This window comes from Myotis yumanensis, unplaced genomic scaffold (genome assembly GCF_028538775.1).
Source record: "Myotis yumanensis isolate MYYU_CA2020_CCGP unplaced genomic scaffold, mMyoYum1.0.hap1 SCAF_17, whole genome shotgun sequence".
Classification (NCBI taxonomy): domain Eukaryota; kingdom Metazoa; phylum Chordata; class Mammalia; order Chiroptera; family Vespertilionidae; genus Myotis; species Myotis yumanensis.
In genome coordinates this window covers 40,411,668-40,522,796 of record NW_027223768.1, presented here as the reverse complement: position 1 = coordinate 40,522,796, position 111,129 = coordinate 40,411,668, and the positions used below count along the sequence as shown (strand labels likewise).

Here is a 111,129-nt window from a genome sequence, read left to right as displayed (position 1 = left end):
GCTCGGGACCAAAGGGGCCTTAGAGCCGTGTGTGGGGAAGGCAGAACTTAGAGCCGTGTGTGGGGAAGGCCAACCCTGAGAGAGGCCCTTTCACGTCGGGCCCCAGCCAAGGATGACAGCTGTCGTGAGCTCCCACTGCACCTCCTGTCCACCCAGCAAGGTCCGAGCTCTCCCGGGCTGGTGGCCGGGGAGCCCAGGGGCCTTTGTAAGACACGAGGGTGTCTACTCTCCATTTCTGGAACCTGATGTGTCCAACAGTGACTGCACTTTGCTGCTATACTGGAGAATAATTTCTGTTTAATTTGTCCCATTATAACTTTGATAAGAGCAGTTTCTCAACGTTGGTGTTAGGGTCACCTGGGGAAGTTTTAACGCCGTGCCCAGGCCACGCTCCAGACTAAGTCAGAATGGGGAACGAAGCCCCGAGTCTCAGTGTTTCTCAAAGCCCTGCCAGTGACTCCAAGGCACAGCCATTCCTTGGAGTTTCCCCTAACCCAGCAGGTGCTGCAGGTGCAGGGGCCGGGGCTGGGAGCTCCCACAGGCCTGAGGGGCTCGGCTGTTGGCCTGATGGGATTAGAGGGCAAGTTCCAAGGAGTTTGGCGACTCACAGCAGAAATCGATGTCACAGGTTTGCTTTAAAGGAAGGAATACAGGTGTGTTGAGGCCATCCCAGGAGGGAGGTAAACTGGCCTCTGTCACATGGAGGGGCTGAGCCTGGGCCTTGGGCCCCAGAGCGTCTCATAAGATGACCCGTCTCATCTGGTGACCTGCCCCATTGGTTATCCTTGCGCTTTAAGAAAATTCACACCCAAAGGTGAACCTGGTTTGAGTCGGGCTCAGGAAAGAGTCCAGTGGGCAGGTAAAGAGGAGCAGTGGCCTGGTTTAGGCTGACATGGTGGCTGGGCACAGCAGGCGGGGTCAGCGTGGCATGAGCAGTGACCACAGACAGAGCAAGGAGCAGTGGCCAGAGCCAGTGAGTGGCAGAAATGCATGGTGCCACAGTGACTTGGAACCTCTGTGAATCTCTCTCCCCAAAACTGCCCCCTTGAAAGCGAGGCTGGAGGTTCTATGGGGAGGGCAGAAGAGAGGGGCGAAAGGCGTTATTAATTGGGCATTGTGATCAATGTCACCTCATCTGTACTGAGGAGCTGTGATCAATGTCACCGCATCTGTACTGAGGAGCAGGTGAGGCCCACCACACATTGGCTGTAATCAATCAGTAACTCCTCACTTAACGTTGTCCATAGGTTCCTGGAACTGAACAAAACGATGGATACAGAAATCACGGTTGCCACAGCTGATTGATGTAAACAAGAGTTAAGTTCTCACGGCATTTTACGGCAAAACGATGTTGAATGAAACGATGTTATTTGAAGCCCTGCTTTCGCTCAAGAGTATGTATAGCTCAAGCCCTGGTCACATTTCCCTTAACAGCAGCCCATCTCCGTGGCCCTCCGTGTGGAGCGGGAGCCGTGGTGCCGCAGGGAGGTCAGTGGCCGAGCAGTCGCTCCCGACAGCCCAGCAGCCAGGGCTGGAGGTCCGGCGCTTATACTTGGTGCGTGTGTACGGGGTGGCGGTGGCTGTGAGTCAAGGCTCTTCCCTGGCGGGCGCAGTCACAAGCAGCGACGGCCAAAGCGAGCTGGGGCGTCTGAGTCCGCGCTGTCTGGGACGGTTGGCCTGCGGCCTTCCCGAAGCAGAACCGGGGGCCAGCAGGCAGTGACCTCCCCTGAGCAAGAACCGGCGTCGTTTAGAAACATCTGTAACGTAGCTCTTTACCGTCCTCAAGACCCTCCCCGGCTAACTCACACGGTCCCTCTAGGCATGATTTCAAGCACTGTGTCGCCATAGAGATGATTCAGGCTCCTGTTGCCATGGTGACCATTCCGTGAGCTAAAACGCTTCCATCAATCCTCCCCCCTTGCCACTGCCATATGATGTAAACATATATATATATATATATATATATGATGTGAAAATCATATATATGCATCCTTTCTGAGCATTTACAAGTGTTTTGAGGTCAACACATGTCTTGGCGAGCAGAGTGGTTCAGGTGACACTGCCTGGTCTCTGTGACTGATGCCACATACCCGACATTGTACAGATCACCAGTCAAATGAGGGCTGTGGGGGGGCAGAGCACTCCCAAACGCAGGGTTTTCAGGAACCTTGGGAGAGAATGCCGCTCTGGCCTGACGCAGGAGGCAAAGGGACCTCGCCACCCACATGCGCCCTCCCAGGAGAGAAGGAAGCGCAAAGGTGCTGACTGTCCTGAGAACAGGAACGACAGAGGCCGCGGGACCAGGAGGGGCAATGTAAAGTGCCTGAGCACTCACCTTGCGCTGGTGGTGGGGGGGGGGGGGCGGGGGGGTGCAGCCCACTGAGTCCGGCTAGTTCTCCTGTCCTGCTTCACAGAAAAGAGTGAAGAGGCGGCCCGGCCGGTGTGGCTCAGTGGTTGAGTGTCAGCCCATAACCAAGAGGTCACTGGGTTGCTTCCCGGTCAGGGCACATACAAGGGTTTCTGGCTTGATCCCCAGTTGGGGGTGGGGGGCAATCAGGAGGCAGCCAATCAATAATATTTCTCACCATCGAAGTTTCTATCTCTTTATCCCTCTCCCTTCCTTTCTCTCTAAAATCAATAAAAACATATTTTTAAAGAAGAAGAAGAGGTGGAGACGAAGGCCAGAAGTCCCCAGGTCTATGGAACCTAGAAAAGGAGAAGGCACCTTGCCAAACATCGAGTGTTTTTCTTGAAACTATCTAGAACTTGTGGCAACAAAGTGGAAGGAATTATTAGGGACAAGCCTGGAGGTGGGAGGAGGAGAAGGGAGGGTGTTAGGAAAGCCCGGGAAAGACATCAAAGTCCTGACTAAGGTGGTGACAGAGATGGGAGATGGGTTTCTAACTTCAGAACAATTGGCGTGTCACCAAGGTGATGCCCTGGAATGCGGAAGGCTCTGCGGGTTTCCCACAGATGGTCGGGAAAACAGCCTTCCGGGCCCCGGATTGGGATACTGCCTGAGGGGGCACAGGGCCCCTTACTTATTGGGTAAGAACCTCTGGGATGCAGGAATGGATGCCTGCTGTCTGCCCAGCGTCCCGCTCCTACCTCTGTCAGTCACCCCTCCCTCTATCTTTTGGAGAAATTGCCAGTCCACTGTCCAGTCCATCACAGAACCTCATCCTCCTGGTCAGAAATGGACTTGCCATCTCTCCGGCCACAACAAGTAGCTCAGAAGTGGGCACATGGCTCAGTGTGAGTCACCCACAGCCTTTCCCGGTACTGCCCTTGAATAAGGCCCTTTGTGTGTCTGGATAATTGTGACTCTCGGACTGCTTGGGGCTAGAGTCTGGCCGGTGGAGGAGGTCTGACCTCCCTGGAAAACATGTCCATGTAAGAAGACAAGTAGGAGTGAGTGATGGACACAGAGAATCTGACTCCACCCAGACCCAGATCTCCCATCAGTTCCTACAGCTCCCCATCCCGTGAGCCAGCCCAGGATCTTCTCACAAACCGCCTCCATCCTTTCCTTTTTTCCTTAAGCCAGGCTGAGTTGCCTTCCTGTCATTTACAATCAAACAATTTTTTGCTGATATCAGTGCAAAGGAAAGGAACGTCGACAACTTCAGTGGCCGTCTCCCTGGCGTGAAGGAATGCGGGGCCAGCGCCTGGACTGGGCTGCGGGAGGGTGGGTGGCAGTGTTGCCCATTCGGTTCAGTCGAACAAAGGGCTTTTATAAGGACGGCGCTAAACAGAAGTCGGCAAACTCGCCCCAGGGGGAGTATGAGCCAGGGACAGCACTTTGGTGCTGCACAGACACACAAACAAAATGTAAGGAAACATCTCCCAAAAGCAAGGATTGTTTTTAAAAAGTGTTTTAATATCAGAGAAGATGGACTCTTCTCTGCTTGTATTTTAGAGACAATGAGTGAGAACCAGAGAGGAAGACTGGACTCCTCTTTTTACAAGAGGCCGGGGACTGGGCTACTGAGGCCTGGGGTCGCACAGTTCAATAAGCACAGGTCAGTAACGTAAGTTTTACTTGTGAACGAGAAACTCGCTTCCTGGTAATTCTGTGGCATCAGAGTCTGGGCTGCCTTCACAAAGCGCTTGTATCTAATGACGTTGAAAGCACATTTTAAAAGAGCGTTCAGTCAAGGGAGGCGGCGTGTGCCTCGTTCCCACTTGGTCCCAAGCAAGAAACCGTGGTATCTCCACAGGAACCTGCCTTGAAGACTATGTGGCGAGGTCTAAAGCTTCACAACACAGGAGAACCCGTCGCTTCTAAACGAAGAACGCCCAACGCCCTTATTTGATTTGTCAGCAGTGAATGCATGCAAGACTAATTCAACGCAAAACCCAAGTCCTGGCAAGTTCGCAGAGGCGTGGCCTCCGAGGGGTGCCGGTAGGTGGCGCAGCAGGCTAACTCACGCCCCTTCTCCAACCGCTGGCTGCCTGGCTACCACTGAACCTCCTGTCTTATCAGGTGGTCATCGCAGGCCGCCTGATAAGCATTCAGGAAATGCTCAAAACCAGTTCAGCAGAAAGTATCATGTCACCTCAGTGGAGTGATGCGTATTATTAGGATGTCTCTGCCAAGATTTTTCAGAACCTGAAATCGGCCTATTTCTTTATTTCTTGAACGTATACGAAAACAGGACTTTTACACTAATCATATGGAAGTGAACAGGGTGTAGACATAAAATAATGGTTTTTGTCCCCACAGTTGCCTAATTCTAATCCGTCCTATGGGCTAGCCCTTCTTTGCTGCTTGAATGATATCTAGAGCCATAATGTCTCTGGTTGCCCTTGAATAATGAATGGCCTTCTATTTACTTTTAACCCCCCAAACTGTCTTATTTCTGTAGTTAGAATAGTGATTCTTACAACCATCAGACACTGAACTATTTGTGAAGTTAAACCTCCTTGTTCTCCCCTATCTCAGGCTCATTTTAGTCTAGGGCAGGGGTGGGGAGCCTTTTTTCTGCCAAGGGCCGTTTGCATATTTATAACATCATTCACGGGCCACACAGAATTATCAACTTAAAAATTGGCCTGCTCTGTTTGTCAAACATTTAATTAACTCACCCATAATGCCTTGGCAGTGCCAGACCAAATGATTTCACAGGCCTTATGTGGCCTGCGGGCCAGACGTTCCCCACCCCTGGTCTAGAGGCTTGCATTGGAGAGAAATGCGTGTACCTTCTAGATTTCCCCACTTAGCTTTTCCACTCCTTTTTCACTCAGTCACTCATTCCTCTCGGCCCCTGAGGGTAGCTGTATGGACAGCTCGGGAGCAAGACGGTCTTTCCTGGCTGGCACCGATGTAAGATGGCATTCTACCAAACATGAGTTCACAATCAAACCTGTAAAACAGCCCTGGCAGCGTGCTCAGTGGTTAGAGCATGGCCTGTGCACCGAAGGGCCTTGGGTTCAATTTCCAGTCAAGGGCACATAACTCAGTTGCAGATTCGATCCCCAGCCCCAGTCAGGGCACGTGCAGGAGGCAACCAATCAATGTCTCATATCGATGTTTCTCTCTCTCCCTTCCTCCCCCGTCAGCCCTCCCTTCCCCTCTTTCTATAAAGCAATGGAAAAAAACAAACAAAAAATATGAAACACATAAGGAAACAAGAAAGCATGAGTGACAGCAAAAGTAACGAACTTCAAACTTAGACCCAAAAACACTGCTGATTTTGGCACCACTGAGTATAATAATAAAAGTGTAATATGCTAATTAGACCAGATGTCCTTCCGGACAAAGCCAGGGCTGCGAGGGTGGGTCCCAGGTGCCAGAGGGAAGCCGGTGCTGGCAACCAGCTTCCCTCTGGCAACTACTCTTGCACAAATTTCATGCATTGGGCCTCTAGCAAAATATAAAATTAGTGCGTTTAATATATTCAAAGAAATAAGAATTTTATACAGGAGTAAAAAGCAAGATGCTTTCAACAATGACCATGCAGATTTGAAAAAAACACCTAAATTGAAATTTTAAAAATGAAAAACATACTAATTAAAATTAAAACTGGAAGAAGATTAGAGCAAACTGAAGAGAGAAGTAGGGAACTGGAAGATGAACTTGAAGAACACAATACAAATAGACAAAGAGATGGAAAATGCAAAAGGTAGATTAAGCAACATGTAGCATAGAATGAGAAGGTCTGACATACATTTAATTGCAATTCTCAATCAGAGTTTAAAGAGAAGAAATATTTCATATGTTAGTAGCTGAGAGTTTTCAATACTGATGGCAAATACAATCCACAGATTTAGGAAGCACAACAGATCCCAATCTGAATAGATTTTTAAAAAATTCACAGCTGGTCACATGTTATTTAAACCAAAGAACACTGGAGACAAAAAGAAAATCTTAAAAACAGCCAGAGAGACGAGACAGATCACTTACAAAGCAAGGATAATTCGGTCGGTAACTAACTTCTCAAAACAACCAACCACAAAAGTCAGAGGGAGTGGGGTGATGACAGGAGGTAACTATTAATCTAAAGTGGTATGCTCAGTGAAATTATCTTTCAAGAACAAGAATGACGTAAAAACTTGGGTTTTTTGATAAACAAGAACTAGTCGAGCATGGTACCCATAAACTATCACTAAAGACTTCCTTCAGAAAGAAGGGGGAAGACCTCAAAAGAAGATACAAAACGCAGGAAGAAATGACGTGTAGAAGAACAAGGAGGTGATTCTAAAACACTTTCTAAACCAAATCCACTATTTTATAAAGCGAAAGAGCAAGATGGGATTAAAACAACGGGCCAAACAGCAGAAAGTCTGGAGGAGGGAATCAGAGTGCAACACTATTTGAGTCCATCTTTAAGGCAAATCTGCAGGTGAACATAATGAAGTTAACTGCTTGATAAAGAACTGAGCCCAGATGCTTCAAGCAAGGACAGGTTTTCTGTTCGCCCAGGACCCTGGGACCTGCAACGCCAGAGCCTGGAGGGAGGGTCAGCGGTTCCCTGATGTACGTGTCGCTTCTTTCGCCAACACGTTTTAAGATGCCTCCTCCTCCTCAGGGTGCTGTGGAGTTCCTCAGATCTCTTCAGAACATGCCCTCCCAGGAACTGCTTCCTTCCTCACTTCCCCAAATGCCACTTCTCGCAGGTGCCCCTCTGACAACGGGCTGAGCGCCACCCACTGTGCAGCTTTCCAGCTTCCCTCTCCTGAGGCGGGCAGTCTGCGCAGAGGCATGGCGATGCTCATACAAACCTGTGAAACACGCTGTGCTCCCCCCGGCCCACGGCAGCGACCGATTCCGCTGTCACGGGGCTTAAAGCAACCGGAGACAGCGTAGAGCGTGAGTTCCTCCTGCGGGTCACTGACTGTCAGGTCATGATCAGATGTAGTTGTGTTCATCATGAGTCTTGACCACGCACGGAGGTGAAAAATGCTTTATTTCACAGTTTAAAACATTACAATGCAATTCGCTCTGTATATTTGACACTGAAAAGAAGTCCCGGGCAACAGACAGACAGACAGTTCAGTTTCGATGCCACAGACGAGGCACAAAAACGAACAGGTAGGTGAGGAGGGCAGCACCTTCCTCAGCCTCCGTCCCTTCTCCTTCCTCCCGCAGGAGGCTCTCGGGCAGCGTGGACACCTTCGCCCACACAGCGGTGCTCCCGGAAGCCACGCTGAGGGGCTCCTCTCGTTCAGCCTTCCCGGGAGCAGGTCCAGCCCCACCAGCCAACCACCACCACGCAGAGGAACCGCGCTGCCTCCCTCGGTATCTGGCCTCTTCCTTCTACTGAAAATCCCAAATGAGGGAAGTGGCAGGCAGTTAGATCCTAAGCAGGTCACCCCCAAGGCCCGGAAATCTGAGTCTCAAATTTGTACTTTGGCTCAGAAATCCGTCTTCAAGGAGGAGTCTAAAATCTGTGACACAGTTATCCAGGCGCCCCCAGCACGGGGCGAGGCCGAGTCCCCGGCACATCAGCAGTCGCTGGGCAGTGCCCGGGGAGGACGGGCAGCGTGTCTGTGCTCACGGCTTCCCTCCACGGCGCCAGGTCGTGGGCCTCGAGTTCAGGACTCCTGCCACCGTGCTCGGCGGGCGGTACGGAGGGTCAGCCAGACCCCAGGCCCTCAAGAGTCGCAGGAACTGGAAAGAACCCTAGACAGACAGTCCGTGGGCCTGGCTCTGGGCTTTTAAAAGCTCCTTTTCAACCTCTTTCCCTTTGTTTGAGGGACCCCAGCATCCCCCCAGCCTCTCACAGACCCATGAAACAGGGCATGTGGAAGTGGCCCGTAAACAGCAACACCCTGAGCATCAGGCAAATATTAGAACCCCCTTCTCCCCACCCCGGCAGGGGGAGCCCAGGCGGCTGCTTGCAGCAGCTCACGAGTGTCCTCGGCCCACTCGCATGTCCAGAGCCCCCAACTCTGAGCCTCATTGATCAGCTTCCTGGGAGGTCAGAGGGGGATCCTGGCAGGAAAAGGTAGGCCTTTGAAGCACCTGGACCCCATGTTGGTCAATTTGGATCCCTACACCCAGGTCACTTTCAAACTCCTGTCAGGTTCAGGCAGGACCCTGGGTTGGGAGGATGGGTCGTGTAGATTTGCTGCTTCTTGCCCACCCCACATGCAGCAGTCGAGTCATCGGTGTGGGCAGGCGGTTTTGGGAATCGTGGATCCAGCAGAGAAGACCTAAGGCTTGGCGTCCGGAGACCAGATTCCGCGTGACTTCACCAATGGGCGACGGTGTACTTCTCCATCGCGAAAGCCGAGGCTGCGGCCTCCGGCAGAGGCGGCCTGAGTCTAGTCCAGGAGCCGTGTGAGTGTTTGAGACGATGAGTAGTAGCACTGACGGTGTGGCGAGGTGTTTTGCCCATGGAGTGCCTGGGGGTGAGTGGCAGCCCCTCCAACCCCTGTGCCAGGGGCAGACTGAGGCTCAGGAGATGAGGCCCGTCTCCTCTGTAAGACTTTCTGCATCAGGAGGGTGGCCGGCAGCACTGGAGGCTGCGGAACGGAGCCGGAGCAGCCAGGACAGCGCTCCGTGAGCACGCGTGGGCGGGACAGCTGGCATGCAGTCAGCTCCGTGACAAACGTCCCCGGCTTCCTAAGGAGTCTCTGCATGGCCCAGAGACGCAGTTCATCTACCAGGGGACACTCTGCCACCTGCATCCACGTGCCCTTAACACGTCCCCGACTCACTGTGACTCACAGGCAAACACAGCAGCTCACCCATCATCCCATGGGCCCTCTGCCTCCCCCTCCCTCTCCCAGGTCCCCTTTCTTTATTAACATTGGCTTTTCCCATCACTGAGAATATCATGAACTAAGATGGATGGACACACAAACAACTAAAATATCAAAATATACCCATTTAAATAAAAAACACACACTTTAATTTCCGGGTCTGCTGTCACTTATCCATAGCAGTGCTTCACATGATGTGCAACGGACCTCCCAGTTCATTCTTGGGCATGTCCTGTTTCCCCAGGTCCCAGTGGACAGAGACCAGTCTCACACCAGACTGGCTTTGTGACCCAGGAAGCCCGGGAAGGAAGCTGGGCCAGCCCTTCCTCTGAGGACACACGACTCAGGAGAGCAGGAGCAAGGGTGGGCCAGGAAGCCTGGGCACCGATGGCACCTCTGCCTTCCCTTGTCCGTCAGCCTCACCTCCTGCCCACGTACCCAGAAGCGACTGTCTTCTCTCTTCCCTGAAGGCCTTGACATCTCAGGCACTCTACAGACAAGCTGGCCCAGCCCCGGTTACTGCATGTCTGTCACTGCCTGCACCTGTGTCGTCCTTGGACTTGCAGGTTTCCAATTTTAGTCCTTTCCCACTGCCTCCTCCACCGTCACCCAAGCCAGAGTGCCCGGCTCGGAGCAGCAGTGTGTGGGGGCTCTGTGGTGGGCGTGGGGGGCTCTTTGGTGGCGAGAAGCCTGATTCAGGGTGCGGATGAAGAGATAATAGCGCCCGCAGCTACCGATGTTCTCCAAGATTGCCTGAGCACGTCGACTCCAAAGCTGGAGACTAAGAAAGGGTATTTTAATCATCTTTTCCATCTGAAGCAGGGCCCAAATGGACAGACTAGACCTAGGCTTTTGGAGGCCAGGGACAGCAGCACGTCTAAGACTCAGCACCAGGGTTATGGCTCATGTCTTCCAGCCCTTGGAAGTGCCAGCACTGGGCTGAACTGTCCGCCTGGGTCCTCTCGGACAGGCCAGAGCCACCGACGAGTCCTTGGTAGCCCAGTTCTCCAAGCAATGATATCAACCCATCCACTGGCCCGCACCCAGCCACTTCTTCGTTTCATTGCACACGTACGACTGTTTTGGCAAAACCTGATGCAAATAGACTGGTCCTCTGAGAATGAGGCCCAGCTCCAGTCAGGTGGCCCTGGAGAAGCCCAAGGAGATGCTGAAGAAGGAAGCTGTCCAGGGAGCCACAGGTACAGGATGGACCCGTGTGGCAGGCGAGCACCCTCCAGGGATTGGACCCAACCACGAGTCCTGCCATTGGCCAAAGTCTGTCAAAGGAAGTGGAGGCTATGAGACACTCAAGGCTGGATGGAGTCAGGGATTCAGGGCTGGACAGTGAAGCAAGATGATGATGAACATGTAAAGAGAGCAAGGTCTCATGCCTTGAGTAGGAGTCAGCGATGCGGGCTCGCTCACTGGCGATTCTTCTGCTGGTCTTAGCTGGGCTCCCTCATGTCTGCAATCAGAGAGGGGGAGGGGGAACTGGGTCCTTTCTCCCATCACGCAGCGGGACAGCCCGGCTCCTTCCCCTGGTGGTAACTGCCAGGTCCCAAGAACAGCAAGAGAGAGCAGTCCCATGCCCAAGGATTTCCCGTCTCGCTTGTGTCACATTCATTACTGGGCCACCAGCCCAATCACATGACCTGGCCATGCCAGATTCCAGGGTGGAGAGGCAGACTTCACTTCTGGGTGAGAAGGAAAGTGCAGCCATTTTTTTCAATTTACACAAATTACAAAACCCAGAGTGATCTATTGGGAGGCAGACCTGTCATTTCGGCCATGGTGGGGACAGGAAGTGCTCCTCCAGAAGCAGCGTCCCTTGTCTCCCAAAGCGTCTGGAGTGGCCACACAGTGAGGCCAAGGTGCGTGGGCACGTCTCCGGGTCCTGGAACAGCAGAGCTGCTGTGGCAGAAACTACGCATGGCAAACGCAGTACAAACCCAGGGAGATCACGTGCAGTTCGGGAGGGAAATGGCCCATATTCCAAGTGCGAGAACATGCATTCTTTTCTCTTCACTCCATTACTGCATCCTCTCCTTTCGCTCCCGCGTCTCCTGCATGTGCAGATGTGGAGCATTTATCAAAAAGCCTGTCGGCATGTGGAGGGAGGCGGGGCTCTGTGTGGCCCCAGCTCTTGTCCAAGACTCAGGCGTGTGCAGCAGAGAGAGAAAAAGCAGCTTATGTCCTCAGAATGGAAAAGGAACCCACTTAGCTTTCCAAACAGGTATATACTCTCTTTCGTGTTGTTCCAACAACAAATTGAAGTCATTTCTGCCATGCGCTCACTCACAGCTTCTGACTTCAGTGTAACTGCAGTCGCTGAGTAGTGACGAGGAGGAGATGGGATCACACGTATACTTAGCCGGAAGCTCTCCCGTCGTCAGCAGAAGGCCTTCTGATAGCAGTAATAAGTTCTGCTGCCTCTCAGCACAGCCAGGAGGCACGGAAATGCGTGCTGGAGGCAGCGGCATTCCTGGAGCTTGGCGTCCCCAGCTCACTCCTGTCAGACTTGGAAAGAATCCTGGTTCGGCTAAGGAGACTGGGCGGGCGAGCAATGCGCGTGTGGAACGTTCCTGCACGCAGTCACTCCCATGGCGATTTCTCAAACTGGTCACATGGTACTGAGGTTTGGAATCAGCCTCGCTCAGGCTTCCCCCATCCCTGGCCAAAGCAAAGATCAGCAAACCTTCCAAGGTGGCGGCCGGAGAAGGTCCCGGGGCCTGCTGGCGCTTGGATTTGTGTCTTGTCCCCATTGTCCACTTCTAATCCTCGTCATCCAGAGAAATGTCTCGAACAAACATCAGACCACAAGGGACATCCTGGTTGGAAAGTCATTCTGGAGAAGAGCAGAAAGAACCCAGCATGAGACCACACATTGTTTCGAGACTCAGCGCAACAGGTGGTTCCGCGGGCACAGTCCACAGCCTGGCCCGAGCCTGGCACCCTCGCCCCTAAGGGATGCACTCATAGGCTGGGGAGGGGTGGGCATACACGCATGTGCAGGAAGTTCTGCACGCAGGCCTCCCAGCCCATGTAAGGCACCTAGAATCCCTGAACTGCTTGTTAGAGATGCTCACTAACGATTCCACCTCTCCTTCCACACACCTGCGCGCCTGCCTCTCCAGCCACCCAGGCCCCCTGCCTACTCACGCCCCCATACCCCCCCTCGTCGCAGGGAGAGGGAGGGGGGACTAGCCCGGCACCCAAGTTCCCTGCAGCGGGCCCCTCCCTCCGTGTCTGGGCCGCCTGCTCTGCCCCCTCCTCTGGCCGCCCCAGCCTGGACAGGCCCTGCCCAGCCTCACCCCAACCCTGGCCCTCACCGGCTTCTTGGCGGGCTCCTTCTTCCGCCGCTTCTCCGAGGAGCCGTGCGCCGACAGGTCGCGGCCGCGGTGGGACGGCGCCCGGCTCAGCTCGAGCTCGCTGTAGGGCGGCAGCGTGTCCTCGGCCGAGTCCCCCTCGTCGCTGCCCCGCGGAGCGCGCGCCCGGTAGGTGGCCGGCGGGGACCAGGCGTAGTAGGGGGCGCCGCGCCGGGCCGGGGTCTCCAGGCTGCCCCCGCGGCCCGGGCGCTCACAGGCGGCGGGCAGGCTCACCAGCCGGGGCAGCGGGGCGGCCTCGGGGGTCCAGGCGCGCTCGGCCTCGGCGGGGGGCTCGCGGCTGTGGCTCCGCGCCCCGAAGTACCGCTCCGGCGAGTAGCCCTCGGGTGGGTACCCCTCGGGCGGGCCGTCCCCAAAGAGCCCCCCACGCGCCCGCGACTCCGAGCGCTCGAAGCGGCCCCCGGCCCGTGCGTCCAGGCCGCCCTCCGCCGCCCGGCGGGACCGCGCGTAGGAGTCGGCGAAGGCGGCCAGCTCGTCCATGGACACGGCCGGCACCCCCGTGGCGAAGCTCTTGCGCGACAGCATCTCGGACTTGGAGCGCTGTTGGCTGCGGGAGAGGGACGGGGTCAGGCGCCCGGAAGGCCAGGGACACGGTCTGCCTGCGCCTGGGGACCTGCTGGGAGCCCGGCCACCTCTCGGGGCAGGTTCCTCACAGTGAGCGGCGGCGGCGTGTCCGCCTCGGGTCGGTGCGGAGCGTCACAATGGAGCTCAGTGCGTAGCGTCACAGTGGGGCTCGGGGGCTGGTGTGGAGCACGACAGTGGGGCTGGCGGGTCGGTGCGGAGCATGACAGTGGGGCTCGGGGGTCGGTGCGGAGCGTCACAGGGGGGCTCAGTGGGTGGAGCTTTGTGAGCCACAGGGTGGGGCCTCTCGAGCGTTATCACTGACCTCTGGCTGGCAGCTCGAGCCACTGCCACACCTCAGCTCCCTGGGTACAGGGGTGGCTGGCAGTTCACACGGCTGCGGCCCAAGGAGCCCTGTGATACTCGGTGATGAACAGGCCTTGTCCTCCCTCCACCTGACTGACAGGTTCCTCTTGGGCGCAGGCCCAGGGGCCCACATTGATAAGGGGGAGAAAGGCACTGCCCCTCAAGGGAGAGGGCAGGTGAGTGAGGAAGGCGCCCCAGTGGGAAGGCCCCACACCTGGGCCTCCTGCATTCACTGGCTGTGTGACCCGGGGTGAGTCCCTGGCCTCCCTGTGAGATCCAGTGTCTGCGAGTTAAAATGGGGACATGAACGGTACCTGCCTGTAGAGTTATGACAATCAGACGCAACAGTATAACGTGTTTGGCATTTTACCTTTCACGTAAAAAATGAGCAGAAAGGGTGGAGCTGATGGGTGGGGTATTGTAGAGGCCACAGGATAAAACACATGAGAAGGCAGGGAAAGGCAAACAGGGTTCATTAAGAGCCTGGAATGGTGACTTCACATGACACGTTGCTTAATAAGTGTGGGGAGGGGGTGTTCTCATCGAGAGAACGTGGCAGGATCACTTAGAATGGCAGGCAGAGGTGCGACCGGGTAAGAAGAGCCTCGGATCCACCCCACTTTCTGCTCCTGCCTCACGCCCAGCCCGAGCCGCCCCTCCACCCCTCACCTGTGCCTGAAGCTGTCCCGGTCCTCTCTGTTGTACTCCACGGCCGAGGGCCCCCGGCTCGTCCCACTGCTGCCTCCCATGACGCCCGACCAGTAGTCAGCATTGCTCTCCAAGTCCCGGGACACAGGGAACTGCTTGCTCCGCATCTGATGGTAAGACTGGCGGAAATTGCCATCCTCCTCGTGCAGGGAGCTGAGTTCCGAGATGGTGTTGTTATCTGCAGGGACGAAACGAGGTAGGACAGTGTTCTGCATGCTGGCCAGGACAGGACCGCTGGCCAGAGCGAGACCAGGAGCCTTGGGAACCCCACCCAGCGCTCAGCCCCATCTGTCCAGGGTGGCGAAGACCCAAACTAGCCTGTTTGTGCCCTTAGCTGGGCGCTGGGTCCAGCTCGAAGCTCTCTTGCCTAGAGTGGGAGACTTTCATTCTTGGACTCGGAAAACAATCGCCATTGCTCCACCTAAGGCAGGCTTCCCAGCAAGGGGGCCCCGCAGCTGTCTCCTCCTACGACATCATCATCTTGTTCACATGCATGTTGTTGTCTTGCATGATTCTGTGATGAGCTGTGACGCCCCCAGGCATGTTGAGCCAAAAGGGGTAAAGGAGAGAGAAGCCCCAGTTCACAGTACCTTCCCTACTGTTGGCCGAGTCCCAACTTCAGGGCGAGTACCGCCCTGGCAGTGGAAGCACCCAGGCCAGCCTCCTGCAGCCGTGCCTGTCCCAGAGCAAGGCGCCCACAGGGCCAGGGGGACATGCACACCTCGCATCTGACCACCCACTTCCTACTGGAAGCTCGTCTAGGAACCCGGAATATCGTCTCCCAATGGCTCCAAGCCCATTTCCAGGGCCAAAGCAGACCCTTCCCCTCCCGAGAGAGTGTTCTAGGTGTATGCGGCCTGGTTGCCAGGACAGCTGTTTGGAGGTGCAGGCAGGCCAGGGGGCCGGCTGCACCAGGGCCTGGGCCTCCACATGTGGTCTAGCCCCAGCCCCACATTGTGAGAAGGGGGGGCGGGGCTGGGCACAGCTTTCTCATGCCCTAAGGTGGCCTCGGGAGCTATTTGCAACAGCACTTACAAAAAAGACCAGCATTGCAATCTGGAAAGAAAAATACACACCTATTTATTTGTAGAACTTTGAAATGGATTGAATATCATTTCCCTTAAAAAAATACATCTACTTAATCTATTTGTATTGTAATTCAAGCTATTTGTTTTCTAAAATCCTTTGGTTAGAACTTCAAATATTATCAAAGTCAACATTTGCAACATGGAAGGTCTGGCTGCTGAGCGAGAGGTAAGCCAGGATGGGATGTGGGAGGCACAAATGTGGGCCTGCGTTCCCTCTGCGTCTTCTCCCGTGTCCCTGAGAACTGCTGGCTCCCCCCCAGAAGGGGAGGGTGGTCCTTCCCACAGCAGCACGTGCCGCCTCTCCTTCTCCAGGACACGGCTGACCAGGAGCACCGGGTACTTGGTCATCAATTGGTTTTGGTGGTCAGGGGTTTTGAATTATAATCTAATTTTAAACCTTTCTTCCTCCGAAGGAAAATGAACTAGTGTGTATTTAAACAACAATAACTCAGAGCCTCTTGAGGAATAAAATCTAGAACCTTTCCTTTCTCAGGAGCTTGGTGACGAACAATCTCCCAGGAAGCACGCAGGAGAGAACCTTATGATGCACCGAGTGTGAGGACTGTCAGCAGTCACGTGTGACTACCGAGAAACCGCATTATTGTCCCAGAACTGTCCTCAGCCTGCAGGAGCAGCAGAGACCTTTCCTGTCTCCGGGTCAGGAGGGCCGTCTCTGTTTCCCCGTTCAGCTGGTGGGTGGGCGAGGTTGCCTGCTCTAAAGTTTCTGCCCCATTGAACATGACCACCACCCTCCTCCGCTTTACGGACACCTGTAATTCAGGGACAGGACAGGCAAACTCTCCTGTGATGGGCCGCACAGTAAGTATTTTAGAATTTGCCAGCCATACTGTCAGGACTATTCAACTCTGCCATTGCAGCATGAAAAGTGTCAGAGATAATATGGACGTGAATTGGCGTGGCTGTGCTCCAATAAAATGTATTCACCAACACAGGAGGCGGGACATGGGTGCCCTGGGAACTGGAGTTTGCTGATCTCTGCACTGGGATTCCAGACGAAAGGCATCCCAAGGGCAAGTGAGGGTCACATGGCTAGTGGACCCTGGAATACCAATGCGCAGAGCGGATGCCTCCCGTGTTGCAACCTGAGACTGAGATCCACTCTGAGAAGAGATCTTCAAGGCGGCCCCACTCCGTGACCCGCCCCGGGTTCTCTGCCTCAGGGACAGAACCTCTCCAAGCCCCGTGAGCTGCTTTCCTGCCTCATCTCTGTGCCTTTATCGCCCTGTCAACCGGCAGCTTCCAGGACACCGGGTTCCAGTTCTGGCATCGGCGCCACGACCTGGCACCGGTGACCCCCCACTGCCTCCCTTCCCTCCTCTAAAATAAGGAGGGAGACTCGGCACCCCCTCTCTTCCAGCTTCGACTCCCTCAAGTCCTACGAGCTGGAAGGTTGTGGCCACAGCAGCCACGGAGCCACCCAGTCTGCCTACGGGTTTCTGTTCGAAGAGCACAGGACGGAGAGTCAGGAGGGCTGGGTTCCAGTCTGATTCTGTCACTTGCACCCTCCGGCTTCCGTGTCCTCGTCTTTACACTACACAGGTGGTTCCCGGCCATTTCCAAGGTCCCCATGGGCGCCAAGAGCCCATGACCTTGTGACCTGCCAGGCCCTGGGGACCATTTTCATCCAGGGAGACAGGACATGCCACCTATACCAGCCTAACTCTTCTCCGAGCTGAGACTCCCAGGGCTCCTCTCTGTCCCCTTCCAGGGATCCATGACAACATGGTTACAACCAGCTTGTCAAGTGCGGTGACATCTGCATCCCTGACATTCCCATCTGGAGACGGGCTTTTTATAGTCGGTGGTGGGAGGATGCGGCTGCGAATGCAGCTCTGACGGGAGGAATTTAGAGCCGCAAACGTGGAGGAACCTGTTGTCCTTCGTCCACACAGAGCTCCGCTCAGCTGCGTTCACGGTGGCCCCAGCAATCCCATCACATCCCTGGCAGGTCCCAGGGTGAGGAGGGTTCAAAGACAGAAGTGTGGTGCCCTCAGTGCCACGCCTGCCGCACACTCGGTGCTGCACACCCGCCAGTCTGCCTCTCCCCATCGCTGGTCATTGGGAAGAGTGGGCTGTGTCAGCCGCAAAGTCTCCAAGGTCCGGGTGAGGGAAGGGGTGGGGCCCTGCCCCTACAGACTCCGTGATTCAAAAGTTCTCTGACAAGGGCAGCCTCCTGCCTTGCCCGTTCCCTTCTGCTGTCGGGCATCTCAGAGGCACGAAGGCCTCTTTGTACGACACGCATCAGCACAGTTGTTCTCTCGCGCATGGGCCTCCGTGTGGCCAGTGGCCGGCTGTTGTTCAGTGCGAGGGCCTCTCGGGTTGGAAAGACTGAAAGCTTCCACATGGAAGTCTCTGTCCTGGGTATACTGAAAGGGCCAGTGGAGAGGACTGTTTTCATAAGACACGTCCAACCCCAGTGCACAGCCCAGCGACGCTGCCTGACGAGAGACGCCGAACCTGAACCCCGCTGGGACACCTCTCTGTTCTTCACATAGAAGCCCCGTGTCCCTCCCTCCTGCACCCTCCAAGGCCCTTTCTTCAGGATGCTGTCGCCAGCACCTGCTAGTTCTAACCCTGAAAGTCAAAAGCTGCCCAAGTTCGGGGACCCCTCCCCCCAAGTCCCTTTTAGCTGTGAATTCCTGCACGAGGGAGGGCCCGATCACACACAACACAGATGCTCACAGTGGCCCCGCAGCCTCCGGGCCGGGTCAAACTGAGCCAGCTCCTTCTCCACGTAGTACAGGACCTTCATGGAGTCCCGCTCTTTGTCCGCTTGGATCCGATAACCTTTGCGAACTGTGGGGAAGAGGACACGCGGGTGAGCTGGGAAACTCAGGAGATGGCCTCGTGTCTTTTACCAGGTAGAAACCACGTTCCCACGTGTAGCAGCTCTCCCTGGAGTCACCAGTCATCTATATTTATACACTTAAGACCCCTTAATCACAGGTGCCCCGGAACGGGGGGCCAGCAGGTCGGAACAGAGCTCTATTCTGGTACCTGTCAGTCATGTGCTCACCGCTGCTTTCTGTCCCACCTCCAGCAGCTCCACACAGAGCTCCTCTCCAAGCTCAGGACTCTGACCTAAGTACTCACTGAACACAGACCCTTTCCAGACGGAGATAGACTGCTCTACAGCCCGAGGCTCACACCTCCACTCGGTGGGAGTTCCTACAACTTCAAAACAGACACTTCAACATGAGGGACCTCGACAGAGGGGGCCTGAACGCCTCTAGTGGCCCGGGAGATGGTAAAAAAGTTCCACTCCTGGGTGGTGCATAGGAGCTAATGTTAGATTATAGGCTGTATAGGCATTAGCACAAAATAAGATGTAAATACGTGATTATCGTTATGATTTCATTGTTTTCCTTTCGCATTTTCCTTTTGGAAAAGGGAATGCCATATTTTAGACACCAGTAATCCAACCTGCTGCTTGCTGTGTGTTACAAGCAGGTGTTATTTTCAGGGCTTAATAACCAACGAAATTAAAGCATCAGACATAATCCTACCTCCTACATTCCTATCACTGATATTGTCAGGGACAAAAGCTGTTTGAGCCCCACACCCCCTAAGTATCAATCTAGTCCAATACCAGCCCCAACAGGAGGTCTAATTGTCACAGATGAGAGAGGAAAGGTGAGCAGGGAGTGCATGGGATGGGAACAGACAATGATGGGAACAGACAGCATGTGCTGGGTGCTCGCTAAGTGCTTGGCCATTGGCCCTCGCGCCGCCCAAGGAAGGTGCTGTTCTTAGCCACAGTTTGTGGTTGAGAAAACTTTGGCTCCAAGAAGTTTCCTAACTTTGCCCCGGAATCACTGGCAGCTCCAGGGCTGGGACCTGCAGTCCCACCGGCCTGGCCATCTTGCCTGCCTTGGAGTCTAGGGTCCCAGTAGGAAGGAGAGACGAGGAGGATGAGAAAGAGGAGGCCAGGGCAGGAAGGCCTTAGGCGGCCAGGGTGCTGTGCTCTGAGGCGTGGTCCTATCTGCGCCCGGCAGGACTGTACCCTGAGGTGGAAGCAGGGGACCCAGCGCCAACATCCTGCTCCCACAGCGAGGCAGACGCCACACAGAAGCCACGTGCCTCCGGATCTCTGGTCATGTTACAGTGGACCAAGCCCCCACAGCCATGCACATGGGAGACTGTAATGGGCTGTTCCCCAGCACCCGGACCACAGCCCGCCACACGGCAGGCACTGCTGTTGTACCTGAGAGCATGCCAGGCAGTCCACAGCCATCAGATTGTGGCGTTACTTTAAGAAAATCTCCCCACGCGGTTTAGTGACTCCTCCCGGAGGTCAGATCCATAATCCTTTCGCAGAAGCAATTATTAGAAGAAACGGTTTTATGTATCAAGCCGCACGGTCTCCCACCTCTCAGAGGCGTTTGCAGAGTAGTACAGACAGTTCAATTAAAACACAATCATCCCACAAGCTGCTCTGTCTGTTCCGAGGCAGTTCGTCTGGTGGGTGAATACAGGGCTGGGGGTGGGGACTGGGCACCCTGTGGACATGCACTGGTTTATAGAAGAATCCCAAATAAATGGTCCCTCTCTGTTTTCATGTCTGTCAAAGGCAACTCAGCCCCAGCCGGTTTGGCTCAGTGGATAGAGCGTCGGTCTGCAGACCAAAGGGTCCCAGGTTCGATTCCATTCAAGGGCACATACCTTGGTTGCAGGTGCCTCCCTGGCCCGGGCCCTGGTCAGGGCTTGTGCAGGAGGCAACCAATTGATGTGTTTTTCTGTCGTTCCCTCTCTCTTCTACTCTCCCTAAAAATCAATGGGAAAATATCCTCCGGGGAGGATTACCTAAAAAAAAAAAAAAAAAGGCATCTCATACTTCCCACCCTTTAAATAACCTCATAAAGAAGAGAAGACAACACAGACCAAAGCCACAGAACCGCCGAGTTCTCTGTAATTATCAGGGGCAGCTCAAATGTCGCCACCTCTCAAAGGTATTGATTCTCGTCACTGGAGAAGTCCTATCTCCTCTGTCTGTCTCACTCCTAACTTCCATGTCATTTAGTTTGAACCTTCATCACGGCCCTTGATATATTCTAGTTTGTTTCAAGTTATTTGTAGAAATGCGTAATCTTCCCAGATTCCGCAGGGACAGGAGTCCTTGTCATTTTGTGTAAAAACACGCAGGACCTTGCTGTACAGAGTAGGCACTTACTGAGGGCGTGTGAGCGGCTGCTGCCAGCAGGGTGCGGCGGGGTCGCGGTCTCCTTAGAAGGAGTATTTTCAGTACTTGTCCTCCCTAGACTGTCAACTCCCCGAGGGCAGACAGGACCGGTTCTGTTTCTCTCACCCCAGCGCCTAGCACAGCGCCGGCACATGGCAGACATCCTGAATGTGTGAGTGAGCGAGTGAGTGAGCGAGTGAGAAGGAAATCAGGAATAGAAGCGGTCTTAGCAGGAGAGGCCACGCAGCTGGCGGGTTGGAGAAGTGACAGGAAGAAGGGAGCAGAAGGCTTATGTAGGTTTTGCTTTATTGTTATTATTGTTGATGATGATTCCCTCGGTAAGAAAACTAGGTGTTTGCAGGCGTAGGGAAGGGGCTGCCCTGCCTTAGCTGTGGTTTCGTCTGGGTGTCTTGAGTATGTGAGGCGCAGCCTGTAAACTTCCAGCCGTGAAGACTGAGCTGGGCTGTGCTCTGGGAACATGCCCAGGTACTGTCCCCTGGCGGCGAGGCCGGCCCCTGACAACTGCTGGAAACCTGGGCCGAGTGCCACGTGGACTGGAGCTGCGTGTTCTGTGTCACACAACAAACACGCTCACCGGGCATGCCTGCCTGCAGGTCCATGACCCCAGAAATCAAACCCTCTCACTGTCACAAAGGACAGAGGCAAACTATTGATCCTGAGGCACCATCCATTGGTTCCAGGGGCTAAAACGCTAGGCAATTCTCCCTTGAAAAGGTTTTTTCACCGTCAGCTCAGTGCCATGGTGTGGCACACTGTGGCTTTTCTCTCATGCTGCGAGGAGCAGGCCGTGTCCCCCGGGGCTCAGGAGCACAACACCAGGCCTTTCCTGACCGCCCCCCCCCACGCCCCCCCCCCCCCCCCGCCCCCCCCACACACTCGATGAGGCCGTTTTCTCTGGGCGGGCCGGAGGGAACGGCCTCATCAGACACTGCTTTGCAGCTTGCACTCATTCTATTCCCATTTGCTAGCCCCCAGCAACCACCCGCCTAGACCAGTGGTCGGCAAACTGCGGCTCGAGAGCCACATGCGGCTCTTTGGCCCCTTGAGTGTGGCTCTTGCACAAAATACCATGTGTGGGCGCCCACATACAGTGCGATTGAAACTTCGTGGCCCATGCGCAGAAGTCGGTATTTTGTGGAAGAGCCACACTCAAGGGGCCAAAGAGCCGCATGTGGCTCGCGAGCCTCAGTTTGCCGACCACGGCCCTAGACCATACATTCCTTGAGGGGCAATTTATAAGCATTTATTAAATGTTATTGATTTGAAGAATAAATAGAATGGTGTCTGGTTGGTTTCTGTCTGTACTGAGTCTGAAGACCAGAGAACTATGATGGGAGGTGCTATTTTAATAAGAAATGTCCCAGACCGGTGGTCAAAGTCCAACACTTTTTGGAAAATGAGTATGCTCCCCACTGATGTTTCAGGGGAGGTGGATGGTTTCTCTCTCTCTCCAGGTTCAGTCTGGTTCAGGTCCTTTGGTTGGCGCGGCTTCCACATCAGCCTCTCTACTTTATTAGCCTTGCCAGCTCTGCTTTTACTGGAGAGGGAATTTTAGGATGTTCATTTTCATGCCACTATAATTTTGAAAAATTATTATTAAAGTATTTGAGCTAATACTTTTGTCCCCATTGAGGCTCAACTACTTTTCAGTTAATTTCCCCTTTACAGCCAATGAAACTTAAAAACTTGCAAAGACGCCCATCCCTAAGGCAGGCCCATGGCTGAGGCCTTGCGCTCGGAGTCCCAGCTTCCTGAGCTAAGTGAGGCTCTGGGGATGATGGAGCAGCTGCCAAATCCCACCCCCAGATGACAGCAGCAGCTGTGGGGGAGGTGGTGCTGGAAATGTGTGTGTTCCCTGTGTGCACACAGCAGGCAAAGAGACACATCCTCATTAGTTTTGGAAATGACATTTCCAAACCCTACCTGCCTACTCAATTCTTTTGCTAGAAGGGTGAGGGGGGGCAGGTAGATGTGACGAGGAAGTGGATTAGAGTGAGGGAAAAATGGATGCGGAAAGAGCAGGTGGGAGGTGGTGGCAGCAGGGACCAGGGCTGGGATGGAGATGGAGGGACCAAGGCTGGGGAGGAGATGGAGGGACCAGGGCTGGGATGGAGATGGAGGGACCAGGGCTGGGGAGGAGATGGAGGGACCAGGGCTGGGGAGGAGATGGAGGGACCAGGGCTGGGATGGAGATGGAGGGACCAGGGCTGGGGAGGAGATGGAGGGACCAGGGCTGGGGAGGAGATGGAGGGACCAGGGCTGGGATGGAGATGGAGGGACCAGGGCTGGGGAGGAGATGGAGGGACCAGGGCTGGGATGGAGATGGAGGGCAGTAAACTGGTTTGAGGTTATTCTGAGCTACAGTCTGAAGGACTTGCTAACCAACTGGATGCGGGAAGTGAGGGCAAGGACGAGAGGAGGGTGAAGTCCCAGCTTTTGGCCAGTAGGTGGACAATGCAGCCACTGAAATAAGAAACAGACAAGTTGAAGCAGACATACGGCAGATTAATTCCATTTCCCAGAGGCTGAGATTGAAAAGCCTGCAGGCATCCAGTGGAGATGTGAGGAAGGCAGTGGGACCTGGGGACTGGGGATCAGAGGAGTGTCCGGAGGCATCGGCGTACAGACCATGGCTACAGCCTGGGAGTGAGTCGATTTCCGGGGGGGGTGGGGGACAGGGACACCCAGAGGGACAGCCGGCAGGTAGGAAATGTCACAGAACACCACGAGGGGGAAGGCAAAGCAAAGAGTGGGTGAGGGTGGCAGGACCCCTGATAGCTCAGGGGAGCCAGGATGGAGGAGGATCCACTAGCCTTAGCAAGAGGCCACCTGGCGGGCTGGCTTCTGGAAGTTTGGGGAGTTGATGAGAGCAGGGGACATGTAGACATGAAATGTTCAAAACCCTCCCAAGGAGTCTGGCAGTGACAAGGCGACAAGGGATGGGACGTGACCTCAGAGGGCTGCAGGGGTGCGGCAGGTGGTGTTGTATGTGACGGAAGGTTTCCAAGGCTGATCGGAGGAGCCCCTGAAGAAGGCAGGCTGGAGATGTGAGGCAGAACGGGCAATGTGGGTGTTCACTGAAGAGAAAACAGAGCTGAAGGGGTGGGTCCAGGCTGGGGAGGAGGAGGCAGCCATCTTTCCTTGAAGAAGGTCTCCACCAGCCGCCATGAAGGTCGGAGAAGGAATCGGTGCCTCTCCCGTCTCTCCCACGCGGTAGCCAACAGGCTATTCCATGCTCGGCTCTTCAAAGCTGCCTTTGCCACCACCCAGTGTGCAAGAGTATTGTGTACAAACAGAATCTGAAAGTTACAGTTGCTAGGTGACTACCCCAAAATGGAGGTGGCATGTAAATATAAAATAGGCTAAATTTACATCTTTATAAAACAGCATTTCTTAACACGTCCAACATGCTTTAGAGAATAATCTACACGGAACGTTGGCGTCATCAGTAATTCTGGTCGTGGGACCAGGAGGACAGAAATGTGCCCAGCGGGGACGCCCACACGGCCAGGCTGGTGTGACATCCCCTTTCCCATCACAGAGCCCTGGTTTTGTTCATTTCCAAGGTCAGTAAGTGCTTTGGTCTAAGATATATGTATATATTGATTTCAGAGAGGAAGAGAGAGAGGAGATGGAAACATCAATGATGAGACAGAATCGTCAACTGGCTGCCTCCTGCACACCCCACACTGGGGATCGATCCCGCACGTGCCCTTGACCGGAATTGAACCTGGGACCCTTCAGTCCACAGGCTGACGCTCTATCCACTGAGCCAAGCCAGCTAGGGCAAGAGATGAGTCTTGACCAGTCCAAGCCAATCAGGTTTAGGAAGGGGCCTGGGGCACAGTGCTCACCACTAAGACTGCAGATGTCGGCGGGAGGAGGGGCTTCTGGCAAAGGCCCGTCACTCAGGACAAAGCAGCGCAGGGAGGAAGCATGTCTGCTTCCTGCCTCAGAATGCAGTTCCCGCAAGATGGCGGCCATCGCGGGAGAAGCAGGGAGTGCCCAGGAGGACAGAACAAGTGGAAAGAACAGCCCTTCCGTGCGTGATGCCATGAGCTGTTCCACCAGCCAACCCCAGGCCACCTTCCCCAGGGGCTTCTCACCATGTGAAAGAAGACATTTTCCTCGTGCCCAGCCATTTCTGACTACAGGTGGTAGCACGGCAGCCAGGCCGAAACGACGGAACTGCCACAAGCAGGGGCCAGGGAAGGTTGGAAACAGGAGAGAGGAGGCCCTTGCCATTCTAGGAACCTGAGTCATTTTATTATGAGACTCACTGATTTAAAGGGGGGGGGGGGGGCGGGTTCTGGTGGGAAGGCAGGAAGGAGGGAAACTGGAGGAAAGGCAAGAGGCCAACAGAGTCTGAGACAAGCTCCCTGGGTGGCTCTTGGCCCTCCACCCCCTGGGCAGCGGCTGCCTTCATCGCTCTAATCCCCGAGTCCTTGATCATTAACTTCACTTCCCTGCCTGTGACTCATTTCCGGTCTCAGGCGACAGGATTCTGTGAATAGTTCCAGGGAGAGAAAAACACAAATACCGATTACTCACTGAGGACGTCTGCTCTGTCCACGGTCGGTACCGACAGTTCACTGCTGGGCGAGGCCCTGGTTCCTGTCCAGATGCCTCCAGAGCACAAATGCCTGTTTTCCGAACCCCAGTGCCTCACCCACCCCGGGATTTACAAATCACCTCCTAGGTCTCCTACACACAGTTTCAACCTTCCTGCTCCGTGACCCTGGCCAAGGCCTCCAGGAGAGCGACACCTTAATGCCGCCCCCCCTCCCTTCCTCTGCCCTGCCCATAACCATGACTCATCATCCCTCGGTGGGGCCAATCTCATCTAAACAGGACCCCGGACCAATGAGTTCCCTGCTGGCTGTGACGCGCACCGTTACCTCCACTTCCTGCCTGATGGGCTCCTCTCCAAGCACCTGTCTGATTGCCCATTCACTTCAGCTCACAATCTCCACCCAGATGCTCACGTTTCCCTGAATGACTTCAGTGCATCTCAGCTCGGGGTCCAACTAACTCTCCCCCATGAACCACGTGCCCAATCAGCATGTCACCTCTCTGCTCAGGACTCTGCTGCCGTGACTCTCACTACAGCACTGAGCCCCAGCTCTTTTGGGAGTCAGACGGGTGAGTTGGACACCATCAAACACACACAGTGTGTTCTCCCTGCTCAGGCTTCCACCCTGCTGCCTCCTGGGGGTGCCCAATGACCCCCCCACTCTGCTCTCCCAATCCTCTCATTCCTGCAGGCTCAGCTCAGACCTCACCTCTTCCCGGAAGACTTGGCAGCCGGCTCTCTCTCCTACAATCCCGTCCCACACTCTTTAGCACCCAAATGCCTTGATAAAGCGTCTTTCCTCGGGCTGGAGCACCCTGCCCGGACACAGCCACGTCCCCCACGTCTTGGCGCTCCGCACAGTACGGGCAAGTCCTGAGCACTAAGGAGGGAGGAGGAAACTATCTGCTAACTTCTGGGATGGAGATAACCATTTCCCAAAGAAGCGTCCCTGAGCTGATGTCGCCATCAGCTAGTCCCCGGCCTGGAAGCAGAGGAGGAGCGCGGGGCGGGGCAGAATGGAACCTCATTTACCACTGCGGCTTCCTCCAGTGGAGTCGCTCGGAGCCAGGGGAGGTGGATGCGGCTTGTCCATCAGCATGCCCGATGAGGGGGCTCCTCCCAAGGGGACAGAGGGGATGGAGTAGGGGCCGGGGACACAGGACACAGAGGGAGGGTACCCGGCCTTGGCTGCTTTCCCTGCTTCATACACTGTGGAGGGAGATGAAGAGCAAGAGATTATACGGCCCCACCCTCACAACCCTCACACCTCACGTCCCTGAGGGTGCACTTTAGGGACTTCCTGGATGCGTGCCTGTGTGTGCCTATTTGTGCATGCATGCACGTGTGCCTATGCGTGCAGGTGCATGCTGTGTCCCAGTGCATGTGTGTACATGTGTATGTTATGTGTGCCTATGTGTGTACACGTGTTAGCACATGCACGTGTATGTATGTCTATTTGTGCATGTGCCTGTGTGTGCTCATGTGCATGTGCCTATGTGTGCATGTATGTGTGTACATGCGCCTTGCACGCCTGTGTGTGTGTTCTCCTAGCCCTGAGTCACGTAATTGAAAGCACTCCCCGGACTGCCTTGGACTCCTCCAGCTCCGTCAGCAGACGACATCAGGAATTACAGTGTTTGGCACCTGGCAACTGAGTCACTAGCGGCTGCGGGAGCCGTCCCAGCAGCTCTGTGACAACAGCAGCCCACTCTTAGCCACACTGTATGTAGGCGGCCCAGCCCCGGGGCTGCCCAGGGCAGCTTCCAGGGGAGCCGGAACCTCTTCTAGCGGCAAAACAAGCAAGGGGCTGCGTGTGAGCCCAAAAGCAGAGCAGACAACCTGACCCTCCCGGAAGTGCGTTCTTCCCGAGAGCACTAACCGACCACGTGTCTCTCTCCTGCGAGCTGTGTCTGGTAGACAGCACGGGTTCCAAACGTGATGCCTACCTGGGCCTGGCACCTGGGGAATCCCCAAAGGAGGACTCGTTCTTCTGTGGGCCCTTTGGTCATGGGAGCACACAAAACCCGCCAGTGGCTGGATGGTACCCAGGACTGTGGTCTGCACACTCTGCTCGTCAAGAGGGGGTCTCTGCTGTGAGAGACGTGGCCAGAGAAGGTTCCTCGAGTCTGAACGCCCCGGGAGAGGGCAGGCGCCTCTCCCACAGCCATAGCCTCCTGCACCTGCCCTTCCTGCAGCCAAGTCTCAACGAGACGGCACATGCTGGTGACGGGCGTGGACAAGGATGGAGAGGTGAGTGGATGTGAGACAGCACACAAGGGTGTCGGCTCTGGAAGCGGGGCTCCCGCGGGGAGGGAGCACGGGATGAGCGACACTTTGGGCGGAAGGAAAGGAGGTGGAGAAGGAAGTCAGGCACACAGCCGCCCAGTGGGTCACGGATCCTCACGAGCTGACCCCCGCCCGCCCCCCCCGGGGGCCCTTTACTCACAGGCCTGAGGGCAGCAGCAGGACTCCGGGCAGCACGGGCAGCGGACGTAGCAGCAGCAGCTGTGCGGGCAGCACTGGCACCAGCAGATGCCCACCAGGACGAAGAAGAGGAAGACGCCCAGGATCACCAGCCCCACAAACACCCACTCTGGAAGGACGCACAGAGAAACCCGCGTCAGGGTGGCCCGCTCGCCGGCCTCCCCATGAAGAGGCAGACGGGGGGCCTGGGACAGAGGGCACAGAGCCCCCAAACTCGGGAGGCACTGGGAGAGTAAGAAGTGCAGACCCCCTGGGGCTGGGGCATGAAAAGGATGGTCGGTCACCAGGTCCTGTGAGCACAAGCCACGGTGGGCTCAGGGCCCGCCCCGGGAAACGGGTTTACCATGTTGACTGCAGTGTCAGGACTGGTGTGGGACAGGAGCACAGACTGGTGTCTGGGGAGGGGACGGGTCTGCTGAGCTAGAACATGTGTTCTGTGAGTACATGTCCTGGGGAGTCGTTGATCTTGTCACTGGAAGTGTAAGCCCTAAGAAACTTCTCCATGTCTACCTGGTGCAAATCAGAACGTATTTAGGTGGTCTGTGTCCTTATGTCTCCATCCGTTCCCCTGCCCATTGCCCCGGAACGCCTTTCCTGAACTCGGCATCGGGGCTAATACCTGCCAGCGAACCATGACCAGAGACAGGAGAGCGGCTCCCAGAGAGAAGACAACGCCCTGCCCCCGGCTGCCGACTGGCTGGAGGGCCCAACTCCCCCCTGGCAGCGTGGGAGGCCGGAGTGAGCCTCGGTTTCCCTTAAAAGCTAAAAGACTAAAGCAATTTCGATTGAAAATCATCTACCAAAAATCCCTTTACAATGGACTTTACGCGTTATTTTCTTAAATTTTGGGTATTAAATACTCCTTCGGTTAAGTGGCCATTCAGTTAGAGCTTGAAAACGTGACGTTTTTGTTACGTAGGTTTGTGATCATGGCAAAGCTATTGATTGATCTTTGTTTAGACGGATTTCCTCATCCCCCTGAAACACGTTCAAAGCGGCCAGGTCCCCGCTCTGCAGACAAGAACGAGAGACCTCGTCACTCCTGTGGTCCGGAGAGCCTTCCTGCTGAGGCGCTAGATGGCTGAGGGCTTGGCTGGGCCTTGGAAATAACAGACACCACGTACCCCGAGACAGTGTGAGCCCTGAGGCTTCAGAGAGGTGTGTGGCGAGGTGGCCACAGGCGGGTCAGGCAGCCAAGGAGGAGAGACTGCAGGTGCCCTTGAAGAAACACTGTTATCTGAGAAAGGATTCTTGCAGCCAAAAGGAAGGGGCATTCGGGTATCCAGGGGCGGAGATGAAAAATACAGTAACTCTTTCTTGGGGATATAATCTCTCATTTGAAGAAGCGGCGCAGTGTGACACTGTTCCTCTGACGTACAAACTGACAATTCTGGATAAGGGGATCACAAAGCGCAGCTCTGTGTGACCTTGGGATGAACATGAAGAATGTCTGTACTGGGTCCGTCAGCTATTGGGAAAGGGCCAGGGAACTCACGGGAGAATAATGAGGGAAGCGCTACTGGGAAGACTCTGGGTGTTTCTGAAGCCTTGAATCAAATCAAAACCGATGGTCGTGAATATTCTGTATCTCACTGCTGCTGCTAACTCTAGGCAGCTCTGCAACCTTGGGGAGAAACCCTCCAAAGCAAGGGGGAACCCTTTCGTACCCCGAGTCTGGATGTGCTGCCCCCTGGTCCATCCCTGTTCTGTCCGTGCCTCTTCCTTATGGACCACAGGCGGCACCAACATGATGGCGGCTTGTCTAGGCTGCTGCGTTCAACTTAAGCTACACGGAGAGACAGAGGTGTGCACTCGGGACAGGTGTCCTTGAGAGAGTCCACATCCCCCACTAGGACTTAGGGGCCCCAGAAGGTCCTGAAGTTGTATACAAAGCAGAGTAGGTATGCAGATGCGTGTTCTTCAAGGGAGGAGGGGTGCATAGCTTTCATTAAGTTTGAAGAAAAAGTTCTGATAAAGTTATAAAGGGAAATTCAGAGTAACACGGTGGCACGCTAATGACCGGGTACACATATAACTTAGGGCATAAGGAATGCAGACAAGTAACGACTCTGTTCAGGATATTTAGTGCTATTTGGGTGCAGCTGAGACACTGGGCATGAGGTGGCCAGGGAGCCCGCATGCCTGGCACGTGTGGTCAGGACTGGGTACCCATCTCAGCCATTTTTAATTATCACTACTTTTTTAGGGTCTAGTAACAGAAGAAATACAATTTAAAGGCTCTCCCAATGGGCTTAGTTCATCCTGGAAAAGACCACAGACATATGTAGACAAATGTGCAAATACATCAAAGGAGCAATTAGTGACTAATGCAGAAGCCAGGCAGATGGAATGACAGCAAATTAAGCAAACAAAGAGTTAAATGACTGAATACCTGGCATAATCTCCACAGCAAAGCTGGGCAAGAGGTCAGCAAGCAGCCCTGTCCTGCCTAGAAGAGGTAGAAGGGGAAGAGAAGGAAAGAGGTTACTCCCAGGGAAACACAGCCTGGGCCTGGCTGCAGCAGTGCCACCCGCACGGGGCCTGGCCCAGGTTCTTGGTGGTACGCGAGGCACATCCAGCGGTGGGGCTCAGACAAGAGAATGACCTTCCCTGTCGACCTCTGGCAGCTACGTAAGTGAACTCTGCACCTACATCAGGTGGAAGCAGAAGCAGAACTTCCCCTCCAACCACCTATAGGAGGAGGAAATGCCTGCCTCACCCACCAAGGGCCTGACCCAGCAGACAGACACGCACCATCTCCACACACTTTGCGTTCTTCTCGCACCTTTTATTGGAAAAGTCCACCCCGTCCGTATCCAGGCGTTCAGCCTGCATGTCCATACATCCGCATGCATCCCTACACCCATCAAAAACAAAGTGCATATTTAGTTTTAACTCGGAATGATCTCGGTATATAATTCTAATTATAGCCTGGAGATATTTCAATGACTAAAATTTCAAAGGCAAAGAAGAGATAAGCTAGATCGGGTACACGCTCCTCTCCTCTGGTTTCGGAAATGCTCTGTACGGTATGGCTTTCCCATATGGCACCCACAGCTGGCGTGGCGTGGACCCAGCTGCCTTCCGCGTGACGAGGCAGGGAAGCGTAAGGGCTGGTGTCGGAACAAACAGGTGCCCCTCGAGGCTCGCTGGCAAGGAGCTGTGCAGGAGGGGAGCCACTGGGAGATGTGGGGAAGGAGGCCAGTCCTGTTATAAACTCGCCTCCTTTATAGGACGAGGTGCCAAGCGCTTGCACCACGTTCTCATATCACAGTTGGTGGAAAGGCCCAGCTGGGACTTCCCCGCACCAGACGCCCAGCAACACTGGGGTCTCGCTCATCACTGAGGTGCGCTGGGAAACAGCTCGCAAGCCGCCTCCTGCCAGACTTGGGATGGCAAAGGGTCACCCTGGCACCTGAATGCTGCTTCATTTACATGTGTGACAATGCACCTAGAACAGCTCTTCCAGTACAAATATAATGTGAGCAGCGGGTCACTGTAGGGTTTCTAGTAATCATGTTAAAAGAGCAAAAAGAGGCCCTGGCCGGGCAGCTCAGCTGGTTAGAATATCATCCTGATAAACCAAGGATGCGGGCTCGATCCCCAGTCAGGACACATACAAGCAGCAACCAACGAATGCATAAATAAGTGGGCCAACAAATCAATGTTTCTCTCTTCCTCTCTAAAATCCATCAGTTAAAAAATTTAAAATGAGTAAAAAGACTGAAATTAATGGCTATTTTTACTTATACCAATGCAGCCAAAGTGTGAGCACTTCCCAGGCCCCGTATCACCTCAACTGTGGGGTCTGTTTCATGCCCGTGGACTTGGTTCATTCAGAAAACAGCCAGCCCTTCCTGTTCAAGTTCTAGAGGTGGAGTCGAGAAAAGTCACTCACGTGTGGTTTACATTTTGAGGCGAAAGGCCATGGCTGGGCACTGGCCCCTCCTTCCTCAAGCCGCCCCACGGAAGAGCAGCCCCGACAGAGGTCAAGGAAAAGGCACGCCCAGCCGCGGGGAGGACGCTGTCCTAGGGGCTCGGTGTTAGGGAGGCGGAAGGGATCTTGGCTCACTTTGCTGTTCTTGGCTCTCCTGACTCTGCAAGGCCAGTGCCTCCTGGGAGAGGTTGGGTCAGAAATGTGGACAGGGCTTCACAAAGCTTGTCACTCGGACAGAAGGACAGGCGTCCCGCTTCTCATTCTCCCAGAAGCCACAGCCCACAGCGGATGCTCCTGAGGCCGGGACAGCTTCCCACGTGCCCCGTGTGGTGGCCCCGTGGCCGGGTGGTACCCTCTCGCAGTCCAGGGGGGAACATGACAGGGCTTTCGCCTGAGGACAGCCGGAGTCAGGGGACAGTGGACAGTGCCACCTATCATGTCAGCAGTGAGACCATGCGTGTCACTGGCTCGAACACCGTGACTTATTTTATTGGATTAAAGGCACTTTGAAAGGGGGGTTTACACTGGGATCCTGTATTTCTGAAAAGCATTTTGCTTCCATCTTCTTGACTAGCGATTCCTGAGAACTGCCTTTGGCAGCTGGACATGCGGTATCTTCCCTTCCTAGTCTAACCCATCACATCCAATGAAGGCCTGACCGGGAGTCCACACAAGGCAGCAAACGCCCTGCTTTCCGAGGCCTTTTCCAGCCGGGACTTCGCTCACCCTCCAGGGTTCGGTGTAAGAGCGGCAGTTACATGCCACTGAATGTCTGAGAAAAGGATGGAGAGACGACATTGCAAACAGAGGGATGTTTTCTCTTTTCAAACATCGTTCAAGCTATTATAGAAAACGGTGTTCATGAAGCTTGGCTTCCCCGAACTTGGCAGAATCCATCACCTTAAAGACATTTCCACAGGAGTCACCCCAACAGCTCAGGCACACGAACCATTAGCACCAGCACCAACATGAGCACCATTTCATACCAAAGCATTACACATGTCACAGCCCACAATACTCACACACCTGGGCTTGAATGATCATGGCAGCAACGTGCACAGTGGATAAAACAACTTACGTATCGTCCCCCACAGTCCCCAGGCAGCCGCTGTTTGCCACAGACACCTTCAAGTTACCCCTGAACGCTTTGTGCTATTCCTCGGACCCATTACTCCTGAGTGTCTCCAATTCATTCATTCATTCATCAAGAAATGTATATGGAGCCAGGTGGAGACACAGAGGGGAACTAGATGGGATCCCTACACTCTCGAGGCTCTCGGTCTCGCCTGCAGGCTGTCCAACGGTGTGAGTATAAGAACTCGGTGTTGGGATCTGCTTCAGCGTCACAGGACTTACCTGAGGTCAGGGACCGTCCTCCTGCCACGTGCAGTGGTTTCACCAGCCTTCCTTGCATTTTAACATCGGGTTCCACCTGGTCCTGGGACCTTCCCCCAGAGACGTGGCCTGATAGTCACAACAAACACTGTCCTGTGACATCCCCGAGACACGAGTGCTCCTCTCACGGTAGGCCAGGCCCTTCCATGTACTTATTCCCTTCTTACCGAAGATAACAGCGCATCACTTCTCACTGCCCTTGTTTGTGTGAGTCCTCGTCCCACACAGCCTCCCCGCCTCCAACGTGGATTCCGACAGCCCGTAAGGAAGCTGCGCTGAGAAGGTGGGTGCGCCATGCTCGGAGGACCCCAGGCACCCTGCCTCAGAGCTGGTCTCCGGCTGCAAGGAGCACCGCACTGAGGACGAAACCCTCCAGGCAGGGACTGTGTTCTGTGCCTGAGGTCCCCAGCAGACCCGTAAGAGGAGGCACCTCACCCTCTGGACCGTGAAGTGTTTCCAGTAGCAAATCCCCTCTGTGGGGTATGCAGGCTTCTGATTGGCTGCTCACAAGGGTGCCCTTGTCCATCCCAGATGGAAGCCGGCTCTTCATCAGCGCAGGAAGGGAGCATTCATTCACCAAGCCCTGGTCCATGTGCTGGAGAAGGGGGAGCACCCTGGACTCGGGGCTCAATGGTAGGAGCATCCTCAAGGCACCAAAACATCCCAAAAGGTCATCTTACTGTCGAGGGGACTGAAGGCCTGCCCCACCTCGCACCCCACAGGTTGTAACCCCCAGGCTGGGTATGTGTAAGGCGGCCATCACAGAGATACAATGTGCTTACAAGCTTTGCCAAAAAGAGTTTTTTGTCTCTACTCTTGAAACTTAAATCCAAGCCCTGATTACGAGTCCAAGCCTTCAGAGAGCAAAGGTTAACCACGTTTCCTTTGTCCTGGTGAGGCTTCCGCTGCGGACAGCGTGGTCACCTCCATTCCTTTCCCTGCGCTTATTCACTTGGAGTCCTCCTGGGCTTTGCAATGCACTAAACAAATGACCCCTGGCGCTTTCTTCCCCTGCCCTGAGGTTCCCTCTTCTCCCTCTGCCTAACGCACAGGTGGGCTTCCTCCCACTGCCAGGCCTTCCTCAGACCCCAGGGTCAGTTTTCAGGGACGCACAAGACCCACCCTGCTCTCTCAGCTCCTAACCCCCTCAAATGTTTCTTTTCAAGTCTTTGAGGAGAGAAGATGCCTTTCTCTGGCTCTTTGAAGTGTAAACTTGTTTCTATGGCTATTTGGAATCCCAAATAGATAGGAAATTTCCCCAGGGCACACACATCCCTGCTTTTATTCTGTATTCCCCCGGCAACCATGCATTCAGTGAGTTTATGATTACCCGTCAGGAATGCGGAGCTAGCCTCCCTCTCTTTATATGTATTTATAGACTACGTATGCAAGCCTTTCCTATGTGAACTCTTTCTTTTTATGTCCTTTACATTTTAGTTCACTTTAAACTGTATTGAATAATGCTGACATTGGATTCTCTCCAATACTAATAATGACTAGTATTAGACCATCTGCAATTAACTGTTCATAAATGCTTTGGGCTTTTGGCAGTGATTATAAGGTTGGTCCAAATCACTGACTACTATTCACACAGAAGTCAGATTTGACAACTAGAAAAGATCTTGGAGGTCATCTAATCTGTAACCCACACATGTTTTTAGGAACCTGAGGCTCAGAGAAGTTAACAAATTTTACCAAAGTCACACAGCTGACTAACGATCAAACCAAGAGTAGAAACTAGATCTACTTGCCCATTCCGGTATTTATTTTTTATTTTATTTTATTACATTTCATTTTATTTGCCAATACCTCACTCCCTCTCCAGATTTGCTTGTTCTTAAATTCAACTGCTTCCTCATCTCCTGGTATTTGCAGTGAAAGACGCTCAAATGTGTTTGTGGCATCAATGCCCTACTTAAATAATTAAAGTGTAATTTTTGGATGTAGAAAATGTTAGAGGTGGTTAAAAATTTCAGCACCTTTTACAGTTGCAGCCAGAAAATGATTACTGAGTATTTGTGACCCTATGATCTAAGGAAATGGCATTCACCATGCTGCTCCAAACAAATAAACAATGATAATACAGAGCATACCAGATGTGCAAGGCCACTCTGAGCGTGGGAATCTTAATCAGAATGTTCAAGGCCAAGATACTATATGCAGGTGAACAGTAAGGCCACAGTAATCTGACTATGTACACTGTGCAAACGTGCCCTTCTATGACCCAAAATAGTGAGGTCAGAGTTTTGGAAAAAAGCCTCTTTTGTCTGCGTTGGTATTAAAGTATGTTACTGACCACCAGGCTGTAGGTACAGAGGCTGCTGCTGTGTGGGAAAGATGCATTGTTACTTAGCTGGTGTACGGCTACTGTATGGGACTTCGAAGAACTGTTTTGTCTAGTTGCTCCTTGTTAGCAATGGCTACTTGGGCTACAATAAAGACTCTCATATACCTACAACTTCTCATGGCTTCTCCGTGGAATACCTGGCGTCCCAGGAGATCCAGTCCCTGGCAGAGGGGCTTGGACCCAACAAACACCAACTGCAAAGCACTCGGTCTTCCGAAAGTGCGACAGTGAGCCAAGCCCCGGCCCCCAGAGAGTGAACAGGTGTAAAGTATTATCAGAAACGTAAGAGGCTCGGGTTGGCCTGAGATGAAAGGCAGAGGACGGCCACAAGTGCCTCAGAAATGATGTGAGGAGGGTGGGGTTTACCGACGGAAGATACTGAGTTTCTTGGTGTGATTCCAGGGGATTTCCTGAGCTGCTGGGCTCCTTGCATCAGACTGGCCCAGGCACCTTAGGTACAAAGATACCAAGAACAGCTACTTTCCTTAACCAAAACAGGCTGGGCCTCTGGGCACGCAGGGAGGGCAGCCCCTGCAGCCCCGGATGTCAGAGTTCCTGCCCTCTCCCGCCAGCCCCCTCTCCGTGTGAACGCAACCCTGCGCACTTGAATAGCGGCAGCTGGCTTTGGAGAAAAATGGGATGACTGTCTCCCGACCGGCTTCCAAGGGCTGCCATTCTTTCTATGCGGGGCTGAGCCGATTTTCCGGTGACACCCCCTCTCTGCGCACAGGCACAGGCCTCGCACGTCTGCAGCCTTTCCACTGACTACAATGAGGCTGGCTGCGGACCCAGCTGCTCCCGCCCCCCAACCCCCTCCCCCGTCACCAGGGCAACCGGCAACCGGGGCTGCAAGAATGCGCACTAATTGAAGGCCAGTTTCCTCCCACCTCCAAGAGCAACAAGTGAGCTGGGAGGAGGCTGTGGAAGAAGGTGGGGGGCGGGGAGGGGGGCAGGGACACACTGCAGCAAGGCCTGGGGCTGAGGATGGGGCGAGGCCAACCCCGCCTCCAAGACCCCCATTGTTCTCTTAACAACCCCGGACTGGAAGAGCCTAAATGGAACTCCCTTACCCTGAGGAAATCTTAGCGCCAATTTTTCAGTTAGAAGTTATTATGCAAACCACCATCTGTTGTATGGGCCCCTTGCTTAGAGATATGCACATAGTAGGTCCTCATGAACGAAATGCCAGCTACAGCAAGGGCTCCCAGGTGCAGCTGAGCTCCTCTGGAACTTCACTTCTTGTCAATCAAGAGGAGGCCCTTCAAGGTGGCCATCTCTAAAGATGGTGTGACCCTCTTACCACTTTGCCTGTTGTCCTGACATAGACTAACAGGCTCTCCTTCTCACTCTCAGGAGTCTCTTAGTTCGGACCATAAATTATGAAGTCGTCCTATCTAGACTTTCCAAGACCATGCATATTCTCATCAAAGCCCTAGGTGCTCCCCAACGCCTTCAGGACTTGATCGAGGGGCCTGTGGCACCCAATCCTTGCATAGGTAGTAAACACCCTGTAATTAACTAAGGGCCATCCACTGAGAATTGGGGGCAACCAAAATAGAGCCACCAAAAGACAGCTTGCTGGGACGGAATGTCCTAAAATCCACTGGCAGGAGGTTCCCACAGGGCTGCAGAGGCCACCTCCGCAGGGCACGGACTGTTAGAAACAGGACTGCCAGTTCACAGGGGCTCAGAGCCTCTGTCTGTGGACCGGGCAAAGGAAAATCGGCCCCGAGCAGGAGTCCCACAACGAAGAATTCCCTGCAGAGCCCCTCAGACCAGAGGTGACAGGCTGGCAAAGAGAGGCGGGGGATGGCAGGGTGGAAGGGAGCTCATACGACTGGTTCTGGTCATGTGCCATTTAATCTCACAGTAGGTCTTCCAGGAGTATTACTCCTCCTTCTCCGATTTTACAGAAAAGGACATCAGGCTCAGCCACACTGGCCTGTCCAAGTCTCACTGGCACACCCAGTCCAGGGACTATGACCCCAAAGCCATGCTCTTCGCAGTGACCTTCTCCAGTCCCCAGACTGACCTGTGGTCAGGATCAGGATTTTGCAACCTGGCTATTGACACTTAGGGCCGGGTCGTCTTTGCTGGGTGTAGGAGGCTGTCTGCCCTGCACATGTAGCATGTAGGAGGCGGTCTGTCCTGCACATGCAGGGTGTAGGAGGCTGTCTGTCCTGCACATGCAGGGTGTAGGAGGTTGTCTGTCCTGCACATGCAGGGTGTAGGAGGCTGTCTGTCCTGCACATGCAGGGTGTAGGAGGCTGTCTGTCTGCACATGCAGGGTGTAGGAGGCTGTCTGTCTGCACATGCAGGGTGTAGGAGGCTGTCTGTCTGCACATGCAGCGTGTAGGAGGCTGTCTGTCCTGCGCATGCAGCGTGTAGGAGGCTGTCTGTCCCGCGCATGCAGCGTGTAGGAGGCTGTCTGTCCCGCGCATGCAGGGTGTAGGAGGCTGTCTGTCCCGCGCATGCAGCGTGTAGGAGGCTGTCTGTCCCGCGCGTGCAGCGTGTAGGAGGCTGTCTGTCCCGCGCATGCAGCGTGTAGGAGGCTGTCTGTCCCGCGCGTGCAGCGTGTAGGAGGCTGTCTGTCCCGCGCATGCAGCGTGTAGGAGGCTGTCTGTCCCGCGCATGCAGCGTGTAGGAGGCTGTCTGTCCCGCGCATGCAGGGAGTAGGAGGCTGTCTGTCCCGCGCATGCAGCATGTAGGAGGCTGTCTGTCCCGCGCATGCAGCATGTAGGAGGCTGTCTGTCTCGCGCATGCAGGGAGTAGGAGGCTGTCTGTCCCGCGCATGCAGCATGTAGGAGGCTGTCTGTCTCGCGCATGCAGCGTGTAGGAGGCTGTCTGTCTCGCGCATGCAGGGTGTAGGAGGCTGTCTGTCTCACGCATGCAGCGTGTAGGAGGCTGTCTGTCCCGCGCATGCAGGGTGTAGGAGGCTGTCTGTCTCATGCATGCAGCGTGTAGGAGGCTGTCTGTCCCTCGCATGCAGGGTGTAGGAGGCTGTCTGTCTCACGCATGCAGCATGTAGGAGGCTGTCTGTCCCGCGCATGCAGCGTGTAGGAGGCTGTCTGTCCCTCGCATGCAGGGTGTAGGAGGCTGTCTGTCTCACGCATGCAGCGTGTAGGAGGCTGTCTGTCCCGCGCATGCAGGGTGTAGGAGGCTGTCTGTCCCGCGCATGCAGCGTGTAGGAGGCTGTCTGTCCCGCGCATGCAGCGTGTAGGTGGCTGTCTGTCCTGCGCATGCAGCGTATAGGAGGCTGTCTGTTCCGCGCATGCAGGGTGTAGGAGGCTGTCTGTCCTGCGCATGCAAGGTGTAGGAGGCTGTCTGTCCTGCACATGCAGCGTGTAGGAGGCTGTCTGTCCTGCACGTGCAGCATGTAGGAGGCTGTCTGTCCCGCGCATGCAGCGTGTAGGAGGCTGTCTGTCCTGCACATGCAGGGTGTAGGAGGCTGTCTGTCCCGCGCATGCAGCGTGTAGGAGGCTGTCTGTCTCGCGCATGCAGGGAGTAGGAGGCTGTCTGTCCCGCGCATGCAGCATGTAGGAGGCTGTCTGTCTCGCGCATGCAGCGTGTAGGAGGCTGTCTGTCCCGCGCATGCAGGGTGTAGGAGGCTGTCTGTCCCGCGCATGCAGCGTGTAGGAGGCTGTCTGTCCCGCGCATGCAGCGTGTAGGTGGCTGTCTGTCCTGCGCATGCAGCGTATAGGAGGCTGTCTGTTCCGCGCATGCAGGGTGTAGGAGGCTGTCTGTCCTGCGCATGCAAGGTGTAGGAGGCTGTCTGTCCTGCACGTGCAGCATGTAGGAGGCTGTCTGTCCCGCGCATGCAGCGTGTAGGAGGCTGTCTGTCCTGCACATGCAGGGTGTAGGAGGCTGTCTGTCCCGCGCATGCAGCGTGTAGGTGGCTGTCTGTCCTGCACGTGCAGCATGTAGGAGGCTGTCTGTTCCGCGCATGCAGCGTGTAGGAGGCTGTCTGTCCCGCACATGCAGGGTGTAGGAGGCTGTCTGTCCCGCGCATGCAGCGTGTAGGAGGCTGTCTGTCCCGCGCATGCAGCGTGTAGGTGGCTGTCTGTCCTGCGCATGCAGCGTATAGGAGGCTGTCTGTTCTGCGCATGCAGGGTGTAGGAGGCTGTCTGTCTGCACATGCAGGGTGTAAGAGGCTGTCTGTCCTGCACATGCAGGGTGTAGGAGGCTGTCTGTCCCGCGCATGCAGCATGTAGGAGGCTGTCTGTCCCGCGCATGCAGGGAGTAGGAGGCTGTCTGTCCCGCCCATTCAGCATGTAGGAGGCTGTCTGTCCCGCGCATGCAGCATGTAGGAGGCTGTCTGTCTCGCGCATGCAGGGAGTAGGAGGCTGTCTGTCCGGCGCATGCAGCATGTAGGAGGCTGTCTGTCCCGCGCATGCAGGGTGTAGGAGGCTGTCTGTCTCATGCATGCAGCGTGTAGGAGGCTGTCTGTCCCTCGCATGCAGGGTGTAGGAGGCTGTCTGTCTCACGCATGCAGCATGTAGGAGGCTGTCTGTCCCGCGCATGCAGCGTGTAGGAGGCTGTCTGTCCCTCGCATGCAGGGTGTAGGAGGCTGTCTGTCTCACGCATGCAGCGTGTAGGAGGCTGTCTGTCCCGCGCATGCAGGGTGTAGGAGGCTGTCTGTCCCGCGCATGCAGCGTGTAGGTGGCTGTCTGTCCTGCGCATGCAGCGTATAGGAGGCTGTCTGTTGCGCGCATGCAGGGTGTAGGAGGCTGTCTGTCCTGCGCATGCAAGGTGTAGGAGGCTGTCTGTCCTGCACATGCAGCGTGTAGGAGGCTGTCTGTCCTGCACGTGCAGCATGTAGGAGGCTGTCTGTCCCGCGCATGCAGCGTGTAGGAGGCTGTCTGTCCTGCACATGCAGGGTGTAGGAGGCTGTCTGTCCCGCGCATGCAGCGTGTAGGAGGCTGTCTGTCCCGCGCATGCAGCGTGTAGGTGGCTGTCTGTCCTGCGCATGCAGCGTATAGGAGGCTGTCTGTTCTGCGCATGCAGGGTATAGGAGGCTGTCTGTCCTGCACACGCAGGGTGTAGGAGGCTGTCTGTCCTGCACATGCAGCATGTAGGAGGCCGTCTGTCCTGTGCATGCAGGGTGCAGGAGGCTGTCTGTCCTGTGCATGCAGGGTGTAGAAGGCTGTCCTGTGCATGCAGGGTATAGGAGGCTGTCTGTCCCGCGCATGCAGGGTGTAGGAGGCTGTCTGTCCCGCGCATGCAGCATGTAGGAGGCTGTCTGTCCCGCACATGCAGCATGTAGGAGGTTGTCTGTCCTGCGCATGCTGGGTGTGGGAGGCTGTCTGTCTGCACATGCAGGGTGTAAGAGGCTGTCTGTCTTGTGCATGCAGCAACAAGGAAGCTGTCTGTCCTGCACATGCAGCATGTAGGAGGCTGTCTGTCCTGCGCATGCACCGTGTAGGAGGCTGTCTGTCCTGAGCATGCAGGGTGTAAGAGGCTGTCTATCCTGCGCATGCAGCGTGTAGGAGGCTGTCTGTCCCGCGCATGCAGCATGTAGGAGGCTGTCTGTCCCACACATGCAGCATGTAGGAGGTTGTCTGTCCTGCGCATGCAGCGTGTAGGAGGCTGTCTGTCCCGCGCATGCAGCATGTAGGAGGTTGTCTGTCCCGCGCATGCAGCGTGTAGGAGGCTGTCTGTCCTGCGCATGCAGCATGTAGGAGGCTGTCTGTCCTGCGCATGCAGGGTGTAGGAGGCTGTCTGTCTTGTGCATGCAGCATGTAGGAGGTTGTCTGTCCTGCGCATGCAGGGTGTAGGAGGCTGTCTGCCCTGCACATGTAGCATGTAGGAGGCTGTCTGTCCTGCACATGCAGGGTGTAAGAGGCTGTCTGTCTTGTGCATGCAGCATGTAGGAGGCTGTCTGTCCTGCGCATGCAGCGTGTAGGAGGCTGTCTGTCCCGCGCATGCAGGGTGTAGGAGGCTGTCTGTCCTGTGCGTGCAGGATTGGAACAGCCTCCTTAGACTCTAGCACCCCACGTGTGTGCCAACCAACAGCATTTCCAGACAACGCCCAGCGTCTCCTGGGGCAAAGCAGCCCCTCCTGAGCATCGACAGCCTGGATATTTCATATCAAATAGTTTAATCTTTTCTTGTGTTGTTCTCTAATTGCTTCAAATATATAATTATTATCTTTACCAAAAGACAGTGATTTTTTATAGGGACAAGACCGTGTCATATATTGTCATTTTGAATCCTCACTGTGCTAGGCACTTGGTATGCAAAAATACTGGTTACATTTAAATAATAATTTCGATATAAATCACATTTGAAGCGAAACTGACTGCACTCCATGGTACCTACTCAAGAGCAAGGTGGCAAGGATGCAGGAGTCTGAGACACACACCCCGCCTCCCTCCCATGGCCTCCTGCAAAGAGAGAGAGAGGCCTGGACCAGGTCTTGGAGGCTCCACAGCCCCCACTGCACTCTGACTGCCGGGGAGGCTTGTTGACAATCATGAGCCAGAATCAGGTTTTGGTTGATTGACACCTGGCTAACTTTCCCAGTTCCTCCTTCTCCTCCATCCCTTCAACATATTTTCCTGGTTCATCTGAAAACCAAGACCAACAGAGGCACCTATGAGCTCAGGGCGGCCAAGGCCAGCATGGGGCAGCGGGCTGGGAGAAGGGGTAGGGCTGAGGCCCAAAGGTCACTCCTCTGTAGTCTTCTCTCTCCCGTCCCGGGAGCCAGACCGGTTGTCTCAGCTCCTCTAGAAATGTGAAGGCCCCAGTGCCTACTGAGGACAGAAAGGGCACTTCCACCTGCCTCCAGAATCAACCCGGCTTTCGGTCTTTCCTGTGGGGCCACCGTCTGAAGGACAGTTGATTGGACAAATGAAAATGTGGGCTCAGCCCAAATCCGAGGGTGTTCCACAGGTGTCACCCCAATTTACACCCGGAGTATGGCTGTAACTAACGACTTCTCCCTCTGCAGGAGGAGCTTTTTCTTTCTTCCCCTCCAATTGTTCCCTCTTTCTGTTTGTAAACCTTCCAGAGAAGCTGGAGCAGCCACTCTCCGAGATCAAAGTTTGAGCAGGCCAAAAAGACCTCCGCGGCAGCTGTTGCCATGGGAACTTGGGAGCTGCAGCCCTTTTAATTGGCAAATCCCCTCAGTTAGGAGCCACTGGGCTGGGCTGGCAAAGAGGCCTAGAGCGGGGAGGGGAGAGGGAGGGGAGCCTTGGCAACAAGTAGCCTTTCTAAAGAGCCTGAGGAATGTCCTGGGGGGCGGGGGGGGGGGGGGGGCGGGGGGGCGGGAGAAACTCAAGTGGAGGCGCAGACCCTGGGTGAGTGCGGGGATCTCCTCACAGCCTGAGAGACGCGCCCATCAAAATCCCTCAGGCAAATCCAGCCAGTACTACTGTAATAACTTAATAATGACTATGGGGTCAGACGAGTGCCAGATCGATGGGTGATCACCGCGTAAGGAAGACAAATGTCTAATCACTATGTTGTACACTTGAAACTAATATCATAGTGTATGTTAATGGTCACTAGCGAACAACAATTTTTAAATCCTTAACACCAGTTCTGAGATGCCCCCTCCAAGAATTCCCTGATATCTTATGTTTTTAAATGTCCTTGAATACTAGCGAGCAGAAAGGTTTATTTTAAACCAGAATAGCAATTCCAGGCACAGTATTGTGAATAGCTCGACTTAAACACAACCCATGGCCCCGCCCAGGTGGCTCCACTGACTGGAGCGTTGTCCCTGCACCAAGGCTGGCTCCGTCAGGCCCACACCTAGGGAGAGGGTGTGATCCCTGGGTCGAGCATACATGAGAGGCAAGCAATCCATGTTTCTCTCTCTCTCTCTCTCTCTCTCTCTCCCTCTCTCTCTCCCCTTCCTCTCTCTCTAAAATCAATAAACATATCCTCAAGTGAGGATTGAAAATAACTATTTTAGAAAGTTCACACACAACTGTTCCTGGGTGGTATATGCCTTTCGCCTGGGAAAGGACAGGAGGAGGGGGAAGGAAGCAGGAGCTGAGTGAACCCCAACTTGGCACCTCCTCACCAGGACCTGCCGAGCAAACCTGGCCCTGGAGCAGCCCTGCATCTGGCCAGTGAAGACGCAGAAGTCGATGAATCCACAACATGCAGGCAGGCTGGCAGTGTTTGCTGTTGCCTGCCTGGCATTCTTTTCTTCATTTGGGAACAGTGGCCCACCCCCAGCAACAGGACTTCTGCTGAAACTATGGAGAAAAGTACTTTATACTCCACCCAAGGTAGAAGGGGTTCAAGTCCAGGAGGCTGAACCTGCTGGAGGGAGCCTGTGTGGGAGCAGCTGGCACGGAGAGGCCCTCTGACCCCCCACACTGGCAGGAGGAGGCTCTCTGACCCACCCCACACTGGCAGGAGGAGGCCCTCTGACCCCCCACACTGGCAGGAGGAGGCCCTCTGACCCACCCCACACTGGCAGGAGGCCCTCTGACCCCCCACACTGGCGGGAGGAGGCCCTCTGACCCCCCACACTGGCAGGAGGAGGCCCTCTGACCCCCCACACTGGTGGGAGGAGGCCCTCTGACCCCCCACACTGGCAGGAGGAGGCCCTCTGACCCCCCACACTGGCAGGAGGAGGCCCTCTGACCCCCCACACTGGCAGGAGGAGGCCCTCTGACCCCTCACACTGGCAGGAGGAGGCCCTCTGACCCCCCACACTGGCGGGAGGAGGCCCTCTGACCCCCCACACTGGCAGGAGGAGGCCCTCTGACCCAGCCCACACTGGCACGGCCAGGCCTGACGCGGGGAACGCCCTTGGATGCGGTCCTAGACTAGGGCTGCCGGTGCAGCGGGAGTTCTGGAGAACAGCCTGTCAGCTCTGCATGGCCAAAGTTCAGGAGAGATTTTCTCCTTTTGTACTTTCCTACTTTGTTTGACATTTTTACAAGAAACATGCATCATTTTTTCCCTCCAACAAACAGTATTCACCCAGAACAAGACAGCAGTGTCGAGGCGTCACAGCCCTGCCTGGAGAATTAATTCTTCAAACTGTGGACTTTGAGATGAAGTCACAATCATAGGAAGGGCTCTGAACGCCGTCTTGGTCGTGCTCACGCAGATCCTGGGCGAGAGGGCCTGCCTCCGCTCACCAGAGGGCGGCTCCTATGCTCCCCCTCACTGACCACTGTTTCCAAAAACTGCCGTTTCCCGTCGGAAAGTCCTTTAGCTTCAGTCTACACTCGTCCTGGTTCATGGCCTCTCGGCCTGTTCTGGGGCCACAGGCAAGAATACGCATCCGCCCTATTTCTGCCCCGCCCTTGCCCTCCTTTTCTGCTGGAAGGCCCTTAAAAAACCAGCGGCCCCATGGGGTATCAGAAGGAAGAGGCCAGGCCCTCACATTGTGCATCGAAGCAGGGCAGAGCAAAGAGAGCGGCTTTTAGATTTTTAAATAACAGCCTCCCCGCTGGAGCCTTCCTGACCAGCAGAGTCCTTTCCTGCCAGCTGGGGCTGCCGGGGGCTTTGTTCCGGCCCCAGCGGCGGCCGGGCTCCAGGTCCCAGACGTCCCGTCCTTGCCAGACCCTACACGCAGGTCTAACCCCGCGGTGGCGGACTTCCGGACGCTCCCGTCTTTCGGGACTGGGCAGGTCCGACCCCACAACCCAAACGTCTAACTCAGGGGTCCTCAAACTACGGCCCACGGGCCACATGCAAAGACAAATATTGTATTTGTTCCCGTTTTGTTTTTTTACTTCAAAACTAGAGGCCCGGTGCTCAAAAATTTGTGCACTTGGGGGGGGGGGGGAGGGGGGGGTCCCTCAGCCCGGCCTGTGCCCTCTCGCAGTCTGGGACCCCTCGGGAGATAACGACCTGCTGGCTTAGGCCTGCTCCCGGGTGGCAGAGGGCAGGCCCAATCCCTAGGTGCAGCCCCTGGTCGGGCTCAGAGCAGGGCCGATTGGGGAGTTGGGGCACCGCCCCGTCATGTACAGAGCAGGGCAGATCGGGAGAATGCGATGCCACCCTCAGTCACGCTCAGGGTAGGGCTGATTGGGGGGTTGGGGCACCGCCCCCTGTCACACTCAAGGCAGGGTCAATGGGGAGGTTGCTGCGCCACCCCCTGTGATGCACAGAGCAGGGCCCATCAGGGGGTAGAGGAGCTCCCCCCGTCACTCACAGAGTAGGGCCAATAGGGGAGTTGGGGCACCGCCCCCTGTCACACACAGAGCAGGGCAGATCAGGGGGTTGGGGTGCTGCACCCTGTCACACTCAGGGCAGGGCCAATGGGGAGGTTATGGCTCTACCCTGTCAAACACAGAGCAAGGCCCATGGAGGGGGGTTGGGGCGCCACCCTCTATCACCCACAGAGCAGGGCCGATCATGGGAATGGGGAGCCACTGCTGTCACACTCGGGGCAGGGCCGATGGAGAGGTTATGGCTCTACCCTGTCACACACAGAGCAGGGCCCATGGGGGTGGGGGGGGGGGGGGGTTGGGGCGCTGCACCCTGTCACACACAGAGCAGGGCCGATCAGGGGATTGGGGAGCTCCCCCCTATCAGGCACAGAGCAGGGTTGATAAGGGGTTGGGGCGCCTTCCCCTGTCACGAACAGAGCAGGGCGGATAGGGAGGTTGTGGCCTCGCCCCCTGTCACACACAGAGCGGCAGGGTGATCAGGGGTTTTGGGCGCTGCCCCCTGTCACGCTGATCCCGGTGCCGGGAGCCTCGCTGCTCCACTGATCCCGGTGCCGGGAGGCATATTACCCTTTTACTATATAGGATAGAGGCCTGGTGCATGGGTGGGGGCCGGCTGGTTTGCCCTGAAGGGTGTCCTGGATCAGGGTGGGGGTCCCTACTGGGGTGCCTGGCCAGTCTGGGTGAGGGGCTGAGGGTTGTTTTCCAGAAGCAAGTGACTAAAGCTCCCAATGGCTCCTTGTTTTCTTCTTTTTTTTTTTTATTCTGGGCCAGCTTTAGCTCTGAGGCCTCGCTGTTGAAAACATGGATACAATGTTTCGGTCCGGCTGGGTTTCAGTCTGCTGGTTTCTGGAGTTTTGTTTATCTTCTTATTTGCAACATAGTACATAGTTGCTTAGAGTTGTAGCTCAGAGGCCGGCAAGTGAGGCGAGGAACGTTGGAGTCCGCAGCAAGCAAGCCTCATGTTCGCTTCCAGCTGCCTGGCTGCCGGCCGCCATCTTAGCTGACAGTTAATTTGCATATACTCACTGATTAGCCAATGAAAAGGGTAGCGGTCGTACGCTAATTACCATGTTTCTCTTTTATTAGTGTAGATAAGATATGTGCAGTGTGCATAGGAATTTGTTCATAGTTTTTTTTTAAACTAAGTCTGGCCCTCCAACGGTCTGAGGGACAGTGAACTGGCCCCCTGTTTAAAAAGTTTGAGGACCCCTGGTCTAACTCTTTCTAAGGTACTTGCCAGTGTCAACTCGAGGCACCCAAACACCATGAGCACATCCAGCTCCAGAATGGCTTTGCGTTTCAAGCATCAGAGAGATATGCAAGGGGCTCAGATAGCTGTGCTCACAGCGCGTCAGCGGAGGTCCTCCCATCCCTGTCACTTACTTGTCTGCGGGCATTTCTGAACCCTCCGAAAGGAGCATCTGTAGAGATCTGTAGAAGGTTCGGACGTTTGGGAAAAGGAGACCAGGCTCAGGGGGGAGGGGCCGTCTAGACAAGAACAACGATGCCTTTGACGTGAGGGCCTCGGTCAGTGGTGAAGGGCAGTTTTACTAAGAAATAAAATGAAACACTAAAGCCAAGCCGGGACAAGTGAGAGTCGTTTCCTGGGCCTCAAGCAGCAGCCACGTTTTACAGCTGCTGAATAGGGATGGTCTGGCCGTGCGGGAAGAATGGGGCCAGGAGCCATCGCCGCCACTGTCTGCACCGGGACAACGAACATGAAATTCTTCGCTTGGGCGATGAGGAGATCATGCCTACTCCCCTGCCTTATGAGGTTACCACAGGGAAGTTTATGAGCTACACACTATTGCCTGTGCACATTCACAGTGACAACAGACGTCGTGATGGCATCACTTTGGTGGACACGATTTGCTTCGGGGCATCGAAGGTCCTGTCTTCCTTTTTTGTAATCGTGCTCTACTTACTTGGGAAATCAGTTCTCTTTCATATCTTGAGAGGCGAGCCACCAAGAGCCCCTGATCGCCCGAGGCTAAGCCGGGGACACCTGTCCAAACTGGGCCAACTGGGGTCTCTCCTGAGACTGATTCTTGAGTGGGAAATGCAAAAGCAGAAAATATAGCAGTTGAACTGATTTTTCTGGCTTGGAACCCTAAACACATTGCCTATCAGTTCTTGCCACACAGACCCTGGGGCACCTCTGGCAGGCCAGGGACTAGGCTGTTCATCTACACAGTCTAACTCTCTCCCTGGGCACATCAAACCAGCAGGAGTGACCCAGACCCGGTCTCTAAAAAGTCCCATCCGACCTGCCTCATTCCATCTTTCTGTGCAGCTGCGACCGAAGGCCTCCCATGCTGCAGAGTTGAACATGGAGCAGCCAGACCCCTTACACCATCACTTGGAAGGGAGTGATCCGGTGAGCCTCCTACCCTCACCTACGACCAGGTGAAGTAACCAACTTCCCTGGTGGTAAGTCATTGAGCTTTGGGCACTGCTTTTACAGAAGTTAACAAGCGCTACCCTAATATACTACTATCCTTTTCAGAGACGGATTTCCTGTCTTCTTTGCAATTTCTTTCCAATGAATTCCCTTCTGCTCCGCAGCATGTAATCCTGTTGCTTTCCACCACAGTCCCCGATGGATTGACTGCGAGTAATAATGTAAATGCCCAGCTGGAGAATGAGGACTACGGAGGTGAAAGCATGTTCTCTCTTGAGACTGCAGATGTTTATGGTATTGACACTTTTCAGTCAACAAATAAATGCTCAGCACTAACATTTAAGAGGAACAAAGTAAGTATTAATTACAGATTCTGCCCATTTATCATTTGAGAAAAAACAAAAACAAAAACACGCCCTCCAGCTTCCTTACTGCAGACCCTCTGCCAGGCAGTGCAGATGCAAACACAGACGAGAGGTGGTCCGCGCCTCTGCAGACCCGAGGCCCATGCTGTTGGGGAGCTCCCTGCGTGTGGAGAAATCAAGACACGCCCGTGGGCAGTGGCCATGCTACCACTCTCCTGAAGTGAAAGTAGGACATATGCCTGATGGGTTCCGTCCTTGGCCCTCTTCACTTTATATAATCTTCCTGGCTGACTCATCTATTCTTTCATGGTGACTATCACTTGAGGTTCTCTAATCTATTATCTCTCATTCTCGCTTCTCCACCGAGTTCAGGCCTATATTTCTAATTGGGACGCCACCTGGGTGCCCCACAGGCCTCTCATATTCAACACATCGAGAACCAAACTCATTCTCCTGCCCCCCATCCTGCTCTACACCCTGGGTCCTCTCTCTGAGTTGGTGGAGCAGTTGGCTACCCAGCGAGCTAGGAGTCCCAGTGACCTGACTTTTCCCATTCCCCATTCCCGTCCCCATTCCCTTTCATACACTGGTCACCAAGATCCATCACTTCCTCCTCAGAAATGTTTCTATGCTGTCTCTTGTCAATCCACCCCTCTGTGCTCTCCAGCAGCCCCCAGACTGACCCCTCTCTCGCAGCACGTCGCCCCCAGTGTACTGTCTACCCTGCTGCTAATCAATACTCCCACCCTAAGATCTAGTTTCATTCTTCTGCTAAGGTTTCTTCACTGGCTCCCCATGGTCCTCAAGATGAAGTTCAAACTTCTCAGTCCTACGTATAAGACACTTCACAGTCTTACTCCATCCACTTCCCATGTTCACCTTGTGAGTATAAACAGAAAACTAAATTCTTCTGATCTTTGCCTCTAATTCATCCGTCTTTACTGATTGGTCCTCTGAAATTCCAACCAGTTTTCTGCTCCCCATTTTGTGATCAACTCCAAGAAGACCTAACATTTCAGCTCCTTCAATCACCATCTAGAGTCTTCTCATTCTGGCAGGATTACCCCTGTTGGCCCTGGTCTATCTGCAGAAGACCACCCTTCATCCCCCCTGGCTTCTTTGTGAACGAGCATCACCCCCTGTGTCCTTATAACCAACCTGTAACCCTTTTATCTCTGCCACGAATTTCCGGGAGGTCATTTTCTCAAGGTAGTTGCATCACTTGCGTTCATCTACATTTTAAGGTGAGATTTTAGAATTTTAGAATTGAATAAAGCTCAGAAGTAACTTAGTTAAGCGCCGTTTCCTATGCATAAAAGCTTGATGTAACTCATAAGGAAGTTTCCAACCCCTTAAGGACATGGGAGTCACTGCTCCAGAGAAGACAGTCAGTCTTTCCATGTCTCCAGCTGTCAACAGCTCCTGCCCTGCACCGAAATGCACTCCCCTCCCTGTGATGTACGCTCCTGGCTCTCATTTTATCCGGCCACACAGAGCAAGCTTCCAGTCCCTTCTGGAGACACGTCCCAGGTTCCTGTTCCATGTCCTCTTCCCTGGACCAGGTCCTCCGACCCATCCTCAGGTCAAGTTCAGTGACTGAGCCGGTGGCTCATGGGACTGAAATAAGCAGACTGTGGACCGGTCACCTTCCCACTGAGGCCTTCAGCTCCTCAAGGACGACCTCACCAATCAGGATGCTTTCCTGGTCTCACCTGAAAAGAGCACCTAACAGATGGGCCTGCAGGGTACAACCACCAAATAACTGGGCTTCTAGAAACTGACAGCATTTTGAAAAACTCTGTAAAGGGAGTCAAGGCACGAATACTCAGAATTTTGCATTTGCAAAGTAAATACAGTCCTTTCTGGCACCCAGAATATTCCTGTAGATGTCAAAGGAACCCCTTTAGATAACTACTCATCTAGAGTTGCCCTAAAAAGTTTACATGGCAAATGCATTGGGCTTTGCATGTTTCTAATTCCTGTGGAACACAGTGGAATTGTGAGTCTCCTCCCTGTGAGCCCTAGCACGTGTCTGTCTCACAGACATGCCACCTCTGCTGTGATGGGCTGGGTTGTGGCCTCCCCAGTGTGTGTGTGTGTGTGTGTGTGTGTGTGTGTATCATTTTATTGATTTCAGAAAGGAATGGAGAGAAAGAGACATAGAATCTCCAATGGATGAGAGAGAATCATTGATTGGCTGCCTCCTGCATGCCCCCTACTGGGGATTGAGCCCACAACCGGGCATGGGCCCTTGATGGGAATCAAACCCGGGACCCTTCAGTCTGCAGGCCAACAGTATATCCACTGAGCCAAACCGCCAGGGCCCCAGTTTTCCTTTCTGATTCCCTTTAAGTAGCACTGATTTCTGCTCTCCATCTTTTTGCCCATCGTTGGTAACCTTTTCCATCTGAGCCTTCCTTTCTCCACCTTTTTGTCCTGAGGACAGCATCTTTGCCCAAGTTACTTTGCAGGTCTGACCCAGAGGAATGCCCTTCAAACACACAGCGCAGCCTCTCTCCTTCCCCACGTGTGGAACTGGGGCCGGACTACTTAGAGTGGTTTCTGCCTGGCCGCTTCCCCTGCACAGGCAACCACTTCCCTACGATGGCGGCACTGGCCAAACAACCGTCCACAGTCAGCTAATTGTAGGCTCACGGAGCCACTTGTTTCTAACCTGGCCACTAGTGAGGTGTGATTATGCAGAAATTTATCTTTTCCTTCCTTCGGAGTTACCAAAACACAGCCGATCCCCCATCTGATTTCCCTGGGTCCTTTTACAAAATCCACAGAAGCTGTTCATTCCTTTATTTCCTTTCCAATCTGTTCCCATCCCTTTCCGGACCACGGCAGTGTGGCTATATGATGCGTTGGCCCAAGGTATATGCACTTGAATTAAGTCAACCTTCCAATAAGGGTTGGTTATTCACAATAAAGAGTTGATTTTTAATAATTATTACTTCATCCATTCTGTAAGTCATAAAGTTAAGGCAGCAGAAACATTGATTTGCCAAAATCACACTCATGGTTGAGTGAAACGAAATCCTAAGTAGCCAATTCAAGTTTTCCCTGGGTACTGAGTTTCCCAGGGAGGGTGAAAATTAGCCTATAACCTCATTTGCCTTTAAACCTTAAATATTCCCCCAAATTGTTAACACATGGTTTCTTGAAAGCTACAAAAAAACATAATTTCTTTTAAAAACTGGCATCAAGTATTTACTTTTTCCCTACAATTCATGTGGTTTCTCTTTTTCATTCCTATGTTTTATTCCAATGTCCTTGTTCAACCAACACTTATAGAGCATGAAATATGTGCTCAATTTTAAGTTCATAGGAGGTCACCCCCACTGACATCCCTCCAGTCCACCAAAGAGGAACAGTAACTCAAAGTAATGAGTTGGCGTTTATGGAGAAATTGCTATTAATAAAGATTAGATATATATTTGCTTTGAGAAGAACTCGGACACTTCTAGGTTTCAAGGAATTTGCCTTCCAATTAAACGCTGCCACATTCCCCAGAAGCTCTTTGCAATGGCACCGTTCAGCATTAAGCTCTCCAGTTCTCAGCCATCTCTCCCGTAATTGTCTTAAGTGGAGCTAATGAATGGGAAGGATTCCTGATTCTCAGAGGTCCTGACTCACCAGTGATTTCCCAGCTCTCCTGGGTCTCTACCCTCTTCAGGGGCCTCAGGCGGTTCCTTCATGGTTAGCATATAAAAAGGTAAGTAAAGCTTGGAGCCAGATAAAGCTGGATTAATGATGCAAATGGAAGGAAGGAAAGAAATAAAAAACTAACAGAGCAAAAGAAACATTCAGGGCATTGTTAAGTAGTGGGCCATAGCCACCAAGAAATGAGATGAAGAACTACTGGACACCCGAAGCGGTCTGTCAGGGTGTAGAGGATAAAGGCTGTGTGCAGGGGCAAGGACCAAGAAGAGGAACCGGCCAGTGGCTAAGATGCTCACGTCTCCACTCACCCAACACCAGCAGCTCCACCGAGTCCTCGTTTTTGCCCTCCAGGTCATCGGGGGTGGTGATGATACAGTAATAGAGTCCACTGTCTCCCCACATGAGTTTTCCAATTTGAAGATCTGCATCTGTTTATCACAGAAAGAAGAACCCAATCCTACACCTGGCCTCTGAGAAGAGCAATAAACAATGTGGGAATGAGGGGGCCCTTGGGGCTTGTCCTGTTTACCTGGATGGTGGTTGACAAGATGTTTGACTTATCTAAACAAGCATCCTAATATATAAAAAGCCAGGGGCCATCACGACTGAAACAACCGGATGGACGATAGAACAGCAGGCTGTGTGGGGTGACCAGGCTGGCAGGGGGGCAGTTGGGGGCGACCGGGCTGGTGGGGGGGCAGTTAGGGGCGATCAGGCAGGCAGGCAGGTGAGCAGTTAGGAGCCAGCAGTCCCGGATTGTGAGGGGGATGTCTGACTGCCGGTTTAGGCCCGATCCTAAACTGGCAGTCGGGCATCCCCTGAAGGGTCCCGGATTGGAGAGGTTACAGGCTGGGCTGAGGGGAACACCCCCATGCACAAATTTCATGCACCGGGCCTCTAGTACAAAATAAAAACCCAGTATCCCTGAGGCTAGAGTCCGGGAGCCCCAGCAGAATCGGTCTTGTTCCAGGTCGGGGCCAGGAACAGAAGACCAAGCAGCCAAGCGGGTGCAGAGTACCCGAGAGCCAGGTACATTCTAGAACTACCTGGACTACTGCAAAGGAGCTGGCTTTACAGCAGTTCTTCAAAATGCAAATTACCCACTAGATCAAATCAGACTCTTAGGGCCCTTTCTTGTCCAAAGCTGCAGGGAGCAGGAGCAAGGGTGGCAGTGAGAGAAAACCACCCAGGGCGTGGCCATGGCAGACATCTGGCTCAGGACCCCACAGGCGTGCAACCCTTCTCCCAGGGAGGAGTCTGCTTCCTGAGTTCAGGAAAGGCCCTGCAGACTGATGTCAAGGTGTCTGACAGAGGCAGTTCTTTTGCTAGAACCTATTTAATTTCGGTTCTGACAGCAGGCCCTCCAAATGGAGGGCAGGTCAGGGAGGAAGGCTCCCCAAGCTCAGCTCCGTCTGCTCTGGCTGTCACATGCTCCCCCCCACGAGCCCATGAAAGCAAGTCGATGGGGTTCTTGCTGCTCCCATGTCCCAGAAAATCAAAGTCTTGAGAGGCTGCGAGGCTGGGAGGCCAGCACCCTGGGTCATGGAAGACTGGTACTAAGGTCCCTCCCACCCTAATTCAAAGCAGAGGCTCGATTACCGTGGACGATGGTGACCTCTCGGCCCCTGTAGAAGTCTCCCAGGGTGACGGTCGAGCCCTGTTTTGAAGCGACCACTCGAACGGTCCTCCTGCTGTCCAAGCAGTCCAGGTAGGGGTCCCACTCCAGGTTTCTCTTGCTGAGAGACTGGGCCCGGGGAGAGGCCATGCCCAGGGACTCCCCCATGCGATCCTGGCAGTAGGACTTGAACTTCCACTGCACGACGGCGGGCTGGCGGGAGGACGTGGAGAAGTGGCAGCGGAGCAGCGTGGGCTGGAAGAGCATGGCCACCTGCTTCTTGTCGGGCACTGTGACCTGGAGACCACCTGCCAGGGCTGCAACACAGAGGGAAACATCCATGCAGCATCGGCACCCAGAGCGTCACACAGCGCGTGGGCATGCCCTCCTGCCTCACCCCCCTCACCTGCCCCCCCACCTGTTTTCTCCTTCAAGTTAATGGCATCAGTCGCCATCCGGTCGCCTTGTTCAGAAACCTGCCATCGCTCCCAATACCCAACCAGTCACTAAGTCACGTCAATGTGATCTCAGCATTCTTAGTACGCCTCCCCGCCTTCTCACCCACTTCTCAAATGCCCTCCTCCGGTCTTGCGTGTACGACTGCAATAATCTCATCTGTCCCCACTGCAGCAGCTCACAGGCAGTGCCTCCGCTTTAGTTCCGGTGACCTTTCTACATCTGACTGTTAGGGCTCTCCTTAAAACCCCCCACCCCTCCTCCTTGGCCTTCAGAATTCTTGGCAAGGCATTTAGGGCTCTCCCTCTCCATCACCCAGTCCCTCCTACCTCCTTCACTTCCTGCAGCACCTCTGAGCGCCATGTGCCCCAGGTGCGATTTCACACCTGTTGCTCCTTGTTTCTGGGATGCATTTGCCTCACTTCTTTCCCTGGAAACTTCCTTCCACTTTTCAAAACCCAGTTCAAAAGCCACCTGTGACCAATCAGTGCATTGGTCACTTCCTCCCTGGCCGTCAGTCTCCCCCGAGTTCTCCTGCAGACATGTGTTATAGTACCTTTGCAAGGATCTGTGTCCATACCTGCCATGCCCGTCAGACTTAGCCTGCTGTCCGGGCCTGTGAAGCCCATAGGTACTCAGCACATATCTGATAAATGAGGCCAGTGAAGACAGGAAGTGTGCTTCAGGGGAAGTGACTTCCCTTCCAGCCGGTGACCAAGCAAAGGGGTCATAGATGAAGGGGAACGAAGGCTTTGAGAGAAATGGAGAATTTCAGATCAGAAGCAGTAGACTAAGTTCAAAAGCTCTGAAGGATGATCTAAAGTGGGGGTGCGGTGGGAGGTAGGGGAGAAAGCAGATGAGAAGTTTCAGTGGTGAAAAGACACAACCTGAGGCTTAGTGTCCAAGAAGGAAGGAAATTTCAGTGAATGAGAGACCTGGGAGCATTTGGGAGGCAGAGGACCTCTATGACTCAATGGTAAGATCTAGGAATGCCAAGCAAAGAGGACATCACTTCCTCAGGTGAACGGGAGGAGAGTCAAGAGTTTCTAGCTCAATGTGAGGTTAGAAGCAGATACAGAATTATGATAAGCAGAAAAAAAGGAAAATTAGTGCAAAGACATGAATAGAAAGAGGTTCAGAAATGAAGCCAGGAGCCTGCCAATCAGCTTCCGGTCGCTTGGGGCAATTTCACCCGAGAACTACAGGTGGGCTTGAGCCATGCAGGAAAGCCTGGTTTCACGCGTGGGTGCCTTCTGTCCTTTATTGCTGCCAACGTTCACTGTGACTCTACAAAGCAAAGCCACTCTCCAGCTCAGCCATGCACTATTGAGAGGTGTTTATAGAAACACCTTGGACGAGGGCAAGATATGGTATTTGGGCCGATGTCTCCAGACCTCCAGGAGGGCCTCTGTGAATGCACGGGGAGAAACTAGCTTCTAATCCCTGTGAGGAGAAAAGGGCTCTGCTCTCCGTGGAACTGGGAAGCGAACACAACACAGTGCTTGAGATTTAGGAAATCTTCAAGTGCTTTGAGTCTACCAAGCGCTCAGTGGCTGCGATGGGATAACTGAAGGGCTGGGAGAGCAAGTGAAGGCCGATTCATGTGGGAATTTCTAGGACTCTGCAGGGGAAACTGGTTAAATGAGCCCTGAATGCCATGAATGGCCCAACAAAATAGTACTGGTGTCAAAAGATAGGGCCTGGAACCTTATCTGGCTGTAGAGTAGTGGTAAGGCCCCGGGCAATCCCTACCTGTAAAATGAGCCTAGAATTCTCACTCACTGGGTTGTTAACCATTGTCACCTCCTGGGTCCCCTGCAGAGAGTGGGCCATGCAGAGCCCTGTGACCATGGCCTATAGAGGGTAGTTCTCACATACTCATCCGTCCCTTGCCTGCAATTCTGAGGTTCCCACATCTTGATGACCATCCAGCATCAGTAGGTCTGACTACAGCCAGACTGTGTAGACCAGCTCCATACAGGTGTGAAGAGTTCCCACCTGGGAACTCACTTGAGAGCCCCAGCTCCCAGGCTCCACTGCTGCCCTCCCCACCCCCCATCTCCCCCATTCCCCCACTCCCAGTACGGATGGGCTAATGCTCTTCTCCCGGACTCACACAGCTGGATTAGGAAAATTCTTTACAGTTCCTCCTTAAATTCCACTGCACTACTCTAACCTTATGATTCTTCTTCCAGTCCCATTCACCTCCCAATTTTCCAGGTACCCCAAATGTGACAGAGGGGTGAAGTGACTTCAGTGAGTAGTGCCCACGGTTGGGTAACCAGGGACGGGACGGTTCCCAGCACGGGGCTGTGTACTTGACTCCACTGCCTGTCGGCTCTGCTACCTATTCAGGCAAACTTGGGGAATCACATTTCCTAGCCTTTCTCAGATAAATAAAACCAGCAAAGGAGCAGGTGCAGCCAGAAGCACTGGGGGTTGTTTTATCAGAGTGTCAGGCATGGCGTTTTGTTCATCAGAAGATTCCTAAGAATAACCTCCTTCCCAGCTCTGTTCACTCAGAATGAGAGACCAAGCCGCTGGGCCCCTGTAATTATTAACAGGGGTCACTCAGTTCTCAGCTCCTGCTATGACATGGACATAAACTCCTCCCCAGAGAAGGAAAACATTCTCAGAATCATCTGCCTTGTTACAGCCGGAGAGCTAAGGCGTGGATCTTACAGTCAATCCTAAATTAGAGTCCCCTTGTTGTGCTGGAGTCTACACGGGCTAAGCAGAATGTCTTCGAATGCCAGGTAACTAAGTGCAGACATCTCCGCCTCTTGCAGTATTTATTCATCTGCATCCAAGCTAAGGGTCACTCTCTCCCTTAGTCCCAACTACTTACGGCCTCGCTTCCCTCAAGCCTCATCTGCATGTTTAACCGGTACTTCAAGTGAAGCATGTCTACACCTCATCTCTCATCGCCCCTGCTTCTACCCTTTGCTGGTTCTTCCTCTCCCAGCTCTTCGCCAGTATACCCCCAACCTACTGCCTCAGAGAGAAATCATAATTCTGGTAATTTCCTCTCTGGCCCTGACCACACTCGGTTGGTCGCTAAGGCTAAGCTCTCAGATTTGACCTTTCTCCATTCCCACTGTCATTCCTTAAGTCAGACATCTACCGCTGTTACTCCATAATAGTTACAAAATGCTTCCCACATGAGAAATTGTGTCCAGCACTAGCCATGTAGTACCTTAGTGAATTCTCTCAAAAACCCTATAGAGTAGATATTAATGTTATTATACCCCATTTTATGGATGAAGAAACTGATTCTTAGAGAATGCCGGCATCTTCCCAACGTCTCAGAGTTAGCAAGTGATGGTCAGCTTGAACCCAGGCTGACTGGCTCCAAAGTTCTTAACCACCACCTCCCACAGGACCTCATGCTGTCCTGTTCTATAGCAGCCTCTTCCGTGGGGCCCTACTTCCAGCCCGATATGCTCTCCACGTTTCCTCTACCAAGACGTAGCTAACCCTCTGTTCCCTGCTTTCAGGCCTCCGTTCCCTCCCCATTCCTTCAGGATGAAACGCCAATGCCTGGACATGGCACATAAGGTCTTCCCCACCATCTGGCTCCAGGCACGCTCTGGACAAACGAAAATATTTCTCTCTTTAACTATAAATACTTATTCCCTCCCTCGGAGGACACAGTGGCGTGTAACTGGAGGAGTTCCTGGCACAGATGGAGAGAAGCCCTGAGCGTGGTCGTGCACGCACACGAGTAGGTGTGGGCACACTGCAGGGCTCTGGGTCCAAGAAGGTCTAAAGGACCAGTCCTTGATCTTGAGAAATTCAAGATAAACTTGGTTTCTAACTCTACGGTCCACGAGGGCAGGGACCAGGATTTGGTTGACAGTACTCGGTACACAGCCCAGCCCAGCTGAAGCTCACGCGATGTGGGGTGCATCAGTGAATGAAAGAACCGGGGGGGGGGGTGATCTGAAGGGCCTTTCTCAGCAGGTCCCCAGTGCAGAGAATGCATTCTGGCCAGGGTCCAGGAAGGCTGCCTAGGAGGCATGAGTGGCCGCTCCGAGCAGCAGCCCCATCTCAGTGAGTCACCCCAGGTACCTCCTCACCAGGCCAGGAAGATCAGCTCCAAGTGCAGATAGTGCCTCCCTGGACGGCAAAGTGAGGCCCTGGCCCAATTCTCACATACGGAAAAGGACTATGTACTTGAGAGATTAACAAAAGCGGGGTCTGAAGCAAGGCTGTTCTTATTTTAGCGCTTTCATTTTTTTCAAAGCAAGTTCCTTTTCCCCGCAAGTAGTAAGCTATTCCTGGCAGCATCTTTGTGAGGCAGATCTGTAAGCCCAGCCCCGCTGTAGAGAAGCAGCGCTTGCTTGAAAAGGTCATGGAAAATTAGAACTGTTAGCGACAGGCGTCTTCAGAACTATCTGCAGCTCACCCAGCCCTGAACTCTTCAAGCCCCAGAAGTAGGATCTGACCTCAGGACTGCCCCATCCCAGCATGCCTCGGCCTTCGGGTCTAAGATTTTCCTCTGGCCACTATGGCAACACAAACCTTCCTTTTCCTGCCTCCGAGTTACATCTTCTTTAAGAAATTCATCTTCTGTCTCCACATGTGTAATGTGTCCCAGTTTCCTAAGACTGTTTTAGGGACGATTAATGGGCAGGTTTTCTAAGTGTCAGATGAGTAAGGTGTGTCCCAACAGCTGCTCCAGGTCTGTCCTGAGTCCAAACAAGGAGAGGAAGCCTGTCCATCCCTTGGCAACATTGTGCAGGGAAGGAGCAAAGGGATGTTGACCTACAGGCTCAAGATTTTAAGGCAAAGAAAATGCAGCTTGACTCCCTCCCCAAGTAGAACCATTCATCTTCTTGATATACATGGGCTAAAAAAATAAAATAAAAAAGAGCCCTGGCCGGTGTTGCTAGGTGCTTACAGTGTCAGCCTGAGGATGGAAGGGTCTTGGGTTTGATTCGATTCCTGGTCAAGGGCACGTAGCTGGGTTGCAGGTTCGATCTCCAGCCCTGGTTGGGTGGGGCGCATGTGGGAGGCAACCAATTGATGTTTCGCTCTCTCTCCTTCCCTCCCTCCCTTTCACTCTCTAAAATTCAATGAAAATAATATCCTTGGGTGAGGATTAACAATGACAACAAAATTATAAAATAAAATTAAGTAAAAAAGAGTTGACAAAGAATAGTAGACTTCCCCTTGGTATTTGCCTAATATCTAAACCTGATTCTCCCGCTGTCCCATTGGTTCTGTGAGACAATCAACTTCCAATAAATTCCTTTCCTGCTTAAGTTCTCCTGTTTGCTACCATGATACCTGATTGCTTGATCCATTTCAGGGTGGGAGTGACCAGATGTACCATGTTGAGATTTAAGAAACCATGAAAGCCTTCTTTTACGTCTCCCCCCCAAGAGTCCCCAAAGGCCGCAGTCTCTCCCCCTTCTCCATGGGGCTAAGGTAAACACCAGTCCTTGCCCACGTGGGCTTGGCTCATGGCCTGATTAGAATTTGCTGCCAACACTCTGGCACTCTGCACACAGAGAGTGCCATTCGTTAAGCACATGCTCCGTGTGTCCAGTGGAGCCATGCTGTCCCGTTCTCTGTCACCACAGAATAGATGAGAGCCAGGAGCCTGTCTCCTTCCTGTCTCCTTCCTGTCTCCTTCGCCTCATCTCCAGACATCTGAAGTGAGCTAACGCCTGGCGGGCTTACCTGCTGGTCCAATGGGACCAAAGCCGTACTCCAGAGGGCAGCCTCCACCTCACAGGAACCCCTGGTTTACTCAGAGGGGCCGCTTTCTAGGATGCACCAGCCACTTGCACAGAGAAAACTCCAGTAAGAAAACTCTCATCGATCTTTATCAACTTATCGGTGTTTCCAGGCTAGCTTTCTCACCTGAGCTCCAGACCCCAGTACATGACTTCTTTTTATTCTCCATCTGGATGTTACACAAGCACTTCAAACGCATCACTCTATGGAAGGAGATGCTAACTGTCCCCTTCTGTTAGTATCAGAGCTTCCCAGGTGTTAATCTGGCCAGCCACGTACTAGACTCTCTTGCAGCTAATTGTGGCCGCACGATTAGGTGAGGACAAAGGTATGTGAGGACAAGTGATATGTGCGACTTCTGGGTCCCCTCTCTGTGCTGGGCCAGCACAGCCAAGGCTTCGGCAAGCCTGGGGCATGCTCTTGGGAGCCACATGTTTGGAATGGTAGACTCACCCCTACTGGGTCTGGATAGTTACAAGAGAGAAGGAAATTATTTTGTGTGAGTTACTATACTTTAGGATTTCTTTGTGATAGTAGCTTAGACTGTAGTACTTTAATGCAAAAGCTTGAAGCTTTACCACCCTTAAGATGTTTCTCCTCCTGTACTCGTTCATGTCCATGGGTGGCATCCCCGGCAACCTCAAGCCAGAAGCTTGGGGGAACCTTTAACATTCCCTCCCCTCCCACCTCCACATCCAACCAAGCCCATGCCTTGTCCTCCCTCCCTGCTCGTCTGTCCACTTTTCCCATCCCCGCTGCCCTAGGTGAGCTCGGGATCTCATGTCCCGCTTCTCTCTGCAAGTCTCCCCACGTCTAACCCACTCTCCACACTGAGGCCCAACTGCTATTCCTGAAATGCGCATCTGATTGTGGCAGCCCTGGCTCTGACCCTCTGGCCACTTCAGGAGCATAGGGACTCGTTCCAGGTGGGGCCGCTTTCCTCCATTCCCCCTGAAGCAGTAAATTCTCCCACCACACTGAAATATCTAGGAATTTCAGAAAACATCATGTCCTCCCTTGATTCTTGGTCCTTGCATATGCTGTTCCCTCTGCAAATGTCCCTTCCTCATCCCGCTCTCCCCTAGTGACTTCTACTGATCCTTCCGTCGTACTTGCTTAGCTATCACTTCCTTTAGAGGCTCTGTCTTGCTCCTACTATGGTCATAGTGCCCTTCAGAACCACATCACATGACCTGAGAATCTATTTGGTCATCTGTCTCCTCCATTGATAACAAACTCCCCCTCCAATCTTTTTGAAAGACTGTACTACATAGTAAGTACTCGAAACATCTGTCAACAATTTGACCTGGTGGATTATGTTATTTGTTCCCTATTATTTTTCCCTCCCCTCTCTTGTATGTTCCCTGTAGGTGGAGTACACTAACCACCCCATAGACTGTGGGCTTGACCCTGTGACTTGCTTTGGCCAATCAAATGTGAGCTCATGTGCCAGGAGGCATGTCCAAGCAGAAGTTGGAAAGGCATTTGCATGGTGTGGTTCCGCCCCTTTCCCAGGTTCCCTTGAGCCCTCCTCGGTAAGAGAACAGTATGCGCAGATAGCGGCTGCTCCCTCGTCCTGGGTCTTGGAGTAGGAAGACATTGAGAACTGAGCCCGGTCCACCAATTCCAGCCAACTCCCGGCTAACCGGCAGCCACGCCGCCCTAAACGTTGGCTGCTGTGAGCTGTTCTGATTTAGGAGTTGCTTGTTGCTGCATCAAAGTGCTGAATAACGTGCCTGTTTGGGGTTCCTAAGGAGTATGAGGGCCTACTATGTGCAAAAGGTGATGCTAGGAGTTCCACATAATTTCAATGATCACAACAACCCTCTCACTTTAAAGCCAAAGAAATGAAGGTAAAATATTAAGCTAGTAGTCAAAGGTCAGTTGGAGCCTAATCCCTGTCTCCCACTGCCTCTCAGGCCGCCTCCAGATGAGCCACGTGCATGGAGGGGGAGGGCAGGACCCCAAGCTGAACGGGCAACGGCCCTGCGGGGCTGCGATGCCACGGACAGCATGGAGGCTGGAGGCGCCCTGTTCCGGGGTCCTCCTTGTCTCCTGGCCCATAGAGAACACTAGCCATCCAAGATGTCTTCTTTCCTTTTCAAAGAGCCAACATTATCTTCAAGACTAAGACCTTAAGCCTATAGACGCCACAGCTACACCCTGTGGGCCTCCCCAGGGGCTCTGACACGCAGCAGCGTCCGCTGTCACGGGTCACCTCTGCTCTCCCGTGCTGCATCCACTCCTTTTCTGTACCGCTCAGGATTTAACGTGAAATGCTAAATGCTTTCCTTTCTCACTGCCCTGGCAGTATTCCCCTGGGTTCTCTGGACTCTGAGCTCGCTCCCCAAGGCCCCATAATAGACACCAGGTGTGACCCGAAAGACTGTTTCCTTTGGATCCCGGCACTTGAAACAAGCCATATTAAGCCAGTGACACTGTTTCATATTCTTTTCATCAATGAGAGACCATGGCCTCAGGTGAGTCACCTCTGAGCCTTGGTTTTCTCAAGCACTGGAGGTGACACCAGCCGTGCCCTCTTAGAGGGACCAGAGGGGTAATGAACCTGAGAGCCAGTTAACAGAGACAAGCACTAGGGCACATAAATGCGCAAGAGCCGCCGCCACATCGTACCTTCCTTTATAGTCCGGACTCGGGACCAAGAGGCTTAAGAGCGAACGTAGTCGGAAGAATGAAGAGGTGAGTCCAGAAGAAAACGTTAGACTATTAGGGGCATCCTAGGGCCATGCTGGCTAGAGTCCTGCCTGGGCCACAGCTTGCCCCACTCACTCTCCCAGTCCTGAACACGAACACGTTCCATCGTTCCGACTGACCCTGCTCTGTCCGCCAAGCACTGGGTGCCACCCCGTTTGTCCCTCTGAGGGACCTAACAAGGGCTCTCCCTTCCCAGCTGGCGTCTCTCCTGCCAGTCATTCACGGCCAGGGCAAGGCTGCGGGCACTGGCTCCTCACTGGGGGAGTCATCAGGAAGACTGGACCTGTGGCTCTGATTTCTAACTCCCCCAAATTGGAGAAAAGTTCAGAACCAGACTCTTAGAGCTGAAAGGGACCCTAGAAACCATCTCATTCAACAGATTCTAAGACCCAGATCCCATGGCGGGACAGTTGGTCTGTGGAGGAGATGAGGGCAGAGCGTCAGCTCCCAGCCAGGGTCCCTTCCACTAAGCAAGTCCTGGCACTGACACTGTGAACACTGGACGGGCACGGCACGAAGGACCTGCACCAGGACGCTCACCACCCTGCAGTAAACCCAGGGCTGATGCCCAGGTCTGTGCACACTGGCCAGCCTGCAGCCATGTGAGTCTAGAACAGCCGAGGGCAAACTACGGCCCGCGGGCCGGATCCGGCCCGTTTGAAATGAATAAAACAAACAAACAAAAAGACCGTACCCTTTTATGTAATGATGTTTACTTTGAATTTATATTAGTTCACACAAACACTCCATCCATGCTTTTGTTCCGGCCCTCCGGTCCAGTTTAAGAACCCATTGTGGCCCTCGAGTCAAAAAGTTTGCCCACCCCTGGTCTAGAACCTGAGGAGTGACGGGGAAGGAAGGAAGTCCCTCTCCTGGTCCAGGGAGAAGCATCAGCTGGGGGAGGGAGGAGGAGGGGAGAGTGGAAAGAAGGTGCTCTGGGGTGAATACGGTGTCTCCCAGGGGACAGGAGACCAGAGGAGGGAGAGAAACGGAAAGGCATGCAGGACAGGGAAGCAGCTCATGGAAGGGAGGGGTCAGCAGTCTCTCAAAGCGGCCCTTCCTTCTCCAAAGCGCAGACACTTGACCTCTCCACACCCAGGCCTGTCCTCCCACGGTCACCAGGCATCCACCTAACGCCAACCAGACCAGGCAACAGCCTGGAGACCGCCCTTCCGGCTGGGGCTGGGTCAGGAGCCCGGGAAGCCCACGGCCCCTGGTGCAGGCCCCACTGCTTCTGCTCATCTCATCGCTGCGTGTCCGCTTCCAGGCTGAGCGCCCCCTGAAGGCAGGGACTGTGCCTCTTCGCCTGCTAACCCTACACACGCCTGGACATGGCAGAACGCAGCAGCTGACTGTGGGCATAAACGTCTCACCTGGGCCATCACCTCCTCTGCGGCCGTCTCAGAGCTGCTCCGCCCACCCCAGGTTCGGGCTGGACATGCCTCCCCAAGCTCCCGTCACACATGTGCTCTCTCCATAGCAAAATGACCTGAAGGCTCATTTGAGTCACTGTGTAGACTGACAACTCTTTGAGGGCAAGGACTGTCTTTTGTTGTTGTTAATTGTCACCGGAGGATATTTTTTCCCCATTGCTTTTCAGAGAGAGTGGACGGGAGGGAGGGAGAGAGGGGGAGAGAGAGAGAGAAGCATGGATATGAGAGAGACACATCGACTGGTTGCCTCCTGCACTCGCCCTGACCAAGGCCCGGGAGCGAACCCGAAACCCAGGTATGTGCCTTTGACCTGGAATCAAACCCTCTACTCCTCGGTGTGCGGGCCGACGCTCTAACCACTGAACCCACCAGCCAGGGTGCAAGGACTATCTTTACCTCTTTATTCTCAGCACCTATCACAGTACTTAGACACCCAGGAGTTTAACACACGCTTGTAGAATGAATGAACCAAAACAAAGGGGAACCAAAAGAAACGCTACTAGAGCAAGCAGTCTTCATCAGGGAAACCCCATCTCCAGAGTGTCCCCCCTCCCCCATCCCCCCTCCCCGCAGGCTGCGGGAGGGGACCCCAGGCCACGCTTGGGAACAAAGAGCGAAGCCTCCAGGCTTCCTGCTCCGGGCACCTGTTGCACCCACAGCCACAGCCCTGAGCATTTTGTTTTGTTTGAAACAAGAACAACAGAACACAATCTACGACAGGAAGCGACATTCCAGCGACAATAAGAAAGCACCAGGCTGCTCTACAGCTGTGCGAATCCAGAAAGAAAGACAGCAAGGAGCTGCTGGAGCCCCGGCAGAACAGTGGAGTGTTGATTAGAAATTGCTCAGCCTGCGTTAGAAGACAGAACCGGGGGAGGGGAGGGGAGAGGGAAAAGAGGGGGAGAGAGGGGAGAGAGGGGAGTGGGGGAGAGGACAGTGCGTGTTTTCTCCTGGGCTCTGACTCATTTCTAATCTGTCCTTTCCTCCCTTCCTCCCTCCCTCCCACCACCCCCTCAAGAGAGAATTCATTGATTGGGCCGGACTGCACTGTCTTACCTTTCCTCCCCTGGCTTCCCTGTGAAGGATGAGTCTGGATCCACTCCCCGTCACTGCTCTTCTCCCCTCCCGCCCCCTCCGCCATTGTCGCCTCCACCTTGCTCAGGGTGAGAGCAGCTTGTCAGGCACTGGGCGGGGGGTGAGGCAGGAGCAGAAGCTGGGATCGGGGTCCTACGGGTGTTCAGGGGACCCAGGGAGCCAGCCGCACCTGCAGAGCAGAGGCCCAGCTCTGACAGCGAGGGCCCTGCTCACTAACCTGTTGCCTGCTTCCGGGCAAGGGCGGCCTCTCTGCGTGCAGAAGGAAGAAGGCGCGGGCAAAGCAGCCCACCGTTCCCAGCACAAACAAAACCAAACCCTACAATGAAAACTCAGAGGCCGCTTAGGAGAGAGCCACCCACGGGCGCTGGTTTGAGAGCACTGGGCTCTAGTCTCTGCTCCATCACACATTTGCTGGTGCTTGTCCTGTGGGCCTCCTTTCTGTCAAAGCTGCTGCCTGGGTCCCTGGCTGCCTGCGTCCCTGCCAGCGACCTGATTCCACTGCCGCAGAAGCCGTGAGCCACCACCGGCCAGGGCTGTTTCCCTTGCTCCCCCTCCCTGCAAGGCCCTGGGGCTCTCTGACTCAGGGACCCTCCCAGGTGCCAGCTGACTTCAGGGAGGGTGCCATGCAGGCTCAGGGCCAAAGTTCCCGGGACAAGATAACAGAGAAGAAGAGGCAAATTGAGGACACTGAGGATCAGCGAGGGGGGAGGTGGCAGGCCCTGGCAGGCCAGGGGAGGGGGAGGCATGGATCAGCCAAACCCTGAAATTACAGATGATTCACATTTGAATAGTGTGGGAGGGAGACACGCAGAGCAGGCAGGAGAGGCCAACTCAGCGCAGAGCCCCCACCGGGGACCACGGCTGAGGAGCCAGGTAGGGCCCTTCCCTGGGAACAGGCAACGCCAAGGAGTCAGGCCTCTCACTCTGAAGCAGAGGGGAGCAGGGGTTGCCTCTCCTGAGCGTATGTCACCCTCTCGCTGGGGTGAGTTAAATGTGCTCCCCTTTCCTACTGACTCGATTCTCCCAAGCCTTCTGGTTGGAGCCCCTGGAGCGGACAAGACTTCATCTTGGGGTGCTACTTTGCGTTTTCTCTCCTGCCTTTCACGGCCCCATCCTATCCTCACAACCTTTCTGATCCCTGTTCCTCTCCTCCATCACTCGGTCTCCACGGTCATTGCCCCAGAGCTGTCCAAACCCCCCAACCTTGCGAGCACCCTGCCCCAAGCAGAACTACTGTGTGACTCCGGGCTGGCCACCCTGCCTGGCCACGTGTCTCTCAAACACACAGAGTCATGAGGGGGGGGGGGGGGCGCTAAAGTGTCAGAAACAAAAGCCTTTGCAGCCCCCAGGAGGGTGGGAGAAGTTCACGAAAAGGAAGGGAAGCCTGGAGGGCCCAACTGGAGGACGTGGCAGCTGGGAGAAGCCCTACCTTCTGAGCATCTCTGCCGATTATCTTTACTGGGGGACGGGGCCTGTTTAGGGTGGGGGGAGGAAGGGCCCTCTCTCACGGTGGGACCACTCCCAAGAGGTACAAGTAAGACAGCAGGGCCCTAAATCCCACAACCAATGGAACCTCCACCCACCTGCCTCCTCACCCGCTGCCTGAGAATGCCCCTGGGTCCCCGCGTCTCCAGAGAAGGAATTAAGGAGACGCTCCTCCGCCCCCGCCCCCGCCCCCAGCGCCAGTTTCCCTAATTAACCAGCCTCCTCGGAGCTTCCCTTAGTCCCGCCAGGCTCTCCCCAGCACTGCACTCGGGTCCAGAGAGGCAGAACCCTGTGGAGGGGGATGCCGGTTCCAAAGAACCACCTCCAGTCACTAGTGGGCCAGACACCTGCCTCTCCAGCGGCTCACTTGCACTCGGAGGTCCCCCACCCCCTCCCCCCAACACGCAGCCCCTCCCCCACGTACCCAGCCGCTCACAGCCTCAGCACAGCCGGGGTGTGGGGTGGCGGGTGGGTGCACCCCCACGGCGAGAATATATAGAAAGTTCCCCAAGGCGGTGGCGAATGCCGCTTACCTGTCAGCCCGAAGAGCGCCATCCACGCCAGCGAGACCCGGTCCATCTCCCCCAACTTCCCATCCAGGGACGAGTGCGCGAGCCCAGTGGGGAGCGGCGCGGGCGCGGGATCGGTCTGCGCGACCGGAGGCAGAGGCGGCGGCGGGCGCGAGCGGGTGTCCGCGTCCCCGGGCGCCTCCCCGGCGGACAGCGCGGACGGCCCCGGCGCGCTGCCGCTCGGCTCCGACTCCGCACCCGCACAGCTCCCGCTCCCGCTCCCGCACGCCAGGCTCCGGGCGGCGATCCCGCCCCGCAGCGCCGCCCGCTGCCCGCCCCGCGGCCTCCAAAGTTTCTGGGTCACGTGCTGGCCCCGCGGGCAGCACCCGGCGGCCAAGTGCACCAGGGGCGCCGGGGGCGGGCGCGCGGGCTGCTCGGAGCCAGAACCGGACCCGCGGTTGGGGACGTGAGCAGGGGCGGCTGTGCGCGCGTGTGGCCCCTGCCAACCTGCGCTGCGAGAGGGGGACGGAGAGGCCAGGTCGGGACCGCCGGGACTCGGGGCAGCTCATCAGAAAGTCCCCCCGGGCAAGGGGTTGCTTGGGCTGGGCCCCGCCCCTCTGTCTGGGTCGCTTTCTGACGCGCAAGGAACCAAGATGCTCCGCAGAATTGGAAAAGGTGGACGGGAATCCCGCGTCCTAACTTCCTCCTGTTAAAACATTACTAAGGGCACGCAGCTCTTCAACAGGAATTGCCAAACGAGAATGAAATAAACAATATGTCGGCTTTCATTTGTCCAACATTTACCGCTTCTCAGCCTTTTGGCTGAGATCAGGCGCACTTGCCCAACACTTCACAGTATGCAGGACACATTCGCAGCTTATTTCCATGTTGTAAACAGATCTGTGGTGCGTGTGCGTGTGCGTGTGTGTGTGTGTGTGTGTAAGGAGCCTGTGTGTTGAGAGACAAGGCAGAAAGGTATGTTCCCAAAGATAATTAAGCACCTACTAGGTGCTAAGAACCTGGGCTACGAGGATGTGAGACAGACTTCTTGCGGTCAAGGGCCCATCTTGGTCCTTTAAACACATCACTCATTGGTAGGAAAACAGGGCAGATGCGACCCTGGAGATATGGAGAAAGTGCCCTGGGAACTTAAGAAGGACTGTGTGTGAATGGGGATGAGACCTGAGCATCAGAAGAGGTGAGAATCCGCTCTGCACAGTGGTCTTGTTTGGCTGCCTGACCTCTGAATGCCCTGAGTCTTGAGGAATGCCAACTATGGAAGCCAAAACAGCTAGAGCCACCCTGACCCCTGCAGCCGGAGGACAGCCCGGCCCCTGATGGCCTGGGTCCCTCTCTCTGAGCTGTTTGAGTTCCAGAGCAAGTGATGCAAGAAGCAGAGCCAACAGAGAATTGGTTTTTCCTCGACGGGCAGTGCATCCAGGGCTCAGGGCAGCGGTGGGAGGTCAGGCACCAGGCTGCCCGGAGGTGGGAGGTGCAGACTGCCATGGTCTTGGGTGAGCTTGTCGGTTCCAGCCCACTCTCTGCAACTGGCTCCTCAGCCTCCAGGCAACTCTGCGAGCTCCCCACCGCCTCACGTCAATCCCCTCGCCGCTGCTTTTGGCAATTGAGAGCCTGACTAATATGCCCTGTGAGAGACATTTCCTTTCAGATACGAAACGATAAAATAAAATAGAACATAGAACTAAAAGAGTTACCTAACACTCGTGGGTTTCCTGTCGGGTTGTCGGCACAGTCCTAGATGCTTCACCAGCGTTCACTTTTCACCACAATGAGGAAACTCAGGCCCAGGGACCGGAACTAACTGTCCTAAGGTCAGGTAACTAGGAAGGCGCAGGGGTAGGATTTGAACTGAGGTCTCTAAGCTCTGAACCATATGCCCTTTGCATCATAAAAGGCACCTCTAGACCAGAGGTTGATATGGTGATGTATTGGTATTGTGCCCTGCCATCTCCTGTGTGTGTGTGTGTGTGCACACATACGTGCATAGGCACGTGTACACGGTGCACAGAAGTCTTTAGGATCTAAGCGTGCACAACAGTGATACTTTATGCAAAACTTGGGCATAAGAGCCGAGAAATGGGGGACTGGCTGTGCAGGGAAGTGGGCAGTGATACCACAGGAGAAGCGAGCTGTGACATTGTGCTGAGGGTGTGCCTGTGTGTAGGTCAACGAGGACTCGGAGCTGGGGAAGAGCTGTGCGAGAGGGAGTCACGAACCGGGCCTGCCCACCATCAGCTTTGTTTCCTGCAGCGCACCCTGTGTCTTCTAGCGAGGAGGTGCAGTGGGTCTGCCTGCCCCTCCCGAGTGGGCGGTCCCCAAGGAGCAGCTGCACGGACTGAGTCTATGTGTGAGCCCCTCTCAACGCACATGCTGTCTCCAAGGCGGGGAGGGCTAAGGGGAGCGTGCAGAGTCCATCTAATGATCCGGGACGTGAAGCCTAAGCGATGGAGACCCGAGGGGAGACAGGGCATTCTTTTGCTGCATTGGCGGGGATGGCTGGGTGACACCAGAATCGGGGTGCTCTTCCAAGTGTGGTTTCTGAACTTTTAGCATCAGCATCACACCAGTGGCTGCCCAAAAGGCAGATCCCCAGGCTCTGCTGGGAACGATGAGATCAGAAGCTCTGGGTGTGCCCTGGAGGTGTGCATTTTAACTGCCTTCCTCAAGTGCTTCTGAAACACACGGGACATAGGGCCACCCCAAGCAGAGGTTCATCTTCATGGCCCCGGGAGGGTCTGGATCCCCAGTCCTTCAGACTTTGTGCTGCACCAGAGACAGGTCAGGGCACAGGCCTGTGTGGGACCAGAGCAGATCCAGGAAGCCCCTGTGTGACGCGTAGGTACACGGACTCACAGGCCTTGCCATCAGAGCAGCATTTTAGAACAGAATTAGGACGTGGGGAAAAGAGAAGTGAGACCTGCTGGCTGCCGTTAGCAACCACATGGCTATAAATATAACCAGCTGAGCCCTCCCAAACATGGCTTCATTGCAGGCCCAGGCGTGCAGGCACACGAATCGCTTACATGGGTGTTCTTAAAGCACACAGGTAACATCGCCTTTCCTCTTCTCTTTTCTGACCTGGACTCCAACACATGTTTCTCCCCCCTTCTTTCTGTACCATTGAAAAAGGTTTATAGAGGCGCTGGCCGGGTAGCTCAATTGGTTAGAGGGTTCTCCCAATACATCAAGATTATGGGTTTGATCCTGATCAGGGCACATACAAGAATCAGCCAATTAATGCATGAATACGTGGAACAAAAAATCGATGTCTCTCTCTCTCTCTCCTCTCTCTCTCTCAATTTTAAAGAAGTTAATTCACATATCATGCAATTCACCCATTAAAAGTGTACAATTCAATGGTTTTAAATATGTTCAGAATTTCTGCACCATGTTATTTTTTTAAGTTTCCTATCTAAGTTTTGTCCATCTTTCTTTCCCTGGTGCTACCTGTTAGGTTTGTTATCTTCCCCATTCCCTGTATCTTCAAAACCAACTTAAATGAAGTATAAGTTTTAAAACATTTAAATTAAAGCAAGAAACTAAACAACAACAACAAGATACCGAGACTCTGGGCACCCTATACTGAGAACTGGAGCCATTTCAACCTGGAAGCCTTTTCCTACTGAGGAATAAGCAGCTCTGTTAAGGAACTGCCTTGCAGAAAGGAAATGCAAATGCAAGTATAGGATGCCAAACACTTTCAAAGCTGTCCTGCCAAGAGCAGTGGGAAGTGTATAAGTAAGAGATTGGGAGAATGCTGAAAACTCCACTTCTCAAAGCAGATTTGCAGTACTGGCTGCCTCAGGCTTCAGATCGAGCTGCAGTGGCACCTAGAGCTGAATTAGGGGTGCCTGCTTGTCCACCCTGAGGCCACACCCCAATTGGGGCAGCCTCCTCCTCGTGAGCTCCCTGATCATGCTGTCCCCACAGCAGTCAGTCCAGGAGACTGTGCAGAAAACAGAGCATGAAACTGTAGAAGAACATCAAATTCTATTTAGGCCGTGGTCTCAGTGATGGGAAATGCATTTAAGGTGGCAACGGGAACAACGGAAGAGTGGCAGTGGCTATGCTGGGTGGGGTTGTCGTTCCCTCGTATTTCCTTCTTTATAATTGAATACGTCCTCTGATATTTCTATGATGTAGGAAAAGGTGCTGGACAGAAGCTGTCGCCGAGTGCTCTGGGACACCCCTGGAGGAAGGAGGGAAGGCAACAGGTGTTCTGTCAGGCCCGTATCTCTAGCCAGATACAAAGCCCCCACGTGTACACCTGCTCTCGCCTGCCTTGATCGTCCGCAGTTACCAACTTCCTTCTGCACAGCTGTAGCCCTGGGCGTCCTGCCGCCTGGTGGCTCAGCCTGTCATTCCTGTGAGCTACAGGCCCAGGGATGGAGTAAGCCTGCCTCTCTTTTTGGACCCCCGTCTGCAGGTTTTGCTTTTGTTTCTGTTTTTGCTTCAATGTTAGCATCCTTTGGGGACCAGAATGGCACTGACAGCTCCCAAATGAGCAAGAGAACAGATTCCCGGGGTCAAGTGCATCCTTCAGCCTGGCAGAGGGGGGGGGGGGGCGCGGGGGGGGGGGCGCGGGGGGGGGGGGAGATGAAAGGTGGCCCGTCTTCCTGCCTGTCGCCAAGGCCTGAGGTGCTGGGTGAGTGGTTCAGCCAGAAGACTGCATCTCAGCCCCAAGCACTCTCCTCAAGGCCCTGGGCCCGGCACAGGACAAAGACAGAACCTAGGGGAGGGAAGTGAGCCAGAGCAAGTATGGCATCCGATGACCTCACCCCCAGAAAATGGGCCAGGACACTGAGCATCAGAAAGGAGACAGCTCAGACAGGAGAAGGGTCTGGTGGGCTCTCCAGCTAGAGTTAAAGAACAGCAGCCTTGGCCGTGGTGCTGGAGCCCTGGGGCAAGGCTCTCACCAGTTAACCCTGTACCCCTACCCTAGTTCTGACTGGGTGCCTGCCACACACAGACGGTCTGTAGGGATTTGTCTAATGAATTACAAACTGTTCAAGAAATTATATAAAGGGTATTCTTCTTGCTTTTTCCTCCTCATCTCTTCTGTCTTCCCTGAATTCATTATTCTATTCACATGTAGGGAGCACCTACTATAGTCTAGAAACTATGCTGTCTAGAAAATCAAGATGAATAGGACTTTAAAGATGAGTAAGTCACAGAGCGTACGGTTGAGTGGCAGCCACGTGTGTTAGGGTGGAGGAGAGACAGGCGTGTGGTCTTTAAATGTGACAGTGGAGCAGGGCCACCTTAGCACATGGGCCAGGAATGGTGGGGGAGCAGAGAGAGGGGGCAGTTACCCATCAGGAGTGCTGGTCAGAGATGTCTTTGTGAAAAGGTGGCCGCTGAGCTAAGTCTTCAACATGGTCTGGGCAGAATTTCTAACAGCAGAAATAAACCAGAGGTGGTGCAGGCAGCAGGCAGCAGGCAGAGGTGAGCGGGGTCTCTGTGGGAATATGGCTTCATGAAGGGCAGAGTCAGCAACAAGGCCAGAAAGGTAGGCTGACGTCAGGCCATGGGGAGCCAGGCCACCAAGTCTGGACTTAATTCTCCAGACAACAGACCACCCATACGGATATCAAGCGGAAGAACAAGATCAGACCTGCGTTTCAGCCAAGTTATTCTGGCCACAGGGTGGAGGATGGGTTGGTGGGAAGCGAGGCAAGCAGAGGCCTTTTCCAGGTAAGAGCTCAAGACCCAAGCACAAGAAGGGACAAGCACGCAAACTAGATTATGCAGCAGCAGGAATGGAAGGCAGGCGGCCAGTGAGAGACACACTAAGGGAGACACAGAGCCAGGATCCGCACGGCCTGGCGCGAGGCCACAGGCGTGCAGACGGAGCACGCAGGGGGCACCAACCAGACTCAGGCTGAGTCACTCGCAGATGTGGTCGTGCATTCAGGCCACATCTAGAGATGGCGGGGGACTCGGAAACCCCCTTTTTTGCTTTGGCAAAGCACCTTGAGCATTTCTAGTCAACAGTTTGGAATGAGAGCGATAAGGAAGCACCGATCTCACAGAGGTCAGAGCCACCCCAGGCTGTGTGGTCCGGGGAAGGCACTTCGCCACTCTAAGCCTCAATATTTCATTCTGCAAAATGGGGGTGATCATGAGTCTATTTCAGGGGGTTGTTGTTAAGAGCAGAGATGATAACCCTGGTGCCATATTTAACAGCCTGACACAGTGGTGTTCCATGACTGTGACTCATTACTATTACAGCACAGGTTGGAGGGTGCATTCTGAACAAGGTCAGGGCCTTCATTTAAACTAGCATCAGGGAAAAACTAGCATTAGGAAAAATGCTGGGTCTTCTTGGGTGGTTTCCACAACACTCACTCAGCTGAAAATCACACCTTCATAAAAAAAAAAAAAAAAAAAAAAAAAAAAAAGGCAGAAGCCATCATGTCTCCAATGGCTATCACCCATTTAGACTCAAGTCCGAGGTCCTTACAGTGGCCTTGCAAGTGCCACATGATTTGGTGCTAGCTCCCTCTCTAATATCCTCTCTCCTTTCCCCCTCGCTTACCTCACTCCAGCCACAGGCATGCTTTGCTGTTCCCGAAACATGCTTGACACGAGCCTACTGTGGTCTTCTCACTTGCTATTCCCTCTGACTGGCATGCTCTTTGCCTGACATCTTCCTGTTTTGCTTCCTCACTTCCTTCTGTTGTTTGCTCAACTTTCATTTCCTCAAATAGGGCCTTTTCTGACCACCCTAAAATTACACCTTCCACAGGTCCCTGTTCCCTTATTCTGCACCATTTTTCTTCACTGGACTTATTGTCCAATAAGATGTCTTACATACATAATTGTTTATTTCTTTATTGCCTTCCTTCCACACTGTAAGTTTTGTTCTATTCAAGTTATTATTATGCCTAAAGAAGGGTCTGGTGCTCAGTAGACTTAATAAATACCCATTGAATGAAAGAAGTGCTTCCTCCTGGAAACACTCCATTCTCTTGTTTTCCTGGTTTTGCCCCTGCTGCTGCTACTGCTTCTTTTAATCCTCACCCAAGGACATGCTTAGAGAGAGGAAGAAGGGAGGGAAGGAGGGAGGGAGAAATCAATGTGAGAGAGACATCGGTTGCCTTCTGCACATGCCCTGACTGGGGATCAAACCTGCAACTCAGGTATGTGCCCTGATCGAGAATCAAACTGGCAACCTTTTGTTGTACAGGATGATGTTCAACCAACTGAGCCACTCCAGCCGGGCTCTCCCTGCTTCTTCAGATATTCCTTCTTAGTCACCTTTACTGGGCAACCCTCTTCTAACTGGCTTCTCAGTGCTGTGTTCCTCAGAGCTCCATCTTGGATCCTTTCCCCCCTCTCTTTACCCTCACCCTACATGATCACATCCATTCCTACAACGTTACCGTCTTTATGTGGCTTACTTCCAAAATCTATCTCTAGCCCAGAACTCCAGACACAGATAGCCACTGGACTGTATAATAGGTATTTCAAAATGAGCATGTTCATAACTGAATTCTGGGCCCTCCTTCCCCTCCCCTCCCCTCCCCTGCCCCTCTCCCTCCCCCTGCTATGCACACGGAACAAAAACCTGCAACCCTCCAGAATTCCTGAACAGAAAGATTGATCTGGCTGAAATGAGGGGGAAACTGTTATGTTTATGGAGGACTTTATTTAAGCAAGACTGAAAAAAATCAGTTTTATCAAAGAAGGAGAGGAGCAGGTCGTAGGTATCACTGGGAGTGTTGGACACTCTTTTCACTAGTACTGTCCTCCTCCCCTAGTCCTCACTCTCTTAGAAAAAGGCACCACTGGCCACTGGGTTACTCAAAACCAAAACCTTAGGATTCCTACTTTTTCTCACGTCCACTCCAATGCATCAGCCACTTTTCCACAAAGCACAATTTGAAGCCACCCTCTTCTCTCCACATCTACTGCTTCTTCTCTGTTTGATCACCATCATCTCTCACTGGACTCCCGAAGGTGCCTCCTACCTCATGTCCCCATGTCCATTCATGCAGCTTTGAACCTATTCTCCAACTAGCATCAAGACTGATCTTAAACTGTGAACCATATCATGTGTTTTTTAAAAACCTTACATGACCACCCATGTACTTAGAATAATACTTAAGCCCGACACTGGCCATGCCCAAAGACCTGCTGATCACTCCATCCTCAGCACGTATCATTCTCCACTGACTGGACACAAACCAGTTTCCTGTCTGTCCTCAGGATACACCAAACTCTTTATTGCCTCAGTCCTTAACATATGCTCTTCTTTCATTTCTTCTCATGACTAGCTACGTTTCAAATGAATTTATCCAGCAGCCTGAAACAACTAAACACTGGTCAAAATATATGAACCAATGTTTTCAGACATTGGCAATGAGGGAGCAGAGGTGAGGAATCCCTGAAAGAGCAGAAATAAACAAAGGTGAGCCCAGCGATTGCCCCAGCTTGCTACCTGAAGGCAGTATCCAGAAGGCAGCATCAAGAGGGGTAAGTCAGGCAGAGCTCCTAGGTCTTTCTGGGATGAGGAAGTAGAGTTGGGTGTCTAGGTGCCACAGTGGCCAGCGTGTGCAGGGCAGAGTGCCAGAAGAGAGAGCAGCACAAAGAAAGAGCTCTGGACATCCACTGAGGCTCTTCCCTGAACCTCCAGCGGAATATGTGGGAGGAAACCACACAGTGCCATGGAAAGAAAACCGAAAGGATCAGAAGGAACAATCCTTGAAATTCACCCAGCGCTATAAATAATTTGTTTCCATCAGCCAAAGTAGGAAAATCTCCAAACTCACGGGTTGTCGGGCACAGTACTCAGAAGGGTGCTATATCAGCAGAGGAGAATGTTAGTCCTAAAGGTTGCTCTGATTCCAAATAACAAAGCATAAAAGCTAGCCACAAAAGAAGAAAAATCTAGACTCAAACTGTTTCCAGATAACATAACTCTGACACAGAACAAAGCACAAGAATTCTAAGGAGAGCACAAAAATATGTAGCACTCAACATGGTAAATTTTATTTTGGTCACCCAAGCAAATATTATGAAGCTTGTAAAAAAGCTGGACAATACACAACCCATAATAAGGAGAAAAATTAATCAGTAGAAACAGACCCAGAAATGATACAGATGGTGGAATGAGTAGACAAGGACATTAAATAATTATAACTATACTCCATATTATAACTATGTCATATACTCTTCTAACCATGTTAAAGTAGAGGAAATATAGACCATTTAAGTAAAAATATGAAAGATATAAAAAGGCTCAAATGAAATTCAAGAAATGAAAATTGAATGATCTGATACAAAAAAAATACACTAGATGGGATTAATAGATAAGAGATGGCAGAAAGATTAGTAAACGTGAAAAATACCTATAGAAACTGAAACTGAAACAGAGAAAAGAGCCTGAAGGAAAAAATAAACAGAACATCAGTAAACTGTGGGCAATGTCAAGCAGCCTAAGGGGATGATGAGGAAACTGGTTGGTGATGGTTTCATAGTTGCACACGTGGTTAAGCCTTATGAAACTGTATGCTTTAGATATATTCAATTTATTGTACTTCAATTGTGTCACAACACTGTTATAAGAAAGCAATGGCCCTAACCAGTTTGGGTCAGTGGATAGAGCGTCGGCCTGTGGACTGAAGGGTCCCGGGTTCGATTCTGGTCAAGGGCATGTACCTTGGTCGAGGGCACATCCCCAGTAGGGGGTGTGCAGGAGGCAGCTGATCGATGTTTCTCTCTCATCAATGTTTCTAACTCTCTATCCCTCTTCCTTCCTCTCTGTAAAAAATCAATAAAGTATATTTTTTTTAAAAAAGAAAGCAATGTGGAACTAAAACAACATTGGAAATGGAAGTAGGGTGGTGGACAAGTGGGTTTGTGGGAGGCTGAACAGCACCAGGTGTTAGACCGCAGAGGAGTTCAGCAACCTCAGTAGTTGAGTTCTGGCTAAGAAAGAATTCAGAGACAAGACTCAAACTATAAGAGCAAGTTTATTTAGAAAATCACAGAGGTAGATGTGATCCATAGAAGAAATGGGCTCAGGCAACAAGTTACAGAGGCAAAAGAAAGGCCCTTGGAGCTTTAGAGCAAGAGAGGAAAGGAAAAGGCCTCTGGGAGAAGGGGGTGGGGAAAGGCCAGGGTGTGCTCCATGGGAAGAGCTGCACTCTGTCCCTGAACCAAGGACTTTTATCTGGAGGTCTCAAGGGAGAATCCCAATAGAACATTCATGAGCTTTCCTGGTGAGCCCCCCTTGTGGTCTACTGATTAGTCAGCACCAGGGGGTCCCTAGTCAATGCAGCTGGTCCTGATGTCAGCCCTGTGTCACTCCATCTGATTTTGCTGCTTCTCTGGGCTCAGAGCTGAAACACAGCTGAAGCCTAGATGTCATCTTCCAGGAGTTAACATGTAGAGAGTGGTCCTGCAAGGGCTTGTAGTTCTGCTGGTTGTTAAGCACCCAGGACTCTCCACTCTGGTGAACCTCTACACCTGGCCTAAGGTTCCTACCCTGCTCATACCTAATTGCCTACTGCAGGAGACCAAGTGTGGAGAAGCAATAATTTTCTAAGCTGCTTATCTATTTGGGAAGAGTGGGGTATGGATACGTCTTAACTGCATAGCTTGTTATAAAAATGTTTTAAAACAAGTATCTTAAAAATGTATGAATAGCCACTGACTGTAGTAAAATAGACTGTATTTCTTGAAACCAGCTGAAGGGTTCAGCAGGGTGACTAAATGCACAAGATTAACAGTAAAATCAATACCTTCTCTACACACCAGCTGTAACCAATTAGAAAATATAATGGAAACAAGAAAGCTTTCATAGTACTATACTATGAAATACTAAGAACAAATATACTCTAGGAACAAAACTAACAGAAAATGAACCAGACCTTTATGAGGAAATCTATAAAATCTATAATGTCCTATTCAAGGACATTATTTTAAATCTCAGCCTCTTACTGGGTGTTTCCTCCCTAATACTTACTAAAAACTGCATTTAAAAAAAACACATATTCTTTGCAACAATAATAAATGTTACCTGATTAAGAAAGGTGAAAAACAAAACAATATTGGTTTTGTCATCTTCCCCCCCTTTGCACTGTAAATTTCTTTTTTTTTCTTTTATCTTTTGTATGTGTGTGTACCGTTCCCGGAGGTACTGCAATACCGTGTCGATGCGCAGAGTGGACGGAGCAAGCTCCTATTCCACCTTCCTGCTCCAAAAATCCATTTAATATATTGTCCTCGGGAAGAGGACGTAAACTGATAAGAACAGATACTACACTTGATCTTAGCCAAAAGGCCGAGAAGCTATGCGCTTTAAGTTTCTCGGGGAAAAAGATTTTGGTTGCAAGGGTCCTCACTCCGTCCCCTACAGATACCTTGCACAGTGCTTGCCACAGTCAGCACTTATAGTCGCAAACCCTGGGGGGACTGGAGCACTAGCGGGCCCTCTTTCTCTCCCTGCTGGGTTCCATGTTACGCAATAATGCCCAGAGATTGCTCCACGCCTTCCACGTGACCACACCCGACCACAGCTCATCCCAGCCAATCAGAATGCCTCACACCCACGACCACGCTCCGCCCCCACCGCCGCTCGCGGAGGGATCTTACGTCTCACACTTCTTTTTCCACCAGCTTGGCCCATGCGGCTGCGCGCTGCGCCCTGATTGGCCAAGGGCTGTGGTGCTGCGTGCGCGCAGGCGCAACCTCGGTTACTAAGGGCGGGAGCCCGGCGAGGGCGCCGGTGGCTGGTGCTGTCTCAGGTCCCTCGAAGCCTGGCCGCGTTCGCCATGCCGAACCGCAAGGCCACCCGGAATGCCTACTATTTCTTCGTGCAGGAAAAGATCCCTGAACTGCGGCGACGAGGCCTGCCGGTGGCTCGTGTGGCGGACGCCATCCCCCACTGCTCTGCTGATTGGGCGGTAAGGCCGGAGGGGTCAGCGGGCAGGGCAGTTAGGCAAGCCCAGGCGGAGGCTGGAGGGCGAGTGCGGAGGGCCAGGCCGGAGGGCAGGAGGCCTCGAGGAGGACAGCGACCCCGTGCCAGGGGGAGGGGAACCCCCTACGCCCGGCCCGCCGAGGCAAACGGACGCCTGAACCGCAGCCTCTCGAAGTCCGGGCCTCCGCCTGCCGGGCCGCGGCGCTTGGGCCTCACTGCTCTTTCCCTTCGTGTCTCCCCTGCAATGTCCGCCAGCTCCTGAGCCAGGACGAAAAGGAGAAGTACGCAGACATGGCTCGAGCATGGAGAGCCGCCCAGGGGAAGGAGTCGGGACCTTTCGAGAAGCAGGTAAGGGTCGCCCGAGATGAGCAGCCACGGGCCTGGCTTCCGGCCGCGGAGTAGGTGCCGGATGAGTGAATGGGGCTCGTCGGGCACATGGCTGGGCGTTGGGGTGAGGAGGTTTTAATTTTCCTCCTGGTGTCAGAATGCCGGTTATGAACCCGACAGGCTCCCCTGCGAGGGCCCAGGTTGGGATCCCTGGCAGCGGAGACCAGGGAAATCCCATCAGGGAACCTGCGGCCCGTGAGCCCGATGCAGGGGGGCTGTGGCATTTAGGGCCCGTACCGCCGGGCCTCTGAGGGTCCCTTTCCACCCTTCCATGGTTTAAGAACGCTTTTTCCGATATTTTAGAGTAGTTTGGGCCAGTATCTCTTTTTAAGTGAACCAGGCCAGCTGCCCTATGTAAAATACTGACATGAGGAGACTTGCAGAAGTTGGCAAATGTTTCATGCCGTACAGGTAAGCATTGAAGATGGTGAATTTGGTAAATTTTTGAGACTTGCAGAAGTTGGCAAATGTTTCATGCCGTACAGGTAAGCATTGAAGATGGTGAATTTGGTAAATTTTTGTGTAAGTGGAACGTAAACATACCAAGTAAGATTGATTTCTTGATTTATATTGAAGTGCTGGGTAACTGCGTTTCCCACTCCTGTGTTCTTTCCATTCTTACACAGTGAAGTTCCATTCTTCCTCAACTGCCAGTGTCGGATTCAAATTCCAGAGAGCTTTGCTATGTTTTAGGTTTGCGGGGTTTTTATTTGGGGGAGATATGTTAGGATAGAAGCTCTAATCACTTCAGTTCGTACTTATACTTGCGAGCCTTAATTTCCCCCCTTCTTTCTACTACAATGTATTATAAGACGTTTTCCATCAGAAAGTAAGCTGTATTGTCCATACACCTTATTAACACTTGGAGTCAGCATGATCTTTTTTTTAATTTTTATGAAAAGCAAACAGTATTAGAGTATTTTTCGAATGATGTCCCTTTGGCCACTGGACTGGCACATATTATGACTCATTAGGAATAGTTTAGGTTATCAGTAATGGGCAAGTAGTTCTCAGCAATGGTTGAATTTAAGGTATTTACCACTCACCTTCGATTCAGGATATTTATAGATTTTTACCATTGTCTGCCTTGCACGTTGTCATTGACAAGTGTGTATGTATGTACCCATTGGGCTTGTTGGCCTGGAGAGGTTATTGAAGTAATCTGTGGGCGGTTTTCCAGCTATTTTGCTAAATTTAAGTTTGTGGTATGAAGTGCCAAGCAAGAGTGTAAGTATGCGGTCATTCATTCTCTTCCTCTTTAGAAACCTGTTTGCACCCCACTGAGGAAGCCAGGCATGCTTGTACCAAAGCAGAATGTTTCACCCCCGGATATGTCAAGCTTGTCTCTGAAAAATGATCAAGGTAGAGTAATCCTAACATGTTTTGTTTAGTTACATTTGGGTGCTCAAGACGCTGTAATATGTTGATCAGTAAGTGTGTGTTGTTTAGTTTGAACCTGCATTTCAAAGTAATTGATTACAGGTGTTCAAGAATGATGGCGCCAATGTGGTAAGAGATCAGGTAATTTGCATTTGTTGAAGTAACACTGGAGAGTTTTTTGTTTTACAGAAACCTGTCCTCTTGGTTTCTACCACTTCATGTATTACCAAACATACCTTATGCATTTGTTTTTATAGCTAGAGACTTAAGTAAATAGGGACTTGCACATTTGTGTTATAAAGATAAAGTTGAAATATTGATCTAGCCCAGAAAAGAACATAGTTAATAAGAATCCTTGCCATTCCCTTCTGGCTTATTTTTTGATATGTTTCTTTTTATTGATTTCAGAAAGGAAGAGAATGAGATAGAAACATCATTGATGAGAGAGAATCATTAATTGGCTGCCTCTTGTATGCCCCATACTGGGGATCAGGCATATGCCCTGACCGGGAACCAAACTGTGACCTTCTGGTTCATAGGTTGACGCTCAACCACTGAGCACACCAGCTGGGTGTGGCTGTTTTATTAATTGTGGCCTGACTTTGTTGAAGATTAATAAACTTTCAACAGCCTTAGAGGTGGTCAGTCCTGATAATAGGACCGACCTCCCATCCTCACATTTTATTCTGCCTTAAGATAATTTATAGATGGTCTTGTGTATATTGGTAACCAGGAAACGGTGAACTAAATTGTCCATAGTTTATATCACAGTTTTTCTACACTAATTTGGACTCATTTCTTAAATGCTTGTACTAGTACTTGTTGACTATGGGTCATTCCTGAGGTTCAGGGCTTATGTTTAGCTAAATTATATAGAGTGAGCTGCAAGTTTTGAATAATTTTGTTGTTTCATGCATTCTGGTTACTGCTTTACCCCTTGATAAGTGCCATTGGAAAGCTTTTGATTCACTTATCCCGTACAGCTGATTCGTTCTCTTTCCCAGCTCCTTTCGGAATATAGGAACAAAAGGAAAATGGCTCTAGAGTTTTGCTTTTGTAGGAGGGTAAATTTGAGATGCTCGTCTGTTCATGTTGTCTGTGATTTTTTTTTTTTTTTTAGCTCTCCTTGGAGGCATTTTTTATTTTTTGAACATTTTTAGCCATGGCGAACTGCCTCCTCACTGTGAACAGCGCTTTCTCCCTTGTGAAATAGGCTGTGTGAAATATTCTCTCCAAGATGGTATCATAGCGGACTTCCACAGTTTCATCAGTCCTGGTGAGTAACCAGATGCAGCAGGCCTAGATCTTTAAAAGTATGGGTTTTATCTTGAACTCATTTGATACACTATTTGTTTTCTTAAAAGCTGATATCCAGTTGAGTTCTTAAACTGTAACAAGACTTCATAATATTTGGTTGAAAAACTGTTAAGAATTATGTGTTGACACAGGTTTTTGGTTTAGGCTTTTAACTTCAGGTAAGCATCAGAGTTGGATGGATGGAATGCCTGGAATCGTGTAGCCTGCTCTATGCTCACCTGCTGCTCTACACACTGGAATTTTCTAAAAGCTTTTTATACTGTGGCTCCTCTGGAGGGTTTCTTTACCCCATCCTTCCCCGAAGCTGTCACCAGTTTTTAACTATTTATTGCTTTGTAACTTTGAGCAAAGTCCTTAACCTTCCTGAACCTATTAGAGAGCTGCTCTAAGGAATAGTGAGAAAGTGTGGAAAGAGCCTCATAGTTGCAGGCTCTCAGATGTTCTTAGTATCTCTTCTTCTCACTACTCCACCTCATCAAAGCAGTTTGTTACAAAGACATGGGATTTGGTTTGTTTTCCAAGAGTATAGACCAGTGGTTCCCAACCTTTTCTTTGGCCATGCCCTACCTAAGCATCTCTAAAATCCTGAAGTCCCCCCTCCCCCGTGACATAGAATTTTTATTCAAAAGGTGAACCCCTATTCACATGGAGGAAGCCTAAAAGGCCATTAACTTTGTCTAAACAAGCTTGCAAAGAACATGGCACCCATGAAAGAGAAAAATAAAAGAATGAAAGGACAGTTGAAGTACTAAGTAAGAAATTGTTAAAAAAAAAAAAAAGTAACATGAAGTGATATGAAGAAATAGCAAATAAAGTTTCAAAACACGTAATAGAGAACTGAAATACATAAATATGTCACCATCTATATTTATATACTTTATATGAGGCCCATTGACCATAAGAAATGCAAGAAATTCACTGTTGATAACTCATTCTTGGAATTGCCCCACTTAAAAATCAAATTGCTCCCCTGTGGGGCATGTGCCCCATTTTGGGAACCACTGAGATAAACAGTAGTTAAGGGGACACTCTATCTTTAAAGGTAAGCAGGAGAAATATAACTTCTTCATATGGAGACGTGTAAAGGAGAAGATGTCGGGGAAAGAGCTTCTTCCTCAGTTTTGTCAGTTGCTTTTAAGTTCATTAAGATGCCCAGCATGTTTTCTTGTTTCTAGATGACAGAAAACCGAATCCTGCTCCTACTGAGAGTTGCTGCTTAGGACAAGCCAATGACTACTATTTTATATGGTTGCAAAACATGAGAAAGCTCGAGCTTGAAGACTATTTCCTCAGAGAACCTAACCTCAAGGACCTCATGAACCCCTGAGGTCCATTCCTGGACCCTGAGCTCAGACCCTTTAGCACAAGTGTTCTTTCTAAAAAATACACGTTTTTATTGATTTTAGAGAGAGAGGAAAGGGAGGGAGAGGGAGAGAGAGAAACATTGATCGGCTGCCTCCCACATGCACTCTGACCTGGGATCAAGCCTGGAACCTGGGCATGTGCCCTGACTGGGAATCAAACCAGTCACCTTTCGTGCATGGGATGATGCTCAACCCACTGGGCAATCCTGGTCAGGGCCAAGTGTTCTTTACCTAAGATTTCTTTCTCGGTAAGGAATCATTTGCTTTTTGAAGTAGCTTGACAAAAATTTTTGATGGTCATCATACCTTTGGTTAAAAAACCCATGATGAAATAGGTTTACTATCTTGTATTTTTACATAGCAATAACAGTTACCCACCTATGTTATGACTTGGTTGTCAGTGGAATATTATTGCTTTAGGATAACCACAGAGCTGCCAGATTTCTGCTCTTCTCAGCAAAATATTTTGTATTACAGGTGAAATTCCACGAGGATTTCGGTTTCATTGTCAGGCTGCAAGTAAGTATAAAAGAGTGGGTTACATTATAGGCATTGAATGAATATGTGTGTGTACCTGGTTAAGACTTACTGCTTTTATCAGATACATAAAATGTCAGTTGAAAATAACCCTAAGTTAGTTGTTGGAGACTCTTCCTAGAAGTGGTAGATGTGTATATGATCCTTAAAAACTTTAAAATTATATACACTTTGTAGTATAATATCCCTTTTCCTTTATGGGGGTTGTGTTTTTATTTTCTGCACATAGCCTTTGGCTTTGAGACTGCCTGCTTTTACTGGCCAGATACGGAGGTAAGTCTTTTAGGAGGTATCAGATTATCTGGGTTTATGGGAATTTACAGGGAGACCTTTCAGAATGAAGAAGAAAAGATGATGTTTCAAAAATGACAGAATGACAGTGTTAAACACACAAAGGAGCTCTGAATTAACTTTTAGATGAGGAAATCAGGTTTTTATTTTCAAGTTTTCAGCAGCCAAAGGACATGACTATATACCTCAGCTCTTGAACTAAACTATTTTCTAGAAACTAGATTTTAACCAGGTTCCTGTTTGATTAGAATGAAAATTGGGATAATAGATTTATTTTAAAATTTATATTGTAAAGTGTTTGAAATTAGAAAAATGTTCTTTAAATCTGTAATCAGCTATTTTGTAATACTTATAAAGGTAAATGAGTGTTTTAGATTCATTTTTGGCGGTGTCTTTTGAATTTTTTCATAAACAGTATGATATGAACACCAAAAAACAAGCAGACCAATAGAGCAGAATGAAATACCAAGAAGACTCGTGTGTGGTACAGGAGTATACTCTGCATATCAGAGAGTACATTGATTACTAGTATTCAATAAGGGAGGCTGAGGTAACATTATCCACATGGGGGGTGGGGAGGGATAAACTGAATCTACCTCACACATAAACAAGTCGATTCCAGGTGGAGTAAAGACCGGATATAAAAATAAAACTTTACCAGAAGGTTTTATTCATGACCTTTGTGCATTCACGTTAAAGGTGGAAATCGGTTAATTTACCTGATCTTGTTGTTTAAGGTTATTCTGTAGTCTTAAGGAATGTGTTTTCAATCTTTGAATTTACAATTGGTTCTTGTTAATGGTTGTGCTGAAATTATCATTTTTTATTTCCTGAATATAATAAGCCTCGTTATTTTAATGTCTTATGTCTGATAACCCTGATACAGAGCTTTTTTTCTTTTTGGGTCTATTTTTATAGTCTGTTGGTTACCTTGATCAATCAAGTTATCAGATCTCTTCATGTGTCTGGTTATTTTTCATTGAGTGCTGGACAGTATAAATAATGTTGTTTTTTTCTCCCCAAAGAAGATGTTGCTTCTGTCCCAAGGCTGGCCTTAATCTGATGGCCTTAATCCAATTTCAGGATTAAAACTGGTTTCAGACCTGATGAGAGTCAGTCTATTTCTAGTTGATCTTTACTAAAAAGGGGGGAAGGTGAACAGATTACCATCAAAAGATCATTGGTGAAATTTATGGTTGACTTCACAGCATAAACAATGGAAGCTGGGAGACAATTGGATATTTTTATTACAAATACTTTATAAACACAGTGACAGTGAAGCATTACTTTTAATTCTTACTAGCTCTGGGTCTGTCGAAAACTCAGTTTCCCAGCCTCTGACCCTCCTCTTCCGGAATCAGTAAATGCCAAGTGACCAGGTTCAGCTCTGGGACTTCTTTCCGAGGCCTTGGGCCCGTCTTTCCTCACCCATTTGTACCTCTCAGGGCTTTCAAGCAGGTGTCTCATTGGTCCAGCTTTCTCCTACTCTGCTGTGATCAGAAGTTGAACGTCTGTATCCTTTTCATAATTTCCAGTTTTATGCTGAATTTGTAATTTGATCTCAGATATAAACATGATTGTTTAAAATCTGTCCAATCACTTCAGAATCTGGAATATTTTTGGATCTCTCTCTACCACTCTGTTTTGGTTCTGATTCTTGTTTCTTTGTGTACTTGGTAAATCATTGAAAAAAGTGATTTTAAAGTAATTTGAGGCTTGTACTGATGTTCCTTTTCTTCGAAGAGGATTTCTGTTTGCTTTTTCTAGACACCTGGGGCCTCGCTAGCTCGCCAGGCCCCCAAAGCAGTGAATTCGCACTTCCCACCAGTCACCTCCCTCTTCTGGAATTGGCACACGACTCCAGGGCCACTGCCCCACAGGAAGGCTCTGCACTCTGGAGTCTGTTCACTTCCACCTGCTCTAATAATTCCTTGCCGCTGATGTGCTCTTGGTGTCCCCAAGCACTTTACATTTCTGTGGCAAGGTTGGTCTGAGTTACTTGGTCCATTTTTTGCTGGAAGTGGAACTCTTCTTACAACTTTGAAAAAGTGGTCGTTATTGTTAAGTTCTGTGGCCTTATTAACAAACAGATTAATGAAATAGTGAAGATACTGAGGCTCAGTCACTTTACAAACCTGGGTTTCAGTTCTCACTCTACTGCCAACTGTTAACACGGCCGTCCCCCCTTGTCCACAGGGGACCTGTCTGACCTCTCCGTGGATGCCTGAAACTGCAGAGTTCTGAACTCTACATACTGTATTTCTTCTCTACAGACAAACCTGGGATAAAGTGTAACATCAGTTAGGCACACTAAGAGATTAATAACAGTAATAATAAAACAACAGTCAGAACTATAGCTAATAAAGTTCTGTGAATGTGGTCTATCTCAGAATATCTTATTGTACTGGCTTAGCCTTCTTCATGATTTTTTTCTTTGCCATTTCACGGATAGGAGATTCATTCTTAGGATTTTGGCAACCTTAGCATACAACTTTCTTACTTAGTTGGGAACTTTCACCTTTTCACATAAAGGAAGCCCTTTCCGGCTTCTCTGTGGCAGATCTGAATCGCAGCGTCACCACTCTTGTGCTATGGGGCTGTTCTTAAGTGAAATAGGGGGACTCGAACACAAGCACTGTGGCACTGTGACAGTCAATCTGGTAACTTGGACTACTGAGTGACTAAGGGGTAGGTAACGTCTACAGCGTGGAGACCCAGGACAAAGGGATGTCTCGCCCTGGGTGGCACAGAGAGGGACATTGTGATTTTCATAACACTATTCAGAGTGGTGCTCAATTTAAAACTTTAAAGAATTGTTTATTTAGGGAATTTTCCATTAAATATTTTCAGATCACAGTTGAAGCAGGTAAACTGCGGAAAGCAAACTGGATAAGGGGGCACTGTGGTGCTTTCTTCTGCGACCGCAGCTGTCTCTTCTCTGTGTGTATCCCCTACCTGATGGGGGGGTGTGGGGGGATAAGACAGCTAAAGTCCCTAATCTAACCAGGCTTAGTTCATTGCTCAACATGAGGCACCCACTATCTTCCTTTCTTCCTACTTTCTTTCATACCTGCTTTGTAACATTTGTCTTAGTCAAGTTTTGAACTCCTGCCTTCTCTTTATTTCCTTCAGGTGATTCGAGTCACAAGATTCCTATTTCAAACTTTGAATCTGGATGTGACCAAGCAACTGTGCTACAAAACCTTTATAGGTTCATTCATCCGAACCCAGGGAAGTGGCCACCTATCTACTGTAAGGTAATGTCAACGGAAGCATTTCTTTAAGGCATCTCCTTAGGTAACCAAGATCCACGAAAGGGACCCAGAGAAAGACCCTTTGCCTGTATATTAGCTGTGCGTGTGACTCATTGCGTGTGTGACTCACTGTGAGTCATTTTCATTGTAATTAGGTGTGATGCCTTTTCTTCTAAATTTCTCTTGTACTGAAGGCTGCTTTGATAGATCTCGTTTTTAGTTCCCCCTGAAATCCCTTCAAAATCCTTTTACCCTGAAGAGTGGATGTTTTAGTCCACAGACCCATCTGTCTAAACAAGATTACCTGTTTAATCAAAACTGTCCTGCAGCAATCCCTTGACTCTCTTTTTCATTCTCTAGAGTTCATTTGTTCATTGCTGGGTCTAAATTCTTCTAAGCTAGGAGCTAAAGAATTGGCTTTTAACCTCACTATTTACTAGCATAACTATGAATAGATTATCTTTTTCTGAACATTGGGTTCTTCATTTTTCTACCCTAAGTCTCACTAGCTTTTCACAAAATACTATTTTATGAATATAGCTGGTTATTAATAGTAGTGGTCTATTCTGATACATGTTGCTCTTCGCTGTAGTTCTCACCTAGCTGACACAGACTCTCCAGTCCTCTTCTGTCTCTCCCCGCACCCCCCCCCCGCCCCCGCCCCCCCCGGCCGGTTTGAGAGGAGAGCATTAAGTAACTCGGGCGGAGAAAATACAAGTCGTTTGTTCTCTCCTGCAGTCTGACGATAGAGCCAGAGTCAACTGGTGTCTGAAGCACATGGAGAAGGGGTCGGGTGAGTAGCCCTGAGCCCCTGCCCCGGGGCTGTAATATCTGCGTTTGTTTCCATTTGGTGTTCATGCTCTCCGTACCTGAAGTCACTAATCCTGTCTGTTTTTCTGTTCACCAATGAAAGAAATCAGGCAAAATCTGGAACTTCTCACTGTTGAGGATCTTGTAGTGGGGATCTACCAGCAAAAGTTCCTCAAGGAGCCCTCCAAGACCTGGGTTCGGAGCCTCCTGGACGTGGCCATGTGGGATTATTCTAGCAACACAAGGTATTCAGTGGTTTTGTGATAGTGATTTTGACTTCTTTCCTGGACTGAGAAAATATGATAGGATTAGTTTTTGCCTTTCTAGGCCATATTTCCTATCAAACCCTGGAATCATTATAGTTCCTTGAATATAAGATTCCACTGATTGTGAGATACTAGTACATTGTTACTTTGTCTACTAAAAACAACCAAAAACTGCCAATTAAACTGACAGTACTTTCACGTAGGATTTCTGTACTGATAAAAACATTTTCTATTTAGGTGTTTTATTACATAGCATTCTTATACTTACATTAAGAAATATGTAAGTGAAATACACTGAGTGGCCAGATTATTATGACCTCCTGACGTTTGTAGGCAAATTAGCTATAATTTTGCGCTGAAGTTGCTAGAGGGCCAGATCATTATAAACGTCTGAATAGCACGACATACCTAAGTATCATTGCTGATCAGGTTCATCCTATCATGTTGATGGCATATCCCAATGGAGATGGCTTCTTCCAACAAGACAGTGCGCCATGCCACGATGCTGGTATTGTGCAGGAGTGGTTTCAAGAACATGAGGGAGACTTTACCTTGCTTAGGTGGCCCCCACAATCACCAGATCTCCATCCAATTGAGCATTTGTGGGACAAAGTTAAAAGAACCATCAGGCAGCTGGTTCCACAACCATCAAATCTCACAGAACTGGACAGTGCTATTCATCAGGCATGGTGTCAGATTCCTCGCATCACCTTTCAACATCTCGTGGAGTCAATGCCAAGAAGAATCGCCGCAGTATTGAAGGCAAAAGGTGGCCCAACGAAGTACTGATGGGGTGGTCATAATAATCTAGCCACTCAGTGTATATCAGCAAAAGTATTTTTTACTTTGAAGTAATTTCAGGTTTAGAGAAAATGTGCAGGAATAGTACACAGAAGTCATATATGCCATTTTCTCAGATTCACTCAACGTTTTAGTACATTTCCTTTATAACTGTCTCTCAGCATTTATATACCGCTTGAGTCGGTTGCGGTCATGATGCCTTTTTACCCTCAGTAGGGAATGTTTTTCTAAGAACAAGCACATTTCTACATTTTACCCCAGTGTGATAGAGCCGGGGGTTGCCTGCCACAGGACGGCCGCCCAGAGGCCATGCTCACATTTGCTGGTTGGTTCAATAATGTCTTTTACAGCAAAACGACAACAATAACATCTAGTCTAGGGTTCATTCGAGAATCACAGGTTGCGGTTAGTTATTGTGTCTTTTTAGGCTCCTTTCACCTGGGATGGTCCCTCTCTGACCTCCATGACTTGGCGTTTGGAAGGGTGCAGGCCAGGGACGGTGTAAGTCACATTTCTCACTTGGAGTCGCCTGCATTTCCTCGTTAGACTGGGGTCATATTTGTTTGAAGAATAGCACAGAGTGATGTCTCCCCATCCTCTCATGTCAGGAAGCATGTGTTTGCCCAGTGACTGATGATTCTGTTGATCACGTGCTTAAGACAGTGTCCGCCCGATTTTTCCACTGAATAATGGAATTTTTCACCTTATGGATGTTTTGTGGGGGATACTTTGAGATTCTGTTCCTGAAATCTGTGGGTTTTAGCATCTGTGAATGATAACTCACCTGAAACTTATTACTGTGTTTGTGAAATAGTGACTTTCTGATCCCATGGTCCCACTGCAGGAAAGAGCTGTTCCCTTTGCGCATGCATTTATGAGTGCTTTATGCGTGTGGACTCACGGACTCCTTTCTATTCCGGGGCTGTAATGTTCCTGTTATCCTGTAACTTTCCTCACGGCCAGGGCGTCCCTGCAAACAGGGTTGTGGCGTGGCCATCTGTGCTGCTTTGCTTTCTGGCCCCTGTGGGCCCGGCTTGCCCTGCAACGTGCCCTGCAGCAGCTTGGGTCAGTGCTGCTTCTGGAGCCCCGGCGTCTGCCAGCCCGGACAGTATTAGGAACAGGCTCTGGGTGCTAGGGGTGCTCATCCTCCTGAGTACCTGACTGGTGTGCTCCCTGGAGCGCTCGGGCGTGTCCGTGTACACACCCTCGGCACATGTGTTATGTAGCTCACTTGTCTCTCTCGCCATGAGTTCGTACTAACCCTGCAGCTGCGTCCTCCAGCATGGGGTTCCTGGTGTCCACGCTTCTGCTGGTGCGTTGCCCTTCTCTGCCTGAGCCTGGCTCCGGGGTCTGTGTGTATGTTCCTGCCTAGGACACGTTAGAAGTCGTCCAGGATTGTTCAGTGACACCCGGCAGTAGATAGACACACTGGGGTTTGTTTTTCGTTTTTCAGTCTGAAGGTAATAGAAAGTAGTTTGTTCAAAAGTTATTTGGGTTTTTTCCTCCCTATCAGAGTGGTTAAATTACTCATTTGCAATATAGTTAAGTCCATTTGCTAGTTTTATTTCATTTCTGTTTTCTCCCATCCTTTTATCTTTTGAAAGTGTAGTGCACTAGCATGGCTCAAACAAAAAAGTGTACGCAGAGTATCACTCGCTTCAGTCTAGTTCCATAAAAAAGCTCCTTGGATTGCATTAAGTGTATAAATTAACTTGGGAGAATGAAATCTTTATAAAGTTAAATTCCATCCAAAGAATAAGAGGTGTCTTTTGATGGAATTTGGTTCAAATCTATTTTGGGGGTCTTTCAAGTCTGTATTAGCATTTTTCTTGTGCAGGTCACGCGTTTCTGGGGCTGCACTTCTGTGGCAGGTCCTGCTTCTAGAGAAACGGGCTTTATCAGCTCGCTGACTTTCCTGGGACCAGCTGTGGCCGTCGGGCCTTCCCTAGGAAATGGCACCTTGTACGCAGGTCTCCCAGTGCATTTGAAAGTCTTCCAAGTGGTCATCTCTCATAGTTTTTAACAGTTTGCACTCAGCAGATGTTTGCTGAGCGAGTGCATATTCACCATGGTCACTGCTGTGTGTCTGGAGCGCTCGTGTGAGTTCAAGGTAAGATTGACCTGTTGTGGTTCTAAGGGGCTTGCATAGCGTCAGGAGTTTACATCAGAGGAGGTACCATAAAAAGATCTGTTTTTTAAAAATCTATTTTTTGTGTTAAATTAAGAACCTTAGTCTTTAAGTAATAGTGTCAGTTTTCTTTGAATGATTTCAACGAGGTAAATTAGAAGTCTGGCATGTAAAAACCCTTAAGTGGTGCTCTCTCATAAGATCAGGAGATTAAAGCCCTTTTTTTTATACAGGTGCAAGTGGCATGAGGAAAATGACATTCTCTTCTGCGCTTTAGCTGTTTGCAAGAAAATTGCGTAAGTTGGAGAAAGAAGGCTCCTCTCATGTGGGTTCGCCATGCAAGTCTTGGTGTTGGGCTGGCCCTGGTGGTTGCAGTTGGGGAGAATGGCTGTTTGCCTCTATTCCCACAATTCTTTTTCAAAGCAGAGTGGGTTTTTCCTTCCTGTCTCTTTTATTATTCCACCCACGTCCCTGCTTGTCTGGCATAGTTACCACCTGAGTGATTGGGGCAAACCTTCGTCAACACTTACTGGAGTCTTCCTCCGTGGTTCCTGCAGGAGGAAGTCCTGCGGCCATGAGGGCAGGGCTCCCTTGTGAAGGTGCTGAAAACACAGACCCACTTCCCCTTCTCAGCTCTGGGGGCTCTGGGGTCCCTTCCACGCTGAAGTAGTTGGATCTGAGGAGACATGAGTGTTTTCAGATTGCAGCCTTGTTTCTGCCCTCTCCTTGCCTTAAACATTTGAGAATTCTAGTGAAGTTTATCCTTATTCATATTCTCTTATAGCAAACCTGAAATTTTTATGGTACTCAGAATATTAAGGCTTAAAAATAGGTGAAAATACTTAAAAATACCAGTAGTGGCCAGTTTTACATGTGTTGCTACCATTCCTGTTCCTTCTCAGAATCTCTGCATTTCTTTTTGCCAGTTTAGAGCAGTGTCCCTGCCAAGCAGCTTTTATGGGAGAAACTAGAGGCCCGGTGCACGAATTTGTGCAGTAGTGAGGTCCCTTGGCCTGGCCTGTGGGATCGGGCTGAAACCGGCTCTCCGACATCCCCTGAGGGTCCTGGATTGCGAGAGGGCACAGACCAGGCCAAGGGACCCCACTGGTGCACCATCGGGGCGGGGGAGAGATGTGGGAGGTTGGCCAGCCGGGGAGGGACCATGGGAGCGCTTCATGGTGTATCCAGCCCATCTAGCTCAGTCCTGATTGGCTGGACCCCAGCAGCAAGCTAACCTACAAGTTGAAGCGTCTGCCCCTTGGTAGTCAGTGCACATCATAGGGAGTAGTTGAGTGGCCTTAGCATATCATTAGCATATTATGCTTTGATTGGTTGAACGGCTGACTGGACAACCAGACACTTAGCATATTAGGCTTTTATTACATAGGAGGATGTTTGAAGGGTGAGTGCTTGTAGGAGGGGCTGGGCAAGACCTGGTGGTGACCTTTCGTTCCCTCTGAAGGTACTGCATCAGCAATTCTCTGGCCACGCTCTTTGGAATCCAGCTCACCGAGGCCCACGTGCCCTTGCAGGATTACGAGGCCAGCAACAGGGTGACACCCAAAATGGTCATATTGGATGCAGGGCGGTACCAGGTAAGGGCTGACTTTGGAGCTCCTGTCTCATGTCCTCCTCAGTGTGGTCCTGGCCAGCAGCAAGTCAGGCCTTTGGTTCCCTCTCCTGCTAAAATTCCTGAAATCTCCATGGCGTGTGGAGCAGTTCTCACTCAGGTGGCTTCTGCACAAACCCTTTGCCTTCCTGGTACATTTCCCACTCTCATTGACAATGTGTTAAGAAAATTAAAATTATACAAACCACGTCCAAACATGTATTCCAAAACTTACCTATCTGAATGTAGGTAATACAGCTATTTAAAATCTTTACTTCAAAGATGTCTAATGCTGGAGTCAGGGTTTGATTAAAGGCTGTCTGATCTTCCTGCCCCCTACCGTGTCCCTGCTCACAAGGAGGCCGGCTCGGCCAGGGCACAGCTGTCAGGACTGTGGCTGGATTCCGGTCATTCCAGGCTGTGCTCCCTGCAGGCCAGACACTCCCCTCCACAGCATTTCTTTTCAGAAGGTGGTCAGACATTGGGAAAATGGCGGTTGGTTGTCTTTTTTAGAGTCATTTGAAATTGTAGTAGATCCAATATTTGTGTCCCTCTCCCCTCACCCCCGGTATTTTTTTTCTTCTGTTTTTATAGAAGCTAAGGTTTGAGAGCTCAGGATTCTCTCATTTCAACTATTCTAATCAGGAACCAAGATCAAACACACCCACTGGTAAGCATCTTATATTTGATAGGAATGTTTACCGAAGGGCGCGGGGCCTCAGAGTTGGTTCGAGAGCCCAGAGTGTGGTGCTGAAACAGCGCTCTGCTGGGCTTTAGGGTTGTGGGGGCTGGTTGAGCTGGGAGTTTTATTAGCCACTAGCACCTCAGGCAGTTGGGATGGGTGCATTGGTATCACTCAGACACCTGAACTCATCCTTCAGACTTGTTCCGGGCAGCTGTAGTTTTATGGTTTTGATATGATGGTGGCTTTGGGACGATGGGAAAGTTAAACACCCAGTGAAGTTTAGGTGGTGCCCGGAGAGCTTCTGTCTCGGTTTCCAGGGCTGAAAACAAACAGGTGGCACCGTTGAGCCTCGGCCTCCACTGGGCTCTCAGTCATCCCCACCCCCCAGGCCCAGGGAGCCTGCACTGCAGTGCGAGGCGGGGGAGGGGTCTCTATGATGAAGCTGTCCAGTGGCTTTCCTTTCTTGCATTTCAATGTCCTAGGTGACTACCCTTCTGGGGTGAAGATTTCGGGCCCAAACAGCAGTGTTCGGGGAAGAGGGATCACGCGCCTGCTAGAGCGCATCTCGGGCTCCTCCAGCAGCGTCCCCAGGTTCTCCAGCTGTGACACCGCGCTCTCCCCTTCCCTGTCCCCGAAGGGTGGGTACAAGTCCTTCTCCCCCCTGTCTTAATGATGGTACTCTTCAATTCTGGGAAAATAGCAGGCCCGCTTCCCTCTGATTGCAGTCCCGGACAGCAGAGCACGCTCCTAGTACATGCCGCCCTCTGAAACGGCCTGCCTTGTAGAGAATCCTGTTTCGTAGATTAAAAGTAATTGTGGTTGGAGAAGATTTGGCATTTTTGCTTTTTTCTCGAGGGCTTGCTCTGCTTCCTGACTGTGTAATGGGAACGAACGCCTTGGAAGGTTGACCTCCAAGGACAAAACTGGCCTTTTCAGAGGAGTGCTTTTGCAAATGTTACATTGTGCTCATCTTTTCCTCCACAATAAAGGTATTGAATGTCTGTTATGAACGGTGTTAAAATAGTGTTGCTGTACTTCTTCCCATTATGACGTGTAGAACCTTTCTCTTGAGACCTGCTGGCTGTTTTCATTGCAAATATCTAAAAAATTTTTCTTTAATAAAAATAAAGTTTTTGTTACTTAAAGTCTTTGAAATATGCTGACTTTGGCAAAAGGAATCATTTAAAGGAGGAGCAGCCAAGATGGGATTATGTAATTTCCCCCAAATCACAAGGCTAGAAAGTGACCGATGCCAGGTCCCCTTGAGCACGGAGCTCTCTTCACTCCCCCCTCCCCACCCCCCTGCTGGCAGCTCAGAGTCTGTGTGCCCTGGGTGTGGCTGACTCAACTGCTCACATCCTCTCAGATAGACTTTTGCATATTTCCTGGTTAAATCAATGACTTTTTCTTTTGTAAACCTAATATAATACTTTCATAAATGCAAAGAAAGAAGTAATAGAGCTTAAGGAGAAATAGACAAATTATCATCAAGCTGAAAGATTTAAACAAAGTCTTTTATTGATAAGCATACTAAAAATCGGTAAATGCCTGAAAATTTAAATTAACAAATTTGAACCAATTTATTCACTACAGTCATTTCAAACACACATGGAATATATATATTTTTAAATGGTAATGTGCCAAACCATAAAACAAGACTCAATATATTTTAAGGAATTGACAAGTCATGTTCTTTTTCTATTCAGTTGATGTATAATTTAAAAATAAATTTTAAACCCTATTTATATGGAAGTCAATGAAATAAGCCAACTTTTAACAAAATGATAGTAAAAATTCTGTAGAACAATTGAATAATAAACACGACATCATACTTTAGGAACACGAAGGGAAAACCACCGCTTTAAATAGTAATATTGGGCAAAAAGGGCATCAAATATACATTTTAGGAAGTTGGAAAAAAATTGGAAACTAATATATTTCCTACCAACTACAAAAATATAGTTTGTAACACATTGCTGACGGATCACGAGAAATTCTTGCTTCATATTACACAGTGTTTTACAAAGTATCATACTTAAAAGAGATATTAGCTTGTAAGAATATGTAATAAATAACTTCAAAATACAATGGGTATTTAATTTTAAAGTGTGCCTTTAACATTTATGTAAAACGTTTTTTGTACTTGTTCAGTAGAAACTTATCTGGCCACTGGGTAAAGCTAGCAATAAAACTACTGGTCCGCAATGTGTTAAGTTAGAAAAAGAACAACAAACCCATGAAAAGTGGAAGGAAGGAGAAAATGAGTAAACATCAAATAGAAAAAGAACAAAAGGGGGTTCCACAAAGCCTAAGCTGTGAAGTAGATAAAAACTCCAGTGAGAGGAACCAAGCAGAAAAGAGAGAAGGCACAAACCATGGCCCAAGCCACCGGGTGCGTGTGGGTGGCACCCTATCGACGTTTCTCCCCTCCTCCCTCGCTTCCACGCTCTAAAAATCAATGGAAAAAGTATCCTCTGGTGAGGATATTTTTTTAAAAAGTGGCACAGACTGGACCAGCTGAGGTTAAAGAAATAATTCTATGAACATTCATACCAATAAACTTGAAAACTGAGTGAACTGGAGACAAATTCCTAGGAACATATAATGTGCTAGGAGTGCCTCGAGAAGAAATAGAAAGCCTGCATCTTCAGTAACAGATAAATTGAGCATTAAATTTAACCTGCATTAGGCACTTGGTTTAACAGGTGAATTCTTCTAAACTTTCAAAGACTATCATTCCAATATATAAAAATATGTAATAGGTTGTGTCCAAACTGGATTTATTGAGAGAGCAAGAGTGATTTAGCATTAGAAAAGGTACAGATGTCATTTGTGACAATAGATTCAAGGAAGAAAAATGTGTTACTAGAATGGATGGAGAAAAGCATTTGACAAAATTCCACACCCATTTTTGATAAAAACCAAACTAGAAATAGAATGAGCTCTTTTGCCTGATGAAAGGCATCTATAAAAACTCTACACAAATATTCTCCATGGGAAACTGAAAAAGTGTTTCCTTTAAAACCAGGAACAAGACAGAAAACACCCTCTGTGGCTGCTGGCACTCAGCACTACTGGAGTTCTAGCAAGGACAACATATGGAAGTAAAAAATCAAAGGTTTGGGAAGGAATAAAATTGTCGCTTTTCACGGGTACCGTTGTCTGCACAAAAGCTCAAAAAAATCTACAGGTAATAAAGTAGAAACAAGATTTGGTTGTAAGATCAGTTTAAAATCAAATGCATTTCTACACATCAATAAATGGTTTAGAAAACAATTTTTAAAAATAACCCAGCATTTACAGTAGCAAAAAACTTGAGGTACCAAGGAATAAATCTGATGAAAAATTTTAAAAGACCTATATGCAGAAAATTATCAAACTTAGTGAACAAACAACAAAAACCCAAATAGATTCCTATAATATTATAAAGAGTTATTTAAAATAATTCAATTCTCTCTGGATTGATCTGTAGATCAACAATTTCATTAAAATACCAAGTTTTTGTGGTACTTGACAAGCTAATTATAGAAAAGGCATGGAAAAGCCAGGACAGGCTTATGGAAGGTTAAATGATCAGGGGGGTGGGACTTGCCCCCCAACATCTTCAGTTTATTATAAAGCCTATAGTGATTAAGGTGGGAAGAGTCTGAGTAAGGACAGACTAACAAATGGGACAATCAAAAGACCCTGCATTTATGGACCTGTGGTGCATGACGGGTGACATTTCAGACCAATGGGACTATTTAGAAAACTGTCCAGTAACAACTTACAAATCCATAAAGGGGAAGAACTGAAATTGGACCCCTGCTCCACATTATTCACAAAAAGCCATTCCACTTGGTTTAAGGATTTAAATGTGAAAAGGAAGCTTCTTAAAATTGTAGAAGAATTTTGGTGTCTTGTTTTCCTTAAAGCAGGCATGGGGAATGTCTGGCCCATGGGCCATATAAGGCCTGCAAAATCAGGGCACAAAGGAGGGACAAGCCCTTAGGAAGCCACTCCCTGGCACATCAGCCCTGGACCTTCGCCAGGCCCATCAGTGCTCTTCAAACTCTTCAATTTTCAGACACCTGATTTCCAACCAGAAAAAAGAAAAAAAATCTGTTAGAGGCCAAGGTGCTGCTGAACATGCCCTGAACTGGAGGCCGGGCCCTCGTTCCAGATCCTGGTCAGTGCATTGAGATAGAGGAGAAGCACAGCCCTGCCCAGACGCCCACCAGCCTACCTCCATGGACACCCCATTCCATCTGCTAGGAAGACAGTGTGTGTATGTTCTATCTCCCAAACTGGAGGACAGAAAGATGCACTTTTTAATTATCACTATTTTTTGGAATAAGTACTGTATTTACATGCAAATTCAAAAGATACCAAGGGCACTGGTAGTCTCCAGCACGACACGTATGGCATCCCCGTTCCCCGGGCCTCCATTCTTTTCCTCAGAGGGAACCAGTATTGCCAGTTGGTTGGGTATCCTCCCAAAGTGTTTACACGTGTAGCACATGCCAGGCATGCATCCATTCACACATTCCTTTACCTCTCTCAAAGCCAGAAGTGCTAGCATGTGCTCAACCCTGGAGGGCGAGGGACTCCATCACTCCATCACCCCGCAGAGCTTCCTCCTGCTTCTCAGCAGGTGCCGCACAGGCCCGGTGGCCGGTAGGCCTGGTTGTGCACAGGCACGGTTGTGCACAGGTGCAGTTATGCACAGGCGTGATGGCCCACAGGTGCAGTTATGCCAAGGCGTGATGGCCCACAGGTGTGGTGGCCCACAGGTGCAGTTATGCCCAGGCGTGATGGCCCACAGGTGCAGTTATGCACAGGAATGATGGCCCACAGGTGCAGTTATGCACAGGTGTGATGGCCCAAAGGTGCAGTTATGCCAAGGCGTGATGGCCCACAGGTGCAGTTATGCCCAGGCGTGATGGCCCACAGGTACAGTTATGCACAGGTGTGATGGCCCAAAGGTGCAGTTATGCCCAGGAGTGATGGCCCACAGGTGCAGTTATGCACAGGAATGATGGCCCACAGGTGCAGTTATGCACAGGTGCAGTTATGCCCAGGCGTGATGGCCCACAGGTACAGTTATGCACAGGTGTGATGGCCCAAAGGTGCAGTTATGCCCAGGAGTGATGGCCCACAGGTGCAGTTATGCACAGGAATGATGGCCCACAGGTGCAGTTATGCACAGGTGCAGTTATGCCCAGGCGTGATGGCCCACAGGTGCAGTTATGCACAGGCGTGATGGCCCACAGGTGCAGTTATGCCCAGGCGTGATGGCCCACAGGTGCAGTTATGCCAAGGCGTGATGGCCCACAGGTGCAGTTATGCCCAGGCGTTATGGCCCACAGGTACAGTTGTGCACAGGTGCAGTTATGCACAGGCATGATGGCCCACAGGTGCAGTTATGCCCAGGCATGATGACCCACAGGTGCAGTTATGCACAGGCGTGATGGCCCACAGGTACAGTTATGCACAGGCGTGATGGCTCACAGGTGCAGTTATGCCCAGGCATGATGACCCACAGGTGCAGTTATGCACAGGCGTGATGGCCCACAGGTGCAGTTATGCCCAGGTGTGATGGCCCACAAGTGCAGTTATGCACAGGCATGATGGCCCACAGGTGTGGTGGTCCACAGGTGCAATTATGCACAGGTGTGATGGCCCAAGGTGTGATGGCCCACAGGAGTGATGGCCCACAGGTGCAGTTATGCACAGACATGATGACCCACAGGTGCAGTTATGCACAGGTGTGATGGCCCACAGGAGCAGTTATGCACAGGCGTGATGGCCCACAGGTGCATTTATGCACAAGCATGGTTCTGCACAAGTGCGGTTGTGCACAGGCACTGTTACGCCCAGGCGTGATGGCCCACAGGTGCAGTTATGCACAGGCGTGATGGTCCACAGGTGCAGTTATGCACAGGCATGATGGCCCACAGGTGCAGTTATGCACAGGCGTGATGGCCCACAGGTGCAGTTATGCACAGGCGTGATGACCCACAGGTGCAGTTATGCACAGGCGTGATGGTCCACAGGTGCATTTATGCACAAGCATGGTTCTGCACAAGTGCGGTTGTGCACAGGCACTGTTACGCCCAGGCGTGATGGCCCACAGGTGCAGTTATGCACAGGCGTGATGGTCCACAGGTGCAGTTATGCACAGGCATGATGGCCCACAGGTGCAGTTATGCACAGGCGTGATGGCCCACAGGTGCAGTTATGCACAGGCGTGATGGCCCACAGGTGCATTTATGCACAGGCTTGATGGCCCACAGGTGTGGTGGCCCACAGGTGCAATTATGCACAGGTGTGATGGCCCACAGGTGTGATGGCCCACAGGAGTGATGGCCCACTGGTGCAGTTATGCACAGGCATGATGACCCACAGGTGCAGTTATGCACAGGCGTGATGGCCCACAGGAGCAGTTATGCACAGGCGTGATGGCCCACAGGTACAGTTATGCCCAGGCGTGATGGCCTACAGGTGCATTTATGCACAAGCATGGTTCTGCACAGGTGCGGTTGTGCACAGGCACTGTTACGCCCAGGCGTGATGGCCCACAGGTGCAGTTATGCACACGCGTGATGGCCCACAGGTGCAGTTATGCCCAGGCGTGATGGCCCACAGGTGCAGTTATGCACAGGCGTGATGGCCCACAGGTGCAGTTATGCACAGGCGTGATGGCCCACAGGTGCATTTATGGACAGGCGTGATGGCCCACAGGTGCATTTATGCACAGGCGTGATGGCCCACAGGTGCATTTATGGACAGGCATGGTTATGCACAGGCACGTTTGTGCACGAGCGTGGTTCTGCATAGGCGTGGCTGTGTTCAGGTGCAATTGTGCACAGGAGCAGTTGTGCACAGACGTGGTGGCTCACAGATGTGATGCTCAGACAAGGAAGATGCTGCTTCAGTTGTTGCAGACGCTGCAGTGAATATCCCTGAATGTGTATAATTTTGCACACGTTTGAGTATGAAGCGCCTGTTCCCCAGCTTCACCACCCTGCATGTTACCAGACAGGTTGTGTTAGCCAGGGAGCTAGGTAAGCGCAGTATTGCCGTCAGTCAGATTCCATTTCTCTTAGGCGTGAGGCCGGGGTTATTTTATATGCTTAAGAGCAATTTACATTCCCTTTCTTGTTAACTCCGTGTCCTGTCCTTGGTCCACTATGCAACCGAGTTGTTTATTTTTATCTCGATCCACAGAACCTCTGTATCTGTGAGAAGAGTTGCAAACACCTTATCCCGCTGGTTGTATACTTTTTACCTTTATTGCCTGTGGTTTTTGCCATGCTGAGATTCTTGTTTTTAAGTTGGCCAGATTTATCAATCTTTTATGTTTGGGGGCTTTATATTCCATTTAGAAATAAATGCCTTCCCCACCTGAGATGGAAAATACTCATGTTCCATGTTCACTTCTCAGACTTCTAGGATTTCATTGTCAGTATTTTGGTTTTGGGTCCACCTGCTGTGTCCTGGTGACCGTGTGGGTGTGGACTCACTCCCCACACCACGGTCATGAGCACATCCCAAGGCTCTTCTGATGCCCACGCGCCACGTGGTCCGCTCCCGTGTGTTTAGGTCTAGTTCGGACTCACTTCTCCCCTGTCCCGGGCTCTCTGCGCCCTGCTGTACTTCGTGCACTTTCCAGTGAGTTTTTATTACTCGCGTGACGTGACAGAATATTTCATTTGTAGCCCAACCTCAATCCTTTCCCAAAGTCAGATGGGTTTGTCTTTTTCATCTGCTTATTAACTCAATCCATGCATCATTCATCATTCCAACATTTATCAGACTCCTAAATGCCTGTCACTCTGCCAGGTGCGGGAGGGGAAGGGATGGAGGCGGTCCCAGGGAAATGGGCACAGAGGCGGCGCCCAGTCAGCAAGGGAGAGTGTTGGTGATTGCAGCTCATGGTCAAGAGCAGGGGCCCCAGGCAGATGCTCTGCGGCCAGATCTGGGCTCCACCACTCACTGCCTACGTGGCCTTGGGAATGTTACTTCACCTCCATGTTTCTCCTCCAAGAGCGGTGACAACACCCCCCTGCAGCTGTTGCGAGGACTGAAAGGTGGATGTGCTTACACTGTTCTTGGCACCAGGTAAATAAGTTCTAGGTAACAGCCTCCCCCTGAGCCCCCGCCCCCGGGGACCCTGAGTGCTCTGATGAGATGCCCTCTCCCTACCCCCTCACCCCTGCTTTGTGGAGTGTTACTGGGGCCCAGGACCCCACCGCATCCTCACACCAACACAGCGGCTGCCACGAGGCCATCGGGACCTGTTTCCATCCTTTCCCGACCTGGAACACCAGGCTCAGGTCACCCCGCCTCCCCCACCGTGGGGTCCCAAACAGCTCTGCACACTTTCCTGGCCCATCTCCTGCCCTCCCACCCCAGGGAGCCCTTCCTCTGGGCCATCTGAGCCCAAGGGCTGTGGGGCGCGCCCCCTGTGCCCCACCTCATGCCCTGGGTCCTCGCCACTGCTGGCTGCTCCTCCCCCTCTCATCCCTCCAGGTGGTGGGCATGTCTGGCTCCTCAGTGCCCTTAAACACCATTGCCCTCCCTCCTCCCGAAAAACCGCCAGGTTTGAGTGTCCCATTGACAGGCCATGTCACCCACTGCCCTACCAGAGCACACCCACTGTGTCCGTGATGGTTTTATTTATTTTTTTATTTTTTTTAAATTAAATCTTTATTGTTTAGATTATTACATTTGTTCCTCTTTTTTCCCCCCATAACTCCCCTCCTTCCAGCTCCCACCCCACCCTCCGCCCTCACTCCCCACCCACTGTCCTCATCCATAGGTGCACGATTTTTGTCCAGTCTCTTCCCGCATCTCCCACACCCCTTTTCCCCCCAAGAATAGTCAGTCCATTCCCTTTCTATGTCCCTGATTCTATTATAATCACCAGTTCATTCTGTACATCAGGTTATTTATTCACTTGATTCTTAGATTCACTTGTTGATAGATGCATATTTGTTGTTCATAATTTGTATCTTTACCTTTTTCTTCTTCTTCCTCTTCTTAAAGGATACCTTTCAGCATTTCATATAATACTGGTTTGGTGGTGATGAACTCCTTTAGCTTTTCCTTATCTGTGAAGCTCTTTATCTGACCTTCAATTCTGAATGATAGCTTTGCTGGATAAAGTAATCTTGGTTGTAGGTTCTTGGCATTCATCACTTTGAATATTTCTTGCCACTCCCTTCTGGCCTGCAAAGTTTCTGTTGAGAAATCAGCTGACAGTCGTCTGGGTATTCCCTTGTAGGTAACTGAGTTTCTTTCTCTTGCTCCTTTTAAGATTCTCTCTTTGTCTTTTGCTCTTGGCATTTTAATTATGATGTGTCTTGGTGTGGTCCTCTTTGGATTCCTTTTGTTTGGAGTTCTCTGTGCTTCCTGGACCTGTAAGTCTATTTCTTTCACCAGGTGGGGGAAGTTTTCTGTCATTATTTCTTCAAATAGGTTTTCAATATCTTGCTCTCTCTCATCTTCTGGTACCCCTATAATTCTGATGTTGGTACGTTTGAAGCTGTCCCAGAGGCTCCTTACACTATCTTCGTATTTTTGGGTTCTTTTTTCATTTTGCTTTTCTGGTTGGGTGTTTCTCGCTTCTTCGCATTTCAAATCTTTGACTTGATTCTTGCGCTCCTCTGGTCTGCTGTTGGGTGTCTGTATAATATTCTTTATTTCAGTCAGTGTATGCTTACTTTCTAGATGGTCCTTTATCACACCATCGAGGGTCTCATTAGATTTCCTGAACATCTCATCAAGTTTATCGACAGACTCTAGAAGCCTCTTGGGAGACCTCAAAAGTGTGGTTCTGAACTCAATATCCTCCCTTGATAGTTTTGTCCTGTTTCTTTGTCTCCGCATTTTTTTACGCTTTCTTGGTATACCCCCTAGTGGTCTTTGTGCGCAGTCTTATTGTAGTTAAGCCTTGATTGTTGTAGTTAATACTAGAGGGATTTGACCTCCAGGCCGACTGGCTGTGATAATCAGCTGTGTCTGCAGTGGAAGAACTTGTGTCCTCTAGGGAGGTGCTAATCTAGCCTTTGCCTAAGGCTATCCGGCAAATGCCTCTGTGCAGGGCTTGGGCGGGGTGGGTCCCACGGGATCAACAGGGCGGAGGAGGGAGCAGTTATGGCTGCTCTCAGTCCATCCCCAGGGGCTCTGCCTCTCTGTCCCAGCAACCGTTGCAAACCTCAGAGGGACCGTAGCCAGACAGTCCTGCTTCTCCCATTTGAGTTTGGGTCCCTAGAGACTCGCCCGGATCTGGAGCTCAGAGTCTGAGGCTCCCTCCGGATTGAAACAGACAACCACGCCCTCAGCCACCAGCCCGCGCCTCGCGCACTCCGCACCTTAGTATTTTACTTCAGCACTGAGCCTCCTCTGATTCTCGGTTCCTCCTAGTTGTAGAACTTCCACTCAGCCAGCCTTCCTGTGGTTCTGGATGATGTCTGTTCCGTCTTTTAGTTGTATTTTTGAAGTGGTTGTTCGAGGCAGCAAGCTCCGGCGTTAACCTATGCCGCCATCTTGGTTTCTCTCCCATGATGGTTTTAGATCTGGGCTCACTGTCACACTCTCCACTGCCACTTCTGCCATGGTTCTTGGTGATGTCAGTCTCCATGGAGATGAGCTTTTCAAATCCTGGTTCTTTGACTTCCTCACCTCAGTGAGCCATCCTCATCTCCTGTGACTGTCCACTCTCCCAGTGAGACCCCAGTTCCTAACATTACACCAACGCCACTCACACCTTCCATTTCCACCCCCTGTGCTCTACTCCTCACCTCCAGGTTCAAGCTCATACCTCTGGCACCCTAAGTTCAATGCTCCTATAGCTCTGTGACCCCTCTGACACCCCAAGTTCAATGCTCCTATGGCTCTGTGACCCCTCTGACACCCCGAGTTCAATGCTCCTATAGCTCTGTGACCCCTCTGACACCCCAAGTTCAATGCTCCTATGGCTCTGTGACCCCTCTGACACCCCGAGTTCAATGCTCCTATAGCTCTGGGGCCCCTCTGACACCCCGAGTTCAATGCTCCTATAGCACTGGGACCCACAGCTGGTCAATTCAATCACCACTTCTGTTGCCACCGCACTGTCTTCACTGCTCCTGACCAGGTTCCAAGCCCACGATCACATGTTGCAATCACTCTCTAGCACACATTCTTGCCTCCTTTGCTCATTTCCTTTCTTTAATCATTTGGCACAACCGGAACCCTTGCTAACCCCAACCCTCTGCCTAGTCCACGCCAACACGACCACTTTGGGTCCCTTTTCTCAATGGGGCCTCGGGCAGCTCTGGCAGTGGCCACTGTTCCTGCCAGCTGCTCCCTCGCCCACTGAGCTCCCGGGGTCATGGAGCTGGTTCAAAGGGCCTGCAGGATGTTTATAGTTTCAGGAAGGAGACAATGAAAGCTTGTCAGAGAGAAGTGGGAGCAGGAAAAGTAACAGTGGGAGAGAAGGAAGGCTGCTCTGAGCTGATAACCACTTAGGTTTTCCTGAAGGGGAGGCTAAGGCTCATGGGGTGTATTGCTGTCCTTACACGGGGTGTAGAGCTGTCCTTACACGGGGTGTAGAGCTGTCCTTACATGGGGTGTAGAGCTCTCCTTACACGGGGTGTAGAGCTGTCCTTACACGGGGTGTAGAGCTGTCCTTACATGGGGTGTAGAGCTGTCCTTACACGGGGTGTAGAGCTGTCCTTACATGGGGTGTAGAGCTGTCCTTACACGGGGTGTAGAACTGGTACTGCACTTACATGGGGTGTAGAGCTGTCCTTACACGGGGTGTAGAGCTGTCCTTACACGGGGTGTAGAACTGCAACTGCACTTACACGGGGTGTAGAGCTGTCCTTACATGGGGTGTAGAGCTGTCCTTACACGGGGTGTAGAGCTGTCCTTACACGGGGTGTAGAACTGCAACTGCACTTACACGGGGTGTAGAGCTGTCCTTACATGGGGTGTAGAGCTGTCCTTACACGGGGTGTAGAGCTCTCCTTACACGGGGTGTAGAACTGCAACTGCACTTACACGGGGTGTAGAGCTGTCCTTACACGGGGTGTAGAGCTGTCCTTACATGGGGTGTAGAGCTCTCCTTACACGGGGTGTAGAGCTGTCCTTACACGGGGTGTAGAGCTGTCCTTACATGGGGTGTAGAGCTGTCCTTACACGGGGTGTAGAGCTGTCCTTACATGGGGTGTAGAGCTGTCCTTACATGGGGTGTAGAACTGCAACTGCACTTACACGGGGTGTAGAGCTGTCCTTACATGGGGTGTAGAGCTCTCCTTACACGGGGTGTAGAGCTGTCCTTACATGGGGTGTAGAGCTGTCCTTACATGGGGTGTAGAGCTGTCCTTACACGGGGTGTAGAACTGCAACTGCACTTACATGGGGTGTAGAGCTGTCCTTACACGGGGTGTAGAGCTGTCCTTACACGGGGTGTAGAACTGCAACTGCACTTACACGGGGTGTAGAGCTGTCCTTACATGGGGTGTAGAGCTGTCCTTACACGGGGTGTAGAGCTGTCCTTACACGGGGTGTAGAGCTGTCCTTACATGGGGTGTAGAGCTGTACCTATATGGGGTATAGAACTGCACTCACACGGGTGTAGAGCTGTCGTTACACGGGGTGTAGAGCTGTCCTTACATGGGCGTAGAGCTGTCCTTACACGGGGTGTAGAGCTGTACTTACATGCGGTGTAGAGCTGTCCTTACCTGGGGTGTAGAACTGCATTTACACGGGGTATAGAATGGCACTTACACGGGGTGTAGGACTGTCCTTACATGGGGTGTAGAATTCTATTTACACGGGGTATAGAATTACACTTACACAGGGTGTAGAACTGCACTTACATGGGGTGTAGAGCTGTACTTACACGGGATGTAGAGTTTTCCTTACATGGGGTGTAGAACTGTATTACATGGAGTGTGGAACTGTACCTATATAGGGTGTAGAACTGCACTTACACGGGGTGTAGAATTGTCCTTACATGGGGTGTAGGACTGTACTTACACGGGGTGTAGAACCGCACTTACATGGGGTATAGAACTGCAACTGCACTCACATGGGGTGTAGAGCTGTCCTTACATGGGGTATAGAACTGTATTACATGAAGTGTGGAACTGTACTTACACAGGGTGTAGAACTGCACTTACACGGGGTGTAGAACTGTCCTTATCCTGGGTGTAGAGCTGTAGTTACACAGGGTGTTGAACTGCACTTACATGGAGTGTAGAACTGTCTTTACACAGGGTGTAGAGCTGTCCTTACATGGTGTATAGAACTGTATTACATGGAGTGTGGAGCTGTACTTACACGGGGTGTAGATCTGTACTTACATGGAGTGTGGAACTGTCCTTACATGGGATGCAGAGATGTACTTACATGGGATGCAGAGATGTACTTACATGGGGTGTACAACTGTCCTTACATGGGGTGTAGAATTCTATTTACATGGGGTGTAGAACTGCACTTAGATGGAGTGTAGAGCTGTCCTTACATGGGGTGTAGAGCTGTACTTACACAGGGTATAGAACTGCACTTACATGGAGTGTACAACTATCCTTACACGGGTGTAGAGCTGTCCTTATATGGGGTGTAGAACTGTACTTACATGGAGTGTGGAACTGTACTTAAGCAACGGACACTTATTTGGGGGTCTGGGTCTCTCTCTCTCTCTGAAAGGAGAAGTTCTAAAATAAAGCCCAGGACTTAAGTAGTCAGACCTGATTTGGGGCTTCAGTTCTGTCACTTAACCAGCTGCCTGACCCTGAGCCTCGGTTTCTTTGTCTGTAGACTAGGCTCCTGTGACCGCCTGGCTGGGGAGTGTGGCTCTGAGGATTGCAATGGGCCGTATCTGCATTTGCTCCCTGAAGCTCAGCACCTCCACCCCTGGCCCCTGGCGACCTCGAGCATGTGGTACAAAGCACCGGCGTTTACACAGGAACCCCACTGGCTGTGATTCACGGAGGCTGATTTTTCTAGAAAGTTGCTCAATTTGTGTTTCTGCCGGTTCTTTGAAGCCTCTTCCTGGATGCGGGGGAGACAAGGCGCTGAGTGCACCTCTCAGCGCTCCTGCTCGGAGGCAGCTGCAGCGAATTATTTCATTTTTGGAGCGAGATGAAATAATTGCCGCTGGCACAGCGAGCCCACCTCCCCCGGCAGCACAAAGGGGAGCTCAAAAGCACCTCTGGTCCTGAGGGCCCGCGGGGGAGGGAGGGACAAGAGCCCGTGCTGAGCCAGGTGTCCCTGCAGGACCCCACGCCCGCCCCGCGATGCAGATGCCACTTCCTGCCGCAGGTGCCCTGAGCGCTGGCTCCCGCTCCCTGGAGGTCCGCATGTCCAGGTGCTCCCAGCGGAGTCGGGAGGCTCCTTCACCTGGGGAGATGAGGCGGACAGGTGCCTGTCGAGGCCCCTGGGAATGTGGGGTGAACTTTAGGTGGAAACAGACAGGCTTGCCTCTCTTCATTCAGAAAAAGAAGATTGTCACGCTGAGTAAGCCATGCTCCGTGCGGACTCCCACAGTGGCTGCCGAGTGCTGGTTTTATGAGGAAGGGGTGCCTGGTGGGTTTGGGTGAAGTCCTTTGAAGGGAAGGTTTCTGTGGCCATGGCCCTCCCGGCTCGTCTGCACCTGCCAGGGCTCTGCTCGCCTCTGCCCAGTTCTCCTCCGCGTCCCGACCGCCTGGGGTCCTGGCGTTCCTGCTTCTCCCCGAGGCCCCACTTTACCCTCCTGGGAGAGCTGGACCAGCCCATAGCAACGGCTGTTGCTATGATTCTTATTTATTGCTAACCAAGCTCATCTTGTTTTCAAAAGGATTGAGGTGGATTCCTAAAATACTGTACATAAAAGATTAAAACTAAGTACAGCAGCCGCCCTCGCGGTCCAGCTCCACTTCCTGTGGACTGTTACCCACGGCCACCCAGGCCCAGAAATATTGCAGGGAGGATCCCTGAAATAAGCAATGGACACGTGCGTGGAGCAGCGGGTGAAATCTCCCGAGTCCCACTCAGTCCCACGCAGGACCTGGCCCCTCCCTTGGCGGCATCCCTGCTCCAGCGGCCCCGCCCGAGGGCACTGAGGAGCCTCTTGGCCTCAGCTGGACGGTGCGGCCTTGCAGGCTTGTGCTCACGTCACCCTGACCTTACATTGACGTCACAACGGCCCCAAAGTGCCAGAGCAGCGAGGCTGGCAGTTCCCATGTGCCCAGGAGAAGCCGGAAAGTGCTTCGGTCAGGTCAACAGCAGCCTGGCGTCACCAGCCCCCGACGCTCGCCGCCCTTCTGTCGCCACCGGGGTTTAACACCCCTCGGATGCTCACCAGGATTGTTAATGTTTTCAAGTGATCTGGTTACAAAGTTCCATTGGCTTTATTGGTCTTCCTCCAATCCCCATTTTCCCATAAGTCCCATTATTTTTAGCTTGTGTTTGCAGAATGCAAGAGAAACGCACGTATAGTGTTACATCTGAAATGCCTCTGTTGGGTAATAACAGTCACATACACATTTAAAATAAACAAACAAAAACTCCCTAACTCTGTCTCCACTCCTGCCTGCTCCCCACTCAGTGCCCTCTGCATCCACACGGCCAGGAGGGAACGTGCCAGCAGCGTCGGGGTCTTATTCTGACACTGACCAGCTGTTAACCCGGTGACTTCACTCCCTGAGCCTCCGTTTCCTCGTCTGTGACACAAGGAGGGAGGGAAGGCCTTTCTGGAAACAGGCCAGAGGACAGGCGACCTCAGTGAGCACACTCGGTCACAGCAGCTGGGTGTCCCACGAGTGGCCTTTCCAGAGGACAGCGCTTCCTCACAGGGACCAGGCATCACCTGTGCAGGTGCCCAGGGCCGGAACCTCCAGGGTGGGGCCGAAGCCAAAGACCCTTTCAGAATGCCCACAGGTGACGCCTGGCTCCATTGCTGCAGGGATGAGGCTTGTTCTGACTTCCCTTGTTCTGACTCACACCCAGCAAGCAGCTGGGGGCCCTGGGGGGAGAATGCCTGGTCTACTTGACAGCTGGAGATACCCAATTGAAATTCTGTGCCTATTCAATATGCTCCGATTTGCTGAGCCTCAGCTTCCTCATCTGTAAAATGGGCATAATAACAGCCCGTGTCACAGACCTGCGGCGCGGATTGTGAGACGTCCCGTGGAGCATGCTCAGAGCAGCGGCTGGTGCAGAGCAGCTCTTGGAGTGATGCTGCTGGTGTGCAGCAGGCTCTCTGAGGTTGGTTCCTGTGACTCTGCCCTGGAAAGCCAGTGCTGCTCGGTGTACACAGAAGCAGCTGCAGGAAGACGCAAAGAGTGGCTAACTCACCACGCTACCCGAGGGTTGTCTGAGCGACTGTCGGTGCCTGACCAGTGTCCAGCAGTGCGCCCTCGGCCAGCGTAGCCTCAAACACCAGAGGTCTATGAACCATCAGCGGGAAACCATGCACAGGGAAGGAACGCCTGGCCACCCACCTAGGAAGTCTATTGCTGGACTAACCTGCAACCATCTCATTCCCATTGAGTTTCTGGGTTAAAATAAACTCAGCAGAAGACTGTAGTCTTACCAGCTGATCATGTGGTTTGAGACCCCGGGAACAGACCCACACTGGGGGCCAGGGGTGTTGGCACCAGTCCTTTCACTTGTGAAACTCCTCTTTTTTCTTCAAGACGCGCCCAAATGCTACCTCTTCTTTGTAGCTGTTCCCAGGCCCCTCGGGCTGAGCGACTCGGCCAGCTGCCTGCCTGAGGCCACGTCCCCATCTCAGCAGCCAGGGCCTGTGTGTCACCTCCTTCATGCGCCCGTGGCCACAGCAGCGCTCATGTGGAAGGTGCCCACACGGTCGCCATGGAATTAATGCAGTGGGTCCCCATCCCCCTTTCCACCCGAGCCGGAGCGAAGGCACTTGAACATTCAGAGTCCTCCCAGAGCAGAGACGCGCCGGCCGGCCGGGCCGGAGCACACGCTGGCAGAGCCTGGCCCCACACGCGGGCGAGGGCACCTCAGAGCATCAGGAGGACTAGGAGGGGGCCTTGGGCATCTGCAGAAGTGGCGCCAGACACTATTCATTCAACAAACATCTATCCAGCGTCAACACATGCCAGGCCACAGATAAGATCCGAGGCCAAAACCGACCATGGTAGTGACATACCTGTGACAGGTGCTGGGACAGGAGGACACAGGGACCACAGGAAGGGGCATGGAGGAGAGGACCTTGAACGTGAGGCAGGAGAGACAATGTCAGAGTCAAGAGCTAACTGGAGCGAGCACCAGGGTAAGAGGCTCTCTGCTCTGCTCCTCTCCAACGGCTGTGGCACGAGGAGGCTTCTTCCCGCACTCTGAGGGGCGCCGCTTCAGGCTTCACAGCGAGACCATGTCACCTCTTCCTTGAAGCTGACTCCCAGGCCTACTGGCTCCCCACCTTGTGGTCCTGTCCTGGCACACACAGTGGGACCCCCAGAATCTGG

The 111,129-nt window shown here is 51.7% G+C and overlaps 2 protein-coding genes and 1 pseudogene across 5 annotated transcripts; 1 reads left to right on the top strand and 2 right to left on the bottom strand.

Moving 5' to 3' along the window:
- Positions 1–7,401: 7,401 nt before the first annotated feature.
- ILDR2 (immunoglobulin like domain containing receptor 2) lies at positions 7,402–67,144 on the bottom strand. Of its 3 annotated transcripts, XM_070396263.1 has the most exons (10): positions 66,928–67,144; positions 53,450–53,782; positions 52,159–52,278; positions 29,987–30,043; positions 27,557–27,703; positions 26,143–26,319; positions 18,020–18,133; positions 14,190–14,406; positions 12,540–13,140; positions 7,402–12,055 (listed from the first exon to the last, which is right to left on the bottom strand). In XM_070396263.1, the coding sequence occupies exons 1-10, from the start codon at positions 66,971–66,973 to the stop codon at positions 12,020–12,022; spliced, it is 1,848 nt and encodes a 615-aa protein (XP_070252364.1). In that variant the 5' UTR covers positions 66,974–67,144; the 3' UTR covers positions 7,402–12,019. The 3 variants fall into 3 exon arrangements, with proteins under 3 accessions (XP_070252364.1, XP_070252366.1, XP_070252365.1); XM_070396265.1 differs by lacking the exon at positions 26,143–26,319; XM_070396264.1 differs by lacking the exon at positions 29,987–30,043.
- A 10,901-nt stretch (positions 67,145–78,045) lies between these two features.
- LOC138996517 (U2 spliceosomal RNA) lies at positions 78,046–78,226 on the bottom strand (annotated as a pseudogene).
- A 478-nt stretch (positions 78,227–78,704) lies between these two features.
- On the top strand, positions 78,705–94,349 carry MAEL (maelstrom spermatogenic transposon silencer). Of its 2 annotated transcripts, XM_070396777.1 has the most exons (12): positions 78,705–78,836; positions 79,106–79,198; positions 80,500–80,599; positions 81,738–81,893; positions 83,776–83,817; positions 87,259–87,383; positions 88,119–88,173; positions 88,294–88,435; positions 91,619–91,681; positions 92,848–92,980; positions 93,589–93,664; positions 94,162–94,349. In XM_070396777.1, exons 1-12 carry the CDS (start codon positions 78,705–78,707, stop codon positions 94,347–94,349), a joined length of 1,305 nt encoding a protein of 434 aa, XP_070252878.1. The 2 variants fall into 2 exon arrangements, with proteins under 2 accessions (XP_070252878.1, XP_070252879.1); XM_070396778.1 differs by lacking the exon at positions 79,106–79,198.
- The last annotated feature ends 16,780 nt before the right edge of the window (positions 94,350–111,129 follow it).

What these genes read in the sequence shown, in the direction of transcription:
- ILDR2 (XM_070396263.1), bottom strand. Translation starts at nt 66,973, where the DNA reads ATGGACCGGGTCTCGCTGGCGTGGATGGCGCTCTTCGGGCTGACAG. An exon ending in AGAGGTCACCATCGTCCACG is followed by an intron (nt 52,279 to 53,449) that starts GTAATCGAGCCT and finishes TGTGATAAACAG; the next exon opens with ATGCAGATCTTCAAATTGGA. An exon ending in TGCTGTGGAGATTATGCCAG is followed by an intron (nt 27,704 to 29,986) that starts GTATTCAGTCAT and finishes GCGTCCTTCCAG; the next exon opens with AGTGGGTGTTTGTGGGGCTG.
- MAEL (XM_070396777.1), top strand. Translation starts at nt 78,705, where the DNA reads ATGCCGAACCGCAAGGCCACCCGGAATGCCTACTATTTCTTCGTGCAG. An exon ending in GTCTCTGAAAAATGATCAAG is followed by an intron (nt 80,600 to 81,737) that starts GTAGAGTAATCC and finishes TTTTTTTTTTAG; the next exon opens with CTCTCCTTGGAGGCATTTTT. An exon ending in GTTTCATTGTCAGGCTGCAA is followed by an intron (nt 83,818 to 87,258) that starts GTAAGTATAAAA and finishes TATTTCCTTCAG; the next exon opens with GTGATTCGAGTCACAAGATT.